This window comes from Mustela nigripes, chromosome 3, assembly GCF_022355385.1.
Source record: "Mustela nigripes isolate SB6536 chromosome 3, MUSNIG.SB6536, whole genome shotgun sequence".
NCBI classification, from domain to species: domain Eukaryota; kingdom Metazoa; phylum Chordata; class Mammalia; order Carnivora; family Mustelidae; genus Mustela; species Mustela nigripes.
Genome location: NC_081559.1, coordinates 43435788 through 43557683, shown reverse-complemented (window position 1 = coordinate 43557683; position 121896 = coordinate 43435788). Strand labels below are relative to the sequence as shown.

General features: G+C 52.8%; 3 protein-coding genes and 2 long non-coding RNA genes across 9 annotated transcripts; 2 read left to right on the top strand and 3 right to left on the bottom strand.

The window, feature by feature from the left end:
- Positions 1-3426: 3426 nt before the first annotated feature.
- On the bottom strand, positions 3427-14176 carry LOC132013683 (uncharacterized). The gene is made up of 3 exons (XR_009403072.1): positions 13877-14176; positions 9375-9482; positions 3427-3513 (listed from the first exon to the last, which is right to left on the bottom strand). It is a non-coding gene; the product is annotated as an uncharacterized LOC132013683 (long non-coding RNA).
- Positions 3459-33791, top strand: RAB17 (RAB17, member RAS oncogene family). Of its 2 annotated transcripts, XM_059393788.1 has the most exons (7): positions 3459-3548; positions 17220-17324; positions 22173-22332; positions 26896-27047; positions 27809-27934; positions 29886-29979; positions 30187-33791. In XM_059393788.1, exons 3-7 carry the CDS (start codon positions 22176-22178, stop codon positions 30297-30299), a joined length of 642 nt encoding a protein of 213 aa, XP_059249771.1. In that variant the 5' UTR covers positions 3459-3548; positions 17220-17324; positions 22173-22175; the 3' UTR covers positions 30300-33791. The 2 variants fall into 2 exon arrangements, with proteins under 2 accessions (XP_059249771.1, XP_059249770.1); XM_059393787.1 differs by lacking the exons at positions 3459-3548; positions 17220-17324 and adding an exon at positions 17504-17721.
- A 2458-nt stretch (positions 33792-36249) lies between these two features.
- PRLH (prolactin releasing hormone) lies at positions 36250-37457 on the bottom strand. Its single transcript, XM_059393789.1, has 2 exons — positions 37358-37457; positions 36250-36794 (listed from the first exon to the last, which is right to left on the bottom strand). The coding sequence occupies exons 1-2, from the start codon at positions 37455-37457 to the stop codon at positions 36631-36633; spliced, it is 264 nt and encodes an 87-aa protein (XP_059249772.1). The 3' UTR covers positions 36250-36630.
- A 657-nt stretch (positions 37458-38114) lies between these two features.
- LOC132013684 (uncharacterized) lies at positions 38115-48075 on the top strand. The gene is made up of 3 exons (XR_009403073.1): positions 38115-38184; positions 39686-39747; positions 47997-48075. It is a non-coding gene; the product is annotated as an uncharacterized LOC132013684 (long non-coding RNA).
- Positions 48076-48266: 191 nt separating this feature from the next.
- On the bottom strand, positions 48267-91264 carry MLPH (melanophilin). Of its 4 annotated transcripts, XM_059393783.1 has the most exons (16): positions 90983-91264; positions 84336-84465; positions 70038-70259; positions 69783-69895; positions 68597-68635; positions 67140-67243; positions 65850-65966; positions 64523-64718; positions 62117-62262; positions 57598-57783; positions 57150-57305; positions 55617-55709; positions 54921-54992; positions 53287-53344; positions 51141-51241; positions 48267-49417 (listed from the first exon to the last, which is right to left on the bottom strand). In XM_059393783.1, exons 2-16 carry the CDS (start codon positions 84443-84445, stop codon positions 49391-49393), a joined length of 1740 nt encoding a protein of 579 aa, XP_059249766.1. In that variant the 5' UTR covers positions 84446-84465; positions 90983-91264; the 3' UTR covers positions 48267-49390. The 4 variants fall into 4 exon arrangements, with proteins under 4 accessions (XP_059249766.1, XP_059249768.1, XP_059249767.1 ...); XM_059393785.1 differs by lacking the exon at positions 57150-57305; XM_059393784.1 differs by lacking the exon at positions 68597-68635.
- Between the last annotated feature and the right edge of the window lie 30632 nt (positions 91265-121896).

Below are 121896 nucleotides of genomic sequence, written 5' to 3'. Positions count from 1 at the left end.
GAGCTTGGCATGCTCAGCTCAGAGTCTGCTTCTCTGTCTCTCTCTCCCTCTTCCTCTGCCCCTCCCTAACTCTCTCTCTAAAATAAAGATATGAATCTTTAAAAAAAAAAAAAGTGTTTTAAAAGGGCAAACAACAAAAACGCTGAAAACAGAAGCTGAGCAGAAGAAAGCATTTGCCTTTCAGGCATCAAATCAAAGTCAGTTTTACTCTAATGACTTTGAAGGGACCAAAGCTTAAGGGGGTGCCCAACAAGTTACCTGGACACCTCACTTCCTCCAGGACGTAGAGATGTTGGATAAACAAAGGGACAATTGGTGTTCAGTGTGTTTGATATCCATCTTTTGGGAGACTTCAGCAGGTTGAGGTAGTTCCATCTACTTCCTTCCTCCCTACCATTTATTGTGAGGTCTCAGATACCCACAGCACACAATTTTCCTGCAGAAGGACCCCTGGTAACATCAGGATCCCAAGATAAGCAGATGATTTCCCCACCGTGCAGGTTGTCTTGTTCTGCTTGCTGTGAATGGAATCTGGAAACCCACCCCCACCCCCGCCCCCAGGACAATTAATCCTTGGAAGCTTTTCCAGACTCAGGCAGAGCCGGGGTATTCTGCCCTGTGTTTGGATTTGCTGTTGTTTTCTGCTTGGTACTTGCCTGGGTGACATTAGGTGCAGGCTGGTCCCTGTGTGATCTGGTGGTTTGCACACATGCCCGCAAATCTGGGGACGCATTCTGAGGGGGGAGTTACCATGACCTTCCCCTGCTTATATGTAGCAGTTAGCTGATGCAGCCTTTCCCGAAGCAAAACACCGTCCTTATCAATTACTCTCCCCCAATCCTCCAAAGCGGAAATTGAGCACAGATGTGTTAGGTCTTTTTCATTATTATGGGAAGATGATTGCCATATTTTTGGCAGTGGTTTTTAAAGCACTCCATGTCCTCAATTTGCCAATCTTGAAACCGTACAAACATTTCACCAAGTTTTTGTTATGCGGAATAATGCTCTGAGGACTGTCTCCGGAAAAAAAAAAATCAGTGGAAATTTCTGCACTTGAAGATAGCACTGACCAATTGAAAACGTTCTGGAGGGGCCCACGCTCTGCCTGGTTTCCCTCTCAGCTGTAACAGTGCTCAGGGCTCGGGGCCAAGGTGCAGCCTCCTTGCCAGCACCCAATCTATTTTAGGAACATAATAGAAAAATAGTTTGCCACTTACTCATTTACATTCTGTGCTCAAGGTGAATTCTTTATATCCACCTCCCCAGACAAAGAACAGTTTATAACATTTTGTTACAAGTAGTTTAAAAAATTCAGCTTTGTTTCAAGCAGAACAAAGATTGTATGGTTTTCTTCCCCAGAAACAGTTTTCTTACTCATGGTAAAATGTAATCAAAATGTGAAATAAGATCCTTGGAATGATCAAGAGAACCCCCCCACCCCCACCCCGCAGAGTGCCTGGTGGAGTCCTCCACCTGTACACAGGCATCAGAGCACATACTGAATGCAGGGAGCGCACAGGAGAGAAGAAGGAGACAGAGACCCACTTCCTGTCTTCAGTGGGTCTCAAGGCTGCAAAAGGAGCCAAAACATGAGTCAAGTACAGAAGCGCCCTTCTCCAATGGCGCTTCTCCCTGGCAAATCAGGAGGGCGCACCTGGTTCATGCATGGATATGATTTTTTTCCCACAGGACGAGACTGTAGTGGAGGAAAGCATGGGCAGGGAAGCTGGGCATAGCACCCTTGCTGTTGCATGGGCCTCGCGGCCATGATTTCACTGCCCTAAGTACAAAATGTTAGACCGCGAAAGGTAGCAGGTTATGTCACCCCAAAATGTACTTCTTGGATGTGAGGGTTATTCTGAGCTGATTATTTTAAGAAACAGACAGAGGAGAAGTTCAGAGCACAGAGTAGCAGTCACCCTTTCGCAAGAGAAATTTGCATGTACAGAGGCAGCTCTTGGGGGTGGGGGTGTCTCCCTCTCTACCAGGAAGAGAAGCTAACTCTAAACCACCAGAAACTCTGATCTGTGGAGAAGGTGCCATTCAAATTCGCACAACCTTATACTTGCCTACTGTGCTTTTCCTGCTGACCTCCCCATAACTGGAAGTCCACACTGTCTTCTGTCTTTGGCTGAAGACTGGCATTTCAGCTGGTGCCTTGGGCCACCTGGAGAGTTACTAATTTTGTGTGTGTGTGTGTGTGTGTGTGTGTGTGTGTATCTCCCATGTATGCATGGGGTGCACATATTAATAAACTTCTGTTTGTTTTTCTCTTTGTTACTCTGTATTATATTACAGGGCTCTCAGCCAAGAACTCAGAAGGGTAGATGGAAAATTATTTTTTCTCCCCCGTAACCATCTCTGTGTCCTCTCTGGGAACATCAGTCCTGTCATTCTGAGAAAGGAACTCTGGATCCTTGATCAGCACCAGACATTAGCTATTGATCAAAGCCACCAGCTGCCCTAATAGGGCAGAGAGGAGACACGGCTCCCAAAAGGAAGGAGGGCCTCTGGCCTTGGGGAGGAGAGTGGGGGTGGGAAGGGCAGGGACAGGGCACGGAGACGGTCCAGGGCTGATTCCAGGAAGGAGGGCCACCCTCCAGAACAAGCCCAGAGAAGGGGACACTTTTAAGAGTTGCCTGAGAGAGGAGAGCAAAGAAGAAACAGTCCAGGCCACATATCTGCAGGTAAGCTTGTGTGCACCTCTCTTTGTGTCTGTGCAGATGTGTGTGCATGTGTGTGCAAGCAGAGTACATCATTAACTTTCTGCTTCCCAGTCTTTCTGCTTCTGCTTTTGTCCTTCTGGGTGGTTGAGAAAAGCATTGTGGAGGAAACCATCAATGTGCAAGGTACTTGAATTATTTCAGTTCCTAAAGGAAATATGTCATTCATTCCTTCACTCAGATGGCCATTGAACTCTGCTGGCTTTCTTTGGGGGGCAAGTCTAACTTCTTGTTTTTCTCATTTACCCACCACGCACTTGTTCACTCATCAATTCAGTAAATATTTACTGACAGTCCTCCAGGAACAAGGCAGGTGGGTAACCTTTGGTGGAGTCCAACCGGACGCAAAGCCTTCTCCTGCAAACTTGAAGACCCTCTTTCTCACTGTTATTTATTTTTTTTCCTTTCTGAGAGAGAGAGAGAGAGAGATCGAGAGTGCAAATGCGTAAGGGAGGGGGGAAGGGTGGGGAAGAGGAAGAGAATCTTAAGCAGATCTCATGACCCTAAGATCATGACCTGAGCCGTAATCAGGAGTCAGATGGTTCGCCGATGGTGCGGCCTAGGCACGCCACTTGCCTTCTCACTATTGATGGTAGCCCTTCTGTGGTTACTGGGGCTTTTAGAGTTGCTGGTCTCGGTATAAAGAGCCTCTGCTGTGGAATCTTGGCCCAGTGTCTGCTTCCAGTTCTGCCCCCTCGGAAACTGTCTTCTGGATCCCGCCATGTTCTGGGAAGGATAACCATCTACCCAAGGCTCCTTTTACTTAGGACAAGAAACCTTCAGAGAAAACCTAGAGAGGAGAAAAGAGACACGGAAGCAGATCAGGTACCTGCCTTCCCTCACCTGCTTCCAAACTGGCATTTCTTCCAGGGCATCTCCTGCACTTCTAGGTGGGGATATGGGCATGGGCATGTTCAGTGATTTGGGTTGTCCTTATGCTCTCAGGCGCTCATTCTATACTGTTATGGCCACATTTATTGTATTGCTGGTGTGAATAATTTAACTTACAGCACTCTTTAATTTTTTGAAGCTTTCTTTGGCCTTCTCAGGACACAGTAGGCTCCCAGGGACATTTCTCTGTGGCACCACAGCCCTCTGGCACAGTTCTGGGGGCATGAGAAGGTTTTTGATAAATACTTCATGAGGGATAAGTTTTGAGATCTCTTATGCAAGAGGAATATGTTGGTCAGGCTGCTCTTGGGTGTTCGGTCTAGTTCTGGGAGTAACCTGAGGTGGAGCATTGACGAAGTGCCAGAAGGAACTTCCCTCTGGGGGAGGGGGATTTGGTGATCTGAAGAAGCTGAGCAGAGTGGACCATTGAGGCTGTGGAGGTGGAGTAACGGCATGGGTGCAGGTCACTAATGCAACATGAGGTTGGACTTTCTCAGTGTTAGATCCTAAGGGGCACACAGAGCCTCCGGGCGGAACGCACTGTCCAAGAGGGGCCGAACGAGGGGCCAGCATCGGGATGGTGGTATCCCCCCACCTATTTCCTTACTACTAGTTCCAGGCATGATAATAGGCAGTTCATGGAGAATGCAGTTAGGATCCAGTAACGTCAGAAATGCTGGTTTAAATCAGGTTGAACAGGCTGCACCTGTTCTTAGCATAGGCTCTTTTAAGTACAGATGTGCATTGACTCTCTTGACTCTCCAAGAAGAGATTGCAAGGAATGGTCATTCTATACAACTGGCCACAGGGCCCTTTTCTTCGAATCATATCTCACAGCTCTAGAATGCACAGAGCCCACTTGTGGGGGTAACAGAGTCTGGGTCTTTTGGACCAGACATGGGTCAAGGGCTCTTCTGGTTGCCAGACTGCAGCAGGGTGATTCAGCCACCAAGCTGGGTGCCCTGCTTGGAGCTTTCTGGGGCTGTCTCCTCCAGGCTGCTCTCACAGAATGCCATGGACGGAGTGGCTTGCAAAAAACAGACCTTTATTTCTCACTGTTCTGGAGGCTACCAAGTCCAAGATCAAGGCACTAGCAGATTTGGTGCCCAATGGAGGCCCAGTTCCCGGATCAGGGACTTGCTGTGTCCTCACCTGGTGGAAGGGAGGAGAGATCCCTCTGGGGTTCCTTTTATAAGGGCTCTAATCCTATTCATGATGACTCCGCCCTCATAGCCTACTCCCCTTTCAAAGGCTGCCCCTCCTAATACCATAAGGTGGGGGTGGGAGTGGGGGTGTGGTGAGGGGATAGATTTAGGTTTCAGCAGGTGGATTTTGTAAGGATACATCAATGGTTTCAGCACAGCCTCCGCTATCTTTCCTCTCTGGAATCAGAATGCATTTTGGGTACATTTGCCCTGATACATTGAAATAATATAAAACCAGCCTGGTTGTCACGTTTTAGAGTTTGTAGGCTGCGCACAGCATGAGTAATCATTATTACGATCATTGTTAAAGTAACAGCCATTACTGTGAGGGTTGTCTGCCCTGTTCCAAGGAGCCCCCCCCCTTTTTTTTTTATTAAAGATTTTATTTATTTATTTGACAGAGAGAAATCACAAGTAGATGGAGATGCAGGCAGAGAGAGAGAGAGGGAAGCAGGTTCCCTGCTGAGCAGAGAGCCTGATGCGGGACCCAATCCCAGGACCCTGAGATCATGACCCGAGCTGAAGGCAGCGGCTTAACTCACTGAGCCACCCAGGCGCCCGGAACCCCCTTTTTGCTCAGATGTTTATTCATGTTCATCGACTGCACAGTCGATGGGCCATGGGTATGTGAGTTTGGGGTGGGGACAGAGCGACTGACAGCCAGGCAGGGCTGACTCCTTGTCTATCCCAGAGCTGAGGGCTGCTGTGAGCACGGAGAGGTAGAGAGGCGGGTTCCAGGCTCGCTGTCCTGGGCTTCAAAGAGTAGCCGCAGGAGATGGCTAATAAAATCCCTTCTATTCCTGGTAGCTTGAGTTAATTTAGTAACTTGCCTCTGAAAGGATGTTTTCAAAATATACTGGAGATTGCCAGGGAGCATTGGTCCCCTGCCCCTCCCTGGCTTCCGGTGGTTTGCTGCAATCTTTGGCATTCTCTGGCTTGTAGAAACATCTCCTCCATCTTGGCTTAACTTCCCCTTCTTGTAAGGACACATGTCACCCTGGATTAGGTCCCACTGTGATGACCTCACTTCAACCTGATGACCTCTGTTTGCCTCTATGTCCAAATGAAGTCCTGTGCCGAGGTACTGGACATTAGGACTTCAACATATGAATTCTGGGGGGACACATCCAACTCATAAGACCCTGGATTCCATAAGTATTCATGAGAAGGTCAGCCGATGTGCTTTCTGGTAGGTCTGTCTCTGTGAAAAGCAAGCTGGGCGTTTGCGTAGGCCCAGACCGTTGGGGGTTCCTGAACCAAGAGAAGTCTTTGGACTCTAGGCACTTGAACTAGGTTGAAGAGCATCCCCCCACATTCACATCCAAGGAACACTGGGAATGGCCAGCAACCACTGGAAGCTAGGACATAGGTGTGAAACAGATACTTTCTCAGAGCTTCCAGAAGGAACCAACCCTGCAGACACCTTGATTTCCAGGCCTCCAGGACTATGGGATGACGCATTCCTGTTGTTTGAAGACTCCCAGTGTGTGGTCATGAATTACATCAGCCCCAGGAAACTAGTGCAGAACGTAACCCAACCAGGGCCCTCGGTGAGGTTAATCTCCCGACGGAACATCAGACCAAGCCCAGGCCCTTCTGAGCTTGGCCCCACGAGTGGCTTGCAAGGACAGTGTGGCTCAGATGCTGTGAGATGCCCCCAGCCCTCCTGGGCCCCAGCCAACAGGAGCTGTGCATGAAGTTCACCCAACAGAGACAATGGTTGTAACATGAGCACACACTCACTACATCACTTGTTAGTTCCAAGTGACTAAGTAGGACGATCATATTCTCTTGTTGAGCACTTGCGGCAAGAACAGAGACCAAGAAGGAACAAAAGGACAGCAGTGGGACTCTAAGAGGTGGCAGATTAGCATTTGGTCCCTAGAACCGCAGCAAGTCCTGAATCCCTTCAGCACAGGCCCCAGAAGATCTACTGTGTGGCCAGAATCTCACTGAAGTCCCTGTCACTCCATACAGCTGAAGAACCAACAATGCAGTGGTCTTGTCCCTTTTGGCTGGGCAGGGACTGGGGACCCTGCAGCCGGGGAAAGAGGGAACGGAGCTGATAATGTGGAGCTTTAGGGTGATGGCAGGAACCAGTATAAGTCAGGAGCCCCCACCTGGAGACCAGCTCCCCAACCAGCAGCTGGTGCAGGACTCCTCCCCATGCTTTACAATAGGATGGGTTTTGGGGGAGCACTGAAGGGAATGGGTTCTGACCTCTCACCCTGGCGCTGGAACCTCCACTCCCTGTGGAGACCAGCATAGGACCCCCCTGGCCTTTGCATTATCCTCCTCCACTGCAGAGAAGATACTATGACGGGTTGGCGAGCGAGCACAGAGGGAAGTTCAAGGCGTGGCCTTGGGATCAGACAGACTTGGGTTTGGAGCCCACTCTCTGCTTTGCAGGTTATGGGACCTGGGCCAGGTCTCTGACTTCTCTGGGCCTCGGTTCCTGAATAAAGGCAGGCCTAGGCCACAGGAGGTTGTAAGCAGTCAAGGGTGGGGTAGGTAAAAGCCCCAGCACAGAGCCTGGAATGGCTGGCACCTACTCTGGTTGCAATCTGTGTTGATACGACTTTCCTTTGAGGACCTCCCTGTTGTGCTCGGGGCAGGGCCTCTAGAACTGATAAGTCTGAAAATTCAGGGAATTCAGACTGGCTAAAAAATAAGGCACAGCATCTTAGTTTACTTTGAGAGTTGTTGTCATGAATGGGTGTTGGAGTTTGTAAATGCTTCTTCTGCCTCTGTGGACATGATCACGTGATTTTTCTTTTTCAACCTTGTAATGAAGTGTATTACGTTAACTGATTTTTGAATGTTGAACTAGCATTCTGTATCTAGGCTAAATCTCCCTTGGTTGTGGTTGAATGATTCTTTTTACACATTGTTGGATTTAATTTGTTAATATTTGTTGAGGATTTCTGCATCTGTTCATGAGAGATATTGGTCTCTAGTGTTCTTATAATGTCTTTGCTTTTGGTATTAGGGTCATGCTGGTCTCATAGAATGAGTTCAGAAGTATTCCCTCTACTTCTGTCCTTAGAATGAGATTGTAGAGAATTGGTATTATTTCTTCTTTAAATGTTTGGTAGAATTCACTGGTGAACCATCTGGACCTGCTGCTTTCTGTTTTGAAAGATTATTAATTATTGATTCAATTTATTTGAAGTATAGCCTATTCAGATGATTTCTTCTTGTGTGAGTTTCAGCAAATTGTCTTTCCAGGAATGGGTCCATCTCATTTAGGTCATTACTTCTGTGGGTGTAGAGCTGTTCATAGTATTCCTTCCTTAACCTTTTATTGTCCACGGGCCTATAGTGATGTCCCCTCCTTCGTTTCCAATATGAATAGATTGTTTCCTCCCTCTTTTTTCTTAGCCTGGCTAGTGGCTTATGAGTTTATTGATCTCAAAGAACCAGCTTTTGGTTTCTTTGATTTTCTCTATTGATTTCCTATTTTCAATTCCATTGATATCTCTTTCAGTTCTTAGTGTATCTTTTCTTCTGTTTACTTTGGATTTAATTTGTTCTTTTTTTTTTTTTTTTATCTAGTTGCCTCAGATGGGAAGCTTAGATTATTGATTTTAGATCTTTCTCCTTTTCAAATTGTGTGCATTTACAGCTATCTGTTTCTCTTTAAGCACTATTTTCCTGCATCTGACAAATTTTGATTGAGTTGTATTTTCATTTTCACTTAGTTCAAGACATTTTTAATTTTCCCTCCAGATTTCTTCTTTGCCTCATGTGTTATTTGGAATTGTATTATTGAATCTCCATGTATTGGGGGATTTTCCAGTTACTGTTACTGACTTCCAGGTTAATTTTGTTGCACTGAGAGCAGACACTGTATGATTTTTATTCTTTACATTGGTGAAGGTGTGTTCTATGGCTCTGAATGTGGTCTATTTTGGTGGATGTTCCATATGAGCTTGAGAAGAACGTGTATCCTGCTATTTTTGGGTGGAGGAATAGAATCTTAAAGAGAAGAGAACCACAGAAGAGAGAGCCCCCCAGAACTTCACGTTGATTGTCCTCAAATCCTTAGCTGACCTCTCAACAGTGCACACACAGGTAAGACTTCGAGAAGCCTGTAGGGTGTGAAGAGATGTTAGAACCTCATCTTATGCCCACTGTAGGAAAGACAGAGTTTGGAGTTTAAGTTCTGCCAAGTAGAGGAACTTGGTAGATGCCCCAGGCTTTCCATGGAGATCTCAAAAGGGCCTCAGTTTAGGAGCAAAGACTATGCGCCAGTACTAAGACTGACCCTAGGATTAATGGCAAAACAAAATAGGTCCCACCCTACGACGGTGTAAAACAAAGTTTCCACAGGTTCATGATGATCCACCAATAATTTAACCATCTGCTAGAAAGAGGTCAACACTCTCCAAAGGAAAGGAATCCAGAATCTCTGCAACCTGTCATTCACGATATTTAATACGTACCAGTAGTTCCCAGACAAGTGGAAAAGCAGTAAAATGTGACCCAGGGGCAAGTAAAAACAAAACAAAACAAAACAAAACAAAAATCAATAGAAACAGACCCACAAACTAACCAGATGTTGGAGTTAATAACAGGTGCACCTGGCTGGTTCTGTCAGCAGAGCTTGTGACTCTCAGGACCAGGGTTGTGAGTTCAAGCCCCAGGTTGGGCGTGGGGCCTCCTTAAAAAAATAAAAATAAACAAATAAATAAAATACTCTGACAAGGGGGTGCCTGGGTGGCTTAGTGGGTTAAAGCCTCTGCCTTTGGCTCAGGTCATGATCCCAGGGTCCTGGGATCGATCCCCACATAGGGCTCTCTGCTCAGCAGGAAACCAGCTTCCCCCTCTCTCTCTGCCTGTCTCTCTGCCTACTTGTGATCTCTGTCTGTCAAATAAATAAAATCTTAAAAAAAAAATACTCTGACAAATATGGTCAAGAATCTGTATGGAAAGAAAGATCATAGAAGAGGCAAAAACACATGATTTCAGAAGAGATTTAGAAAAAATGTACCCAGTAGAAACTGGAGAACTGGAAAATAAGATATAATATGCTTAAGAAACCACTAAAGGAGAGAGAAAGGACTACTACACACACTTGTGTAAGTACAAACATTTGTACAAATACAAATACTACAAATACTTGATGACCTCCAAAGGAAGAACAAAAGACCAAAGAAGAGAGGGAACAAATAGGAAATGAACAGCAAGATGGTGGACTGAACAGAGCCAAATCCTTAACTACATTAAAGGGGAATGGACCAGACCCTCTAAATCAGAAGGCAGTCAACCCTGTATGCTGTTGTAAAGACATGCACGGGAAGAAGCATGAACATGCAGACAGGCCTTCTCACTTTGCACTTGTGTGTCTGTCCCTCCTTTACCTCCTCGCTCATCACCCGCACACCCAAGTCAGCAAACGAGGCCTGGAACCAGGTGGCTGGGAGAGAAAGTCCTGAGCAAAGCGGGGACTGGGGAGCAGGGAGAGAAGGCGACGTCAGAACTCCTTTGGAAGGCATGTGTCAGGAAGGATGAGGGCTGTTTTCATGCTCATGAGTTTGTCCCACCGTGGGCTGCGCTCAGAACACTTATTTATAAGTGGTGTACTTGAAAGCTGAAACTCGTTATCCCACTGAGATGAGAAATGGGGTGTAGGTTCTTAAGTCAGACTCCAACAGCCTGGGCTTGACAGGTAGATTGTTCTACGTTTTGTCAAGCATGCTAATGCAATGGCAGGTGGTGATGCGTGAAACTGGGTTAGAGGAAGTGTGAAGGTCATGGCGCTCAATCTCTGGGAGCTTCTTAAGTGTTTTCATGTATCCAGTCTTCCAGTGTCTCCCATCAACTAATGTTTGATAATTTAATTACTTTTTATCTGATTACTTTCTAAAAGTCTATCCTTAGTAATATTATAGCTGACGTCCTTTTGGATTTTCTAAGTATAAAATTATCCATAAATAATGACATTCATCCTTCTTTCTTAATTTCTTTCTCTCTTTTGTTCTTTGGTTTTGCTGTCATAATGTGTATACAGGGATATACAATATCATGGAAAACAATAATAATAAAAGGAAAATTTATACAGGAAATTGTTGTTTGGCCGCCGGTTTTTAATTAGAATATTCCTGCTGCCTTTCCATTAACTGTAATGTTAGTTTTTACTTTAAAAATAGGTCTTCCTGTCTTCAGAAATCCTTCCTTCTAACTCAGGAATTCTTCATGCTGGGTTCGCGGATGATGCGGTCTGATCCCGCAGTATCCTGAAATCGTGCACACAGAATTTCTCTACACACTTACATGTGAATATTCGTTCGGCCCTTACTCTCCTGGTGACTATTATGTGCCAGGCTTTGTTCCTGGCCTGGAGGTTACAACAGCGATCAGGACAGTTACCAAATCCAGCCTTTAGGCATTTATAGCCTGGTGGAGGAGACAGCGATAGGCAATAAGGAAAATATAAAGTATGTGAGCTGTCGTGTCACAGACAAAAATACTGGGAGGCTGTAGGGTGGGGAGCCCCTGGGTCAGTGGGTCAGAGAAGGTCCCCTGTAGAGGGTGATGGGTGAGTGGGCCCTGTTATGGGCCGAACCGTGGCCCCCTGAATGATGTGTCCATGTCTCAACCCAGCGTACACGTGACCATGATGTCATTTGGTGGAAGATGTAATTGAGTTAAGTAATGATCTGAAGATGAGCTCATCCTGGACTAACCAACCAGGGGGCCTGAAACCCAAGGCAAGTGTCTTTGTGAGAAGAGGAGGCTCGAAGAGGAAGCCATGTGAAGACGAGGCAGAGACTGGCCTGAGGCAGTCACAGCCAAGGGGACCCCCAAGGCTGCCAGCAACCACCTCAAGCCAGGAGGAAGTCCAGGGACAGAGTATCCCTCAGAGGCTCCTCAGGGAAGTCCCTCTGCCAACACCTTCATTGCAGATTTCTAGCTTCCAGAACTATTTCAAGGCACCCACTGTCCCCAGTTTATGGTCATTTCTTACAATGGAAGCAAATACAGCCTTGAGGTGGTTAAGAGGGTGGGTGAGCCATGTGTGCATGTACAAGGAGACGTTTACAGGGAATCAGGGTGGTTGTGGCCAGTGGAGAGTAGCAGAACGAGGTCAGGGGTCACAGATGAGGGATGCTGGCAGGGGACAGATGACCAAGGTCTTCTGGGCCACAGTAAGGACCAGAGCTGCTGGTCTGGGTGAGGTGGGGAACTTTGAACTGAGCAAATGAAATGCAAGAATAGAGATGCCATTAACCAAGATGGGAAAGGCTGCAGGTAGAGTAAGTTTGGGGAACAAACCAGGACGTGAAGTTTGGACTCGGTAAGCTGAGAAGCCCAGTGGGCATCTGAGGGACGATGCCGGGGAGGCAGTCTAGTGCAGGACTCTGGACTTGCCAGGGGTGGGCTAGGAGGGAGACCCCATCGGGGAACCATTGGCATACATGCAGCATTCTACATGCCCTGCACGGTGGTGAGAACAGATGGGGGGAGGGGTGCAGGAGATGGAGGGGGGACGGTGACCCCCAGGGTGTGCAGGTCCTGGACAGGAGGAGGAACCAGCCAAGGGGACCGAGGAGGATCCCTGGCCACAAGGTGGGTCCAAAAAGCCACTAGAAGAAAGTGCTTGCAATGGGGGGCTGGCGTTGACAGGGGTGAGGGCAGAGGGCTGATGGCCTGGGCAGCCTGGAGGCCACAGGATCATCGAGAACTTTCCAGGGCCAGGAGGTGGCCACGCCCACTGGGAGCAGGGTCAGGAGAGATGGGGAAGAGGGAATGTGGACCCAGGCAGAGGCAGCTCTAAGGGGGACACAGTGCAGGGGAGAGTCTGTCTACGTGCTGATGGGAGCACTCTACAGGAAGGAAGACTGGCTAAGGCAGGGATGAGGGTGAGGAATGGGGGAGGTAGGGGCGGGAGTAGGTTAGCTCTCTGTGCCCCAGGGCCAGGGGATGGTGACTACCTCCCACCAAACCTCTGAGGCGGGGGGGGGGGGTGTGGGGGGGGGGTGGGGGGTGGGGGGCTGGCTCACGGCCAGGTCTGCTTAGCTTCTCCTCTCTCTTTCCCACTGACTGTGGGACTTGTCCACTTGCTGTTCTTCTCTGGGCCAGCTCTCCCTTTCTGGGCTTATTTCCTCAATTGTGAAGTGGGATAAATCCGTCAGGCCCGCCCCTAATATTTGCAGGGACTGGGGCAGGCACACAAAACGTAGTCCATATACCAACCATCTGAGCATTTAAAAGTGACAAATGAAGCCAAGCACACACGTTGCTGAATTAAATATGTCCCACCCTCCTCCTTTGACCGGTATACCTTCAAAAGAATCCAGAAGTCGAGGTTTGCTCTTAGAACCCGAGAGCTCCCAGGAGCGCTTGCCAGGACATGACGGCCCAGCCCCACTGGCCTCCTTTGCTCCCGACCTGCGTCTGTCTCTCACAGAGAGGGGTTGATGTGCTCCCCCCATACTCCCCATCGCTGGTCTCTTGGGCACGAGGAGACTGCGTGCTCACCCTGGTGGCCGCCTGTGCTGGAGTAGAGTGGACCCAGCACAGAGGCCCATATGGGCCCTGTAGGAGGGTGGTGGGGTTACTTGGGTGAGGAATTCGTCATCTCTGGATTTGGGACTGTGCCTTACAAGTGGGGGGCCCTATGACCTTCTTACCCCCAAGAATGGGCACCGTGAGGGAAGGGCCCGTGGAACGGCCTTCTGGGTGTGGCTCCCAGGGTGGGTTTGCCATGAGGGTGACCATGAGATCAGAACCCCAAGTCAAGGGTCAGCACAATGCCTGGCACATAGTAGGTGCACAGTAAAAGGTGCTACTTTATTTTTGTTATGTTTCCAGTCGTTAGGAACTGCGCAAGTCGTTAGGAACAGGGCCCCTCCATCCTCAGCCCTCTGGGCGCCCACCCCAGACTCTGGGTGCTCAGACAGCGTCCCCTGTGGCCTCACTCCTCTCACTGTGCTCAGCCGCTTCCCTTCAGAAAGCCCTCCTTCCGCGGGTCATTAGGGAAGTTTCTGGTCCGTCTTCGGTGTGTCAGATGTTTCCTCCCCAAAGGAGTCTGCCTTGCCCCTGTCCTCTCACCTGGTCAGGTGAGCCGATCTCCTCTGCCTGCTCCCACGGGACTGTGAGGCCTGGTCCGAAGCTGAGGTGGTCGCCTCTCCCTGCACAGTCCCCTGTGCTGGCCTTTGGGTCCTGGACGCCTCGGGGCTGGACTTTGCTTCGCCTGCTCTGCCCAGCCTGTCAGGCAGCCAAGCGCCGGCCTGATTGCTGAGCTGAGGAATTTAACTGGTGTTCAGAAATCCCTGCTGGAATTTTCCGTTGAGATAAGCAGGGGTGAAGGTTTTGAGGCAAGGCAGGTGACCCTCTCTGCTTATCTCAAAGGCCCTAGGAGATAAGAACATTCTGGAAGATCTGTCCTGCAGCCATCCGTCACACTGAGTCTGATCCTTAACTCCAGCTCTATAAGGAAGCCCAAGGAGGACCGGGAAGCACCCCTTCCCCCACAGATCCCCAGACAGGGCACGTCTCCTGGGATGGGGCTGTATTACCCATCCTGGCCACACCGGTGGCCTCTGTGCCAGGAGCTGGGGGGCCGTGGGGTCCAGGCAGGTCACTGGCAGTGTCCACTACGTGCCTTGATGACTGTGTCGAAAATCTCAGAAATGTTTCTGTGGCAGCGGCTCAGGTGTTGGCCATGTGATGTCAGGGAGGCAAATGGGTGGAAAGTTACGGAAGTTGGGTGCGCATGGGAAGGAGCCACAGGCGGTGGGGGTAGGGAGGGGGCTCAGGGAGCAGAAGAGCCCCCGGCCCTGGAGATGTGGAGTGGAGACCGAATAACCTGTTGGCTGGGGTGCTGCTGAGATTCTTCTGACGCTTGTGGGGTGCTCAGACCAGAGAATCCCCAGAGGGCTTCTGGCTTCAGAACTGCAGGATTTGGGCTTTCTTTCCACAGGGGGAGTCTATGCCCGTGATCGGGCGTGCTCCTATATGTGGGCTGCTGAAGGGCCAGAGTCAAGTGGCATCTCTGTGGCTGCCAAGACAGGGAAGTGAGTGAAACGCCAAGAGTGAAAGCTAGAAAGCTGGCGCAGCTCTTTCAAGAGGATGTAAGTGGTGGTCACTTAAGTGACTTGCTTGTGTCCTATTTTTGCCTAGTTTCCCCAACAAGCAGTGGCGATTAGGATTATGGGGCAGAACGCGCTCTAAGTGTCGAGCCTCCCTTCCGGGAGTTTCTTGGTGCTGGAGTCTGACTGTGTCCACGGGGGAATGCATCTTCAGACTGACTGACTGATTTAAAAATTTTATTTCTTTGAGAGCGAGAAAGAGCATGAGCAAGGGGGGAGGGGCAGAGGGAAAGGGAGAAGCAGGCTCCCCGTTGAGCAGGGAGCCTGATCCCAGAACCCTCCCTCCTGATGGGGAGCCCAATCTCAGGTCCCAGGGTCATGACCTGAGCTGAAGGCAGATGCTTCACCGGCTGTGCCACCCAGGCACCCTGTGTCTTTAGATTTAAACATGAGTGCACAGCTTTCTCTCTCTTGGTGGATGTCTCTTTGTGGTGAGGTTGTCTCACAGAGACAAACGACACATTTGGGACATTCTTGGGGAGCAGAAGGGGTAGTGACTGCGGAGCTCCTGTGGGAAGGACAAGACCCATTCAGGCGAAGCATGTGCAGGCTAACACTGAGACCAGAGAAGGGATGAGCCTCCAGACCTCATGAGGAGCTGCGTCCTAGCCTCTCATGGTGCCCTTGGGCCTTGTAAGTTGGGCCAGGTTGTTTGGGGTTGGCCTGAATCCGAGGACCAGCGAGTGGGTCCCCACCACCCAACAGCAATGTGCTGATGGGGAGCTTTCCCTCTGGGTCAGCTGGACAGAGTGTGGGCTTTAGCTCACACTAGGGTAAACAGGATTCTAGTGTGTATCTCAAGATGGCTGGCCCATGGTGTCCACACCCGCTGGGATCCCCTCTCCCTGAGGGTGCCCAAGGCTGTACATAGAATGGACATCACTCCTGAGTTATGTTGTTGTAATATGGCAAAGGTGAAGTGGGGTTTGCAGATGTAATTAAGTCCCCTTAGTGGTTGACTTGGAGTTAATGAAAAGGGAGAGGTGCCTGGTGGGCCTCACATAATCAGGCAAGCCCTTTAAAAAAGGTTCTGAAAGTCAGACAGACCCTCTTGCTGGCTTTGAAGAGCAGGCTGGCCCATGTGGGAGGGTCAGTGAGTGGCCATGTGACAAGGACCAGGAGGTGGGCTGTGAGAACTGCAAGTGACCCCGGGAGACAGCCATGGGACCTCACTCCTACAACAGCAGGGAGCTGAATTGTACAAACAACCAGCTCAGAAAGGACCTTGGCCTTCCAAGGGCCTGGCCGCAGCCTGTGAGACCTTTGACAGAGGACCCAGGAAGCTGTGCCCCCGCTCCTGGCCCACGGAGCCAGGAGAAGAAATGGAGAGACAGCAAACATGCTCATGACCCTCTGTTCCACACCCAGATGAAGACTGAGCCTGTGCCTCTGGGTGGGACCCTTGGTAACACAATCTCGGTGCAGCTGAAGAGTCACATGGGAGCTGAACGGTTTCCAGAAATCTCCTCTGGACGAGGCCTGGCTCATCAGACAAATCCATTGCCTGACCGCAGGCACAAATCTCCCGCTTTGGGTCAGATGCTGGTTATTAACTATCTCGTCTCTACCTTCCTGCTGTGAAACTGGCATCTCCCCCTCCTTCTGGGCCCCCTTCCCCCAATCTGCAGGAAGGTGGCCACTTCACAGGAATTCAGAATTGGACCCTCCACCTATGGTTTATATGCCGAGAAACACATCGTCACCCAGACCTTTGGTTGCGGGTCTCAGGTCGGGGGCTAAGGAGGGCATTCATGAGGGGGTAGCGTTCCTGAGCCTCCCAAGTGGCAGGGCCCAGCCAAGCTTGCTGATGGCCCTCAGGGAGGTGGCCACACCCTGGAGGGAATGTACGGAGGGGGAAGCCCCCTACGCCGGCCCCCCGGGGGTGGTATGGGCGCAGCAGTGAGGAGCTGGTCCTGAAGGGGTGGTGGGAGGGCACCCCAGCAGGAAGCCAGCCCAGGGCCCCTCCCTGCAGACATGCCCCATGCAATGTCCCAGCGAGGGACAGGGAGGGAGGAAACCCTGGAGGTCAGTGGGACCAGAGTCGCCCTCCATCTGTTCTGCGGCCTGATCTTCCCATCCCTGGGAGGAGTATTCAGGTTGAAGGGTGACAAACCTGGGAGGGGGCGTTAGAGAAACACAGCGCCTCCCCCGCTGTGGCGTCCAGCCAGGATGCAGGTGTCCGAGCCCAGGACTGGCTGCCCTGCTTGCCTCTGGCCCTGGGTGCTGGGACCCACAAGAGCTGTCTCCTAGCTCTTTGGGGGCAGAAATAACTTCATTGACCAAAATACATCCTTTCCTTCCAGGCTTGGAGGGCAACAAGGATCCGCGCTGCTCCCAGGAAGGAGCCAAGGGGAGAACCTCAGCTTTGAAGTGAGAGACGGATATCAAAGCTGAGACACTTCCTGGAGGTGGGTGATTCCCCACACCCCAGATTGGAGTCTGGCTTCCCGCAGGCTCCCAGGTGCTTTCGCAGGTCGGCTTCACCATCCAGCCTCCAGCCCTGCCCTGTCCCAGGTGACACATGACCGTGGTGGACTTTGTCCTGGGAGCCTCTGGGGACAGGAGGAGGAGACCTGACCTGGGGGCAGGGGCGGGGCTGCCTCTTACCTGTTTTCTGTTGGAGCAGAACCTCAGTCTGTCCCCACCTGGGCCACCATCCCTGCCTGCCTGCCTGTGGGCGGGGCAGGGGAAGCAAACCTTGTTGGGGGCCAGAGGAGGGAGAAAGGGGAGACAGGTGGGGGTCCTGCAGGACCCGGTGATGACAGGCTGCCAGGCTTCCTGGAGGTGATCAGGCCTCGGGAACACGTGAGTTGTTGTTTTAACTTCTGTCTACTTGCACAGTGTGTGTGAGTGTGTGTGCATGTCTGTGTGTGTGTCTGTGTGTGAGTGTCTGTGTATGAGTGTCTGTGTGTATCTGTGTGTGTGTCTGTGTGCATGTGTGTGTGAGGGTGTCTGTACTTTTGCCCTTGTGGGCCTAAACAAAACAGCCAAGGGTGGGGTGAGGAATTTGTTTTCCGGAGGACCGGAAGTGCCCCTGTTTGGATCCCCTGTGGCTGGCTAGGTCGGGTTCCCGGAAGGAGACTCCTGTTTATACGGTGGCTTTGGGAAAAGTCCAGCTCTAGGCCTTGACTGTAAACCGCTGGTGGGGGCGAGGAGCCAGCTCTTCAAGGGACCTGTCTTGGAGGGATCAGGGCACCCACTTAGTGCAGATCGGCACGGGCATAACCAGCTTCTCAGTGACCTCCCTGTTCTTTACATGCCCCTGGGCAGGGAGGACACCAGTGACATCTTGGACAGAAGGCTCAGCAGAGCAGAGCCTCCCCGAAATGCCCCGAAATGCCCTCCCCTACCCCAAGAAAGGACCAGCTCAGATTTGCAACCCTTTCTTTTTCCCTTTGGTAGAAAAGAGATGAGCTGGTAAGAAATGTTTAAAAGGCCCTAATCAGGATGCTCCAGAGGGCGTATCTTACTCCTAATCATGAATATTGCGTTCCTGAGAACATCTTTGTGTTTAGGAAGACTTCAAATAACCTCATCTTGATTAAATTCTAGAGGCTGGGTCAGAAGTCACATTTTCAATTTTCTCTCTGACCAGAGGGCTCCAGCCTGTGATTATCAGAAGCTTACAACATGTCATCACACAAAAAGTTGTACTCGAAAGTGCTTTCTGCAGTCTTATTTATTACCAAGAAGACAATTATGACCAAGGAAAAAATCCTGTAGTGGGGAAATGGGTTAGCAAAGTGGAAGAGCTGTAGGAATGTTCTGTGGTCAGTGAGCATATCATGCTGAATGCGTGTGGAATGTACACAGCAGTGTGGAAAGCTGCTTTTTACGTATGTTATTTTTTTAAAGGGAGGATACATCATTTTATGTTAAAGCTCTGGGTTTTGGTTTGCTTGTTTTAAGATTCATAGCCTGAAAACTAAGAAGAAAATGGGCAAAAATGCTTTTCCTGGTTATATTAAGGGGGTGGGATCTGGGGTTATTTTTTCATATTGACAATGATGTGTTTATATTTATTGTAAAACACTATTTTTAAACAAAGAGATGTTTCATTGCCAAAGGAATAAGATGCTGGAATGTGATATCGTAGGAATGGATCATTTGTTCATAGCCCACCTGTTTTGATTAACTCACACATGTCTTATGCTAAAGATTTTCTAGACTTAAGAGCTTTATTAATCCGAGTGTATAAATAGCAAGGAACCCTTGAAGGGGTATCTTTAACTTCTCAAGAATGTATCACTATAGGTGTGTTAGAACTTTCTCTGTGCAAATTATGGTCTGAATCAATGGGATGCCTGCTTCCAAGCAGCAGCCATTAAGTACTTCTGGTTAGAAACAAGGGAATAGCTTGGGGTAACGCCGAAAAGTCAGGACATTCCATTCTTAAAAGGATTTTTTTCCAGCTTGGTTGAGCTGTTATTGACATCCAACATTGTATAAGTTCAAGGTGTGCGCCATGTTGATTTGATCCATTTGTATACTGCAATGTGATGGTCGCCATGCTGTTAGTGACCCCCTCCGTCCTATCTCATAGTTACCATGTCTTTCTGGCCCTGAGAACATTTAAAACCTACTCTCTTAGGGACTTTCAAGGATACAATATAGTATCATTAGCTATAATCTCCATGTTGTCCATTAGAAGCCCAGAACTTGTTAATCTTGTAACGAAGTTGGTACCCTTTGATTAGCATCTTTCCATTCCCCTTCCCCAGTCCTTGGTAACCAGCGTTCAACTCTGTTCCTCTGAGTTTGGGGCAAGGGGAAAAGCAGCACTTTATAAATGAGGGTTTGCTACTGAGCTGACTTGCCCTCTCAGCTGTGAGCCCAGGCTGGCAGCTCCCCTGGGCGGGCTCATCGAACCACTGTTCTTGATGTGGGAAACGCAAAGCAGGTATTCTCAATGCCTGTTAGAGATGCTTCTTCTGCTCAGCCTTTTGGCAGATAGCCCAGTTCACTGCAAGGCCAGCTCCCTGGGGTTGTACCAGCCATGCAAAGTGCGGGGGTGGAAACAGTATGTCTGTCCAGTTATGGCTTTTTTGTGGCGCCATTCCTGTGTGTGCATGGATTATTTATTGAGCACCTACTATAAGGTCCATGATTATGGTCCTTGCTCTCCTGGGAGGTTACAACCCAGAGCATGTGAGAGTATTAATAAAATAATGATATAAAGTGAATCTTATTAGAGGTTACAGTCCTGCAAGAAAGATAAGTCATTAAAAAATAATTTTATGAGTTAAGACAGAGTTCAAAACCAGCGTTATTTCAATCAGGAAGAGGGACAGGGACTGACTTCGGGGCATGTGATAGCAGAGACTGTCTGTTTTATTAACTGCTGCTGCTGGGGACTGGATGTGATCGGGGTGGCCGCTGTGGTGGGACAGGTTTGCATCTGTGGGACAGAGATCTGAGCAGATCTAGCAGATTTCCTGGAAGCTGGCAGCTCCCCAAGTGACCCCAGGATCCGCTTCAAAAAAACAGAGATAGAAAACTTAAAATACTTTATCTTTCCAATCCTTCTCCGAAACATCACGCATTGACACTATAAGCATCATACTTAATGGTGAGACCTGTGAATCCCACATAAGATGGGCTTCCACATGCCTTCCCAAAACTCCCCTCCACTGTGTGGAGCACCCTGTCCTCAAGGAGCAGAAATAGCTCTGAATCCTTCTCTCAGACCCTGTTACTCCCCGGTCACTTGTGCTGGGGACAGTCTTGTTAGTAGTTAGGACTCAGGGCTGCTTTTCCCATCCCCATCCCTTCCCCACTCCCAAGCTCGCCTCTACCCCTCCTGTCCCTGCAGGCAGACCAGACAGGGACAGCTGCGGGCTGGGGGTGGGGGACATGGTGTGCTTCTTGCTGCTGTTGCTTTTGTCTCCATTCCTCTTGGAAGTTCTTTCCCTTCCTCCATTCCTGTCACCCTTGGGGGCCTCCCTCCTGCCCACAGAGTGAGGAGGAGGAGGAGGAGGCTATTCCCAGGACTGCCCACCCCCTTGTCCCCTTGTGGGTTTCAATGTTTTTTAGGGGACGTTTTTCTTCCTAGAAGCGGCCCAGATCATAAAGGGAGACAAGGTGGGGACATTAGAATATCACTGGTCCTAGTGAAATAGTGGATCTGGCAATGGTCTTCAAGGACCCCGAGCGTCACCCCCAGAGTGCTTGGCCATTATTGGCCCTCTGAAGAAATGCAAAGCATGCCCATGAAGCATTCTTGCCAAACAATGGCCTAGTTCTGATCAGATTGCTGTTCGATCTGCCAGGCTAGAACAAATACGGGGTTCACAGGACAAGAACAGGGGATCCAATCAGCCAGAGGAAGACTGTGAAGCTGATTTTTTGAACAAATTAATTACAAAGAAACAAAAGAATATGTGTGTGTGTGTGTATATACTGAGATTTGCAGATGGAACAACAGGGTGCCTGGGGTTTGCTTCACACCGGTCTTGGGGGGGGGGGTCTGGGGATGGGTGGGAACCAAGGTTTTGGAAGTGGAGGAGAGTGAGTGAGGCCCACTAGGACGGTCTCTGTTCCACGGTGGAAGGTGCCTGAAATTTTCTGTAATGAACAGATATGCAGGGTTTAGTCAAATTTATTTTGATCACAGAGCTGGTTTTCTCTACGGCGTATCCCTCACAGGCGCTGAGGCTTTGGATACAGCGGGAAAGACCAAAATGTTTTGAGGTCCTTGAAACACTGACCCTTTCTTCAGGTAGATCCTAGATCCTTTCAAAGGATCTACCAACCCATGAGCCTCAATGGAGAGAGCGCATTGCCTCTCGGGCGATTTTAGTACTTTTTGGAGTCCTGCAGTCTTACTTGGCTTTATCAGTAAAGTAGGAATAAAAATGCCTACCTCTTGGAGCTGTTGGGATGATTAAATAAGGTCATGTGAGTGAGAAGTAATGGGAATGAGGACGACAAGGCAGCATGATGGCCAGCATGCAAGGACTGTTTCCCAGGGTATGTAGTGCTTGAACGCAGTGAGTCCTGCTGGACACCTTCAGACACTTCCCGAGCATTGCTCGCAACAAACCTGTCACGCAGGGTCTGCGCGCCCCGCTCTGCGGTGAGGGAACAGGGTGCGGAGTGGCGCAGGGTCACCAACCTAGGCTGCTGCCTCGGACCCTGAGCTCCCCGCTGCTCAAGGCTGTCTGCCGTCCCCCAGGGAAGCGGCACCGCAGGGGCGAACTCACTAAGATGTTTTGGCGGCAGACATGCAACCTCCTGCATCTGCTCTCTCTTGGCAGGACATGGCACAGACGGGACAGGTCCCCTCTCCTGGGGCTGGCCTGGACCAGCCCTGCGTGTTCAAGCTGGTCCTCCTGGGAAGTGGCTCTGTGGGCAAGTCCAGCTTGGCTCTCCGGTACGTGAAGAATGACTTCAAGAGCATCCTGCCCACCGTGGGATGTAAGTGACATGGGACAGCATGCCCTTGGTCAGTCTGCTAGAGGGGACGGCAGGGCGGTGGCCCAGGGGTGGGGCATTCCCACACTCGCCCGGGCCCTTGGGTGGCACCCAGCACAGCAGGGAGGGGATGAGGCCCCCCCTTGGTCAGACACATGTGCCGTCCAGAGAGCAGTCTGGTGTCAGCTTAGTGGGAGGCTGCAGGGGGCAGGGGTTCAGGGTCAGGGCCTTGGGCCCCTAGGGCATGGTGTGAGGGGTTGTTCCTGGTGGAACGGGAGCCCAAGGGAAGGCCCCTTAGGCTCGGCCACTCAGCCGCCCAGATAGACAGACCTCGCACCCTGCCCAGGGTCCCTCCTGCCAATGCTGTTCCCCTGGGTAGTGTCCGGAAGAGCAGCTCCCTTTCTGCCTGATCTCAGTTTATCACCTGGTCTGGATTGGGGGATGGGGCGGCATGGAGGGAAGACCCACTCCCTACTTCTTAAAGAAGTAACAGGCCATAGCTCTTGGGGAAAAGGGCCTTTGGAGCATCTGCTGGGTCGTTGACTTCTGTCACAGGCTGTTCTGGGGCTGGAAATCCTGTTCTCCACCTAAAATAGAAACTCAACATGTACTTCATGCCAGCCCTCCTGGGAGGTGGCTAGCATGACCAAGGAGAGATCCCCCATTCAGAACCAGAGCTTTGGCCTCAGACTTGGACTCTGCCATGGACAAGCCTTTTGCTTGGCACTTACTCGAGTCCACTCACTCATTCATTCATTCATTCCCTCCCTCCCTCACTCATGCAGTGAGTACCTGCTGGGCGTGGCCTCTGTCCCAGGCCTGCACTAGGTGTGGAGGGCTCTAGAAGATGCCAAACAGGGGCACTGGACAGGGACACACAATGCTAACTTTGACATGTGCATTAGCTACTGGGAAGCCCTGCAGTCTTCTCAGGACAGTGACTGTCAAGAGTGCCAGAGGGACATGGGGGCCGAGAGACCTGCCAGGTCCAGGCCCTCAGCACTCATGGTGAGCTGGGCAGAGAAGGGGTGAGGGGCTGGCTCCAGGAGGGGGGAATCTCCAGAAGAGCTCATAAAGATTCTGGTTTAGCCTGGCTGAGGGGGCCCAGGGCGACCTTCTCCAACAGCAGGAAAAGTGACACCAGTCAGCCACAATACTGGACCAGACTTAAAAGAACACAACAAAGTGCTAAATCTGGCCTGGGGGGTGGGGAGCTTCTGTGGAGAGCAGAGACCGGAGAACAGAATCCGGTCGTGCCCATCATTTGCGTATCCTGCGGAGATAACTATGATGGTAGGTAGCACCTTGAAGCCCAAAGTATTTACTGAAGGCCCTTTGCCAAAACAGTGTGGGCCTCTGCTCTACCAGTATGGGAGAGGGGACCAGTCCCCTAGGAGGCAGTGGGCTGCCACCGTGCTCCCGTGGGAGAGGAGAGGGAGGGACGGTGGTGTGGACACTCGCTGTGAGCCAGAGACTTGGCTCCATGGGACCAGTACCTGCTGGGTTCAAGGGGGTGGGCTGCAGTGAGGACCCTCCCTGGGGGGCAAGAGGGGGCTCCTAAGCACAGAGCCAGCTACGCCAAGGACAGTGCAGTCACTCTGAATTAATGGGAAGTTTACTGACTTTCCCAAGCCTGGCAGACAGTGCTTCCCAGCCCACAGCAGGTACAGGAACCGTGGGCGAGGGCCTGTCCCTGCCCACAGAAACTTGCATAGGTTCCTTCAGCAGGTCTGGGGACATGCTAGCATCCTCCTCACACCCTTCAGAGGTTCTGTTGGGCTCAGGCGGGTGGGCAGAGCCTGGGCTCAGGTCAGAGTGGGGGTCTTTGCTTGGGGGGCAGGCCTAGGGGTGCTCTCTCCCCTCGTGGTCCTCTGCCTGGGCCCTGGACCAGCCTCATCCTCATGGGCAGCTTTGGCCGTCCTCCCCGCTTTCAGGCTCAGGACCCTGCCTCTGCCTTGGGGCTGGTGCTTTGGGTCTTTGTTTCCTTCCCACTGTCCCTGGAGTGCGTACGTGTGCACACCATCAGGCACCAGAAACCACAGAACAGGGGCCCATGGAGCCGCGAGCCTCGAGCTGGGTCTGGCAATCGTTTATTCAAGCAGCTGCCGACCACGGGGCTAGAACTTCCTGACCCTTAAATCTCAGAGTTGACTTCACGTGCTTTATGACACCACAAGGTTGCTTGTGGTTGCTGTCCCAGTGGCTACATTGTTATAAAAATAAAGAAGGGCAGTTAATGATTTTATTTGTTATTATACTATAATGTTTATCTGTATATTATAGTCTACAGGATTTATTAGTTATCATGCCATTATAATTAGTACATCATTGTATGTTATCATAAAGGTTGATCTTCCCACTTCAAACGAGATGATGGAATACGATCCCTCCTTTCAGTTATGTCTGTGTAGTCTGTGTTGTACAAAAGCCCTCCGAAGGCAGATGCTTCCATTGTCTGTCTGTCCCCTGGCTGGACGGGGTCTTCCGGGTCTTGCCCTGAGACAGCTGGAACGCTCGTGTCCCCAAAGCAGAACCAGAGTAGGAATCTCAAGGGAGAGCACAGTCCCCTGGGAGTCATCCTACTGAAGGGAGACCCGAAAAGCCCCACAGCCCCCCCCCCCCCCCCCACCGCATCCCACTGCGGGAGAGCGCCTAGCGGGGGAGGTGGGGCAGCTCCAAGGGGGAATGCTATGGGGGCGGGACTGGGGGCTTGAACCACAGGGAGCTCCCGAAGACCCCACTGGGCTCCCCACAGAGCTCTCTTCCTGGAGTCCCAACTGGTCACAGCCCCAGAATTCTCCCTGCTTCCTGGTGCTAGCCCTGCTATCTTAGTGACATCTTTTGGAGCAACGGTGACATCTAGTGCTGGTATGCGTATTTACTGGTGGGTCGCAGTGGCCTGTGTGGGAGGGAAAGACAGCCCTCATTCAGCCTTGTCACCATTCTGGCCCTTGTCAGCCAAGCATTTCAGGTTCCCTTCAACCCCAACCCCGCTGATACTCTGTCCAAGGAAGGCAGATGTGGCCGAGAGGCTTCGATGAACAGAATCAGCTATTTGTTGACATTAAAACCAGACAGAGCACCACCTCGTTCCTCAGGTCGGTGTTTACGGAGATACTTTATAATCTGGGGCAATGCAGTAAAGTGGGGGAAGGGCAATCGGTCATTTTTACACCCTTCACTGCGCAGATGGGGGGCGCTGCGCAGTTCACCTGCCTCTAGGAGCCGCACCCCTCCCCCCCATTCCCCCAGAGGATGGAAGCGAGACCAGGGCGGGGCTGTTGCTGGGGTGCCAGTGCTGAAGTCTGTGGTGGGACCAGAGGAGGCAGGGGACCCGGTCTGGGCTGTGATGGAACCACGATGTGTAAGTGCACCAGGCGGCCCTGCCCATCCACCCGAGGCCCCGTGAAAATGTGCCTGTGTGTCACCTCCAGCTACGTATTCTAGAAACAGAAAAATTCCTTGTTCTTGGCCCAATGCCACCCCACCCCCCCACCTTGAGGCCAATATCATTTATTCTTCCTGGCTTTAGCTGTGATGATGTAGAAAATGCGGTCAGTGGTTTCTGGACAAGAGAGATAATTAATGTGGGCTCTTCCCCTGATTGGAGCCAAGGGCTCCAGGGGGCTGGGGAGGAAGTTTGCCCTGGAGAGGAGTCCAGGGGCCCTGGAGAGACCTCATGTCTCTCTCTGGGGGAGTTAAGGTTCTCCTCTCTGTAAACACCCCATCACTCGTGCCTCATCTTCGCTGGGACTGAAAGCCCTCCCAGCAGCCACCATTTACAAAGCAGAGAAGGAGCAGATGGGAAGCTAGGGTTGCTGAGTTGGGGAGGCTGACCCGAAGGTGTTTCCTGTGGGGAACCTACCAGTGGCGGGTTTTAGGGAACAACCAAAATCAAGTTCAGGAATGTGATTGGACATGATAGAAGGATGTGGACAGGAGGCCACCGTCCCGCCCTGTGAGTCAAGGAGAGCCGCGGGCAGGCAAAGGAAGGGGAGCTCCAGGCACAGACCCTGCTCTCCTCTCTTTTCTTGTGGTTTGACACCCACTGTGGGAAGGGGGCACCGTCGGCTCGTGGTGAAGAAGAGGGCACTGAGATTTAGAGGGGTGAGAGGGAGAGAGGGAGGGAGGAAGAGGGAGAGACAGATCAAGGGTTCTGTGTCTCTTCCTATAAAGGCACTGATCCCACAGTGGGGGCTCCCTCCTCCTGACCTCATCTAGCTCTGATTATGCCCCAGAGGCCTCACCTCCTAAGACCATCACTTTGGGGATAGGATAGGACATGACCTCTAGGAGGTTTTATCTGACCTCAGGTTTGTGGGTGTGCAGCGAAAGGCAGATGAACACGCGGACACCTGGGTGGGTGGGTTCTGTTAGGAGCCCCCCCCCCCCGCCCCCGAGCTGGAGTCTTATGCCAAAGAATCATGATCTCAGCCCAGACTCATCCCTTAGCTTCTGTTCCTAGCAGGGTGAATCGTCCCGCCACAGCTCTGTCTGCATCCTGCCTCAGTGGCCCAGCCCAGGCTCTAAAGACCATGTCTTCTAAAGCCCGGGCTTCTGTTTCAGGTGCATTCTTCACGAAGGTGGTGGACTTGGGCGCCAAGTCTCTGAAGTTTGAGATCTGGGACACAGCTGGCCAGGAGAAGTACCACAGCATCTGCCACCTGTACTTTCGGGGCGCCAACGCTGCGCTTCTGGTGTATGACATCACCAGGAAGGTGAGCCTTGCCTCGGTCATGTTCCCACCTTCCTTTGCAAGACGTCTGCCTTCTGTTCTCCCAGATGCAGGGATACTCTCTTCTGAAGGCTTCCTGTGACCAGCCCATGCTGGTGCTTTATGGTAAAACCACCACAGCCAGTGGGCAGCACATCTGTGAAAGTCTGTCACTTCCTCCAGGAAGCTCTTGCCGATAACCCGTGCTCCTGCTACTGCATGGTTGAATTTGTGCCCCTGCATGGTCCTCTCAGAACACCCTGCTAGAGCACCCCCATCTTCACTCCTGATGCCTTGGGGGCCTACGGCACTGGTGAGGGGTGTGTCGCGGAAAGAGCACACGGCCCCTGGCTGTACATCCACAGGGTGTTGTCTGGGTCGATGCTGAGTACGAGTCAGCAGATACTTAGAGCTGGAGGAGGGAAGGCAGGGATCTGTGGGAGAGATGGGGTGGGCACCTGACTCAGCCTGGGGTAGGGGGTGCTTAGCATGTTGGGGTTGGAGTGGGGCGGGGCAGGGAGGTGGCTGAGGGCAGGTGAGCAGGAAGAGAGCAGAGTCTGTGGGTGGGGTGGGCTGGGGGCAAGCACGGTGCCACGGGCTGCAGCGTGGGAGGCTGCCCACCTGAGCAGCTCAGTGGTGGGCAGAGGGGCCAATGGGATCATACCCCTTTTAACAGGAAGGCCACCCGCCTCTGCCTGCTCCTTGCCAGGATAGCTGGTGAAACCACCCACAGGGTTTGTTCTGATGTGTTTTCCCCTTTGTCAGGATTCCTTCTGCAAGGCTCAGCAGTGGCTGAAGGACCTAGAGAGGGAGTCCCCCCCAGGGGAGGTGGTGGTGATGCTGGTTGGGAACAAGACGGACCTCGGCGAGCAGCGGGAGGTGACGCTCCAGGTAACCCTGACAGTGCCGTTTTGTTCCCCGAGGGGCGAAGAGAGTGACCCCAAAACACACCCGCACCTGTCACTCCGTCACCTGCCCACTCACATGCACACGCACACGCACACGCACACACGTCACACACATGCACATGCACAAACACATATGCTTCCCGCTTGACTTTCCCTTTGGGACAAAGATTTCTGGGCTTTCCTGGAGATGTTAGGTCTAGAAATGGCTCTTCCCCAGGTGTGGGGAGGCCAGCCGAGCGGCGAGCTGGTGGAGGGTCGGCCCTGCGTACTGTTCCCAGGAGCGGGGACACGCTGTGCTGCCAGCCTGCAGGGACCCGCTGGCTCAGCCAGGGTTGTGAGGAACCCATGCCCTTCCTGCCGCGCCCTCCCGTGTTCACTTCGGTGGGTTTTCAGATCTTTTTCTTTGTGCTTGATAAATTGAGTAAGTCCAAATTTGCTTGCTAGCAACTGAGGGAGGAATAGACCAGTAGAAAGCGAGAGCTTTGTAAAGAGATCCAAGGTGGAATAGAAGCCCGTAGAGCGCTGTGAGATGGCGGGCGGTGAGCGAGGGCGAGGGGTACGTGTGCGCGGGTCCGTGCCTGCAGGGTGTGTGTGCAGACCATGTGTGTGCGTGCATAGGAAGGTGTGTAGGTGTGTGTGTGAAGGAAGGGTCTGGGAGGGCATGGGCAGGCGGGATGAGTAGAGTGTGGCTGGCAGAGGGAAGAGCAGGGTGCTGGCTGTAGGGGGTCGGCTGATGCCGCCAGGAGGGGAAGGCTGTGATGAGAAGGCAGTGGGCTCAGAAGCAGAGATCCCAGCGTGTGGCATTAGGGAGGGGGCAGTATTTGGGGGCAACAAAGAGTCCTCAGAGGATTTTGAGAAGCTAGGGGCCAGGGCATGATGGGTGATTTGGAAAGAGTATTTGGGGGTAAGTCAGGTCAAGTTAGTTGGGGAGACCAGGACCTGGGTGGGGAGATTGCTGGGAGGCAGGCAGCCCAGCTCTGGGGGAGTGAGGGGCCTCAGGCAGCAGCACCCTTGCCCTGGGCTGAGCCTGTTCTGCCTGTGCAGGAAGGCCTCCTGGCTTAGAGCTCACACTAACGGACACCCTGAGGCCAGGGCTGTAGACCTCACCCACCACCCAGGACCCTGGACCACCCCCTGATCTTTTCTTTATTCTGAGCTCCTGCTAAGCACAGCTGGGCCTTGAGTCTGCACCTGGAGGTCCAGGTGCCAGGGACACGGGCATCCAGCCATGGGGGCGACGTTGGGTGCTTTGGCCAAGGCTGGGACGAGGGGAGCATAGATTTCAGGTGAATTTTTTGGCTCTCATTTTCAAATAATTTCAGAATTACAGAAAGCATTGCAAAAGTACTACAAAAAGGTCCTGTCTGTCCCAACTCCCCCAAGCCCCCACTCCCAGTCTTCCTGAATGCTAAGGTTTTGCATAAACATTGAATCCAATCAGAAAGTGGACATTCCTATAATAGTACGAAGTGTTCATCTTTCTCGGATCTCAACAGTTTCACACTAGCACACTTATGTATCACTCCCTGCAGTGCTACCCTGGGGGGGAAGCCAGGAGGGACCCCCAGAATCAGGGCCCAGATGCGCTCCCCCCCGCAGGGAGCTCTGCCTGCTTCCCTTCCATATTTCTTGCCTTCCCACATGTTTTTTCCCCCATGTCAGAGCCCCCAGGTGCCAGAGGGGAGACGTGAGGGCAGGGAGCCACCAGGGGAAGCTGGTGCTGGGGCTCTGCTGGGGTGTGGGGCCCTCATGGAGGGGCGAGTACCTCCCCGCCTCCCCACCACCCTCCTCCTATCTCCCCAGCCCTGGGCCCCTCCAGGAGCACCATGACCCAGAACCGAGGAACTGGTTCTTGGGTTTTTGAAGGCAGCCCAGTATTCCTAGGAAAGTGTGTTTTGTAACCAGTGTGGGAATTTTGTTGCTTTTTCCGGCAGGAAGGGAAAGAGTTTGCGGAGAGCAAGAGTCTGCTGTTCATGGAGGCCTCAGCCAAACTAAACCACCAGGTGACCGAGGTCTTCAACGCTGTAGGTGAGTGGTGGAGCCCCCAGGAGAGCCAGGGTGGGGGTGGGGCTCAGCTCTGGCTTTGCTTCTTGATTCTCCTTTCTGGTATCCCAGGACCCAGCAGAGTATCTCCAGGGGCCCGAACTTGGTGGCTCTGTGTAAAGGTCAGGGAGGGTGGGACCTGGGACAGCCTGGTGGGCTTTCTCCCAGACCACTCTCCTCTGCCCTTCGCAGCCTGGGAGCTCCTGCAGAGAGAAGAGAAGAAGGAGGGACAGCAGCAGCGTGGAGATGCAGGGCTGGCTCTGAACGGGGCATCTGCCGGGCAGGCCAGGTGCTGCCCCCACTAGCAGCAGCCACGTTAGGGTGGGGGGCCTGGGGAAGATGCCCCCCCCAGGCCAGGAGGCTCAGCAGGGGGAGCCACTGCCTCCACCAAGGATCTGAGTCGCCATCAAACAGGCTTGTTCCCTGAGTCCCAGAGGTTCTGGAAGCTGGCATCCTCCAGTGTTCCCACTTCCCAGAGCCGGTGGGAATCGTTCAGGAGAAGATCCGGGGCTAGGGGGCTTCTAGGGCTGATACAGAGAACGTTCACCTTTTAGCATTTGTGGGCCCTGCTCCTGGGCTCCCAGGGAAGCTGTGCTTTAATACTTTCAAAGGTCAAAGTGACTCGGCAAAACCTTTCCAAAGCTTGGGCTGCATTTCTGCCCCCAGCACACACTGTGCATTGGCCTCACAGGAAAAAAAAAAAAACCATAAGGAACATTCCAAACATAAAGATAAGGGAAAGGAAACACCTCCCTGGTTCCTGGAAGATTAAAGTCCTATAACCTGGCACACACTAAAACCAAGATAAAAATCTGTAACTTTCTGGAATGTCCTTTGTCACGATGACATTGATAACCCCTGACATTGATACCCGATGCCCAGGCCAGGTGCGCCCGCCCTGGCCTGGATGGCTGTCCCTTCTGCAGTCTCACTGTCCATCTGGGGCTGGGCCCGCCTGGTTCTGAGAGTTGGGGGAGGAGGGGTCAGGCCCGCATGGGGGTGACAGTGTTGGGAAGATCATGGGACTTCCTACATCTCGGGGCGGTGGCCCCAGGAGGGATGGCATCTAATGGGACAGTTGGGGCGGGGTTGGGGGTGGGGGACCGGCCCCTCCACCCTCTCTTCTCCTGGCTCTGAGTTCAGCCAGTGATGCTTGTGCCCAGGGAACCTGAGGACACAGATTTCTAGCCCTGGTGTGAGTGGAACTGCCCGTATGTCTGCAGACATCCAGCCACTTTCTCTGAGCTGGTGTCGCCGAGTTTGCGAGGCTGGGGTTTGTGATGGTGCGTGTTTTAGGAGGGCTTGTTCCGAGTGAACGAGGAGGTAGGCCCAGGCCCAGACTGTGGCTCAGGGCCACAGGACACTTCTCCAGGGCCGACACATCACATGTTCACCCCATTACTGCCTGTTTCCAGGGGCAGGACCAGATGGTCTTTTGGGGAGGTTAACCCTGATGTCAAGTTGAGGGTATTTCAGAGGGTGCGCTGTTTTGTGAGGTGGAGAGGTGGCATTGGTTTTCATCCTTGCCCCAAAGTCTGAAATTATAAACACTAAGACACTGTGGTCCACCTGGAAAGGCTGCTTTCGCTGTATTGCTGGGAGGACCAACAGCAGGACAGGAGTAAAGCATCCTTTCACGCTTACTCTGAATTCTTGGCATCCATGAGGGGCGTGCCAGCGTTTCTAGGGGCTCCTCTGCACTGGTTCTCTGCTTGCGTCCACCCTGCCACAGGCCTATCATCCCAGCCGAGGGCCTGGACCTTTGGTTGGGGCCCAGCAGGCAGGGAGCTCTGAACTGATCAGGACTCACCCTGGCATTGGCTAGGACCTGTCCAGCTGGGGTCGTCTCAGCATGGCTGTATCCCTCCAAAAGTCAGGGCTCCCGACAAGGCTCCCTCCTACGTTCTGGCCCCTGGTCCCTCCCTCAGCCTACAGGCCTGGGACCCCCTGCATTCCAACCTCAAGATCATGGTATGTCTTCCCAGACAAATGCAGGTTTCCCAAGGCGTCTCTGGTCATGCTTGAGAAAAGCTAAAGGATAAATACAGAAATAAAAGTGTCTGAGAGGGTCTGTTACCCAGATTTCCACTCATGCTATTTTGTTCCTTAAACAATTTCATCGGTGACAGTTTCTGACAGTAGTCAAGCCGCACTCTGTTTCATATTATTCTCATGTAGATGCAGTACGTGGGGGTGAGTCCCAGGGGTGCCAGGCTGTCTCTAGTGCTCCCCTCACCTCCTGGCTGCAGCAGACCCAGGACCCCCCGGTGCCCACCTGGTGGGTCCCATCTTGGAGGCGGCAAGAGGCTGAGGTCACCCATGGCCACTAGGTGGTGCTCCATCATCACTCAGGACAAACCTTGGGGTTCAAGGGCACAGGGTCCCTGCCTTTGCTCTGCTAAATGCCAGGCTTTCAGAGAAATTTCCTGTGAGTTGATTGAGGCAATAGGAAGTGGGGGAAATGAGGATGATGTGTGTAGGACGCCACATATCTATGTCTCTTTCCCTCCCGTTTTGTCAAGTTCGTATCGCTGCGCTGGAATTTATTGTTAGAACATATCCTTGGACGGATTTCTACCAGGCATCCCTCTTTGTGCCCCGACACTTGATGGGGTGCCTTGTGCTTCTGGAGCTCAGGTTCCCCATCGCCCTGGATGTGATGACTCCTCACCCTCTCCTCCGACCCCACCAGGCAGGTGGCTCAACCCTGCATTAGAATCACCTGGGAGCCTCCTTTGGCCGTATCCCTGGCCCATCACCTGCCCTGGTTCCATGGGTCTCCAGGAAGCTTGCGCCCAGGGCGTTTCACCTCCCCAGTGAACCTAATATTCTGGCAAGATGGGCAATGGCCCTGAGGCCAAGGGCTCTGTTCTTCCTTCTGTGGGGTGCTCGGTGCCTGGCAACATCAGACACACGTCAGCGGTTCAACCAACATGTGTCCAGCAGGAGGATAGAAACTATTCCTTCCCCGCTCCGAGACCTAAAGGAAAGGCAGGCTCTCCAAAACCAGCCTCTATCACAATAGACAGGGGATTCTGGAAGGGTCTCTGTGCCATGTTTTGCCCACCTCATGTCTGCTCCATCCTGGAACCTGTGATGGGGGGAAGGGTGGGCAATGGGTATGGAGCACGCAGAGAGATGCATTCCCCATGAAGACTCCTGGGAGAAGAGGTCTGCATTGGCCTCGAGTCCCCATGGGGGTCAGCCTGGGAGGCCCCTGTCCTGCCTGCAATGGGAAAGCTGCTCCTGCTCTGCTCAGCCTGGGTATCTACCTGGGTCCTCTTTGGAGCTGGGGGAGGTGTGTGCCCCTTTTAGGTGGTGGGGGCAGGAGATTCCGGGGGTTGAGACGGGGCCCCTCGGAGGAACCCTGCCGACCGGCCTGCAACCTTACCCCTTCTCTGTCTTCTGCTTCTGTGGGAGGTGTCTCCTCCAACCCCATTGGAAGGATCCCCTTCACATGATCAGAAAGAAAACTCCAGGCCCAAGGAGCCTCTGAAATTAAGGCATCAGTAAAGCCAGATTTCATTCTCAACCCAACCTCAGTTTCTGCCCTCTCTGGAATGTGACTTTTAGCCTGATGTACTGGAATTTCCTGGAGGTGATCCTCTGAGAGACCCGTTCTCCCCTATTAGGGCGACCTCCCTCAACAAGGCTAATAAACTCTAAGACAAAAGGAGCCTTCTCTCTGCTTTTCAACACCTTTCCTTCTCTGCACCTTGACAGAACCTCTCACTACTGGCTAGACTGGCTGTGGCCCCATTCATGAGTCGCTTAATAAAGTCAATTAGATCTTCAAATTTTTTTTTTTTTTTTTTTTTTTTTTAACAGCCCAGAGGACCTGACTCGATCCATTCTTCTTCTTCCAAAATGTATTCCCAGGGTGCCTGGGGGCTCAGTCCATTGAGCCACCCGTGTCTGACTCTTGATCTCAGCTCAGGTCTTGATCTCAGAGTTGTGAGTTCAGGGCCTACGTTGGGCTCCCTTTATCCTCTTGCTGGAACTCCCACTGGCCAAACTGAGGACAATCTGAGCACCCAAAAATTATTTGTAAGTGTTGAACAGAGAGAGAGAGAGAGATACCTCCTTTTGAAGAATATGGTAACAAATGTGGAAGGAATTGGAGAATCTTCCTGGTGCAACATGCTGGTGAGGACATGGGCTCCCAGTGGGGATGTTCAGTGGGTGCTTAGATCCTTGGCTGGGGGCTCTGGGTAAACCGGCTGCTGCCTCAAGCACGCAGTGAGGGACAGGAAGACCCCTTATAGCTGAGATCCTCCTCCATGGGAGGGTTGGCCCCAGCATCTGTCCGAGTGGGGCCTGGACTGTCCATCAGATGATGCGGGACAGAAGGGACATGGAGCCCTGAGTAACCCATCAGACTGAGGCCCTGCCTTTCCCTCTCAGACCACAGGAAATGCGGGGACGGAACATGAACAAGGTAACCACCCTCTGGGGACCAATCCACACATCACCTCCCATATCATTTCACAGGATAACGCGTCTGGGCTCTTGTAAAAGTCCATGTCATGACAAAATAAGGTGGGGGGCTAAGGAGCGATGCCTAACAGCAACAGTGGATTTAGGTTGTAACCTGGTTTCAAAAAAAATAAAAATAAAAAGAAAGAAAGAAAGAAAAAGAAAGAAAGAAAACAAGATAGCCAAAACTTTCTGGCCGTGGGGATTTTTTAATATGGACTAGAAATTAGATGATATTACAGAATTATTAAAAAATGAATCAGGGACAATAATTTTATGGTCATGCAGGAGACCATCCTTATTTTGAGGGGGAACATATGGAAACATCTAGGGGAAATGTCACGATGTCTACAACTTACTTCCAAATGGGAAGGGGGAGAGAGAGACAGAGAGAGAGAGAAATGCGGTAATAATGGTTGAAACTAAGTGGAGGGTGTGTGGATGCTCGTTAGGCTATGTTTTGAACATCCTTGTATGTTTGAAAACTTTCATGACAAGTTGTAGGAAACATACAACCTCTTGCCCCTTCCTCCCTCTGGGACACAGAAGAGGTGCCGGAGTCTGGAGCTGCCCAACCTCACGTCCCGTCTGAGCTTCACCCTGAACTCTTCTCTGAGAATGTGTGCAATTCAGTGGTATTAGCCCATTTAAACTGTTCTGCAGCCACCATCTGAGTCTGGTTCCAACGCATTTTCATCCCATTAAGCAGTTACCCTGACAACTGGCGCACATTTTCATGTAGATCGGATCTTGCAGGATGTGGGTTTTTGTGTCTGGCTTTTTCCACCTAGCATCACGTTTTCAAGGACCCAAACTGGAGCATTCAGTCCAATTCTGTCCCTTTTTATGGTTGAATCATAATCCATGCTGGCTGGACCACGTTTTGTTTATCTGTTCATCCCTGGCTGGGTATTTGGTGTTTCTACCTTTCTGCCTCTTGTGAATTGTGCCGCTGTGAACATTTCTGTATAAACATTTGTTTGAACACCTGTTCTCACTTCTTCTGGGGACATACCTGGGAGCGCTGTGGGCCATATGGTGACTCGATGTGTAACTGTCTGAGGACGTGCCAGACTGTTCTCCTGGCTGCTCGCTCTTCCAGGCCTGGGCAGCACCTGCCTGCCTTGGGTACAACCTCACCCCTCCCATCCCTGTGCTCACTGCACCCTGGGGAGGTGCCCATGTAGCAGGGGCTCATCCCTGGGCGAGCTGACCTCTGCCTTCCCTGGGGTCTCCCTGTGGCTGGGGAGGTGGGGCAGCTCTGCCGCCTCTCCATGTCTGGGGAGCTATGGATGCCCCTTCCTTGAATGGGAGCAGGGACAGCTGGGGTCTGGGGTCCTGCAGGCTCGCTCTGGGGCCTCCTGAGTGTGGCCCGACAGAAGTCCTGTGGTCAGGGTGGGTTCCTGAGACCCTGAAAACGGGGTGAAGGCAGAGGCCCATGGGCTTTGGGTGTGGAAGTAACTGGATAAGCCTGTCCCCACTGTTCTCACTCCCTCACGCTGGGTTGGAGAGGGCCTTGGGGAAGGGGTCTACATTGAACGTACACAAGGTTGGCCAGCAAACACGTGCTATGCCTGCCTGAGCTGTCGAATGAGATGGGTGTTACTGCCCCAGGGTGTTTAGATGTGGAAACTGAGTCTCAGAGGGAAGGGCTGGCCTCCGTTGCCTGGTCGGAGGCAGGACATAGGGACATCTCGGTTGAGTTTGAAACAAGCAGCTCATGCTCCTCTTTCTCCTCGGAGTACTCAGAAAGGGGGTAAAAGGGACTGGGCTCGGAGAGGGACAGGTCAGGCTGAGGGGCTGTGCTGCCCTCTCCCAGGGGCCTCCTGCATGGGGTGGTGCAGTGCACAGCCTAGGCAGCCACTCAGAGTGGCCCAGGTGGAGGGTGCACATGCAATAGGTTGCAGGTGACCCCAAAAGGCCCCAGGTCCCCTACTCAGTGTGGGGTGCCTTCGGGCAAGTCATGGCACCTCTGGGCTGCTAGGCTCTGAGTGTCCTTTCAAGCAAATGTGCCAGGAGGACAAACAGCTCCCACGTGGCCACCACAAAGACACGTCTAAGCAAGGCCAGCTGCTTTTATTAGGACTGGAGGGCAAGTAGCCTGTGGAACGGGGAATGCGGGGGGACAGCTCCACAATTATTCCTCTGTGGGCTGAGCTGTCACCCATCCCGGGCGGGCTCGGCACCTCCTTGCAGGGGGAAGCAGGCGGGCTGTCGCCAGAGGCTGGGCTTCGCCACGTCCCTCAGGGCTGCTCTCCTCCGGCCGAAGCGTCCCACGGGCCTGATTCTGCGGCCTGTGTACCAGGCGGGATCGATGTCCGGGGCTGGGAAGGAAAGGGTGAGGGCCGCATATGGGTGTGGGTGCTGTGTCCATGGCATGCGTACGCTGTGCACTCCCGTGGGTGGCAGGGCCCAGTGCTCACACGCAGTGCTCCCCCAGGGTCCCCAGCTCACGGCTGTCCACCTGCCCAGGCCATGCTGGGACCACCTGTGCAGCAGGGACACCCAGAGGGTGTGACAAGGCCAGTGCTGGTCAGTGGGAGGCTTCGGGAAATGGGAATTCAAACTCACCAGCAAACCCTACCCCCCCACCCAGGTACTTGGGCCGGGGTAGAAAAGGCCAACTCTGGCCCAGGCCACCTTCAGGGGCAGGAAGCGACCCCCTCCACTGTGTGTTGTGCAAGGGCAGGGGTGCCGGAGAGCCGGTGACAGGGCCTCTCTGCGGAAAAGCCTGGTGAACAGCAGGCCACACCCCTTCCAGAGCTGAGGCACCTAGCGATGCCGGGACCCCTGGTTAGGAGGTGGCCAGGCCCCAGCCAGGGTCCCTCGTCCGGGGAGCGGTGGTAGCAGGTGAGGGAGGCTAAATCTGGGTGTCCTGGGCACTTACTGCGGATCTCCATGGAATGCTGGTGGGCTTGGCTGGCAGCCCCTTTCAGAGCCAGGCACAGCAGCAGCAGGCACAGCAGCCAGGTCTGCAAAGCCTTCATGCCCCCTGCTCCTCACTCAGGCCCTGCTGGAGGTGGGATCCCACACAGGAGGGCGCAACCTGGGGCAGAAGGGCCAGAGTGATGTTATGCACACGTGCAGGTGTGTGCTCACCAAGGTGGCTACCCTAGATAATGTGAGCAATGTGTGTGTCTGTGTGCACAAATGTGTATACACACGTGAGTGCACTGCATTCAACTGTGTGTGAGTGTGCACATGTAAGTGCATGTGTGCACACACGAGGTGTTAGTGCATTTGTGCTGGCGTGCATAGGAGTGTGTGCACGAGAGAGTGCATATGGACCGGTGTGCATGGGTGTGTGTGTGTGCATGTGTGCCAGTGTGCATGGGAGTGTGTGCACATGTGAGTGCACGTGTGTGGGGCAACACTGCATTGCACACTCCGATCTGTGCTAGGGTGGTCCTGGGCACATACCTAGCAGACAAACCCAACTCTTTGTGAAATCTGTCACCCTCCCTGGGACCTCCTTGTCTCCTCTGTCCAGAGAGAGTTACCTGAGGCCATCGTGTGTGTCAGCCTCTGACAGGCTTAGGTTTGCACCGACCCTCTGTTGTGGGAAGGATCCGGGAGGTGTATGAAAGGGGGTGCAGAGTGATGGGCTGTCTTGGACCTGCCTTGGTCTTTCTGTCCATCTGTGTTAGGGAACTGGAAGGATGGGAAGTCTCTGTACCGCTGTGCATGTCGTGCACCCAGGCAGGGAGGGCAGAGGTGAGTAGGCTGTGGGGGGTTGGTCCCAAGGAACTCAGGGTCACTGCAGAGTTGTGGGGGCAACTTGCCTACCTCAGACACGGCCAGGGGTGGGGTGTGTCATGCCTCTGCCTCTCGTGGGCTGGGACCCTGGTGCAGGCTTCTTTCCCTTGCTTAGACTAGGACCTCCGGACACACCCCAGAGGGCAGGCAGCAGCCAGGAGATGCAGGGGAGTCTGTCCTCTGTCCTTACCAAGTGCATTATGATCCCAGATGCCACCTGCTGTGTCTCCAGGAGATGGGACCTGCTCTCATGCAGCAGGACCCCTACCACGCATGGGGCATGGCAGCACCAGAGGGCTGTGGGCACCAGAGGCATTCAGAAAGTCCTTGTTCACCCTGCCCGAGTGGAGGCGTTGACCTACCTAAGGGACATCTGTCAGGCTGACTTGGTGCCCCGGCTGCAGGCACCTACATTTTTGGCACTTGGAAGACTCCTGGGAGCCCCCTTTGCTTCAGGGAGGACCCCCTCTGCTGACCTTGACTTTCCAGCCTGTCCGAGCCCCATGGAGAGTGCTCATGGTCTGAGCTATTTAAAATGACCACCTCTCTCCATTTCAGAGGCCCATTGGGGTGTCACACACTGGGCAGTGTTGGGGTCCCCAGTCCGGAGGAACTAGCAGTTATCACCAGGAAGCAGAGGAACAAACCAGACTGGCTGGGCTGTTTCTTGTTCCTTTGGGCAGGACCCATACCAAGTGATTGGCATTGGAGAGGTTGGCAGTGCCCAGCTCCCGGTCCCCAAGGACCTGCTTCTCTGCCGGCTAAAGATTTTTGCTGCCGATCCTTTGGGCTTCCCGGTCCGCATTCCCAGAGGAGTTGCATGGGACAATTTGCCTTTTGTCTCCACTGCGGACCACGCTTCAGTGTGGGGGCCCCTGGGCAATCTGGTGGCCCACAGACACACCACTCTCTGACTCAGGGAGCAACCCCCAGCCCGCCAGGGAGGATAGTGAGCGGGAAGGAGCCCAGAGAAACAGCGCGAGAGCTACTCACCACAGGTCCCTACGAGGGTGGCGGCGAGCGTGCTGCGGCTCGGTGGTGACCCAGACAGAGCCAGCTCACCCCCTTTTATTACCCGAGGAGGAGGCAGCCCACCCCCCAGGTACCCCCCGCACCTCCCCCTCCCTCCCAGGGCGGCATCAGGACAGAGTCTGCGCTTTTCCTTTTCTGTCTTCTATTTTTTTTTTTAAAACTCATCAGCTATGTGATTTGTCCCTTCCTGTTATATAATTGCATTTGGGTCGAGTGGTTTTAAAACACATTAGCCTTCCTTCATCACGCTGGCCCCTGGGCTGACAGCAGAGTCCCCGGTGCCCGTAGGGCCCGCTGTGAATGCAGCATGGTGGCTCGAGCCCCCCAGCCTAGCCCGTCCCCGCCCGGCATCTGCCCTCTGTCCCCGCCGGTGACACGCAGACCACATTTGTCCTGTTTCCGTAATGCCCAAAATGCTTTCTCCTAGGCCTTCCATAGTCTTCACAATTGAGGTGTGGAACGAGCAAGTTTGTTACTGTTCTAAAACAAGTAAGTTAATTTTTATTGTACAATAATGAACAAATTCGTTTTTTATTATAAAAGCAATTTGTATACATTTTGGAAGAATTTAGCATGTGTTGGAAATGAGGGGAAACAGCACCAGTCCCATGGAGGAAGTGAGTCCTTCAGCACACGTGATGTGTCTCCTTCTAGGGGGGCGTCTCCCTGCCCGTTGTCAGGGTACGTTCTCTGGATGTCTGCACGTTGAATCTCGCTGCTTCCCTTCAACAGGCCCTCGAGTTGTTAAAAGAATAGCTTTAAAATAGCTGCACGATACTCTACAATCTAACTGCGACTGAGGAGCTAACTTCGTGCTTGGAATGATTACAGAGGACATGAAGGTTGTGCATTTCTGTGGTCAGAAGCCCCTTCTGGGGAAGAGGCCTCCTGGTGGCTCCCCTTGGGTGAGCGTGGGGGGACAACCCCCCACTTCATGCCTCTGTCAGACTTCTAGTGAAAGCTTCGGGGTGCACATGACCCTCAGGGTGTCTGTCCCACGCACTTCGCCCTTGCCCCGCAGCTGCCATTCCCAGCAGTGAAGGTTCTGTGGCTCCCTGGCGATGGGGAGTATTGGGGACACAGCAGGGGCAGGGCAGGGCAGGGGGGGAGGGTGGGCGGGGTCTTCTGCCCTGGGCTGCAGGGTAAGGACACCAAGACTGGATTTTGCCAGAATTTCTGCATCATCTGTAGTCAAAAGCTGCCGGTGCTCGTGGTGAAGAGTAGTGATGGTGACACAGGACACTCTCTCCTGGGGTGTGGTCCTGTCTGAGGGGGTCGTCTGGCGATCCCCACAGATGTGTGCGCACAGGGCCCCCAGTGCAAGAGAGGAGCCATGGGAGCACGTTTGCCCTGTACACATGCACGTGCACATGTATGTGTGTAGGTGTGTGTATGTGCACATGTAAGCATGTACGTACATATGTATTTGTCCATGTGTACATATGTATGTGTGCACATGCTTGTACTTAAGCACACAAGGTCAAGCGTACGTGTGTGCACGCACGTGCTTGTGAATGTGTCAGACAGTGAATCCTCCCCTTTCAGCTAAGTGGCTTTGTCCCAGTGTGGCATTGACCCCTTGCCACTGTGGGGGCCCTCCAGCAGGTGATGGCCAGCAGCGGGGCTGGGAGGCGGCATAGGCATTGCGGCTTGCTCCCACCTGCCCTCCTGTCCTTGAACTGCCCTGCACACAGAGTTCAAAGCCATCCACAGTCCCGGCCCCACCTCGGCACTCTGTGTTCTGTCAGGGGTCGGCAGATCTTATCAGTTCTGTGGGCTGGCATCTCTGCTGCGACCACAGGTGACCTGGCCATGACCGTGGGTGGCTGGGCTCCAGTAGGAACTCTAACAAAACTGGCTGTGGGCTGGACTGAGCCCCTGGGCGGCAGTCAGCTTCCCCCTGTATTTCCAGCAGGCAGATAACTCATTGCAGGTGTGGCTCCTGAACTGTAGAGGGGGGCCCTCAGACCTTGGTGGAGAGACCACAGTCTGGTTTCCGTAGTCCAAATGCAGGACACTGTGGCGACCCATGTGTGGGATCAATGTCCTGCTGCTAGTCAAGTGGAGGGCTTCTGCTCTCCATCCGGCAGCCCCACCCAAGCACCTGGGAGGCTCACAGCCCTGTGCATGCTGTCTCTTTGGGTCTGCAACTATGAACTATGACCACTGCAGGGGACAGTCAGGACTGGGACTGCAGAGGCCACTGGGGGTTCACGGTTACAAGGGACACCTCAGAGAGTCCACGAGGGCATGGCTGCCCTGGAGCCTCCCCTGGCCCTGTCCTTCCTGAGGCTGGGTCTTGGGGTCTCCATTGTCCTGCAGGAAAGTGTCACGAGTCCCACACACTCTCTCTCTCACTTGGGCCGGTTTGAGTGGGTTCTGCTCCTTGCAATGAAAGGAGCCCCACATTGAAGAGATCCTCCTGAGGGACTCACCCCTCCTTGTTCTTCATGTTGGCATGATCAAGGGGATCCCACTTTTCGGAGCAAACTGACTGCTTTTGAGATCTTTGAACTTTTACCTCTAACAAGGTGGATGTCCGGGAACATGCAGCAAGAAACATGATGATGGGTGGCTGTTTTGGGGCCTAGATTTGGGACCATAATGGTGCAATGGGTCAAATAGTGTCCCTTCAAAATTCATGTCCACCAGGGACCTCAGGATGCTACCTTATTTGGAAATAGGGTTTTTGCGGATGTAATCAAATTAAGATGATGTCATGCTGGAGTAAGGTGGGCCCTGAATGCAGTCACTGGGGTCCTTCTAAGAAGAGGACATACATATGGAGACACACTTGGGGAATGTGTTGTGAGGACAGAGTTAGAGATGGGAGTGACGTGGTCACAAGCCCAGGTGGCAGCAGCCACCAGGAGCTGGGGCAGAGGAGGACATGGCTTCTCCCTTGGAGCTTCTGGAAGGAACCAGCACTGTGAGCACCTTGAACTTGGACTTCCAGCCTCCCAAGCTGGGAGAGAGACCATCTCAGCTTGTCCTCGGGCAGAGGATGACATGGCTTCTCTCTTGGAGCTTCCAGAAGGAACCAGCACTGCGAGCACCTTGAGCTTGGACTTCCAGCCTCTCAAGCCAGGAGAGAGTCCATCTCAGCTGTCCTCAGCCACCTGGCTCGTACACTGTGTGAAGCAGCTCCAGGAGACAGAAGCAGTGCTCCATAAGTGTCAAGAGTGACTGATGAAATACTTCTTCCTGGTGCTTATTTCTAGAAGCAGCTAGTCCTGTGGCTTTGGCCTATGTGTCTTAAACATGGCCTCCTTCTGGAGGCCCAGACAGACATGCACAGTCTGATGGGAAAGAGGTGGCCTCGGGGACAGGGAGTCACCAGAGTCTGAGCAGCAGGGTGGCCGTGGTGGTTGGTTGGGGGTGGGTTTTCCGTCGGCAACCAAGCTGCTTCTGATATAGAAGGCTTCTGAAAATCCAAACTCTTTTTTTGAACATTTTTAAATTTAAAATCAATTTAATTCACATGTAGTGTATTATTAGCTTCAGAGGTAGACGTCAGGGATTCATCAGGAGCGTATAACACCCAGTGCTCCTTCCATCACTTTTGCCCCTGCCTGCCCATCCCCCAGTGACCCCCTCCCCCCGCCTCCTCTTCAGCAACCCTCAGTTTGTTCTCAAGAGCTAAGAGTTTCTTATGGTTTGTCTCCCTCTCTTGTTTCATCTTATTTTATTTTTCCTTCTCTTCTATGTTCCTGTGTTTTGTTTCTTAAATTCCACATATGAATGAAACCATATGATAATTGTCTTTCTCTGGCTGGCTTATTTCACTCAGCATAATCCCCTCTAGTTCCATCCATGTCATTGCAAATTGTAAGATTTCATTCTTTTTGATGGCAGGGTAATATTCCAGTGTGTGTGTGTGTGTGTGTGTGTGTATACCATATCTTCTTTATCTATTCATCCATTGATGAACATCTAGGCTCTTTCCATAGTTTGGCTATTGTGGACATTGCTGCTATAAACATTTGGATGCACGTGCCCCTTCAGATCACTATATTTGTATCTCTAGGGTAAATAACCAGTAGTGCAATTGCTAGTTTGTAGGGTAGCTCTATTTTCAACTTTTTGAGGAACCTCCATGCTGTTTTCCAGAGTGGCCGCACCACCTTGCATTCCCACCAATATTATAAAAGGGTTCCCCTTTCTCCGCAACCTCACCACCATATACTTTTTCCTGACTTCTTAAATTTAGCCATTCTGACTGGTGTGAGGTGCTATCTCATTGTGATTTTGATTTGTATTTCTCTGACTCCAAGTGGTGTCAAGCATTTTTTCCTGTGTCTGTCAGCCATGTGTATGTCTTCTTAGGAGAAATGTCTGTTCATATCTTCTGCCCACTGCAAATCCAAATTCTTGAGAACATTTTAAAGGACTCCTCTTTTAGTCAGAAAGTTGTTTCTCAAGTATGTGTCATGTAGGAAGCAAAGTCCCCGAGAATGTGTCATGTGGGAAGCAAAGTGCCCGAGAGCTGAGATCAAGTTTTAGTGAGAGATGAGCAGTAGTGGGAGCATCTTCCTGCCCCAAGGGGCAGTGACTCTGGGAACCTGGCATCATATTGTGATCAACGGAAATGGTGTTCTCCAAGGTTTATACATGACTCCCACCCAAAGGGTTTCTAAGTTTCCAGTGTGGAAACTATTAGACCAGCTCTTATGTGGGAACTGTGCATGAGTCAGTTTTCTCCAGAGAATTGGCACCAATAGTGTGTGTGTGTGTGTGTCTGTGTGTGTCTGTGTGTCTGTATAGAGATGTAAGAAACTGGTTCATGTGATTGTGGGGCTGGCAAGTCTGAAATCTACAAGGCAGGATGACAGGCTGGGGACCCAGGAAAGAGATAAGGTTGTAGCTGGAGTTGAAAGGCAGTCCTCGGGCAGAATTCCCCCTTGGGAGAATTTTCTCCCCGAAGCCCTTTACCTGATTAGATGAGGCCCACCTACACTACAGAGGAGAATCTCTTTTATCGTAAGGCCGCTAATTGTAAATGTTAATCACACTTAAAAAACATTGTCACAGCAACATCTAGACTTGTGTTTGGTCAAACATCAGGGCACCATGACCTAGTCAAGCTGGTACATAAATTTGACCATCACAGACTGCTGTGTTTGCAGGGATGTAGTCAAATGCTCCGTTCTCCAGTACGACCCTTGCCTTGGGATTCTGAGCGAGTCTCTCTCTGGGTGGACTTCACTGGGGGCAACTGCAGGGGAATCTGGGCAGCAGGAGGGAGTAAAGTCTTCTTTCTGGAGCTGGCTCTTTCCTGAGAAGCCACAGCTGTGGGGTAACATCCGGGGCGGGCTTCACCTCCTTGCCAGGGAAGTCACCTGCAGTTTTAAATTGAACGTGAACATCCAGATGGATGTCTGGAGGGACGGGCATGCTTGCTGGATGAGAGATGATGCTGACTGTTCTTAATGCCTTAGCTGGTCTCCATTTTCTGTTTTCTAACCAACAAAACACATAGACAGCTCATAGGTCATAATAACTCTGTGCAAAAACAGCTCTGATGTTATGGGCTTTGCGGGCCTGCTTACTGGTCCCACGGCTGGCCCGCGCGCTGGATGCCAAGAGCCTGGGGATCAGAAAGCAAGCGCAAAAGAGTTTTAGCGTGGCTTTGGGGTGGGTTATCCGGCCCCTGTGAAGTGGGTGTTTCCACTCCATGCTGCAGAGACCTACAGATTTGTGCCTTGCTCTGTCACTGTGGTGGAAGAACCCTGACCCCCTGGAGTGCTGTGGGTGCCTGGGCCTGGACCACAATGGGTCAGACACGAGGTGACCTGGGCAGAGTGCCTCTGGCTGCATTGCTCCAAGCTCACTTGAGACTCCGAGAGATCTTGAGGAGGTCTGTGCTTCCAGCTCCTCATGACGTTTTCCTCTTTTATTTATTTATTTTTTTTATTCCCAAGGAAGCCCTCCCCTGAGCCAGGGACATAACCTCGGCATGTGAGCAGTTGTGTGAGCCCTGGAAAGGCCGGCACAGAGTGGGTGGTTTGGGGGCCCTTTGAAATTATGACCATCACAGCCCTGGGGAGCCTCTCCTCTCTCTGCCTGGGGAACGCTGATCACATGCATGCCTTGGGCTCTCCACAGGCCACTGCCTTGGGGAAGATGGTCACTCATGCCCAACAGCCCCCTGAATACTGGCAGCACAGTGGCTCTGTGTCCATTTCTGGGTGGAACCCCGACTGCTGAGGACCCCACAGGTGTGGGATTTTCCTATGCTCAGGCCTCCAAGTTACCGCTTGGCGAGGTCACATGCGCACAGCCTTTGTTCCTGAAGCTTTCTGCTATGTCAGCACAGGCTGGGCTCTGGGGTGTCTGGCCAGGGCCACTCCGTGCCTTGAGCCCCCATCTCTCTTCTCTAAACTGGTGGAACCGGAGGTTTACTTGCCCAAAACGGGTGTTCGGGCCTTGATGGGGGCAGGAAGGGCTAAGTCTGCTACTGGGTGAGGAAGGACAGGCACCGGGGGGTGGGGTGTCCATGGGGCCCTGGGGCCAGGAGGGCAGGGGCAGCGTGGCTGTGCTGTAGGACAGGGCAGAGAGGGAGGCCGGCTGCCCGAGCTCGCTGCTACGCTCAGAAGTGAAGTGTGTGCTGGGGACTGGGGCTCCCGGGGAGGTGGGGCAGGAGGCTGCTCCCCTGCGAGGGTGCAGAGCTCCTTCTGCCGGCTCTGTGCTCTCTTTGAGGGACTGCATGGGGGGTTTCACTCCATCAGCTGTGGATTAGAATGGGTTTCCCCACTTAGCTGGAGCGGGCTGCACGGGGTCTCCCCAGACTCTCCTCCTAGCTCCTGGAACCTGAGAATGCCACCTTATTTGGGAAAAAGGTCTTTGTAATTAGGGGAAGGATCTCCAGATGAGAAGACCACGCTGGGTGATCGAGATGGGTCCTACCTGCAATGACAAGCATCCCCGTGAGAGGAGGGTGGAGCGAGACCGGAGACCGACACAGAGGGCCCTGTGAGGACGCAGCTGCTGGCTCGGGACGGCGGGAGCCCCCGAGGCTGGAAAGGGCAGAGAAGGGAGTCTGTCCTGGAGCTTCTGGAGGGAGCGGGCCCTGTGGACACAGATTCAGGACTTCCGGCCTCCAGCACAGAGAGTCAACCTCTGGTCTGAAGCAGCCCAGACTGTGATGACTGGTTAGAGCAGCCTCGGGGCCCGTCGAGATCCGGGTTGGCTGCCATCACTACCCAAGCTGTAATGTCTTCAGTGTTTGCCTGGACTGTGCGCTAATGTGGGGCGACAGGCCTCTCTCCGAACACGCAGGGGGCAGGCAGTGCAGGGGTGGAGGGTGGCCGAGAGCGCAGGTGGCTGGGCGGCGCTGGTGGGGGCAGACTCGGGAGAGGCTGGTGTGCTGCCCTTGCTCTCGCCAGCCCTGCTGCAGAAGTCGGGGACAGAGGCCAGGAGTCACCATTCCCCCGGTGGGTGTTGGACGGTAAATACTCAGCTCTTGTTGTAGCACAAAAACAACACGGACAACAAGGAAGCTCATGGATATGGCCAGACCGGCAGATCCAGGCCTTCACACGGGGTGGGTGTCCTCAGGGGGAGCAGGAGCAGGGGGCTTTGGAGAAAAGAGGCGGGGCTGGCCTGCCTTGGATGAAGTCCCTCAAACCGACAGGCCTCTCAAGGTTCCCAGGGGCTTGTTGGGAAGGCCAGAGGATCTGGGCAGTGGGGCGCATGGTGGCCCTCCTGACGCCCTGGGCTGCCCCGGGCGCATGGTGGCCCTCCTAACGCCCTGGGCTGCCCCACAGGACAGTAGCTGGAGTGACCAGAGCTCCCCGGGGTTGCGAGTTCATAAGTCACAGCCAAGGTCACCAACATGTGTGCGTGCAGACAGTACCGAGCCACGTAACGGTCGGAGACTCGGCAGCTGACGTGTCTATGAGCAGCAATATTCAGATGTCATGGGAAAGAACCGCGTGGAAATTCCACAGGCCCAGGTTCTCCTGACAGAGTGTGGGGTGAAGGAGAGGAATACGGGGAGGCTGGAGTGCACACAAGTGGGCAGAGTGAGCGGCGGGGGGGGGGGGGGGTGTGAGGCGAGACCCGTTCAGCTGGAGGGGCGGCGTGGAGATGCTAGGGGAGGTGGTGGCTGGTCGCGGGTGCGGTACTGGCCACACTTCCAGTGCCCAGGTGACCAAAGGCAGGGAGCTCAGGGGGCATGGAAAGGCGCTGCGGCATCCAGGGGGCTTGAGGGACCCATGCAGGGGGCGGGGAAAGAGACTTGGTCCCGGGCAACCTCGCTGAGGACACGCCAGATCAGCATGAATCCCGGGGCCTCCCGCATTGTTGGGGTGCTCTGCGGGACCGCCGAGGGCAAGAATGCCTGCTTCACCTGACGGGCACAGGGACAATTCACAGACCCAAGAAGGCCACTCTGGCAGAAGAGACTGGTACGTTTGAGTTTGAAGTTGTCAGCACTCAAATTAGCAGTGGAGGAATGCGGCTAATGAGGGGCTGGGGTACAGGCAAGTAGGATGGGGGACCCACTGTCTCATTCCATCAACACTCAGGGACACACCAGGGCCATCGGGCTGTCTCTCTGACTCCTGTGAACTCACAGTGACTTTAGCTTACTTTGGGAATAAGGAGAGGTGTGCCAAAAAAGAAACTGATCCCCTTTCATTTGTAGGAACCTTTCCATCACTGAGCAGTGAGTCAGGAGCTATATATTTCAGCAGCTTCCATCCCAGGAAGGGGCATCAGATCCGTCTTTTCTACAGGTCCAGCACAATCTGTAGCCTGGTTGTTCGGATCGATCCAGAAGCTGATTCCTGAACCCCGTGGGCCAGCCCAGGAACAGCGTCTCCTCTGCGGCGGCTGTGTTTAGGGCTCAGTGAACGTGCCAAGCTTGCGGTCCAGGGTCTGCGTGGTGGTGGGGTGGGGCTCTGTCCAGCGTCAGGGCAGAAGACGGGCTCGCTAGCTAAGGCTCGGGGCACCACTTCTCCATCTGCTTCCGGTTCCCATTTCATTTGAACACAAACACCAGGCAGTTTAAGAGAGAAACGTCAAAGCTGGCTCAAAGTCACTTTAGAAAGTAACAGAGGATCACATGGTGGCTTCTCGCTGCAGGAGAGGAGCCTCACACTCAGGGCTGTGTCCTCCTCTACAAAATGGGCCTAAATTTAATCCAAGGATTAAACACATGAGTCCCTGTGAAGCATGTACCGCTGCTCAGTTTTGGGGGGGGGGGTGTTTCCAATTACAGTTACTGCTCCAAGGCAGCCCCAAGGGTCGCAGCGGGCTCCTCTGAAAACTGGAGAAGCCACATAGACACCCAGATGTGACAGTGAATGCCAGACTGTCCCAGATGGAGAAGGACTTTGAGCTCAGCACAGTATGGATGGCAGGTGGCTGGAGGTGGCCGGCAGGCATCCCTGACTGCCCCTGGCCCTCTGTCCTGCTGGATGTCACCGTAGCAGTGGCAGCCCTGGGCCAGCCCCAACCTCTTGCCCACCTGCCCAGGGCTCCAGCATCTGCCTCTCCCACAGGTCCTCTGCATCTGCCCTGGACATAGGTCAAAGGCCCACCTGCTGCCCCATGCTCGGGCTGCCCTTGACCACAGCGTAATTTCTCCCAGTCTGTGAACCACAGGGGACCCACAGAATAGCTGTGAGGGGCTCGGTGAGGCCAGCTGGCCATGAGTTCAGTCATTCATCTTGATACCCGATTTCCTTGAATGCGTGCACACACACAGAAACACACAGAGTGCCTGACTGTGCTCTGACACCGCGTGGGGAACACACAGAGGGTGCAGCACCGAGCCAGCAGGGAAAGGGCTAAAAGATCACACCGAGAACATTCTTCTGGGTGTCCTTCAAAAAGTTTAACACCGTCCTAAGGGAAAAACATGTCAGCTTAGATGTTTCTCATGGATCAGAGCAGGCCAGCAAGGGTGGGGGCAGAGGTTGTCCATGAACGTGAGTGAGGAGCCGAGGGTCTGGGAAAGCTGTCCCCTCACAGATGGAGTTCCCTTGTGGACGGTGTTGTGTCCTGTCTCTCCTGGACCATGTCCACCACGGAGCACGGGGAAGACGGAGGGACGGGATGGTGAGGCAGAGGGGAAGTGAGGGCAGGGCCCTGTGTTGCTCCATCTTGTTCCAACAAACCTCCCCCTTCAGGGCTGGTGGGTCATCACAGGTTTCTGTGGAGCACAAATATACACAGCACATAGTTGTGCACAGACGGGTGTGCACACAGACATATATGTGGGCATGCACACACAGATAAATGAGTGTGCACATGCACAGGCATGTACACATGCACAGAGACACACGTGGGCATACACACACAGACATGGGGCACACACACAGATGTACATGTGTGCACACACGGGAGTACACACAGCAACACGAACATATGAGTGTATGCACATGCACAGACACATGGGCATGCACAAACAGAGGTACACATGTTGCACACACAGGAGTGCACACAGCAACACAGACATGAGTGTGTGCACATGCACAGACACATGGGCACGCACACAGACATATGAGGGTGCACACACAGGAGTGTACACACACACAGACATACGTGGACATGCACACACAGACAGGAGTGTGTCCACACATGCAAACACAAGTGGGCCCATACACAGACATATGAGTGTGTATACATACGAGGGTGCACACACGCAGACACGGGCACACAAACACAGACGTACACTTGTACACACACATACACATGAATGCACACAGCAACACAGACACATGTACATAGAAGGTGCTGGTCAGTCACCATGGGGCTTCTGCATAGTGTCTCTGCCTCTGCTCCCCCAGCTGTGACGCTGGGTCAGCGGCACCTGCCCCTCATCAGAGGGGGCGTATAGATAGGAAGTATCTGAAAATTTAAAGCTCTGAAACCCATGGAGGTATTTTCGAACTTGAAAGCATTTAGACTTTCAAGTCCCTGTTGGTCAGTTTCTTACTAATGGTCACCAGCCCTCTGTCAGGCCCGCAGGCACCTCTACCCTTTCCCAGCAACCCCTACACATGTCCTTGTCCCCTTGTTGGGGTGACCTAAAGACAGCGAGCCACCCCTCCCCGTCTGCCAGTACAAGCTCACACAGTTAGGAATAGCCTTTCCCCACCTTTGTGCGTCCCTAGTGTGAGATGCTTGGAAACCCTTTTAAAAATGGAGTTTGAGGAAAGAATACAGCGCCTGTGGGAGTGGACAGCCACGGCGGGGGCACAGGGCATTCGGGCCTTGACTGCAGCCACCGGCCCCAAGTCATCAAGGCCATCCACAGGACATGGGCATGACCTCGAGGTCCCCAGAGATGACCTCTTCTGAGCTGTCACAGAGCCACATGTGTGAGGTGCTGTTGGACAGGTGGTGTCCACGCAGGGCAGCAGGAGCCTTCCTGGGTTCTCATGAGGGGCTGCCAGCCCAGGTGTTCTGCAGAGCGCTCTCTCCCATGGCCCCTGGGAACAGCCTTGACCCCAATATCTGCACAGATGGTTTGCTGAATGAGATTTACTGCACGGGTGAGCTGCTGGGGCTGAGGAGTGTGTCCTCACTGCCTCGGGTGCTGTCCCCTCCCCTGTGTCCTCTCTCTCAAGGACGGTCCCCTCCCCTGAGTGTCCTCACTGTCTTGTGGGCGGTCCCCTCCCCTGAGTGTACTCTCTCTGTCACGGAGGGTCCCCTTCCCCAAGTCGAGACTCAGCCCAGGGTAAGTGGAGCCCATATCACTGGTATATTCTGGCATCTTTAAGAAACATTTTCAATTTTTCTTTAAATCTTTGGTTGATTTCACTGTTAGCTTCGCCCATTTTCTCTGCTCTGGAGTCCTAACGCCAGCACGGAGACTGGAGAAGGGGCCCCGGGGCTTTCAAGACGCCTCCGGAGGGAGGAGACAGGCTTACCGCAAAGCTGTGGTTGGCCACCCCCTTCCTGCTGTTGGGGTTTCTCTGTGTCAGGGACCCGCGGTACGCCGACTGCCGATGAAAGGAGATCCCGTCTTTACCTTCAGGGAGCGCAGGAGAAAACACACAGTTTAGTGCTATTCTTTCTCCCTTGCCTTGGAGCGAGCGTTAAAACCCGATCTCACGGCGGTGGCAGAAATGCTCCCTCGAATGAAACGCAGAACGCTACGGCATTTCCTTCAGTTCTGTGACGTGCCATGGGCCTGGGGGGGGGTGTGCTCCTCAGAACAGAGGGTGCCCCCCCCAGGGGTTCAGTCATGTAGAGGGGCATTTGGTTTCCCATCCTAGTCAGCTGTTTGTGAGCCACAGGTGAGCAAACCCTGGGTGCGGGCAGCCAGTGGCCTTCCTCCTCTAGCAGGTGTCGGGGGGCCACCTGACATGTACCTGCTCCTCGGGGCGGGGGTGCAGGGGGTGCTGGGCTGCGTCTCCTCTGCCCAGCCCCATGTTCTGCGACATCTAGGCAGCCTGACCTCAGCCGCCGCGGACAGGTTTACTCCATGGAAACTGGCAGAGGCCACCAAGGAGGGCTGACGGTCGCATTTACGCAGGGGGGCTGGCAAACGAGCTCGGGGTTCCTTTTTGGGTGGAGAACGTGTTGCCAGGATTTGCTACGTGTTCCTGCTCCCAGACCAAACTCTACGGAGGGAACTGCTCACCCAGAGATCCCAGCCATGCGGCAGTGAATCCTTCTGATGTGGGGATGGATGTCTGGCCCACAGCTGAGAGCCACTCCGCCGAGACTGGCTGTGGTGGCAGGAGCAGCGTGTGGGGACCAGCAGCCACAGCCGGGCTGTTCAGCCCCTGGGAAGCCTGCCAGCTCCAGGGGAACTGGGACCAGGTGAGCGGCCTCTGACCGACACCAGGCGCTCACCTGGGCTCCTCCCGCTCAACTGGGAGCCCTCACTTGGGTGGGAGCCGTGGCACTTGCTGGAAGCTCCCCCTGGTGCTGGTGCATGTGCTCCAGGAGCCTCCTCCCGGCCCTTGGCAGGTGGCCTCATGGCTCTGAGTGGGGGCTTCACCTCAGAGGGTCTCAGGACCTGCCCTGTCTGCGGCCTGACCTGCCTGGCTACAGGGAGCTCTGGGGTGCAGAGAGGCAGCTGCACGGAGGAGAGCTGGGCACAAACAGGGATGTGCAGAGACCTGCTCTGAGGAGGTGGTGGAGAAACTCCTGGGGTGGGGGAGACAATGCACTTGGCCTCGGAGGGCAGAGGTGGGTAGGAAAGGGAGTGAGGAGGGCTCTGGGCAGAAGGCTCAGCCCAGGCAAAGGTACGGAGGTGTGTGTGTGCACAGAGCGATCAATGCCCACAGGTGCCTGTGAGTGTGTCTTGTTCACTCAGGGCTCCTGTGTGGGCCGGAAGGTGAGAGTCTAGAAGGGCTGTGCTAAGAAATCCCACTCATTCTGCCAGCCGGTGGGAGCCAACGATTGTTCGGGAGCAGAAGAGGAACACAGAGGGAGCTGCGCGCTGGGACCGTGGCTGTGGGCAGAGCTGTAACGAGGGGGTTGTGAGGGCAGCTCAGACGTAGGGACAGAGGAGATGCCATGGTGGCTCAGAGGCCTGGAGGCCTGGAATTCCTGCGAGGGGACTAAACCCTGACCGGGAAAGGAGGCTGCTTCCCTCTGGTGACCCGTGATCCGACTGTAAGGGGAGCAGCGCACCAGCACACGATTCCCTGGCAGCCTGGCCGAGCACCACGGGAAAGGCAACCGGGCCTTCCCTCCCATTCACCCTGAGCGAAGCTGATGTCCTTGTTGCTACTGAGACATCAAGGGAAGCTAAGTCGTGTTCTGTGCCTTGCCTGAGAGGGTCGGGAGCTGCTGAAGCCAGAGAGCCACTTACGACCCAAAACATGGAGAACACCAGCGTCACCTCCTCTGTGTCCTCAGTGCAGAGAATTCCAGAACACCCAGCCACCGCAGTGCTTCCTGCCGGTGGCCGTGGTGGCTCGGGGAGGGCCCTTCAGGCTCCGGGGCAGGAGACGCTGTGTCGTGGGGATGACCCAGAAGCGCAGAACCCCGACTGGCCACTCCCACACCCTCCAGCTCGTTTCCCAGCCTGTGGGGATGAGGGAAGCCGCTAACTCTTACCTTGGCTTTTCGGGGAATTAGTGAACTTCCTTCTGAGAAGATAGGGCGCCACTGTCACCTAGAAGAAAGAAGACGTCTCTGGGCATCATGAATTGCTGTCATTCTTAGCAACACGGGGAGCGAACTTGGGACTTCCCACGATTCTTCCAGATTCTAGTGAATTCTGTCCGCTGCCTTCTGTTCTTTGGCAATATTGGGACTTTTATCAATATTAAAATGCACGGTATCAATAAATGAAACACCAAATATCAGAGCATAAAAGAGACACTTACCTTTGTGAGCAGTGGGCGGGAGGGCAGGGAGCACACATTTCAGCCCCACGGACCTGGGTTCAAGTCCAGGCACCACCCACCCACCCTCATGATGTGGACGACTGTGTGTCCTCTCTGAACTCATCTGGAAAATGAGGCAGTAGCCCCCTCCTGTGGCTAGCGGGAGACTACCCGCTCCTCACATGCTCCCAAATCCCATGGCTGCTGGTCCCCATGCCTTCCCGTCACCCTCACTCCCGCTGACTGCCTCTCCGCGATGGGATTGTCCTCTCCCTGTTCTGCCTTGCTGGGCATGAGCAGGTGGCCTCACTCCCCTGGAAATCTTCCCACGTCTGGCCTGGTATTCTGCCTGGCAGGTGTGGGGGATGCACCTGGAAGCCTGCTGGAGAGGCCTCCAGGGCTGGGCTTCCCTGAGCCCATCAGTAAGCTCCAGGGCCTCCAGAAGAGGGTGGGAGGTCAGGGCCCGGGGGCCCGGGCTGAGACTCCTCCATCATTTATCCTGTCATTTATGGTCTGCGTGATCTCAGTCAAGGACGTGAACTTCTCTGGGCTTTGGTCTTCTCACTGGGACAACAGGGTTAACCGCAATGCTTCCTCACCAGGTACGTAAACCTCAGATGCAAGGAGCCTTCAGAAAAGCACAGTTTTTAACTCTAAAGAGCTACCAGTGTCACTGTCACGACACACAGAAGTGCTGCGTGTTCACTGTGGCTCCGAGGGGACATCAGGCAGCAGGCAGGACTGGGAACAGACGCCACTCTTTCGGGGGCACTGGGGAGGGCGCCTCCAACTGCACCCCCAACCACACGGCCTATACCTTGGAGATGCCCTGCACGCTGTGAGCGGGGCCACCGTCTCCCACACCCCGGGCCCCGTAACACCGCATGCACGCTGGCTCCTGATGCTTCCACAGCTGGCCCCCACGTCCCCCTGGTGAGCCTGTCCCCAGGCCTCTGGAGCCTGCCAGCCCGCACGGGCCAGGGAGAAGAGCCCAGAACGGACTTATCCATGACTGATGGCATTGGAGGGGGGTCCATGCAGCCTCCTTGCCCCATACAAGACAACGCCCGGGGCGTCACTGGGAGCCACAGATACCTTGCGTGGGGTCTGCCGAGGTGGAAGGCTTGCTGGCCTCCTCCCGTCGGTCCCACCTTCCCGCTCCTCATCTGGGTTTTCCCGGATTTCCCCAACCAATGCTCTGACACCAAGTCTGTCCCTGTGTGTGCCTCTGGGGAAGCCGCCCTGCGGGGCAGGCCGAACTGCAAGGTGTGCTGGGGTCAGCCCCACTGACACGTGTCAGCTCCCTGCTTGCTGTGCTGCCAGAGAGTGGCCCCGATCTCTTCCTCCTGGAACGACACATACCTCCTCCATGGGGTCTGCGTTCGGATCCTTAGGATTCCGGTCCAGTCTCTCAGCAAGCCGGGGAAGAAATATCTGGGGACAATGAAAAGGCCTGTACCTAACGGTGGCTTGTTTGACGCCTGCCCCAGGAGGACCAGCGGGACAGGGGCACGGCCTTTCTCCGTAAACATGGGGCCAGGTGCTCAGGGACGGCCCGTCAGCCCCCAGCTCACCAGCCCAGTGGCCTGGGCTGCCAGGTACAGCCCAGTAACACACAGGACAGCCCGTTAGCTTTGACATTCAGAAACAACGAATACGGTTTATAAGTCGGCTCCAAGCATCGCAGGGGATATACTCATACTCGAAAGTGACGCATCATTTATCTGAAGTTCGAATGTCCTGTGTACCTCCTGCAGCCAGACCTGGGGCTCCCCCGGGACCACCCTGTGTTTGCCTGCCACGTTGCCCCACCGGTGTGACCAGCTCTGGGGACCCCAGCTTGACTCTGGGCAGATGAGTGTTGGTCCCAGACCTACTGTGGAGGGTGGGGGGCAGCCCCCTCCCTGCTGTCCCCAGGGAATCTGTTCCAGTCACACCCAGCCAGGCTGGCAGGGTGGGAAGGGAGGGGGCCAGTCAGCCTGTTGGTTTCAGGCCCCCGGGGGTGGCTCTGGCCGGGGCTCTGGGCACAAAGCCAGGCGCCGGGCTTCCTGGACTCACCGGCAGGTTAGATTTCCTCCGGGGCTTTCCCGAAGGCTTCACGGTGAGCCCTGCAGCCTGCAAGGCGGCAATCTTGGACTTGATGTTGGAGACCTGGCAGGAAAAAGGACAGACACACGGACGTCACTCTGATACACCAGCTTGACGTCACAGTCCAGGAAGAGTAGCCTCCCATTCACCAGCTTTCTTACAGTCCCCTTAAGATGGGGTCCCAACAGATGCGATTCCTGGGGGCCCATTTTCATGTATCTTCATGGTTGTCGAGGAGGGGGCTCCTTCAAGGGTCACCCCCATGCAGGAGGAGGGGGGCTCTGTACATTTTCAGGCACTTTGGGAAATCTGGCTCCCCCCAGGGATGGCAGGAGGGGCAGTGACAGCGGACAGTGTCACCACAGCTCTAAGAGACAGGCCTACACTATGGGCAAAGGCTTGACTGGCCTCTGGCAGAGCCTGCCTTCCTGACATCATTTTAAATGGGCCCCCAACCCTGGCTCCCACAGTAGCCAAAGGAAATTTCTGGAAACAGAATCAAGGCCCCATCACCCCTATTCTGGTCCCTCCAACGGCTCTCTGGACTCTGCCCTCCTCTTGCAGCAGTCTCCTACCCTCTCCCCCTCACTCCTTCTGCCCCAGGCTCAGGGTTTCACTGCTCCTTCCTGAACATGCCAAGTTCAAGACCACCCCAGGACCTCCACACATGTGTGCTGCCTTCTTCTTGCAATATTCCTTGCTGAGCAGCCCACCTGGGGGCTCCTCCAAGCCACCCTCACTTCCTCCCTGCACGGCTGGCTTCAAGAACCGATCTTTGGTCATTGGCTTGGCCTCTATCTCCTTCCACGAAAGCAGAAACTCCATGAAGGCAAGGCTCCATCAAAGAGTGCAACAGCTGTGCCTTTGTGCCTTGCTATTTTCAGGAGTTTGAAAATCATTTTCTAAGCAAGAAGGAATAAACTAATGCAAAGTCCTCGGGGTGGCTTGTCCCCAACACACACAGCTCTGGAGACACGCTCCTTACTCCTGGTGGGCACCTGCTGATGAGCAGAAGTGAGAAAGGGCCGTGGGTGCGGACTCCCCCTGCAGCCCGAGGGGCAGACCCTCTTTTCTCTGGGGGACACCGGGGGAGGGCAGAGCAGAGCTCAGTCATCTTGGCTGTCCCTGAGAGACCCTGGCAGTGTCCTTCGACCTTTGTTGGCTCCTGGCGCTTGAGTCCTGGACCCACACTTGGACTCACAGGATGACCTTTGGGTCAGAGTCTGCTCCGGACCTCAGGGTTGTCCTAAAACTGGAGCCTGCTTCTGGAGAAGGCCCCTCCTCCTGGGATATGGAGGGGTAAGTGTCAGCATCATTCCTGTAGGGCTGAACACCCTGCTTGCCTCTCCCCAAGGTAAATGGGATGAAAACAGGGGTGGTGGTATGGGCAATCCCCACAGAAACCCCAAGCTCCTGTTCTGGAGCTTTGGTGCACTGTCCACAGCTGCCAGAATCCCACCACGATTCCGCCTGGAGACCCCCTGCCCCTGGGACTGGTGTTACCTCACTCTCCACCTGATGAACCTCTGAGGCTGTGACAGCCACTCTGTCCTCCAGCTCCAGCAGCTCCTTGTCTGTGGTCCTGCTGGGCTGCACAAGGTCCTGAGGGTCCCCGGGGATGGTTTCCTGTCTGTACGTCTGGCCCACAGCCCCTCTCACCTGGGAGGGGGAAGCATGGAGCGTGACGACAAGCAGGAGAGACGGCAGGGCGCTCCCCAAGATGGGCCCATCCTACGGCATTCTTTCCTCTGAACTTGGGGCTGGGTGACTAGCTGGCTGGCTGGGGGCTAAGCCTCCCATGCAGCTCTTGTTGGGGCCCAGGGCCCCCCAGAGCTTGGCTGGCTGCCTGGGGTGGGCAAGGGGCTAAGTCACAAGCTCTTGCCTCCTGGCCCGGGAGTCAAGAGCTCTTGCCTCTTCCCAGGTCCTGCTGAGCCCAGTCAGGTGGCCTCACCTCCAGGCCTGCCCCCGGGAGGTCCCTGATGGAGGGGCTCCTGTCCAGTTCTGCTTCTTCCTCCTTGCTCCCCTCCTCCTCGGACGAGGCTCCTTGGTCACTTATGTGGCTGGTCAGCTCCTCCAGCTTCCTCCTGAGGGTCTCCTCTTCTCTGTCCGCATCTGTGGGCTCGCAGCCTGGGAGACACTGAGACAACCAAACAGACTGGGATTCAGCTGGTCATCTGTGTGCACTGTGCTCAGAGACAGGACTCTGGGGGATGTCTCCATTACTCGCCCCCAGTGCCTGTGCTGGGGCCAGTCCTGGCCCTCGTGAACCAGGGTCTGTAGGGTGGGGCACTCCTGTGATCCTGTCGCCACCCAGGCCAAAGATCCACCATTCATGACCAAGACACTGAGCTTTCCTTTGGGGACACTTTTACCATGGGAGGACAGTTCTTCCCTCCGACCCTAAATGGGATCCCCAAGATGAGGGAGTGGCCGGCAGACAGAGCCCACTCTCACCAGCAGGAATCTGGGGCCCATCTCCGCAGAAGCACTAAATTCCCAAGAACTGGAAGGAAAGCTAAGGCCACCATCCATAACGGGACCTGGGAAGGGGAGCGTGAGGCCCGTTTTGACACTGAGAGTTCTAGAACACCAAGTAAAATCTGGGAGTGGCACCACAAGAGAGGGCAAGGGGTGAGCAAGAAGATTGACAAATTCAGCAAGTGAGGCAGCTGGATCTGAAAGGTATGACGTGTCACTACCGTAAGGGAGCTGTGGTCACCGCCACTCCTGGTTGGCACAGGAAGGCGCTAATTCATTATGCCAGGCTGCTCGAACTAAAAGTCATTAGCTGGCAAGAGCCTCGGGTCGCTCTGGGCCAGGAGGCACCAGCTAACAGCCTCAAGTGACTAAAAGTACAACTTCCTCCTCTCCTGAGTCACCAGAGTCTATTAGCGCCCAGACCAGACCCGAGAAAATCAATCCTTCCTTTCCTCCAAGCCCGGCAGGTGCATCCTTCCTGCCATTATCTCCTCGGGAGCTCACCCTGTTTTCAAAGGGAAATGCTCAGCGACATGAGCGACAGGATGAGTTTGCTTTGTTCGGTAGGTAATTGGTTTGATCTTCACATCACCGAGGGCTTTGAGTGGGCAAAGCTGCCCAAAGAAGAATACAAAAGCTGAGAAACGTCACCGTCACCGCTGGGTGAGGACTTGGAGCGACTGCCACTGCCGGTAACCGAGCCGCCGTCTGGCTGCCTGGGCTGGAGAGGTGGGATCGATACCCGGCTGAGAGTGTGCACAGACTGCTTCTGTCTTCCGGGGACACATGGCCGGCACAAAAGACCCCACCCCCTCACCGAGAAGAAGAGGGTGACCCACCGGTGCCTGACACAGCTGCTGTCAAATGTCACTTCCAGATTGAAAAAAAGAAAATCACCCTGAGACAAGGAACTGGGGTTTTTGTTCTCATCTGGGGCTGGAGGAGAGACAAGAGCTGAGGGTGACAGTGATGAGGGAGCACGAGGCTGGCTGAAGACAAAGCAAAAGCTGGCGCCTTGCACCCCTTCTCCATCCGCTCCCCCTCAGTCATATGTGTAGCATCCCTCAGGCAGCCCTGACTGCCATGAACAATAAGCAAATAATTAACTTGCAGAGCTCACAATCCTGCAAGACAGGAGTCTCCCTTGGCTTACAAATGTCCTAAATCTCATTAACAAGGATGACTGATGGCAGGATTGTGACATCCCACCAAAAAGTCTCCCAACTATCTTAATGTTAATGGCTGGTCTAAAGACAACATAGATCCAGCCACAAGGGCAAGGCCTCCGGTAGGCCTGGGACATCCTGGCACCTTGTAGGCCCTCTTTAACATATGAAAACTCCGTTGAAACCTCCCTTCCCCTCCCCTTCCCCCAATGGCAAGGTATAGAACCTGCCATCCCTCACAACCCGTGGCAGCCCCTCTTCCTGCCCATGGGTCCTGTCCCCGTGCTTTAATAAACCACCATTTTGCACCAAAGAAGTCTCAAGAATTCTTTCTTGGTCATCGGCTCCGGACCTCAGCCCACCATTCCTCACCTAGGTTCTAGAACTTCATCAATAGGACCCACAGCCCCTTGCAGGGACCCCTGGAATGGTCTGCCCTGGGTTTTCCCTGGGGTACCTGGCCTGCTGCCCACTTGGCCTTTACACAAAGATGTGTGGGACATGTGCTCTGGGAGAGGCTGGGGGAGGTGGAGTTGGAGACAAGCTCCGAGCATGAAATAGGGAATCATTCAAGGAGGCAGGAAGGATGGCACGTACCAGGAGGGCTGGCCAGATGTCAGGGAATGTGTTTTACTGAAAGTTACTACAGTCGTTAAATTAAAAACTTACTGAAAACAGACAGTTCCAGTCTTTATCACCTTGTCATCTGACTGAGGGTTCCTCTGTCCACTGTGGCTTTGCCACACAGGAAGGTCCCTGCCTTGGCCTCGCCGCCCCTCCACTACCCTCCCCTAGCCCTGCTGGGGGCTGACCCCTGGTCTGATCAAAGGTTACTTTCCTGTGTGGTGTTTTCCTCACTCTTCCGTAAAAGAGAGTCCAGGCCCCAAGAAGTGAGAGCCACTCTGGGTGGAGAATGCTGGACGGCTTTCACTGCAGACCTTCTCAGGGTCTTTCACACCCTGCTGTGCTCAGGGCAGAGGGAGAGCACCCTTCTTCCAGAGGCAGAGGGTGGGCACAGAGAACCTCTAGCCCATGGCTGTGGGAAGCTTCTGGGTAGCGCTCCAGGAAAGAGAGTCAGCTGTGCCTCAGGGCACGGACTCTGGAGAGGGAGAGACTTCACATTTCTGTTCCGCTGACATTAGCCCAATTTTAAAACAAAAAACATGCACCGATTCCTCAGAAGCATGCGAAGAAGTGCTCCTTCTACAAGTCTGCTGCTTTTTTCTGGCAGATCCCATTTCCCGAGGCTTGGACAGAGGATCAAGGTTGGAAGAGCCTCTCACCTTTTCTGCATCAGCTGAGATTTGGGAGGGCTGGCACCCCACCCGCCCAGTGGGGGTCCCGTCCCCATGCTGGCACCTCTGCTGCTGGGGACAGAGGGTTTAGCAAAGTCTGGGTCCCACTGAGTGGGTCCCACTGGGTAGCTCCATTAGTCACCAAGGGCCAGGGATGGTGCTGCTAGAGTGACAGCCAGGAGTTTTAGGGGGTGTGTGGGCTGGGGCTGTGTCAGATGAAGCTCCTCCTGGGTTGTCAGAGTGCGCACAAGGCTAAGGGGCGGGGGAAGGCCCTAGCTCCCTGCAGAGTGGCCCCTCCCACCTGCATCTAGAAGAGGGCCAAGCACAGCCGCATGGGTCCCAGCTGCTTTCCGCCTTTTCTGAACATGCTCAATATCAGTCATTCCTTCCACCTGACAGCCTGAGCTCCATCCCTGGGTCACCCTGAAGGGAGAATCCCCAGGGGCACCTCCCACCCTTCAAGTCTCCCTGGGGGGGAGGGTCCCAGGAGGAACTCTGAGCCACATACTAGAGCCTGGGTCAGTCCTCGCTCCTGAACACATGCCTGAGACCAGCCGTGGCTGAGCTGCCTCTGGGATTCCATCCAGAGCAGGGCTCTCCTCTTGATGTCCTGCCTCTCTCTGGCTGCTCACTAACAAAAGGCCCTAATCCCAAGATCTCCTCTGTAGGAGTTGGGCCTTGCCAGGGTCTCTATGAGTCTGCATCAGCCTATGGTCAGGCTGTCCTCGTATAAAGTGTGGTGGCCTTTCCTCCCATAAAATGTATTTGCTCAGATCTGACTCTGCTGTCTGTAAGTGGGACCATGGTTTAAATTCAGGGAAGGGAACCCGGGATACTCAGAGGAATCTTGTGATTTATGTCATAAATCAGGGTCTACAACGTGAGTGAGTCTCCCTCATTTAACAGGTGTTTTGTATGTCAAATTAAATTTTCTTAAAACCTGCGGAACATCTACTAAAGGCATACCCTGGTGGAGTATTTGCTCCTCTTGTAAATGACAGAATGCTTGATGGGGCGTAAACTAAGTATCTGCTTCCAGAGGAACCAAGCACTGACACAGGCCACAGTACGGATCCTGAGACCGTGACTCCGTGGGCAGGAAGCCAGGCACGCACATCAAGCGGTGAACGCTCCCGTCTGGATGCAATGCCCACGGCGGAGACGGGAAGCAGGCCGGTGGCCGCCTCAGCTGGAGGGAGCGGATGGGGAGCGACGGCTCACGGGATTGGCTTCCCTCTGGGGCGGTGACGTTTTGGGACCGACAGAGGGGACGGCTGCACAAGGTTGTGAACGCACTGAGTGCAGTGAACATGAGCTTCAGGACGGTGAATTCTACATTATGTGGATTTCATTTCAACAGGACAGCGGACATTTGGATGATACTGCTCGCACGTCTCTGCTACACAGGCCTGGGCAAACGTGCGGCTTGAAAGCACTGAAAGCTTTGATTTCTCCAAAGCAGCTTGGCATGAAGGTTAAAAAATCTCCATCCAAAGCATCAGCAGGAAGGAAAGTTTTGCAGGTGCCTTACCTGACTCTGGGACGGGGTGTGGCCTCCTCCTCCGCATGGGTGGAAGGCAGCGTGGGGAGCCCCGGGGCTCTCGCCATCGTCCTCCGAGGTGTCCATTTCGGCCAGATACTGGGAGGGGAGCCGCTCACTCCTGGTGATGCTCTTCCCTTTGGAGTGAGAGTGGGATCGCATTATCCAGAGCAAAAAGTTGGAAGCCAGTGCACACGCTTTTCCCAGTAAAGAAAATGAGAGATGACAGAAACCGAAGACATGATTTCAGCCCCCCGAGGTGAGGAAGCAGAGAACCTTAGATCAAGGTCAGAGCGGAGCGGATCCCAAACCCTCACACGGGACCTTCAGGAAACAGGATCCTGCCCGGAACTCTCAGTGGGGCCAGAGGAGCAGAGACCACATCAGCCGGGTGACCACAGTACACGAAATTCCACCACGTGAAACTGTGTGCCCAGAGCGTGGCTGATGTGGGGCCCAGGCAGCGTCCGTGAGTGGTGGGGGCTCTGGAAAGTCTGTCCCTGCTGGTCCCTGAGGGCTATTTCTCGCATCTGTGTGTGGGCACGGATCACCTCCAGCATGCCCAAAAATGCTCATCCTGTGCTCCAGATTGGGGGGAACTACTGTCCCCCCAAGGCCTCACCGCAAGGCCCCTCCCTAGGGCTCCAGACCCCTCCCTGGGAGGTGGAGTCAGAGGAAGAGGTGGCCAGGGCTGGCTGCATGGGAGTCACTGTGCATGGCCGCTACTGTCCTCCATAGGCACCAGGCCCCACTGGCTCAGTGAGTCCTGCCAACAGGTGAACGAGCTTGGGAGAGGGCCCTAAGCTCCAGGGAGACTGCAACCCCGTGCCCCGCTGGCTTCAGCTTGGGAGACCGCATGCTGGGGACACAGTCTGGCAGTGCCCGAACTCCCTCCCATACGGACAGGATGGAGATCCGCTGTTTTAAGTCGCTACATTTGTGACACTACAATCTTGTTTAGTGGCTACAACGGTATCGCACGCCAGGCATGAGCCCTCTTCACAGGGAGGAGAAACTGAGTCACAATGGCTAAGCTGGTGGAACAAGCGGCTTGCCCCGTTCCACCCAGCCTCAGACGATGCCCCTGCGTGTCGGGAGCATGTCCCCTGAGATACTCCCCGTTCCAGGGATGAAGTGAAACTGCTGGTTGGTCAGAAACATGGTCTCCCTCAGCCTCTCCCCCCCTGCCTGCCACCCCGTCGGTGTCCTCACCATGGGGGGGTCATGGAGTCTGTGACGTCCCCGTCCCTGTCCCCGTCCACCCCCATCCTATGACCTGTTCAATGCAGATTCATTTATTCACTGTTCAGCGGGAAGTAAAGCCCCCATGTTCCTCCCCAAATGCCTCCAGCACCCTAATCAGCCTGTGGACCATGAGATTATGTTCCCTATAATATAATGAAAAGGAAAAATGGAAAGGGGAACCAATTTCCTGGCAGGAGGTGTCTTAACCACATTTCCCGGCAGCTGGCCCCACGCGGCGGCCACGTGGGAGGGGACGGGCCGGGCTGCCTCTGTGATCTCATCTGCTCCTGCATTAGGGTGTCTGAACTCCTGAACCCATACTCCCACAGGGCACAGGAAAAGACAGCAATTCAGGATTTCATTATGAAGCGCGCTGTCTGACAACAGAATTCAACTAAGCAAGTCTAGTTCTCAGCACTTGCAGACCTCACGATTCGTAGCTGGGGGCTGGTGGTGGACCAGGGGGAAGCAGTGCCCAAACGGGACCTGCATTGTCCGTTCCCAAGAGTACCATCCATTCCCAAGTGCACTGTTCATCCCCAAGAGTACCATCCTCCTCCAAGTGTACTATCCATTCCCAAATGCACCATCTGTCCCCAAGTGCGCCATCCATCCCCAAATGTACTATCCATCCCCAAGTGCACTGTCTGTCCCCAAGGGCGCCATCTGTTCCCAAATGTACCATCCATCCCCAAGTACGCCATCTGTCCTCAAGTGCACCATCCATTCCAAACGCACCATCCGTCCCCAAGAGTACTGTCCATCCCCAGGTGCAGTGTCAGTCCCCAGGCTTGGACCTGACCTGTCCTTTGGTCAGGATGGATGGTCCAGGTGACCAGTGATCCTAATCATTGCAGGGACACCTGCCTGTCTCTACCCCAAGCCAGCTCAGTACCCTCCCTACAGCTGATAACAAGCTATGTGACCAGCTGAGCTGTTGATACTGGGACTTCTGAGTGTCAGGACGGCAGCGCCCAGCCTGGGGGTGGGGGGGAGCGGGTGGGGAGTGGTGTCTACCAGGACCAGACATGCCAGACAAGGCGGTGAAGGAAGGGGTTGCTATCAATCGGCTGGTGTGTCTGCACAAATCAGGGAAGTGGGTGGGTTTTCTGCTGACCCCTTCCCCAATGCAGAGCCCATCAAGGGACCTACCAGCTGCAGCAGCAGTCCCCAGGGCTGTCCTGCGGGACTCTCCAGGGACGCAGAGCTCAGTGAGGGTGTCCTGTCCCGCAGGGGAGAGGCTGTCCATCTGCTCTTCTGGAGGGGGGTGGCATCCAGGGGCAACCATGGCCTCTGGGGAGGCGTCCTTGGCACAGGGTTCATCCGTGAAGGTTTGAGCACATGGGACCTGAAGGGTGCGTGAGGTTTTACTAGGAAGGGCAGCTCCCTGGCACGGGGGTCTTTCCATCCTAGTCTGAGGGTTTCCAGACCTCACGGGAGCAAATGCTAGGCACTCCCTGCTCTGGCCCCTTGCAACTCAGGTCCCTTTATTTGCAGAAATCCTGCAGAGAACCATTTACTGCCCACTCTGTATCATGTGTCCGTGGAAGGATGGGGGGCTCTCGAGACCCTGGGCCACTCACTGTACAAGGGAACACATCTGACAGCTCAGGGCTCTGACCCACCTAGAGCCTGAGGCCCCAAGGAGGCGGGTGGGGGAGCTATTATCTGGGCGGGGGGGAGGGGATGTGTTGTTCTAACTGCATACACCTTAATACTCCCGGAAAGGTGAGCGGGAGCATCGCAGGACCCCTGGGGGCCCCTCGGCTGCAGCCCCAGCCCCTCCTCCTCTACCCTTCCTCTGGCTGGCAGAAGCTTCTCTCTGTTGTGCCCTTGCCCCCAAGGATACAAGGTACTGAGGGTGTCTGGAAGTCACATGCTCCAGCTCCTTTCCAGCTTGAGGGGGCAGGGAGGAAGCGGTCCTCAGGGCCCGGAGACCACAGGAAGCAGAGGCCACAGGGGCTGGTCTTGCAGCTGGAGTGGGACTTGTTATCCAAAGACCTCTGCGGTGCCGGCTTGCTGCCCTGCTGTCCTCTCCCCTGAAGCAGTCTGCGGATCAGCCCAGGCAGACACAGCCCCGCCCAGCTTGGGCCTGGAACTGCTGGACGGATGCCCAGGCACCTATCAGGCCCTGAGTCCAGGACAGACAGCATTCCTCTGGCCTGCTCCCCTGACAAGCAGCCCATCCAAATTCCCGGGGCCCCTCATTCGTCCAGCCTTGGTTCCCCTCCTGCACTCCACTTTTCCAAGGGGCCAGCCCTGTTTCTGCAAAGATGGGGTTGTGAAGCTTCTGGATCCTGTGGGATCCCAGATCCTCAGCACCCCAACTCCCTCCCCCCTCCCCCCAGCCCATCAGGCCCATCAGGCCTCCTATGGCCATCGGACTCCTTCCCAGAGTGCCGTCCCCCACCTGGGGCCCGAGCACCTGTCGCTCAGGTTATCCTGGGAAGGACGGGGGCAGAAACGAGAGCCCACTGACCTGCAGGCTGTCCATGGCTGCTGGCACTGGGGACGAATCTGGGGGGTGACTGCCAGACCAAGTTGAGTCGTCAGAGTCAGCCTCAAAGTCCAAGTCGTGAATGGAGAGACGCTTTTTCTTAGGTGCAGATGTGGGCAAGAGGAGCAGAGTCAGGGTCAGCTGGATGGCAAGGACCTGAGACCCTCTGCCCTGGGCAGGGTGAGCGCCCTCAGGGGCACCCTCACCTCCCACCCTAGACACAAACCTGAAGGAGCTCAAGGCAGCACCTCAGAATGCCCTGCAAGGTCTGCCTCTTTAGCCTCTCTTAGAGGAGCGGAAGGAAACACCTGCTGGACCCAAGGGGCCCAAGGCTGCTCCGATGTGCCGAGGACACGGCAGCCTCGGGGTGGGGGGCGGGGAGCACAGGCAGGCTCATCTGGGGCTCACAGATACTTCTTTCCCTTGAGAGGTGGGGGACGGATAGTTCAGGCAGGTGAGGGGCACCCCTGCAAGGTCCCAGAGGTGGGGGAGAACTCCAAGTTGTCCAGATGAACAGCACCCACCTACTGAAATCCTCCCTCACGCTAATCTTGATGCTTTAACGGCATGATATATGGAATATTCCAGACACTGGTTAGTATTTAAGCTCTCTGAGTGGCACGTCTACAATTTTCTCCCCGTAGACTGGCCAGACCTGGCCAGAACTGAATGTCATGGATCCTGGTCTCCTCTCGGTGTCTCCAGCTAAACTCCTTGTCTCCCCCGCCCCAAAAGGCTCCCCTTCTGTCATTCCCCTCTCCAATCTCCAGAAACCCCGGGGGGTACTCCGTTTGTCTGTCACCAAAAACATGTTATGAAATAAGTGAAGATGGAAATGAACCTAAAAGCAAGGCTTATGGCTGGCTGTAAAAAAAGTAAAATGTTCAGAGGGGAGTCAAAGAGGTTCTCTTCCCTGAAGGATACCAAAGCCACCTGGCAAGACAGCAGGGTCCCCTCTGCGACCCCTGCCTGCCCTCACAACCTCAGAGCGTGCTCCTGGGACCCAGACCGGACAGGTCGGGTGGGCTTCCCGAGGGCTCTGTCCGCCCCATAGTTTGCTCTGGGGTTTCTTATGGTGAGACCACGTGCTGAAGGCATGATCCCGTTTGGTGCTCGGTGTCTCAGACACTCTCCGGGCATGGCCAGGGAGGTAGGGTCTCTGTGCTCATGCTACGGTAACCGGTAAAGTCAAGGAGAACACTGAGGTTTTTAGGACATCAGAACCCCAGGCTCCAGCTGGGGGAGCCGTGGGGGTGACCGGGGAAGACTTACTTTGCTGCCAATGGGCTGGGCCTGGGCTGCTGTGTCCAGTTCCCCATCCTCATCTGTCTGCTCACTATCTCCACTGCCCTCGCCAGCGCTTGCGTCAGGCCCACCTGCAACAGATGCACACATGACTCAACCCGGGGAGAGAGATTGGGGGCCACCCATTCATCCACCCAACCCCCCACCCACCACCCATCTACCTACCCACTCCCATCCACCCACCTACCAGTCCATCCAACCAGCCCATCTACAACCCATCCACTCACCCACCTATCTGCCCACCCACCTGCTGACCTACAACTCATCCAGCCACCACCCATTCATCCACTTTCCATCCAACTATCCGTCCATCCACTCATTCATGCATTCTGCAAAAACGTGTCCACCTATCCACCCACCATGACACATCCAGGCAAAACCATCTGCTGGCCTTCCAAAGACCTATCCAAGCATCAGTTAGACTTGGTCTGAACCCCAGAAGAAAACGACTACTCTGCATCAGTTTTGTCAGGGATCATGCCAACGGGCATTTGTCCTCCATTCAGGGACTCCTTCTCGGGTAATCCACATCCCTGGCCTTGTGGTTGGGTGAAGGAGGCTGAGAGCAAAATCACGTTTTCTCAAACAGTCATTTCATGAGTTTATCTGCAGTCTGCAGACATAGCTTGGAAGGAGGTGAGCCTCAGCCCCAGGGCGCCCACCCCTCCTCCACCCTCCAGGCCCCCTGCCTCACCTGAGCACCTGGGCAGCCCCATCACAGCCTCTTCCCTCTGCTTCCCCACTCACACTAACCTGGCCCCTGTTTTCCTTTAGGTCTCCAGACCTCCAGGAAACAAGCTCTGGGGTTTTAGAGCATGGATCGTCGACCTTCCCTCAAGGGCCATGAGGACATCCCTGCACTGGGGGCACGTGAGCTGTGGGGCTGGGTCCACACGGGCTGCCCCTGCACACCCCCCAGCCCTCACTCCCTGTACCTTTGGGTCAGGGGAGGTCTCGAGTGTGAACGAGCCGGGCATTTACTGTACTTGAGAGTGCCCCGTGCAGCGGGCCCCCACACTAGGACCCATGCACCGGGCAGACAGGCTGATTATTTTCATTCTCTGGACTGTGAATCTTGAGGAGACTTACCCCAAACCACCAGACAGAAGACACTGAGCTGAGCTCTGCCTGCGTGGAGGGAATGTGCGCATGGCTCCCACAGGCCTGGGGCACACACGTGTGTCTGTGTGTGTGCATATGTATGCGGGTGTGGCCCGTCAGCATGGAGCTGCCCCCAGAACTGAACAGGACCAGGAGCTCTGCGCCCCTTTTGGTCACTGACTCCTTACATCTCTCTCTCCACTTGGGATGAGGGTTTAGCAAACCCGAAAGACGGTCCCTGATCCTGACACAGAAGATAGTTCTCAGCCGCTCTCACAGGGAGGAGGGAAACATCACAAGCCCTACGAGCTCCGAGGACTTACTGTGGATGTCAGGCGAGCCTCGCGCTCTGTCAGGTAAACCTGGAACCAAAGGAAAGGCGCTGGGAAGAAAGACATCCCCCGAGACCGCGTGTTTTAGCTCCGGTTTCCTCTCATTTCCTTCTCGGACCTGGGACGGCCGTCTCCGGTAGCATCCGCCCGTCCTGCTGCGGGGGCCTTGGGAAACGCCCCGGTTGCTCTGCAGGTTTACCGGGAGAACCCCCTGCACCCCCATTCCCCACCCTAGCTGACCAGTCTGCGTTTGGCCCTGGCCCACCAGGCCTCAGAACAGTAACTTCAATCATTTCTATTTTTTCAGTTTGACTACTTGAAAACACACACACGACTTTTCTTCCCCGCACCTTCTGTGACTCAGTGAACTGTGCTCCCAGGTGCCCCTGGGGGAGAATCCAGCCTGGGCATCATCCCTAGGACTCTGGGGCCAGTTGGGAGCAGCAGGGAGTCAGGGATCCTATTGTCCCACAGCGCCACCTTGTGGTGACAACTCTGACAACTCTGAAATCGGCAGGTGCGGGTTGGTGTTGGCTCCAGGAGCTCCGGACCTCGGCTGGGCTTCACAATCCCCACAATCTTTCTTAAGACACAGATTCCTGAGCCGGCCCAGTCCCTGGAATCGGCACCTCCCAGAGCAATACTAGGTCTTCAGGGGTTCCAACGTGGCCTCTGTGAACAGGACCGCCTTTGGGGTCGAGTTTCTCAAACGCTTTGCAATGTGGCTTTCTTCCCTGCTCCCTGGGGTTCGCACCCTTGAGCCCTGTGGCGGGGCCCAGACCTCCAGCTGCAGGAAGACCCCTTGGCCCATCAGATGCACAGGGAATGTTTGTGGAAATGAGAAGATCCAGGCCCCAAATCAGACGCCCAGGGAGGAAGGGCCTGGAGAACATGCTCTGTTAACCAGAGCCTGGTTACTTGACTAGTCACTGAGTTCGAGACTTTAGCTATGAGTTCTCAACCTGCTAGGAAACCTTGAAAGGTAGGATTTCAAGCAGTTTGAGTGTTGACAGCATTCAGGACTTCCCAGGGGGCCACAGAAAGCAGCCAACCTTGTACAAAACACCCGAGAGGGCCTGACAGGGGCACACACCCATTCCAAAGGATCTACTTGGTCCTGAAACCTGAAACACACATGGGAACAAAGAGTGAGGCTGGGGAGGGGTACGCTCCTCACCTGCCCCCTGCAGCCGTCCGCACAGGGAACGGATCACTTTGGCACTCCCGAAGCGCTTGAAGCGGGCTCTCAGGTGCTGGTGGTACCACTCCAGAGAGCCAATCTTCACAACCCTGCAGAGACAGGGGGCTCAGGCCGAGGCATGGCGCTGGGAGGCATGCGTCCATGCCCACCCTTCTTCAGCCAGGCCCCCCCCAGGAGACCTATCGGGCCCTGGTACCCACAGGGTCCCTCGGATGCCAGGCCATGACTCACCTGGCCAGGTGGCAGGGGTCACAGAGCCAGCCCTGCTCCTCCGGGTGAGCATGGCTGCAGTTCTGGCAGGTGAAGAGGCGACAGTCCAGGCACTGCCTTCTGGGGGTTGCAAGGAGCCGGTAGGGCTGCAGACAGCGGGCACAGTGGGTCTCATTCAGGTGTGCTGTGTCAGCAAGCAGCTCTCTCTGGGAGCTCTCCTTCTTAATCCGGCCCTTCAACCCCCTTGGGAAAATGTCAGAAACAAGAAATCTCTAAGACACCTGCCTTGTTTTTGCAATAGGTTTTAAGTGCTTGCATGCATGGATGTTCAAGAACACACACACACACACACACACACACACACACACACACACACACAGAATTTTCTCATATACAGAAAACAGGTAAGTCACCCCCAGGCAGCCCTCACTGTCTGCAGGGCCAGCTCCATGCTCCTGCTCTCTCCCGGGAGGTGAGGGGGGGTGGGGGGGAAGCCCAGCAAGTTGGAGTCAAACATGTACAGTTAGGGTATTGGAATTTAAACAACTCTATTTTTACAGAAATGAAGTTGCCTTTAAACATTTCCGTGCCTCTTCACAATCTGACATTCTTCCAGGCTGCATGTCCGTGACTTTCAGTGCTAAAGGGCCACAACCCATCAGGGCTTAGAATCACAGGCTGGGACAGTTGCCACCGCTTGTCCTCACCACCTCACATAACCCATAACGGAGAGAGGAGGGACAGAGTTCCGGAACCCCAGCTTGGGGACGGAGCCCGGAGCTTTGCTGATGCACAGCCCAGAGCTCAGAGACTGTGTTCCAGCACCCCGTTTCACCAGATGAGGCTGGGCCTAGCAGTCCCTAGCACCGGGGGGTCCAATGTTCCTCAGAGCAGAGTGAAGTTGGCGGCTCTGGGGAGCCCAGCAAGGCCACGGCCAGGTGGGATCCTGGGGGTGCACCTGGTCTGGCCACAGGATTATTCCCAACTCCAATTTGTTGCCCAGTCCAGCTGTTTGAGAGGAAGTTAGAGAAAAGAAAAAAGTCCAGGCGGTTCATGGGCTGGTCAGCGCTGCCACAGAGATGGCAGAGATAAAGCTCATCACAAGGGCAAGGCAGTGCTCCTCTCTCTGAGGCCCTGCTCTGCCTTGTGGCCTGAGCTAATGGTTCTGTGTGGAGGGAGGACGCCAGGCAAGTGGGGGTTGGGCACTCTCCCCAGGAGGTCACACAGAGTCCTGGGGACAAAGACGGGAGGTATCTCCTTGCAAACAGTTCGGGGTCCCTTCCAATAAGTGAGCAAGCTGAGCTGCCCACCTCCTCCCCCCAGTTTGTTCCCACACAGCAAGCCTGAAGTGGCCTCCTCTGGGAGGTGTCTGGTGCAGGAAACATCCAGCACTGGGCTGTCCTGGGAAAACCACAGCAGCCCCCGCCAGACCCTTCTGGTGGGCTCACCAAATCGAACCGACTGGGAAATGTCCCCTCCACGTCATGGACCCATTCCCTCTGTTCTGGATTTTAGAGAATGTCTGCCAAATGCAGTATTTTTAGTTTTCAAAGGGATCTACTTAATCCATTCTTAGTGACAAAATCAGAGGGACCCGGGAGCCACTGTCTTGTGGGAACTCGGGGCCTGTGGTTTCCGACGGGGATAGCCCAGAGCTCTTCTAGGAAGCTCTGGGACGGGACTCCCGGTTTTAAGTGTCATTGTCTACACTTCTCTGATTTCCCGCTCTCCACTTGTTGCTCAAACACTATGGAAGGTCCCACAAACAAAACTCTAGCCTCAGCTTTGAAAACCAAGCAAACATAGCCTCGTGATGGCCGCAGTCTAAGGGCAGGGCTGTCATCCACGGAGAAAGCTGCACTGACATCTTTGCTTCAAGCCTGGGAGCACAGGGACCTGGACCCCAGTGGGGAGGGTCTCTTGACCTCCTCCATTTCCACTTTGACAGTATCTGGATCAGCTAGAAAATCTAGAGACCACCCTTCGCCTCTCTCCCAGCGGAGTGGCCCTTATTTTGCATCCAGGCAGAACCACACCCCCAGCCCAGCAGGAAGGATGGGGGCCTGTAGGACACACCACATCCCGGGACCGGAAGTCCTCTGAGATAAGAGCCATGCAGGTGGCAGCTGGACACTGACATATTCCAGGGTCAATCACTCCGATCTGGAGTTGCATGGTGAGGAGTTGCGGGGGCAGAATAATGCACACACTCTGCTTGTTGCAAAATGGGGTTGACCAGATGTCTCTCCACAATGGCTGCATCGGCAGGCAAAAGACCAACACGCAGCTCAAGTCAGTTCAAGTCAGCCCCAGGGAGAAAACACCCTGTTTGTGAGCGACCGCCAGAGCTGGAAGAAGACTTGAAACAAGCGTGCTTGTGAGCTACCTGTGATTCAGGGAGAGGAGGAAATAAAGAAGGAACCAGGCTGAGATGGAAAGACCACAGGCTATGCTCACTGAGGTGGAGGAGAGATGGCCCCAACAATGATGGGAAGGGATGGAAACTCACAATGGGAGGAAGACGGGCGGAATGACCCCCGCACATACTGCGTACCACAATTTAGAACAGGGGTTCTCAAGGTGTGGTCCAGAGACCTCTGGAGAGTCTCAAGATCTTTTAAGGGGTCCACAAGGTCAAAACTATTTTAACAACAATGCTGAGATGTTACTTCTCTTGTTTGGCCTTTGACTCCTGCACCAGTAGCGGGGAAGCAATGGTGACCGAACAGCTAGGAATTCAGTGTGGGTGAAGGCAGAGGCACAAACCGAACCAGCAACCTGCGGTATTTTCACAAGGTTAAAGAAGAGCATGTCTTTGATGAAGTACGTCCTGATTAGAGGCAGGTCCTTGATACCACAATAAGTTACTCATCTTACTAACCTTGACCCTTGAGCCGTGTCTTTGCAATACCCCACGTGAAGAAACGAGCAGCTCACACTGAAAGCATTTCCGTTCCAACCTGAAGCACGACCGGGGTCTTGACGTAAGGAGGCAGCCCGTTGCTGGAGTTCTAACATGAACTAGAATTTTTTTTCACGAAGCATCATTTTTACTTAAAAGCACAACAGGAAGCTAAACTCTTCTGTCTTGTGTGTTGGCCAGACGTTCTCTTAGAAATGAACACAGTGAGCTCGTCACTGAGAGGAAAACAAGTGGTGATATTTGTGGCCTATGACAAAACTCAAGCTTTCGAGCATGAAGAAGAACCTTGGGAAATTTATGTCTGCCACCATGAGCCTGACAGTGTCTGTCACCTAGAGGCTGCTGATGAGATCAGTGGTGATGATAATCAATGTGATTTTTTCGGCATATGATGAAATGTGTCACCATTTGGAAACTGTTTATGGTGTGACAGAACCTCACATGGATACAAGATGGGATCTGAGTGTAGGACAGATCAATGGAGTTTGGTTCACTGATACGCGTTCAGATCCCACTGTCTAACTACTTTAAGAAACCCCCAGTTGCTAGGTTCCCCGGTAATATGAAAGCACAGCATCTGTAATCATCTGGCAAGACCCCCCAAACCCACCCCCTTTTCCCAACTACACATCAACACGAGGCTAGATTTTCTTCAAATACTTCAGCCAAAACAACATATTCCAATGCATTCAAAACAGAAGCCCAAACGAGAATTCAACCATCTCCTATTACACCAGACATGGAAGGGATTTCCAAAAACACAGAACATGCCTGTCTTCTCATTTGTTTTGGAAAAAGTTATGTTTCATAAAAACGTTTACATTTAGCGTATAAGGGGTTTACTGTTGTTATTTTTCAATGGATCAATGAATATTTTAAAAATGCCTGGTTTTAATTTCTGATAGGGTAAATGTTGACTTATATAATCCATTCAAACATAAGCCCCTTGGGGTTCTCAATGATTTAAGAATGTAAAGGGACTCTGAGGCCAACATGTTTGAGAACAGCTGATTCCGGAGCACGTTTGCGGCCGCCGATGCAGAGCAAAGGGCTGAAGGGATGGGCACGTGCGGTGGCATCAGGGACAGATGGAGCAGAAGCTCCACAGAGGGGTGACCCTGGGGTCAGAAACCCACAGCACCGTGCTCTGCCCGCAGACTTCCAGCTTGCTCTGGGGTGCCAACATCTGGAGCCCAGAGTAGAGGGGAGATGCCAGCTGTCCTCAAGACAGGCTTAGTGGCCTTGCAGGACATTATGAGTCTGGTGCAAGGAATGCCCTTTCAAGATGGGACAGGGGAAGCGAGGTCCCCTCTTGGCCACAACTGGGTATGGAAGGGGCTAGGGGCAAATGAAGAGGGCAGAGCCATGTGTCCTTGCTCTCCCTTTCTTAGGTTGGGAGTCCGGAGGGGGAGTATGGTGGAAACGTGTGAGTACTGGGGACAGCCTAGGACCCAGGGTGCGGGTGCACCCTCTAGGATCAGAGAGGGAGGAGCACACAGTGGCCACGCACCTGTGTCCCCCAGCAGCCACTGAAAGAGGAATGAGCTTGGACCGCAGCTTCTGCTTCTGGCTCTTGGATTAGGTGATCTTTAGACCCTGTCCCTGGAGGACAGCATGAGGTGCTGGGAAGCCCGGGGACTGGCAGTCTTGGGCATGGGAGAAGCCACAGCACGTGAGACTGACACCAGGGACCAGGAATCTCAGTGGGGGGAGCCAGCCCCTCCCAATGCCCAGCCAGGATGATTCACGAGCCGAGGTCCTCATTCTGGAAGCAGACCTGACCCTCCACTCTGTCTCAGGGACCAGAAAGGAGCCCATGGGCAGTGCCTACAGCCAAGATCCCAGCAGCTCTGTCCCCGTGAGGACCCAAAGCAGGGCGTGTGGGGACGATAAAAAGAAAGTTAAGACTAAGCCATAAAGAGTCAGAGGAAGAGAGCAGAGTGTCAGACACCAGAGAGGAAGCTGAAGGCTCCTTCTACTCAGGCCGTGAGGACCCATGAACAATCTCAGATGGGAAACTAATGAACGGCTCTTCTCCACACAGCTCGATGGCTGTGAGTTTTGACTGTGCCACGGAAGCGGTGAACACTGGAATACAGGAAAACTCTCCAAGGGGGAGAAGAAAAAGAGCTGGGTCCTCAGACCAGGAGTTGGAGGATCGCAGGGCGGGTGGACAACCTGCACGGCTCAGTTAGGATGAGGCAAGCTCGCGCTGGGGGGCCAGGAGTCGGCAGGCAGGTGCTTCTCTGCGAGGCGGAGAGAGGAAGCTGGAGGCCACAGGGCAGTTTCCTGTTGCTGCTCGGGCAAATGCCCACATACTTCATGACTTAAAATAACACGGCCTTTTTACCCAACAGCTCTGGAGGTCAGACATCTGACGTGGCTGTCGCGGGGCCACGATCAAGGTGTTGGCAGGACTGCACTCCTTCCGGGACGTTCTGAGGGGATGGGGTGGTATCTGTTCTCTCGCTTTTTCCAGCATCCTGAGGGCATTATTACTGGCCTGAGGCCCCTTCCTCTACCCTTCAGAGCCAGCCCAGGTGGTGGGGTGCCCCTCCCAGCCTTGTCCTGCCTCTCCACTTCCTTTGATCACCCTGGTGATCACCCCGAGCCCAGCTGGGGAGCCCAGGACCGTCTCCCCATGTCCAGGCTGGCTGATTAGCAGCCTTTGTTGCACCTGCCAGCGTATCCCCATAACCTGCCCCAGTCACAGATTCTGGGGGTCGGGAGGTGGGCGTCTCTAGGGGTTCGTTATTCTGCCAGAGTTCTGAAGGGAGAGTGGGCGAGCGGAGACCTTACTCCCAGCAGAGATTCCCAAACGTCCACTCCACAGGCCGTGCCCTTCCTGAGAAAATAACCGGCAGGTGTGCTCCCGACGGAGTGACGATTCCCAGGTGTGAGCCCAGGAAGGCGGTGCTGGGGCCGATGAGTCCCAGAATCAGGTTGCCAACTTATTGAAAGCACAGAGGCCAAACTAAGCAGGACGGTTAGTCGCGATGGAAGGAGGACAGTCGAAGAGCAAGTGTGTGGGTCTACAGTCCCAAGTGTGTGAATAATTACCAGGAAGGATAATGACGGGAAACAGAAACTCACTAATGCTCTGTGAAGTCCTTGGGACTGACCACAGGATGTGTGCCAACAGGACAGGTCTGACCAGTCTGCTACTGCGACAGCCAGAGGCCCCTGGTCTCGCGGGAGTCCGGGAGTCCGGGCAGCGCTCTCAGGCTAAGCCCGCCCCTCAGGCCGAGGGCGGTGCCCCAGCTAGGGGGACCTCACAACCCTTGGAGGCAGCATTTCTAAGGCCAGCCTCATCTGTCCACGTCTCACGCAGGGAGAGCTTCCGGAGAGCGTCTCAGGAGCCCGGATCTGTTTGCAGATTGTGAGCCCACAGTTCCACCTGTTTGCCTTTCTGGGGACGGCTCACACGGCTAATATTTGATTTTTGGGCTGTGCCCTTGAAAACAGGGTGTGCTATTTCAGTAAGCTCTGTCCTCACCCAGGGGCATGAGTCACTACCTGGGCTGAGCGCTCCCGCTCCCCCTGCGCTTTGCAATGACCTAGTCCTTTCCAGCACGGAGGCCGCTGAGAGGCCACCTCCACAGACAGGGGTGCAGCCCAGCAGGCTGCAAACTCGGCGTCTCACCCTATCCCAGGGGCAGCCCGCACACTGGCCATTGAGTACAGGCTCTGAAATGCCATGCAAAGGCTTCCCTTTCTCTCTGCTGCGCAGGTCCGTCGGGTGAGGCTGCAGGTGTCCTGGGCCCTGGCTCTTCCCCAGATGGAGGGAGTCCAAGAGCTGGGCCCTTCCGTACATGTTCCGTGCAAGGAGGTTTCCTGAAGTGCTAGTCTGTACTTAGGTGACGTTAAAAAATCACGTGTATCTTTTCTGTAGCTAAGACCTCTTAATACCCGAGTCACAAGGATGAACATCAAACACTTAGAAAACCCTCCCCTACACAGTCTCACAGTTAACCAGTTCTGGACACTCTTCACAGACGGGCTCACCCTCAGTTTCCAGTCCTGGAATAGCAGCTAATAAGAACCGCAGAGCGGCAAGCCTGCCTAGGGAGTAAATGATGTAACATAGTAAAAGACCCAAGTGCACATTCATTATCTGTGCACACTGGAAGACGGCCGTGAGTCTTTCTGTGGTCAGGCAATGGGCTGGGTGCTGGGGACCAAACTGAGCCCTCACTGGGCTTAGATATGGGTGAGGAGACAGATTCAGACCTAAGTGCTGTGGAGGGAGATCCAGTGGGCTAAGCAGAAAGCAATGGAATTGGGAGAACAGGGTCTATTTCAGAAAGCAATGTGGGGAGGTTTGTCTGAGGCGGTGAGGTCTGAGAAGGGAGGGGAGTGATGTGAGGAGGGTGGAGGACCTGGAGGAAAGGTGACTCCTGGGGGCCATGGGGAGAAAGACAGCACGGCAGGGAGGTGGGGGGGAGATGTCCAGCAGAAAGATGGACTGGAATGAACTGGGGTAGCTCTGTGTGGCCAGCGAGCCACACCTGGCTCAGTGAGGCTTATCAAGGCATGAAATGTGGGATGAGAAGGAAGGAGTGGAAATGACCGTGATGCCTGGGCACTTGACCTCAGCAACCAGGCTGACTCCAAGATGGGGAAGTGGAGACCTTGGAGGAATCAAGACCTGCCTTAGACACACTGTGTTAGAGATGCTGGTTAGACCCCAGCCGAGGGGCTCAGCAGCCATTTGTCTACATGCCTCGAAGGTTCAGAAGACAGTTCTTGGCTGAGGTCATATATTTGGGATTTGCTGTCTAGACCCACGCCATCCAATATGGTAGCCACAAAGCACACGGGGTTATTTCAGCCAGTTACAATGAGAAAAACAAAGACAAAGTTGGTTCCCCAGTTGCATCAGGCACATCTCAAGGGCTTAACAGGTGCAGGTGGCTACTGGTCCCTGCTCTGGAGAGAGACGTAGCTCAGTTCCTCGGTCCAAGGGGGCAGTGCAGGTCCAGGGGGCATCAGAACCATGGTGCTGGTGTGCACCCTCAGGGAATGGGTGTGCACAGAGCAGGACTCAGGTGGGGTCCCCGACCATCTGAACGTGACTACTGGGTGGTCTAGGAAGATCAGCAAAGAAACAGAAGGCAGGAGACCCCCAGATGTGAGTGTGGAGGAATACAGTAAGAAAAAGGTCAATGAGCTCAGAGCCTTTGGTCTTATTAGACTTTTCTATGCATTTTTTAAAAAAGTGAAATGCCATAAACCCATACATTTTCACCACCTGCTTTTTCCACTTGGTTCCTTGTGAACTGGTCATGAAGATTTATTGCTACAGCTTTATTTCTAATGGGCTCCAGGTGATCCATTGTTGAATTCATGGTTAAAGCTGGTTACTTGGCGAAAACTTATAATTTTGGACATTGGAGTCTTTCTAGTTCTTCACTCTTAATGATCCTTGCTGTGAGGGGATATCCTCTCTTGCTTCTCTCCTTTGCATGACTTTTAGCCAAGAGCTTGCTGGCTCAAAGGGCTTGCCCCCATTGTAGGGCTTTGGGTATGCTATGCCAGACTGACCTCCACAAAGGTCTAACGTATCCCTGCATTCACCCACACTCTTCAGCCAGGCTGACTACTGGGATTCTCATTCATCTTTGGAAATACGTGAAAATGATATATTTTGATTAGTTTGTATCTTTTGTTATTCTTGCAGTTATTTCTTCATCTTTTTTCTTGACTATGTGCATTTCTTTTTTGGTGAATTTCCTGTTCATATCCTTTTCCCATTTCATTGGGTTTTTGGGTGGTTTTCTAATTTGGAAAACTTACTTATCTTTTTAATTTTAAGAAGCCCCTTATATATCAAGGATAGGAATCCTTGCCATTTCTGTTATATTGTTTCTTCTTTTGAAAAATTAATTTTTTTTCAAAATTTTGTATGTACGCATTTATTTAGTCAATACTTATCAATTGTTTTTGTTCTAATTTCTCCCTGCATTGCCATATGTTGGTTCTTTCACTGCAAGATTCTATAGGTATTTATCCATATTCTCTCCCAGGAATATTCCTAGTTACATGGCTCATGTTTTTAACATTTCAATTAAAAATCTGAGATTAACTCTCACTCCTGCTGGTGGTCAACTGTCCCCAGACTAACCTTTCCTACTGGTATGAAACGTTACCTTTGTTGTAGCAGAAGTTGTTATACACACTGCGTATTTCAGACTTTTTCATATTGTTTAATTGGTGACATCTGTGAAGGACCACTTTAATTACTGTAGCACTGAAATAATTTATCTCCTGGAACAAAGCCCCTCTTACTAATTTTATTTAAACTGTTCTATCTTACATCTTTGTTCTTCCATACCATTTTCTCACATTCCCCAAAGTACCTTGAGAATTTGACTGGGGTTATGGTTTACTGATTCCCCCGCAGTCAGACGCTCATGTTCTCTAGAGCACGTGGTGTCACCTGTTATTTATTTCACATTTTTGAATGTTGCTCCATAATGTTTTGTGTTATTCTTCATACTGCTTTTGCACATGGCTGATACGTATGTTTCTGGGTACCTCATCTTTTTATTGTAAATAGAATCTTTTTTTATGTATCTTCTAACCGATTATTTTTGATGTCTAAGAAGGGGACCCTGATTTTTTTTTTTAATATTCTTTTGTAATTAGCCTTTTTTTCCTGGTTTTACAAAGAACGACCTTGGGTTTTCACATCTGCAGGTTGTAGCTATGGCTCTCCATGACCACAGGCTTTATTTTGTTACCTTCTCTAATTGCATCGGCCAGCACATCATGAGCAAGGCTAAATTAGCGGTGATGAGTGCAAATGATAGAAGTCCTTTGCTTGTTTCTAACATTAATATATCCTGATGACTCTTGTTTGAAGGACTCTTTCATCATGGTTAAGAAAGTATTTTTATTTCTATTTTATTAATTTAACAAAATTATCAGAAATAGCATGCTACCAAACACTCTTCTGTGGCACTGAGATCATCCTATGGTTTTTTTTTTAAAGACTATATTTATTTATTTAAGAGAGAACAAGAGCATGAGAGCGGAGGGGGAGGGACAGAAGGAGAGATGCAGGCAGATCCCAGGACACACTGGGATCCTGATCTGAGCCGAAGGCAGATGCTCAATCCACTGAGCCACCCAGATATTCCAAAATAATCCTACATTCTGTCTCCTGAGCACCCGGGGTGGCTCGAAGCCCAGGCCCTGCACCAGGTAGTAGACTCAGCATAAAGAGGACGGGGCTCTCACACAAGGGTCTGTCCATTTTAAGGCTCAATGTTCATCCACAGCAAGACACACGTCCTCATTATACAGCCCACCAGTCAGGACTTGATGGTAGGAAACAGGTAGTAAGTTAAATCTACCCTAAACTGCCTTACGGATGCCAATGTTGTTAACATTCTAATTTTGTCTATCTCTGAATTTTGGATTCTTTGGAGGGCAGCATCAGGTCCTGATGGGAGGCCAGGAATGATAGGACACTTTGTACAGTGAACACCCCACTCCCAAGTGCCTGGTCCCACACACCAACCGCAGGGAGAGATTTCTATGTGCCAAAGACGGCATGGCTTCCTCCCTTTTTGTCCACTTCCTGAAAGAGCCCGCAAGGAAAGCCACCCATTCGGGTATGTCTGCCACTCTGTGTGTCTGCTTCCTAGGGGAGCTAGACCCTAGGAAAACTCCATCCAGTTGATTCGGAGGAGCAGCATCTGTGTTGTCACTCCGCCCAAGTATCAGCGACCTGGGCCAGCTCATCTGTCACGTGCTTTGTCAGAGGAGACCCAACGGTGTGTTGCTCCTACAGTTTGATCCAGCAGGTGCTGGATCCTTACAGTGGACTCCTGCTTCCATGTCTGGGGAGAAATACACCTAATACACATTTCTGTTAACTTGTAAATATTAAAAGAAATACTGTTGTTGTCTGTTTTCCAATTGGTCTATGCAGTGGTCGTTTAGCAAATGGCTCCGCGCCAGATTTGCTCCCGGCGAGTCAGGCCCGTACGCTGTGTCCTCCTGATGTGTATTCGGGATAGGAAAGTTCTTCTCATTTAGTGAACACGTTTCTTGGTTTCACAGTTGTTTCCCCATTCACTCGGTTCTATCAGTGGCTGTGGCTGGTTCCGTGAGCCGAGCCTTCCATCTGGCATCCCTTCTGGAGATGCAAAGACTTCAGAAACCCAACCGAGCGATTCCCAAGGTGCTCGGTTGGTCACAGCCACCAGCTCGTGGTCATCGGACCATGATTTCTCTGTTCAGCTGGTTCAAAGATCAGAGAACTAGAGTGCTGACACGACAGCCAACCGCTCTGTCGAACCAATTCTGGTGTCAGGAACCCAGTGTCTTTATTTTTAGGCTGGTTGAGCCGTGCCCCTTCCCAGCAGAGTTGCCTGTCTGGGTTGAAATTCAATCCACGTGTCCTGACCTCATGATGCTCATCGTGTCCACCCCCCTGCCTTGGGACCACACGCCCAGGTCCTGCGGCGGCCTAGGGTCAGCGGGATGCTGCAGCAAATGTTCCTCATGGTCAGAGATGGCTTTAGTTTGTGTTGCATATTTAGCTAACAGCACAGTGAACGAGAGACGAAACCATCAAAAATGGTAAGAGCTATAAAAGCCCTTCTCTTCCTCTTCCCTCCCAGAATGACTCTTTTCTTCCCAAACGTATCACCTGCTATTTCCCTGTTTGTGCTGCAGGAACCGGTCACGGTAATGGACCTGGGCTTCACCACCCTTGGCTCAACATTACTGTGACACAGCCCTTCCCCGACACGGCCTCACAGCAGCTCACATTTCCAGACGTGGGACAACACTCCATGGCATTAATGTCCCCCAGGCAGCCTCCTCTGGTCTGAGAGGGGGCATTTGACAAACCCACCCCAAGCACAGGGCAGGCCCAGTCGACACAGCAGAGCGGGCCCATCCCCCCACACCCCTGCCTCCCACTTCCAGAACTATCTTTTTCTGAGCAGATGGCATCAGGCATTCCTGAGTGAGGGGGCACCCTGACCATATCTGTCCTGGGGGTCTGGCCTGGGCCATAGGCTGTACCCAGGACAGGGGGAATCACGGTTCACACTGCTGTAGAAGCCTTCTGTTTGCAACAGCATCGACAAGCCAGCTGGGCCTGGCTCCTCTTGGCAATGTGAACGGCCCCGAGGACTCTGACAGTGAGGAATGTTGGATGTCAGAAGGGACTCACCTTCATGCAATAAGCACAGGGCTTTCTGCGAGACCCACTTCAGCCGTCTACACCAAGGAGGAGCAGCCCAGCTCACGGGTCTCTGGGACAGAGACTGCCTCTTGCGACCTGGCCCAGGGGCTCCTCCCTCTGCTCCCTGGGAGCTGGGTTCCCCTCCTTCACATTTACCCGTGTTTCCATTTACACTTCAAATACACGTGGACAACAGCTGGGCTACCTGCAGGCAGGGTGTGGTCCATCCCTGGGGACGGGGGTGCTGTCAAGAGGGAGGGGCAGGCTGGTTTTGCTGGCACGAACATTGTGGCCCCCGTCAGGGCCCAGAGGTCATGACCAGGGCGGGGGAGCTGTTCTGGTAAGAGTGAGAGGATGCTGCAGTGTTCACAGGAAGAAGGGAAAGAGAGGGTGGCAAAGCGGGGTCATCGGAGGCAGAGGGAGACGGGACAGAGCGAGGGCAGGCAGCTCTGGCCCCTGCATGGGACTTGGAGGTCGGGTCAGGTCCAGACCTGCCAAGGGCTCCAGTGCAAGTTCTAGTGTGGGCGCATTAGGACCCCTTCCCGCTGTCACCATGCTTGTTTCTCTGAGTGTCTGGTCCTTTGTCAGGGACTTTGTTCTGTGTGGGGACCCAGAGGTCCCCTCAATGCTCGTCCTTCTCTGTCTCCTTGGGGGCTCTGGACTCTCTCCTGCAGGGGGGTCTCCTTCTGCCTGGTGACAACACCCTGGGGTCAGTCGAGTAATGCTCCTCCCATGTGAAAACTGTGTACATTCCTAGTTCCTGGGACCGTGCATATGGGGATTGTGCGGACGGGATGTAGTCAGATGTCTTGAGGTGGCAGGCTCCTCTGGATTTTCTGGGTGGGCCCAGTGTCATCACAGGTCCTTACAAGGCGCAGAGGGATAAGGAGGGGGAAAGTGGAGTCAGGGCTGGGTGCCAGGCTGACCGCCCGGACGACAGAGGCTGGGCCAGGGGTCAGGGAGTGCGGGTACCCTGGATGCTGGGGAAGGCAAAGACAAAGATTCCTCCCTGGAGCTTCTAGAGGGAACACAGGCCTGCTGACACCTTGATGCTCAGACTTCTGACCTCCAGAACCAGGAGAAATGTGTGCATGGTAAGCCACTAAATTTACAGTGATGACAGCAGCCCCAGGAAGCTGACACAAATACCAGCTATTGGTGAGAAGTCCACAAGCCGTTCTGAGCTCCCAGCCGGCACATGCGGCATCCACTTGTCCATCTCATGTCCCACAGACAACCTAACTGCAATGTGTCTGAATGCTTTCCTGGTTCCCTCAAACCTGCTCCTCGTTGCCGTCCGCCGGGGAGGCGGTGACCACCCAGCCTCCCAGCTACTCAGGCCAGGACCCTGGAGTCTACCCTTGGCACCCATGCATGCGGGTGTGGGCAGACTTGCTGGCTCCGCCCTCAAAGTCCACCTGACCGCTCGTCGGGAGCCCACGGCTAGCGGAGCAGAAGCCGGGTCTCATCCCCTGCTTGACGGCGGCTGGGACTCAGAAGGCCCGGGTCCCACAGCGCCTGCCAGGCCCCGCACGCTGGCACCCCACTCCCTCCTACCCGCTCTCTGCTTCTGCCCAGAGTGCCCTTTCAGGAGTCTGCTTTGCTGCCCCCTCCCTGAATCATTGCTGCAGTGTCCCCTTGATAGGACTACCCGCCCCCACGGTCACCGAGAAAGGATGATAAAGGTGCACAGGGCACAGCTAAGTGTTATGGGGGTGGGGTGGGGTGTGTGGGGGGGTAAATAATGGCGGAGGGTGTTGGTTCCACCCATGGCTGCCCGTTCGAGGATGGGTGCCACCCAGCACTCTGGAAAGACAGACAAAGCCAGTCTTGGTCCTAAAACCGCTCCATTCCGGCCTTCTGGGTATTTCCCTATTCTATCAGCTCTAGCTTGCTATGTCACGGCCGAAGCATCACCAGGCTCAGGAGACAAGGTGACCCTGAAGCTGGGTCAACAGGAAATAGGACTATTCAGGGAACACCTAAATGCAGGCTAGAAAGTCAGATCCCCTCGTTTCAATTAGGTGGAAGCCAAGCCCAGAAAGGGGGATGGTTCCCAGTGGCCGGCTTCCCATCCCGTGTCCTGCACTGATGCTTCCTGCTGTCTGCCCGTCCCGGGGCACCCCGCGAGACACCCCCTCCCCCCGCTGCAGAGGACGCCGGAGAGAGGGGCTCGGCCCCACACACTTACTCCAGTCTTTCCTCTTCTTTCCTTCTCAGATCAAAGTCCCTCTGAACCACTTCCCAGACGTGCTTGGCCTCTTCATCCGTGAGCTTGGAAAGATCCAGTTTTCTCCCCATCTTGCTTGTTGGGGTCACACCTGGAAAAGACAGCATCATCGGTGGTCACCCCGGAAGCCTGGGACAGCAGCTAAGCCACAAAGTAAGAGGCAAAGCAGAATACACGAAGTTCTGGGCAGTTTGTCTGGACCTGGGTGGAACGTTTTTCTAAAACAGGCCAATTTGTGTAGTTTAAAGGTGTCATACTTATGTGTGCAATCCCTGCACCCTTGGGACTCACACACTTAGCCACGGGGCCCTCTGTCCTTCCGCTGTGACATAACGTCGGTGATGTCAGTATCTAGGGGCATCCCGCTTTCTCCCATCCCCGGGCCATGCTCTGCCACGGGACCCCCAGAAATACTGGGGAAATGCTGGAGATGCGCTTCATCCCTGGGGCTTCTGCCTTAGAACTCCTGGGGGAGCAACACCATGGAAACGAGGAAATGTCTCCCCAGATTCCTGGTCAAGGTGTGGAGTCGGCCAGTGCGCGCCCTGCTGAGAGGTGGCCCTGGTGTGATGCCTGTGAGGTTAGTGTCTGTGGGGTGGGGGAGGGGGATGCGCGTTCTTCCCATGGTGAGTCGAAGTGCAGGCCAATGACGGAGTACCAAGCCCCTGGGCAGCAAGATCAGCGGGAGCTCGGTCTACCCGAGCTTCCAACCCGGGCGCACGCTGGCTTCACCGGCAGCTCGGGCTGCCCTGACATCCTTGCCTCACCCTCCAAATCCTGACTTCATTCAACTGCTTAACAGAATTAAGGGCCCTTTAAGATTGTGTGGCGCCCTGATTCTAGGTCACCTGCTGGCCAGGAAGGAAACTTCAGGTCATTTTATGCCCTATTTGTAGATGATAAGCCAGATCCAAGTCAATGCTAAAAGGGCAAGGAAGGAAAACCCAAACAAACGCCAAAAGCCAAGATAAGTAGAACCTTAGAACCTTGCATGCTGTTCAAAGTGCTTCATATGGGGTGCCTGGGTGGCTCCGTCAGTTAAGTGTCTGCCTTCGCCATGATCCCAGGGTCCTAGGATGGAGCCCGGTGTCTGGATCCCTGCTCAGCAGGCACCCTGTTTCTCCTTCTCCCTCTGCCACTCCTCCTACTTGGGCTCTCACACTCTCTCAAATAAATAAATAAAATCTAAAAAAACCCCAAAACAATAACAGTGTGCCTCGTGGACAGATTTTCAAACCCTGCCCCAGACCTCCTGATTCAGAATTTGTGTTTTAATGAGATTCCCGGGGTTGGGGGCCATGTTCAAACAGGAGTGGGCCGATGTTGCTGGTCCTGGGACCCCTCTGAGCCGGAAAGCTCTAATGAAGCAGGGCAGGGACGCTGAGGGGTTGGCTGAGCAGAGAACGGGGGACGGATGGGCCCTCCTGCTGGCTCTTCCCACAGAGAAATCACAAGGGCCTCACAAATGCCAGTGCTGCCATCACACGGGGCACGACACTGAGGCGTTACCACACCAGGGAGGACTTTGCCCAGGGATTTGAGCAAGCAGGGTTGGGGGAGCTTCCTAGAGGTCCCAGAGGGGACCACCCTGCTCACCCCATCATGCCCATCCTTTGAACATTTCTTCGCACCTTCTGCTGTGACCGCCGCTGTCCTGTCCGTCCCTGTCAAGCTCTAGGAGGGACAGACTTTGTCCTTTGCCTGGCATGCAGCAGGCACTGTTCTGGGCTCCCAGTGCTCTGACCCCCTGCACGCTGCCCCTCAGCCCAAGGACGAGGCTGCCACACTCATGTCAGCTCTTCTCTAGGCACCAAGGCTCAGGGGAAGATGTGGGTCGGGTGACAGTTGTGCCGGGGGGGAACAGAGTTTGAGAATCTCTGTGTGACTTCAACAAGGCTTCACTGGGGTCTGAAGCCCGTTTCTTGGGATCCCGTCTGTCTGCTCTCCCTGGGAATTCTTTAAGCTGACTGAAAACTTGATTTTGCTTCTGAATTCTGGGGAGCAGCTCTCTTCCAGTGCTGCTGACCATGTGAACGTTCATCATGGAGACATCAACAAACTTGCTCTGGGCCAGGGATGGACTCTGATTTGTTTTACAAGGGGTCAGTTTTGTCAAGTGACCTTTTCAGGGCAGCATCCAGATACCATCTAAAACGAAAATTTCTATAGAGCTCCCATGGCCCTCAACTAAAATATTCCCTGACTTGTGCCTTAAATCGGTGAGAAATAATTTCTTCATTTTTTTGCACCAAATCCTCAGTATTTCCCCCTTTGAGCATGATGCTGACTGTGAATGATGCGTTCCAAAGTCGCCTCAATGTGCCAAACTCATTCAAACTATTTTCATCAACAGCTGAATTTAGATTTTTGGACAAGAAAGCGTTAAAACAAAATTCCCTGTTGCCGTTCTAGAATACATGATTTCTGGTTTTTGAAAAACTGGAAGAAAAAGTTCTTTCTTGGTGGATGACTGGGGTTGATTCATTTTTCTCAAACCAGTTTTGAAAAAGAAATTGTATCCTAAGAAGCACATTCATGGTGAGAGAGCCGTGACCGTCAGCTGACTAATTACCACCGTCTCCTCTCCAAAGAGACACAATTTCAGGCTTCCTTTAAGAAACTTAGATAGTGGGCGCCTGGGTGGCTCAGTGGGTTAAGCCGCTGCCTTCAGCTCAGGTCATGATCTCAGGGTCCTGGGATCGAGTCCCGCATCGGGCTCTCTGCTCAGCATGGAGCCTGCTCCCCCCCCCCCCCCCGCCTGCCTCTCTGCCTACTTGTGATCTCTCTCTGTCAAATAAATAAATAAAATCTTAAAAAAAAAAAAAAGAAACTTAGATAGTGAGGGGCAGGAAACAAAAGGAAAGTAGAATACTCTTCTCGCCATGCAAGCCTAGTTAGCCAAGAGCATGCTCAGTGGCTGGTAAGCGGATGGATGAGAAGGCCCCTAGCTCGCCAGAACAGTCCCTTGACGCTGAGGACATGGCCCCCCTCCCCTCCCACATCCTTCCTCTCCCCTCCCTGGGGCGCCCCTTCCCCAGACTGTTCCTTCTCTTGGGAGCTTCTTGCTCATAAGGAGGGCTTCTTGGTTTCCCAGCCTGGGCAGCAAAGACCACCAAGGCCCCGGGGACCAGATGCACGCTGGACCTGGAGGGTCTGGACACCTCTGGTAGAGGGGTGCCCGCCAAGACCAGGTGAGCCCCTCAGAAGCAGGCTGACATACGCACAGGGGGGACCAGGAGGCCGAGAGCAACAAGCGGCCCCACCTGCTTCTACAGAAATGGTGGCACCGTGGCTTAGCTCCCTCTTGGAAGTTCTGATCGTGACACTGAGTTATCATGGGAGATGACCTATGTTCACTATACTGTTTAAAAAGCCAGAATGGACGTGATCTAGATTGTGGAAAACACGGATCTGACCCAGCCAAACCAAGCACCATGCGGTTGGACGTCACCTGAAAAACTGAGCTTAGTGCTTATGTTGAGCTCTGACCCAACTTCCAGGAGAGCCCGAGGTTCGGGGAGAGGAGGGAAGGAAGAGGGATTCCAAAGCTTGGATCCGCCTGTAGGAGGCTGTGCCATGCTCTGGGGTGAATGGAGGGAGAGGCTCCCGGCGCAGCCAGGGGCTGAGAGCCAAGGGCCTGTGACCCGAGTCTGCATCTACCGTGACTGAGTCTTCCCATTTAGTGAATTAAGGACATGCAGAGGCTTTTAGTGCTTTTCGAACACTATCTTTAGAAAGTAACCCTAAATTGCATGGACAATACTTTCTCGACTTGAGCATTTACAATGCACAGACCAAAAGTCACTGGGACCTGGGGGAGACATTGTTGGCACCGCCTGTGGCTTGCCTCGGGCTGATAACGCTGTTGTGGACAGCCCCCGTGAGGCACAGCCACACTGTGGAACCAAATGGGCTCAAAGAGGGGTCAGCCCTTTAGTTAATTATCTGTCTCCCATCACTACACACTGTGCTTGCTCCCTGAGACCCCGATCTGCCCCTGGAACCCCTCTACCCACAACAGTCCTGGGGGAGCAAGAGGGCAGAGAGCCTGTGGACCCACCCACCACCCAGGGGAGGGGCTGCTTTTGTCCCTGCTCCCTCCCAGGGAAACCTCCCAGGGCATGTGTGGCGGGGAGGGCTGACTCCGCCGGGCTCCAAGTCATGAGGTTCCTGCGTGAAATGCTTTCAATTTCGCCTGTTCCACTGCTCAGATTTAATCACCTTTTTAATCTCTGAGACGGTTAGCCCTCCCTAATGGTTTTGTAGTTGTAATGGAGAAAAGCAAGGGTGTCGTGGTGATAAAAGAGTTGCAAAGACCATGGAATGGGTTTTACACCACGGGTATATCCCAGATGCGGACCACTGAATTTCAATGGTGCTTCGTGTTTCTTTCTCTGTTCAAGAATTGCATTCGTAGTCTGGCCAAGTTCAAGGGAAGTGTGGGTGGGGGCTCCTCCTACAGGACATTTGACTTGACCAGCCTCCTGGGTCAGCTGCCCTTTGAGCCTTGGAACAATGGCGCTTATGAGCGGTCACCTGCCCTGAGCAAATAAAGCTGGAAAACAAGTCCAAGTTTGTCAAGAAATGCCCAAGTCCCAAAGGAGGCAGGAAGGCTCTCTGACTCAGAGTCGAGGCCACGGCGGTGTCCTTGCTGATAAAGGTGCAGACACATTCCCAAAGGAAGGCAAAGGTGCCAGCTGCGGGGCCCTTGGTGTTGACCCTGCTGGCTGTTTCCCAAATGCCACCCTCTGCGCTGGCGGGTGTGGCTATTTCTGTGGCCAGACCTTGCCCCAGCCCTTGTCAGCGGCAAAATGAGCGCATTTCCACCCAGAAGCTTCCCCAGACCCCCACTCAAGGTGCTGCTGCTCCAGCAGCAACCGCACTGGGGGAGGTCTCTATAGCTTGCCCACCCCCACCTGCACCTGTCCCTTCTCTCTGCTTTCTCAGGTCTCTGGGCGGTTGCTGATGAAACTTGTCAGCTATACACAGATGCAGCTTCTGCATGTGCAGCTAAAGCTTCAGCCCCAGTGTCTGCAGGAAGAATGGGTGAGGGGTGAGGCTGCAGAGAGAGGACAGGGCCAAGGGTCAGGAGCCCATGCCGGTGCAGGCACCAGCTGGCCCTGTGACCTAGGTCAACTTCCCGCCCCTCTGGATCTCAGCTTTCCCTTCTGGGGTCATGGGCAGGTTCGGCCTCCAGGAGCTCTCCAGCCCTCTCCAGCCCTGCAAGCTGCCTGAATATTAGAGAAAGGGGAGGCTATAGGACGGGGGGAGGGGCAGAGCTTTCCCTCAGGGGTTGCTTCTCAAGCAAGACAGTCAGCCTCAGAAGGCTGACCCAACCATGTGGGCTCACACACACACAAGCAAGCACCATGTTGTCATTCAAGGGCACTGAAGTCACCTTTCCCGTTGGCCTTCAGGGCTCTGAAACCTCCTTACCACCCCAAGCCCCCCAGCAGAACCACTCAGCTGATTTTCATGTCTCAGTCTCTAATGTCTTAATCAGTAAGACCCACTGACGTCTCTTCCGTGATCCTGGAACTGTCCTCAGTCAATCCTCCAGAGCATCTACCACCGTGCCCAATTTTTGGATGTGGGGAGGCCCTGGGGATTTGGAAGGGGACGGGGCTCTTGACCAGGAAAGCTGTGGCTTGGCTAGGGTCCTCTGAGTGGCCCAACAATGACGTGGAGGCAGGGACGTCCAGGAAAGAGGTGAACGAGCTGGATCCAACGCTCCCCACAGGCAGCAAGCCCTTGCCCTTTCTGCGGGCCTCCCAGCCACAGCCAGTGCCTGCCTTGGCATATAGTGGGCTCGTGTGGGCCACACCTCCCCCAATACCATCCAGACCTCTCAGAAAAAAATATGTACATATGATTTTAAAAAAGAACACACCACATTAAAATAAAAAGTAGATGCCCAGCTGAAAATAGAGTTTTCAATACTGGGTTAAGGTTAGTGGGAAACAGGTGTCTAAGCCTGGGAAACTATAGGGGATTTATAAGGGAGGGTTAGCTCAGGCCAGGACCTGGGTCCTGTGTCCACTACACCACGCCCATCGTCCACAGGTGGGGGGGGGGCTATCTCTGCAACTAGGCAAATGGGTGGATTGAAGCGGGGAGTGCTCTCTGTAAACAAAGATGACTCTATTAAAGCTGGGGCTTTTGGAAAGCAAGAGGAAGGTCAGGACCCCCTCCCATGGCAAAACATCATCATGGCTCTTTCCCCCAAAATCAGCCCCGCAGTGGAGGTGGAAGACTTTCATCAGAAGGCCTTGGGCCCCTGGGAATCCAGCCTTGGGTCCCCTCCGTTGACCGAAACTTCAGCCCTGTCCGCGCTCGGACTACAGTAGGCTGTGATTCAAAGCACTGTCCAAAATGGGCTCCATGAAAACCCAGTAGTCTGATCAGGGTATCCGTGAGACCTGGGTTTGGTGGAAAGGGAGCGCCCTCCTCAACAGCCTGGACCAGGGTCTGGGAGCTCCACCCCCGCACTGGGGTATTTTCACCACTCGGAGCTGCACACAGCACCACGGACCCTCCCTACGCCTGGGCCCCCAGTCCTGGGCACCACCCGGACTGGCCTCGCCGTTCCCCCTTCTGACTGCACTCACCAGCTGCTTTCTAGGGACGGGCAGGCCCTGGCCCTGTTCCCGGGGTTGCTCTCTCTGGTCCGGCGAAGGAAGGCAGGCGACCAGGTAGGGCGTCGGGTCCGGGCGCTCTGGGGCAAAGCAGGATGGTCCGGGCCAGGGAGGGCGCGGGAAGCACGGGGCCAGGTAGGGCGCAGGGGGGCGAGGCAGGGCGCGGGGCGCAGAGCACCTGATCTGCGCGGCCCGCGGGGTGCGGGCTAGGTCCCGGTGCAGCCGGCCGGGTCACGTGGGTCGAACCCCGCCCCCCGTCCCCCGGTCCCGCCCAGCTCCGGGAGAGCCTCCCGGTGGCGCGCAAAGGCCGAGCGCGAGTGGTGCGAGTGGCGCGGGTGGCCCGGGAGCCGGGGAGCACGCCAGACTCCGCGCCCCAAGCCAACCTCTGGGAGATAGGTGGCGGGGAGGGGAGGGTTGAGCCCACACCCGGGAGTTGCGTTGACTTCACCGGGTGCTGCTGCTGACTTGGCCCTACCCTCAGGGCCAGGGGACCCGTCGCCTGAACACGCCCTCGGAGCGCGCGGCCCTTCTTTAAATTCCTACCCAATTCTGCAGGGGAACGCGGTTTACTCTGGCCTTACCAATGGGGAAACTGAGACTCAGGAAAGAGCTTTACCCAAAGCCACCGACTAATAAGCGGGAATGCCAACTGGTGAGTAGGACTTGGGGTCCCGGGCTTCGTCGCGCAGGTCCCGTACCTCTGGCCGCCCTGCATCCTGCCCGGCGTCGGGAAGCTCCTGGGCCGGGAAGCCCACAGCGCCAGGATCCCCCGCGCGGGCTCGGCACCGAGGCCTTGCCTAACCGAGGACCGTCCTGCACCGAGGACCAAGGACCGGGTTGCACTGTCGCGGCTCTCGGCAGAGTCAGCAGATGGGACGCACAGACCAGACGGGGTGCCATCGGAGGACACGGTCGGGGCAAACATCCCCCGACCTCCCCGCACCCTCCTTGCCCGGACTAGGAGCTCAGGACCGCTTCAAACCCAGCTGTCCCAAGCGCCGCCACCAGCCCCAGCCACCTGTGCTTCGGAATTTCCAGGGACAGTTTGGGGACCACCGTCTTCCCTCTCTCCCCTCTCTCTTCCGGAGCTGGTGCCCCCTCCTCCTTCTCCCTTGTCATTAAAAAACATTGGAATGAAAAGTACACCGCCTCCTCCCCGCCTCCCCGCCGCAGGAACTACCTTTTAAACTCAGTTTCCATAACTACAAAATGGGATAGGATGATTAACAATACAAAATAGATGGTATTAGGTGAAGACACACCACCATCTACGTTTTGCGGACAAGGAAACTAGACCTCATGGGATCATTGCCATGTCACATTGGATAATTTGTACCGAGTTTTCAAAAGCCACAAAACGCTGTTGCAGTTAGTGTTTGCCTGGCCAAGCTCCGCAAGTGAAATTGGGTGTTTCAGGCCCGTGGGCTGCTTCAGGATAGGAGCTCTCACCAAACATCTTCAACTGGGGTGTGTGTGTGTGTGTGTGTGTGTGTGTGTGTGGGCACATGAGTGCACAAGCTGTGGAAATAGTGCAACTTAAAGCCCAGCTTCCCTAGCCCATGGGAGCCCATTCCTGTTTTTTCATTTCCTTACCATATATTTACCATTGCTTGTAAAATTAATGAATCTCTTAAAAGTTGGCCTCAGAACTGTAAGTTCCTTAAGGGCAAAAGTGGGTTAAATTTTTTTTTTGTATACTTTAGTGTTTATTTTCTTAAATGAGTGGGTTATAAAGAATGTACAGCCGTGATTCGTGATGATACATGATAAAGATGTATGGCAAAGAATATAAACAGTATAAAATGAAAAGTCAAATTCCCTCTTGTTCCTGCTTCCAGTCCCACTCCCCAAAGGCAGTCATTGTTAATGGGGTCTTGTGCATTGTTCCAGAATTATTGTGGGTGGTTAAGTACATGGACTCTGGATCCAGCTGTGAGAGCTGGACTCCCGGCTGGGTGTGTTATCATCCAGCGGTGTTACCCAGGGCATGTTACTTAACCTCCCCAGGACTCGCTTCTCCCTCTACATCCTGGATTGTTCTGCATCCATATACATAAAGCTCTTGGATGAGACCTGCTATGCAGTGAGGATTTCGTAAAAGTTTACAACTATTAGTAGACCCAATTCATTCTTTTTAATGGTTGCAGAGTATCCATTGCCTACGTTTATCATAATTATTTTACAGTCTTCTATTGAAGGACAGTTAACTGTGGTCTAACCGTCAAAATCGTGATAAGTTGCTGTCTCTAATCATGAGAACCCTTTCAAATTTTGCCAGTCATCTCTATAATATCCTTTATTGCAAAGGATCCAATTTAGAATGTCTTGATTTCCTATATTAGCTATTTAGGGGAGATGGGGAGGGGACAGGGAAGAGAGGAGAGAGAGTTTAGCTGGGGCACTTGGTGGCTCATGGCCAGGATCTTGGGTGTCCTTGCTTCTCCTCCCCCTGACATTCCTGCCTTGCCTGGTCCTCACCTTTGGGATTCTGCTCACCTCCATCTGCTCCCCAGCTTCTCGGAGCTCTCATTGGTGGTAACCCATGGCTCCCTGACAGTTTGCCCCTGCCCCAGGGACTATCCTGCCTTGTTCACTTGCTTAGGGGCTGGTATTGTCTTTCTCAACACTATGTGGCTAATCCTGTCTGTTGATTGATTGAGTGATTGAAGAGCTGTTAACATATAATGTTATATCTGTTTCAGCGATGTAGCAGTAGTGATTGGACAATTCTGTACATTATGCTCCACTCATCAGGGTAAGTGCAGTTACCATTTAACGGTTACAATGTAACAACATTGTTACAGTACTGTATGTGTGTACATCTATGCTGTACTCTTCATCCCTATGACTTAGTAGTTTTATAACGGGAAGTTTGTACCTCTTTATCCCCTTCACCTGTTTGCTCATCTCCCTGTCCCCTCCCCTCTGGCATCAATCAGTTTGTTCTCTGTATTTATGAGTTTCTGTTTTGTTTGCTCATTTGTTCTGTTTTTTTTTTTTTTTTTTTTTTTTTTAGAGTCCACATCTAGGTGAAATCACATGGTGTTTGTCTTTATCTGACTTATTTCACTTAGCATAATACGCTCTAGGTACATCCTTGTTGTCACAAATGTCAAGTTCTTATTCTTTTTTATGGATGAGTAGTAGTTCATTGTGTGTATATATTTGTATACCACATCTTTTTTATTCATTCATCTATTGATGGACACTATTACTTCCATATCTTGGCTACTGTTAGTAATGCTGCAGTAAACTTAGGGGTGCATATAACTTTTGAATTAGTGTTTTCTGTCTCTTACTGATTAGGAAGCTGATGCCCAGAGAAGAGGCCTATACACCCAGGGTCCTTTTCCCTCTCTAGCAGAGAGCTTCTCATTAAGCCACCATGACTCTTGGGAAATCTGGTTGATGGTTGGACACCAGAGGGCAGTAGAGGGCTCCTCTCCACTGTCTTGTCTTCATGGCCCCTGTCTGGAGACCCTGTCTTTTGCAGAGATCTAGGGGCAGAGAGGACAAGTAGGGAAGGATTATTGTCTTGGCCACTCCAGCAGGATGATCAGCATGAAGATGGCCATCAGAGGAGAAGCCTTGAATGTCACTGTTTGGGAAGCCCCCATCTCCAGGGCTAGTGTTCGGGCAAGTATCACGGAGTGCTGGGCTTGGACTTAGCCTGAACTCTGCTCACAGCCAGGGACCAGGGGAAAGGAGACTCCTGGCCCACCAGGGAGTGTCCTACAATCTCTACAAGATGACTGAATCCAGGATTTGTGCTGAAAGGCCTGCTGTCCCTGACCCATGTGTCCCTCCTGGGTTCTCTAGCTCCCTGCAGGAGGCTATTAAAATCCACCCCTCATGCTCCCCTCTTCTGATGCCTTTGGGCCAGTTTGGCATCAGGCTAACAGGGGCATGTGGATTTTTTCGAGGTGAACATATGGAAAATTGAACATATGCAGAATACTTTCCCAAACCCCAGCCATGTCCAGTAAACTACCTGTGAGTTACAAGATAGTGTGTTTTCATCAGATATCGAATGACTTTTTTTTCTTTTATGAATCTGGAAAATTGGGAAAAATCCCATTTTTGGGAGCATTCTTCTGGCTTGTGGGGCTGAGTAGGGAATCACAGGGCCTTTGGAGAGGTGTTGCCTGATGCTGTTTCAGCCAGGTCTTCAGGGCAGGAGGCCTTGGAACTGTCCCCCACACTTTGGGGGACACACACTGACCTGTGTTTCTTGTGGGGTCAGGACCACTGGGAAGCACTTGTCTGCTGACTCCCATCCATCCCCTGCTTGGATGGTGCCCCTCCCGTCCCCTGCTCTGGTCCTCCTCCCTTCTTGGTTCTTAGTTCTACAGTCTTCCCTTAGAAAAGCATTTTCTGGGGATGCCTGGGTGGCTCAGTTGGTTAAGCAGCTGCCTTCGGCTCAGGTCATGATCCCAGCGTCCTGGAATCGAGTCCCACATCGGGCTCCTTGCTCAGCGGGGAGCCTGCTTCTCCCTCTGCCCCTGCCTGCCATTCTGTCTGCCTGTGCTCGCTCTCTCCTCCCCCTCTCTCTGATAAATAAATAAAATCTTAAAAAAAAAAAAAAGCATTTTCTGAGCCTCTAGCCTTCCCCACCATTGGACTCTGTTATTCCCTGCACGTTCCTGCAGAAACACTCCCATAATTTACCTGCCATGTACGTGGTGACCTGATTCACAACTTTACTCCCCAACTCTAAGTTCTGGGAGCCCAAGGACCACGATGTTCATGAACTCTGGTGTGCCTGCCTCCTTCCATGGTGCTTAGCACATAGTAGGCCTTTGATAATGACTTGTTGAATAAACATTGTTTGGTAATCATGATTATGTGTTTTGATGTTGCCCTTGATTTTTTATTTATTTTTAAAATTTTTACTTTTAAAAAATTTTATTTATTTATTGAGAGAGAGAGTGAGAGAGAGCAAGAGAGAGAGAAAGCATGAGCAGGTGGCAGTGGGGAGGGGCAGATGGAGAGGAGAAGCAGGCTCCTCGCTAAGCAGAGAGCCCAAATAGGGTGAAGGCAGACACTTCACCGACTGAGCCACCCAGGCACCCCTGCCTTTGACTTTTTAAAAAAGTTTTAATTTAAATTCCAGTTAGTTAACCTGTAGTATAAAACTAGTTAGTTTAGGTGTACAAGGTGTGATTCAACACTTCAGTACAACACCCCGTGCCCCTCACAGCAGGTGCCCCCTTCATCCCCATCACCTGTTTCCTCCATCCCCCACCCCCTCCACTCCAGTCCCTATCAGTGTGTTCTCTAGAGTTAAGAGTCTGTTTCTTGGTTTGTCTCTCCCTCTTTTTTCTCCCTGTGCTCCTTTGTTTTGTTTCTTAAATTCCACATATGAGTGAAATCATATGGTATTTGTCTTTCTTTCATTGACTTATTTTCTCTTTCTCTCTCTTTTTTTGATTGAATTATTTCACTTCGCATTATATTCTCTAGCTCCATCCATGTCGTTGCAAATGATGTTGCCCTTGATTTTAGCTTTGACTAATGGGCATTTTCCAAACAGAGCTCTGCCCCTACTGCCCTGTGCTCCTGGCACCCTCCTGGGGAATGGGGTCTGCTGGGGAGAGGCTGACACCAGGCTCACCGCCCTCACTGAAGCCCGAAGTATCTGGATCCTTCTCCTCTTGCTCCTGCCACTCACCAGCCCTCACTGTGTTATGAGAGCCCGGCCCCCAACGCGGAGACTCCGCCTCTCTCTTGAGTTGGTCCGAGGTCATCTTGGCTTTTCCTCCCCAGGAAGATTGTGTTTGAGGGCAAGAGAGAGTTTCCTTCTACTCAAAGCCTGACAGAATTTCATTTGCCTGTTCCTACCCCAGGTTCAAGTTCTCAGAAACATAGAATCTGCAAATTCATTTTGGCAACATGCTTTTCCTCACCTGAACACACAAAGAATTAGGTTTTGATATTGCTGAGTAGAGGCTCTAATTAGCCAGAGAAGTCAAGCCAGAAGAGAGTGAAGTCTCCTGAGGAATGAAACTCGTGACTCTAATACCATCAGAACACTCAGTCTTTCAGGGTTCTGGAAGCTTCAGATCACGTGAAGCTCGGGCCAATGAGCACATGCTTTCCCTTGCTTAGTGTAATTAGGGACTTTCACTCCTGAGGATTAGGGAACTGAGCAGAAATGGTTTGAGCTGAAGGGAAAGAATTCAGGCCTTAAGGTTTTATTTTTTACTCTCAGAAGACCCCCTTCTGAAGGGAAGAGAGTGGGACCTCACTGAAGACCTACTGTGTGCCAAGTGGGCACTGTGGGTGCCTGCTGTGTCAATAGCTTTTGTGTTAGGTGCATGACCCACCTAGTGTCCCTGGGGTTGTGCAGGCGAGGAAGCTGAGACACCTGCCCAAAGACCACAGGGTTAGAGTGGTGCGGTCAGGGTCAAGCTCAGGTATGGGTGTCCCTGAGCCTGGTCCCTGCAGTGCCCAGCACAGCAGGAAGAGGACTTGTCCATCAGGCAGCACAGCCAGAGGCAGGAGCCTGTGAGGGGCAGACCCAGGCGCTTCAAGCCAGAGGCCCCCCGTGGTGTCACCAGCCACACACCCCGCGGTGTCACCAGCCACACACAGCTTGGGAGCGGCTGGCCCCAGAGTGTGGACCTCGCTGGGTGCGGCGGTCGTCACCCGTGCTCCCATGTCTCCATGGTCACATCAGGCACTGCGGTAATGACCCTTCCCACCCCTTCCTCATGTCCATGCCTCATAGAATGACTTCATTTTAGTTTCAATGGCGTAAGATATGCTTTCATATTTCACATCACACTCCTGTTTGAATGTTCCTGAACATTTGCAGTGTTGCTAAGGAAACCTGTAACACGCTCGCTCCCTTGGGCTGCTGCCACCTGGACCCTCGCAGGATGTTGAGAGGCTGGCAAGGGCTTGAGGTCAGTGACAACTGGGAACCAACCCAAAACCAGGAGTAAGATTCCAGCAGCGCCTCGCCCCGTCCTCCCTCCAACCCTGCGCCCACTGACCCTTGCCCCGCCCTTCCCCTCCCCTCATACTCTTCCCAGTCTTCTCGTTAACTAGCCACCTGCACCCCAAACCCAGTTCAAATGCCCAGCCCCCTCTCCCACAGCTCCTGGACCCCAAGCCCAGGTGGGCACGCTTGTTTCGGGGAGCACAGATAGGCCTTTGGTTCAGGGTGGAAACTTGACATCCGCCTGCTTCTGTGCCTTCCCTCCTGTCCTCCGTCCCCCCCAAGTTAACCTTCCAAACTGGCCAGATCCGACTTGCCCAGGAGCCTGGAATAGCTCCCCAGTTTTGAAGTTAGTTTTATAAATGTATTTCAGGGTTCTGGAGACACTTGATTAGAATCTTCAGGTATTTAAAGCCACTTAAAAACTGTAATAAAAACCAAATGCATACCTGGGGACAGAATGGCAGGGGCTGGTGTCTCCCAGGGTGTGCTGTGGGAGCTGCGAGCCCTCCTAGCGATGTTGCAAGACATCCCCATGTCTTGACACCTTAGGGAAGAAAGTGTTGATCAGACCCAGCACCAACATTTAATTGTAAGGATGCCAGTGTAGGCTTTCCAGAGAAGGTAGGAGTTGGCTCCTTAAATGCTCATTGTAGGTTAACTGTGAACAGTTTTTTTTTTTTTCAAATATAAGTATGTTCTAAGAATTTCGTGAGACATACATATTTTTACTAAAATATTCATTTTTTTTTTGAAATTCAAGTTTTACTGTCATCTCGTATTGACATCTGGCAAATGTGTGTCAGAGCGACAAAGGGAACACCCTGGATAGGTTTTCTGTGCTGTAGCCAGGGCCTTGATAGGAGAGTGCTATCCCATGACCCAGCATGGGACATTTGGGTGGATGAGTCTGAGCTTGAACACCCAGATTCTCCAGAACACTTGTGGGCATAAAGAAGTAGCTCTCCCCTTCCCCCACAGTGCTGGTACCCGGAAATTGTTCGGACATGTTCCTAGTGCTAGATGTCTGTGATGGGATGCTTGTTCTCAAGACTTGTCCCCACCTGTCCTTCTTTCCTCTAGACCAGTGACCAGCCCAAATGGGAAAAGAAAATTCCTGCTCTGGGCATAAACAACATCTTCACGGATGTGGGCACTGGTCCTGGCTTGAATGTGTCGACCAGCAGCAGGGAAACGTGTGGGTGCGGATGCTGAGATAACGAATTGAGTTTACTGATTTGGGAGAGCTTGGCTATGCCCTAGGATCAGACCTCTCGACAAGGATGCTTGGGAATTACCTAAACACACGGCCGAAGTGGGTCTGCAAACTTGGGCATGTGTAAGTGAGGTGTGCGTGCTGTGGTTCTCTTGCTAATGTTGAGAGAGAATGGAGACAGTTTGGGGAAATAGGGATGTGTGAGTGGATTTATCACGTGAGGCTGAAAGCTCTACCACTTGACCGTGTTCCCTGGGAGGGCCCAGAAGACACTTCCTTCACCAAGGCAGCAAGGGACACACCTATGAGGGGTGTCTCTGCATCTCAATGCCATTAGTGTAGACAGTAGCTAACGCCACAAGACTTCACCTCCTAGTGTCGAAGGGGAGGCTGAGATCATCAAATAGAGTTTAGGTGGAGGTGCTCAGTTAACAGAGGCAAGGTAGGTTAAGTTACCATAATGGCAGAATATCCAGAAATGTGACCATGAGCCACTGGTCCATTGGTATCAGTGGGGCTGGCTAAGGAACCATGGCACTCCTTGGGACTCAAAAAACGAGCATCCAACCAGAACATTGCTTGATGAGTATATGCAGAAGAATTCAGGAACTGGTGAACAGGGGCTAATATCACATGCTGCAGTGAAAAGTCCAGTGAACAGTCCCCATCCCTCCCCTAGTGTCCAGATCTCAACTAGTTTTCAGACTCAGAGCCCACTGACTAAAGGAGAAGCCAGGCCCCTGGAAAACAGACCTTACAGTGTCACTAAGATACATACCATAAATAGTCCACATTCCTTCCCCCCAAGGGGCCTATTGCTGCTTACCTGAGTAACTGTGTACTGGGTGAAGGTGAATACTCCACCTTTGGAGGGCGATGGGATACAGAGCCCAAGCTGATGCTCATCAGGAAAGAGGAAGGAAGCAGCATACCCCCGCTTTGCTGTCTCAGGGCTATCCTAACTCTTTGATCTGTGTCTTAATATAATCCTCTGTAACCTTGAACGTGCCTGTCCAACATACTGATATTTTTCTGATTAGATCTGGCACGTTGGAAGTGGCAAGATGCTGGCTGCCCAGGTAAGACAGTATTAGAAGCTGGAAACAAATACACAAGACTCAGGTGTATGCAACTTTGGGGGAAGTTTTCAGGGGTCCAATGATCTAGAGTAGGCTGGTATATGCCTTCTAAGGTAAAGGCAAGTTATTTACTTTGTGGCCCCTATGACAGACATCCACCAGCACCTGACGAACCTCTGGGCTTTGAAGGCAGCGTATGCCTCACTTGGGAATAGGGCTCCAATCCTGTTGGCAAGCGAGTTGGAAGGCTGACAGATTTGAGTCGGGCTCAGAACATGGGGGGACTCTCTTCTGTTGTAGGTCAAGGCAATGATGCAAGCTTCTCTGGTTGGCTAGGGGACCAGAGGGAACCAGAGGAAAAAAGATAGGAAGATTGGAGACAAAAGGCATGAGGCTCTCCCAAGATCCAAGATGGCGGCAGTCGCCATGTGTGAATCAGTATCTCAGGTCAATGCCTACCAGAGGCCATCTACTGCAGAAGAGCCACTGAGCCAGAAGAGGTACTGGGCATCCTGTGGAGGACAGCCTCTGTCTTGGTTCACCTGGGTGTCAGCAATGTGGTTCAGCAGCATGGGCTTCATCTTACCAAGGCTAATCTATTTTTTTTGCTGCCTATCTGACTGATGATGAGCCCTTTATATGGAACCATCCCCTGAGGAGACCAACCAGCCTGGTGGAACTGGTGTGTATTTTGGGGCACTTAGTGGGAGCTGGTGAGAGATGGGTTGGAATGTGCAATTATAAAGGACTTGAGATTTTGATTCCAGAAAAAGATGTTGAATGCCCTTTCCCCTGCTCCTCTAATACCTTGGAAAATACTCAACTGACAATGATCAAAGGACTCTGAGCATTGGGTGGAAGAAGGTAGAAGGGCTGAGGATCTCAGGGCCAGAAGATTGATGCTCCGTGAGTTTTCTTTTTATCTGGGTCCCAGAAGACCTGCAGTCAGAACCTTCCACAGGCAAAGCTTAAAAGAAAACCTCAAAAAGCCCAGTTTCTCTGGCTAAGACACTGAGAAAGGGGAGCCCAACAGAGACTCAGTGAACAGTCCAGCCTCACTCAACAACCCAGCACCAGCAAGCAGTACGATCTGTGAGCAGCAACTGTCTCAGTCCCCCACGGCAGGATCCCCAGTAGCCCACCTGCCCACAGATGCTGCCTGCAGCAGTGGGGCCTGAGAAGCCATGTACCTCCCTGCCCTCGGCCCAGTGGCATTAGGACACCTGAGCCCCGTGGCTTCTGCCCCTTCCTGCAGACGTTTACTCAGTGACACAGGTGCCAGAGGGCAGTGCCTTCTACTCCCACAGATGATATCAGGAGGGACAGGGCAGCAGCTCCAGCAACACTGGAAAAAAGAACACTTGCAAGATGTGCCTTGAGCCCAGAAGACTAGGCTGACCTTGCCTCAACAGAAATAGGTAATTATCTGCTAAAAATAGATTTTGTTGGGATCAATAACCCAAATATCCAGGATACAGCACAAAATCCCTGTCATACCAAGATCTAGGAAAACCACTGGCATGGGGCAGAGACAGGGCATGAATGCTAGTCCTTAGATGAACCTGATGTTGGAATTATCTGATAATTGAGAGCAGCTGTCATGACTAGGCTGCAGACATCAGTGTCACGAAAGTGCTTCAATGGTCACTTCCAAATCACTGACTTATAAACCGCAGATAGAATCAGGAGGCCCTGCAGGATGTCACCACTGACTGTGTGATCTCGGAAGGCTGTCCAGGAGCTGATTGTCTGCTATTATGCTAGGATGTTGGTGACCATTCCCTCAGCCACGGTGCTGTCCTACAGGACTGACACGCACAGTCACAGGCCCTCCCCACACCACACACAAGGAGAGTGCCCGAGCTGTCCCTGTCTCCCAGAGGACTGAATGGCAGGGAGAACGCTTGTCTGAGATGCACAATAAAAACGAGGTAGACCAGGGATGCACACACCCTACCTTCCTGGCATCTGGCCCAATAAACATAAGTGGCTAATATTTTCTTTGTTTGTATTATGGCTATTTTCTAGGATTTTAAGGCTTTGTGTAAAAACCCCCAGGGCAGTGCTCATCACATTGAGACATGCTCCCCCCCTTCCTCTACTTTCTGCCCTTCTCCCTGTATTCTGACCATGTGTCCACCTTTGCTGGAGAAACAGCAATGAATGGAACTTGGAGGCACCCTTCAGGGCTGATCTCTGACAGTGCCAGGACCCGTGGCTGCTCCCACCAGCTTCCTGCCCTGGATGGCAGAGTGAGAAGGGACCCAGGGAGCCCTGCGAGGCAAGGCCTTAGGGACAGCAGAGGTGCAGTCCCAAGCTTGCCACTGGGCCATTGCCCCCTGATTCCTCTGCACTGAGAGGGAGTGACAGAGGCCTATGGCCAGTGGACTCCAGGGCACTCAGTGGCTGACATCTTGCCCTAAAGGGGCAGTCAGGGCCAGGGCAGTCATCCTGCTAAGGCCAGCTGGCTCCAGAGCCCACAGTCCTGCGCCTTAGAGCCTCAGCTTCCCCACCTTTAACACTGGGACACGATCCCATGCTCTGGTGTCTGAGCTCAGAGGACAGGGGCTAGCCTTCAGCAAAGTGCTGTGGATTGTGAAATAGGGCCCCATGCAGCTCGGATGAGGTCCGGGCTGAGCGAGTGAGATTTCAGTGCAGCGTGGGCAAGGGGGCATCTCATCCTTTCACTAGCAGGACTCCCTCCCCACGCCCTCCTCCTCCTAAGCCTCCCCTCCCCCAATCCAGGCCTGGCTGGGGCCTTGAAGACTTTCCATTGCTGCCAACAAGCTTGCATCCAGTTTTACTCAAATGCATAATTAAAGGCAGAGATGCGGCTTTTGCTGGGGGTGAGCCCCTCACAAGCATGCAGGAGCCCCACCCTTGCACATCTGCCCCTTTGGTGGGGCTGACTGTGGCCCAGCGGCCCCCACCCCTGGCAGATGTCTACAGCAGCTGAGAAACTAGAAAATGCTCGCCCTCTGCTCTCCAGTTTCTCCCTATGGACCCCCAGGGATTTCTGATGCCTTGGAAGGCAGAACCCCCAGCCTCATGCCCTTTTACTAGGAGACCCTCATGACAAACCATACTGTATGGTGGATCAGCAGCAACGGGGACCTCACGGGGACCTGACGGCATTCCATAAATCCAGAACAGTGAATGTGTTAGGTGACCCTGCTCTTACCCCTCCCAGCCGTGTGAGTAAACACAAGACCAGATCAAGGTGTAGATAAGTTATGGACTTTTATTTTAATTTATTTTAAAGATTTTATTTATTTATTTGAGAGAGAGAAAGAGAGTGAGAACATGAGAGTTAGGGGGAAACAGACTCCGCTGAGCTGAGCAGGGAGCCCAGTGTGGGGCTGGATCCCCACGCTGAAACCTGAAACCCTGAGTCTGAAGCTTAACCGGCTGAGCCACCCAGGAGCCCTTAAGTTACAGAAATTTAGCACCCTGTGTTTTTATCCATGGTAGTTACTTGATTGCATTTTTTTTGTTTGTTTTTAATATCAGATTATAAAGAATCTCCTCTCCTGCCTCTCCTGGTGCCCCTGTCTGGTTTGTTGGTAGTCCAAACCCTCCTGTGCTGGGCCCCTTGGGGAGTCACCCCCTCAGCGGTCTGTCATGGGACCAGCAGCCTTATTGCATCACCAAGCTTTCTGATTCCAGGAGTGCAGCTTAGGGAGTCCTTGGGCCTTTAGAGCGTAGGGGCGGGGTGGGGTGGGGCGGGGCAAGGGGTGGGGGAATGGGAGTTCTGGGATTTCCCTCCAACCCCACAGACAGGGTCAAGATCCCTGGCTCAGTGCCTTCACACCCCTGGCGCCTGCAGAGGCCTCCAGGGACCCACCCACAGCTGCCTGGGGCTGTCCATTCGGGGCTGCCCCCTCCTTCCCAACCCCAGTTAGCAGCTTCTGCTAGGAACACGGAACCTCCAGCGACTCCCTTTCTGGCCTGAACCACCCTCAGAGACCTGGTCCCTGCCGCCTTCCATAGGGCAGAGCCTTGGGGAGCCCATCTGGCCAGAGCTGAAGGATGGAGGACCGTGGGTGGGTGGCCCTGGGGGGCTGGGTGGGAGAAGGGGCCAGACATAACTTCTGATTCTCAGGACGTGAAGGCATGGGACCTGGGCTTGCCATTTCCCAGGGAACAATGGGAAACTGACTGTCCCTGTTGGCCACTTCGTCATGTCATGGGTTGTGTGGTTTCTGGCCTGGGGCCGGGCCTCTGTGGCTGTGGGAACATGTGTCCTGGGCTCCAGGCAGCTGAGTGAGGGATCTATCTGTAGAAGGGCTGGGGAGGGCTCTTTTTTGCTGCCCATTCACACCCAGTACCTACCCCCTGAGGGGGCTTCCCTGGTGGGGGGGGATGCCCTCTCATAGTTGTCATTCACCCTAACTCTCCGTGGGAAGTCTGGGCCCCCCAACCCTGTGCCCTGGGTTTTGTTCCCCCTGCTCTCCACCAGCAGGACTTGGTAGCCTCTGGGCTCCCTGCCCAAGGACTGAGCTCACACTCTCTCATCCTGGCCTCAGGGGGGCTCCGGGCTGTGCACCACATGGACCTCCTGAACACCTTCTCTCTGCCAGCCAGAGTCTGGGAAGGAAACAGCCAGCAGAGTTGTTGCCCGGGGAACCCCTGGCAGAGATGTAGGCAGAGTGAAGGGAGCCAGTGAAGGAGGCTGACTTGCTCCTGGAGCTGGTCCCAGGGGAAGCCATTGCTCCCTCAGGCCTTAAGGGGCAGAGCAGGGAGTGGTTTCCTGAAGTGGCTGGAAGAGAGACTGAACCACTGCCGGGTGGGGGTATACAGAGCGGGGGCCCCGAGGCAGGGAGGGAGGAGGATAAGGACTGTGACCTCTCTCACCGCTCCCCAGGTCCTGGCTACTGCCCCTCCTTGGCTGAGCCCGCAGGGAAGCTGGAAGGCCGGGCCTCTGTAGATGTGGGATGTAGAGGTTAGAGTCTGGGACACGGAGCAAGATGGAGAGGGGTGGCAGGGCCTCTGAAGGGGCAAACAGAGCTCCTGCACAGGATGGCCTCACCTGTCCTGGGGCTTCTGAGTTGCCGGCAACCCCTTCTGTCCCCCAGATCCTTGGGGACCCTTAGAAGCAGCAGCTGGTGGCGTGAGAGGCCACTGCCCCAATCCCACCCCTCTGACCATGCTGGTCCCAGAAGCAGCCTCCAGAGAGACAAAGGCTTCCCCTTCCTGTGTGTCTCATAGCCCAGCTGAGTGCCACATGTCCGGGATGGTGTTGGCAGATGGTTGGCACTGAGTCCAGGTTTGTGGGGTGAATAGGTAAGTAGTGTCCTGGGCCTCGCCACCATGCCTAAGAGGAAGGCCATGTCTTCAGGAGTTGGGGAATGGGACTTCAAGCTGGGAGGGGGCAAGGTGCAACCCACAGGGAGTCAGGGGCTGCCCTGGCCCTTGGGTGGAGCCCAGCCTCCAAGCGCAGGGCCCAGCGGACAGTCACCCTCTCCTGCTGCCCATCAAGTGACAGCTATGAGATGTTCAGCGGCTCCCAGCTCCTGAGCTTCTAAACCGTGCATAGCCCAGGGCTGAGTGTCACCAGTGTGATCTCATTCAGTCCCCACAGCCAACCTGTGCGGTAGGCACTGCTATCAACATCCCCATTTCATGGATCACGAAACAGGCTCAGAGGGGGGTGAGTGTCAGGTAAGTGACTTCCCCAAGGCCACTGGTCAGTGCCGGCAGGCCCGAGATGGCCACTCAGGTCTGTCTCAGGGCTGTGCATGGCCTCCCTGCTTCAATGATGTGAGGCCTCTCCTGAAAGGCCACCGGACCCCTGGCATGCCTGCTGTGGTTCTTGGAAGCCGATGGCTGAGGGCCAACTCCACTAGCCCCAGTTTGGTGGTGACTGGGCCAGGCCCTCAGGTGGGAGTCACCCGGGGCTGTGTCAGCTAGTAGGACTTCATGTCTGCCTGTCTAGTACCCTGCCTTTGGAGACCCTCCTTCCTTCCCCCCACTGCAGACTGACCCAGGCCCCCACGCCCCGGCCTGGAGTGGACAGCCTAGAGATTCCCGGTGCTGCCTTTCTCACCCCTGCAACTAAATGCCTCCCTTCTCTGTTAGCAAGCCTTTGACTGGCATTTCTCCTCCCCACGAGCCCTTCCCCGTTCCCTGAGCCTGACTTTGCCCCGCCCCCCATCCTTGCTGCATGTTCAGACTCTGGCCCCACAATGCTGAACCTTCAGTGTGGGTCTCCCCCACATCAGGCTGGCGGCTCCTTCGGCCTTGGCATGTAACAAGGGTTTGAGCTGGAGAGCAACACAGGTCTGACCCCGGGATCTGTGCCGAGGGAGGGAGGAAAGAACCACGTGTCCCAAAAGGCACATGGTGTCGGAGCCTCACGATGGCCTGCCTCTGTCCACTGGCTTCCCTGGGCTCCTGGGCCAGCTTCTTTCTGAGCCTGGACACAGTCCATTAAAGACAAATTCCAGGGCCAACTGGCCCCTGAGCACAACCTACTGGATCCTGCTGTCCTCTGATGCCCTCCACTGGCCAGAGTCAGTTACTGAGGCTTATTCTCTAGGCCTGAAGGGCCCTGGGGATGGCGACGGGATGGGAAGGGTGGGGCAGTACTCAGGCTCATGCAAACTCAAGAGGGCCAGCCACACACCCCAGGCCTTAATACCAGCCCCACAGCATCCCCCGATCTTCTCCATGTGCCCATCTGCCCTGACCTGGAACATGCAGAGTCTACGCAGCCCTCCCAGCCCTGACTGAAGGCTGCCCAGCTGGTCTCCATTAGTGTCTGAGACACCGACAAGCACAGATTGCTCCTGAGCAGACCTAAGTGGCATGCTTCAGTGCTTTAGTGTTTATATTCTTTTGCTAACTGGCTTGCCACGTCTTTAGGTATCTGGTTTCAACTTGATGGTCTTTGGAATCTTTGTAACGTCTATGCTTGATTTCACAGGCTGAATGATTTCAGACGTCTGGAGGCTAGAGTCAGCAGTGGTTCTGCCAAAATGTCCCCTGTGTAAAATCTGGAATGATGCTTGCCAGCCTGGGAAGCCCTCCTCCTGGGACAGTTGCCCAAGTCAGGTGGCCATAGCCTAGCAGGTGCGTCCATGTGTCTGTGCGAAAACTGCATGTAGAGCTTGGAGGCAGCAGCTGAGCCAGCTCTGCTCCCACTGCTGCTCAGGTCTGGGCATACCTGCCCACTCCCACCCATCAGGGTGACTGGCAGCTGAACAGAAACTTACTTGAGGAAAGGAATTTATTCCACAAGACCTAGAAAAGATGGCAGAATTCCATAGTCATGTCTCTTCTTCTAGATTAAGGAAATCATTGCTAGGATTCTGAAGTGTTGTTTAATTTGGTCCTTTTCCTTCGGTCCTATGAGTGTTGGTCAAAGCCAACTCCCTGCTCTGGCTTTTCTAAAGACTTCCACCACTGTCTCAGTTGTTTGGAGTTAAGGAGATTCTTCCCCAGTATGAGCTAGCTTCCTCTCCTCCCTCCCTCCTTCGCCCTCCTCTCTCCTCACTCCCCCCTCCTCCCCCACCTCCTCCCTCTCTTCCTCCCTTCCCTCCCCTTCCCTCCCCTCCTTCCCTTCCCTCCCTGCCTATTTACTACCTGCATTAGTCTGCTTGGGCTGTTACAACAAAACACCATAGGTTGGGTGGCTCGAACAACAAAAATTTACTTTCTCATATTTTTAGAGGTCAGAAGTCCAAGATCAAGGTCTCCATCAGTTTGGTTCCTGGAGTGCACTTCCTTCCTGGCTTGTAGATGTTTGTCTTCTTGCTGTGTCCTCACATGGCCTTACTTCTCTCTCTCGACGTGTGTGTGTGTGTGTGTGTGTGTGTGTGTGTGTGTGTGTGTGTGTGTGTCTTAGAGATCTGTGGTCTCTTTTTTCCTTCTTATAGACGTCACCAAACCTATTAGATCAGAGCCCCATCTTCATGACCTCATTAAAATTTATAGACCTTCCTTTAGGTCCAATATCCAGACACAGTCATGCTGGTGGAGAAGAGGTTAAGGTTTAGCATATGAATTTTGCAGGGACATATTCAATCCACAACACTACTCATTTTTTTAAAATTTTTTATTTTTTATAAACATATAATGCATTATTATCCCCAGGGGTACAGGACTGTGAATCGCCAGGTTTACACAGTTCACAGCACTCACCATAGCACATACCCTCCCCAATGTCCATAATCCCAACCTCCTTCTCCCAAGCCCCCTCCCCCCAGCAACCCTCTGTTTTGTGAGATTAAGGTCGCTTATGGTTTGTCTCCCTCCCAATCCCATCTTGTTTCATTTATTCTTCTCCTATCCCCTTATCTACCTGATATGAGGAAGTGGAGATGCAACACTACTCATTTTTATAAGATAAGAACAAAACACAGAATTCTCAACTTTCCAGTTTAAAATGCCTAAGCCGCAGTCCCTGTCAGCTGACACAGTTGGTTTCATCACACAAGAATCAGAATTTTAAGGGTGCAAACAGATGGTTTGTAAGAGTCCAAAAACATGGTGAAAGGAACATGGCACCAACACAGATTGTAGGCTAAGGGCAACCAGCTCAAAGTCAACCCTGGGCCCCTTGTCTTGGTTTGTGTTGCCTAGAACCAGACCCTGAGCATATTTGATGCAAATAATATTTTTGGAGGCCACCCCAAGGAAGCACCTGCAGGGGAGTGGGAAACCTAAGACAAGGAATTGAGGTCAAAGAGTGTGTAATTTAGATGGTTACCACCACGAGCAACTGGAGACTGTACCTGCTGGGAGATGGGGAGGCAAGAGAGGACAGGCCTCAGAGTTATTCCAGCCTGGGCTGAGGAAGCTGAGATTTTATCCAACAATTCCCTGTCCATTGTTGATTAAGGCTTCTCTTTTTAGAACAGATGTCTCAGGCATAGAATCTTGGGGTTGCCGGTAAGTAGCCTCCAGTAATGGCTCCAATGTGGCACTGAATATCACTCTATTGTAATTCTTTTATGTGTCTTGAGGCTGGTCTAGCCAACTGGCAGGGCCCCTATCCAAATTTCCTGCCCTGTGACTAAAGCCCTATTCCACCACCCTGTGGGAAGTGGGAGCCCTGCTGAGCCTTTCTCATCTTCTCTATCCAAGAATTGGATTCCTAGCAGTGGCTGGGCTCAGGACCATCTGTGCTACTTTCTTGACTCTCACCTGTGCCCCATCTCTGGCAGGATCTTTAAAGCATCCAAGAGAAAGCTAAACAGAAGTTTTGTTCAAATTGTCGGTTTTTTTTAAGGAATGGATTATGATGTTAGCATCATTATATAGTGACAGTAGTTGAGACTATATAGAATAGGCAGAGAGATAGACATATAGATCAATACAACAAGATGGGGAACCCAGAAATATATCCACACAAATATGCCCAACTGATATTTGCCAAAGGTGTGAGAGCAGCCTAATGAGGGAAGGATAACCTTTTCAACAAATGGTGTGAAAACAAGTGGACGTCCATGGGCGGAGATGAACCTCAACCTAAATCTCATATGTTACATAAAACTCAACTGAAAATGGATCACAGGCTTAAATATAAAATATAAAACCCTACATTTTTATGAAAAAAAGAAAGAAAGAAAATATTTTAAACCAGAGCTAGGTGAAGAGTTAGTTGAGTTGACACCAAAAGAAAAAAAAAATGGATAAATGGGATAAATGGGACTGTATCAAAATTTAAAAACTCTTGCCCTGTAAAACAGTCTATTGATAGGAGGAAAAGAAAAGCAACCCACTGGGGGAACACATTTGCAACAAAGTATCTAGAGTATATAAAGTATATAAAGAACGCATAAAACTCAACAGTGAAGTAAAATAATAAAAAAAAAAAAACAACCCAAACAATCCAATTAGAAAAAAAAAATGGCAGAAGATATAAACAGACACTTCTCCAAAGAAGACATACAAATGGCTATCAGACACATGAAAAAATGTTTATCATCACTAGCCATCAGGGAGATTCAAATTAAAACCACAGTGAGATACCACCTTACACCAGTAAGAATGGCCAAAATTAGCAAGACAGGAAACAACATGTGTTGGAGGAGATGTGGAGAAAGGGGAACCCTCTTACACTCTTGGTGGGAATGCAAGTTTGTGCAGCCACTTTGGAGAACAGTGTGGAGATTCCTCAAGAAATTAAAAATGAGCTTCCCTATGACCCTGCAATTGCACTACTGGGTATTTACCCCAAAGATACAGATGTAGTGAAAAGAAGGGCCATCTGTACCCCACTGTTTATAGCAGCAATGGCCACGGTTGCCAGACTGTGGAAAGAACCAAGATGCCCTTCAACGGACGAATGGATAAGGAAAATGTGGTCCATATACACTATGGAGTATTATGCCTCCATCAGAAAGGATGAATACCCAACTTTTGTAGCAACATGGACAGGACTGGAAGAGATGATGCTGAGTGAAATAAGTCAAGCAGAGAGAGTCAATTATCATATGGTTTCACTTATTTGTGGAGCATAACAAATAACATGGAGGACATGGGGAGATGAGAGGAGAAGGGAGTTGAGGGAAATTAGAAGGGGAGGTGAAGCATGAGAGACTATGGCTCTGAAAAACAACCTGAAGGTCTTGAAGGGGCGGGGGGTGGGAGGTTGGGGGAACAAGGTGGTGGGTATTGGGGAGGGGACGTATTGCATGGAGCACTGGGTGTGGTGCAAGAACAATGAATGCTGTTATGCTGAAAAGAAATAAAAGAAAGAAAGAAAGAAAATGGGCTAAAGACATGAACAGACATTTTACCAAAGAGAGTACACAGATAGTAAATGAGCACATGAAAAGATGCTTAGCATCTTAGTCATGAAGCACATGCAACAGAAAAACCACAATTAGGTATCATTGTCTGTGAGAATTGCTAAAATAGGGGTCCCTTGGTGGCTCAGTCATTACATTAAACATCTGCCTTCATCTCAAGTCATGATCCCAGCGTCCTGGGATCGAGCCCCACATTTGGCTCCCTGCTCAGTGGGAAGCCTGCTTCTCTCTCTCCCTCTCCTCCTGCTTGTGTTCCCTCTCTTGCTGTGTCTCTCTTGGATATTAGCCCTTTATCTGTGGTGTCATTTGCGAATATGTTTTCCCATTCCGTGGGTTGCCTCTTTGTTTTGTTGACTGTTTCCTTTGCTATGCAAAAGTTTTTGATCTTGATGAAGTCCCAAAAGTTCATTTTCGCTTTTGTTTTCTTTGCCTTTGGAGACATATCTTGAAAAAGTTGCTGTGGCCTATGTCGAAGAGGTTACTCCCTCTGTTCTTCTCTAGGATTTTGATAGATTCCTACCTCACACTGAGGTCTTTTATCCATTTTGAGTTTATCTTTGTGTATGGTGTAAGAGGATGGTCCAGTTTCATTCTTCTACATGTAGCTGTCTAATTTTCCCAGCACTATTTATTGAAGAGACTGTCTTTTTTCCAATGTATATTTTTTCCTGCTTTTTAAAAGATTATTTGAGCATAGAGTTGAGGGTCTATATCTGGGCTCTCTACTCTGTTCTGCTGATCTATGCGTCTGTTTTTGTGCCAGTACCATGCTGTCTTGGTGATCACAATTTTGTAGTAAAGCTTGAAATCAGACAACGTGATGCCCCCAGTTTTAATCATGTCAAAAAATGGGCAGAAGACATGAACAGACGCTTCTCCAAAGAAGACATACAAATGGCTATCAGACATATGAAAAAATGTTCATCATCATTAGCCCTCAGGGAGATTCAAATCAAAACCACATTGAGATACCACCTTACACCAGTTAGAATGGCCAAAATTAACAAGACAGGAAACAACATGTGTTGGAGAGGATGTGGAGAAAGGGGAACCCTCTTACACTCTTGGTAGGAATAAAAGTTGGTGCAGTCAATTTGGAAATCAGTGTGGAGATTCCTTAAGAAATTAAAAATGGAGCTACCCTATGATCTTGCAATTGCACTACTGGGTATTTACCCTAAAGATACTGATGCAGTGAAAAGAAGAGCCATCTGTACCCCAATGTTCATAGCAGCAATGGCCACAGTCGCCAAACTGTGGAACCAAGATGCCCTACAAGAGATGAATGGATAAAGAAGATATGGTACATATATGCTATGGAGTGTTATGCCTTAATCAGAAAGGATGAATACCCAACTTTTGTATCAATATGGTCAGGACTGGAAGAGATTATGCTGAGTGAAATAAGTCAAACAGAGAAAGTCAATTATCATAGTTTCACTTACTTGTGGAGTATAAAGAATAACACAGAGGACATCGGGAGATGGAGAGGAGAAGTCAGTTGGGGGAAATTGAAGGTGGAGACAAACCACGAGAGACTGTGGACTCTGAGAAACAAACTGAGGGTTTTGGAGGGGTGTGGGGTGGGGGGTTGGGTGAGACTGGTGGTAGGTATTAAGGAGGGCACATATTGCATGGAGCACTGGGTGTGGTGCATAAACAATGAATGTTGAAACACTAAAAAGAAAGAAAATAAAATAAAATGAAAAAAAAATCAATGAAACTCTTTAAAAAAACAATTGCTAAAACAAAAAATTGTGATAACACCAAATGCTGGCAAAGATGAGGAGGAACTAGGTCACTTAAATTACTGGTAGAAATGTACCAGTACCAGGGCCATCTGGAAAAGTACAGCCCCTCTGAAAAAGAGCATGGCAATTTCCTGGAAGACTCAACATGCCTTTCCCATATGGTCCAGCAATTGGATCACTGGACATTTATTCCAGAAATTTGAAAACTTTTAGTTTAGGTAAGTACTTGTCTGGTGCCAAGGGTAGGGGTTGACTAAGGAGAGGCACAGGGGACCATTTTGGGGGCAATGGAAGTGTTTTATATCTTCATTGAGGTTGTGACTACATGGTTGTATACATTTGTTGTAATTAATCAAGATGTGTACTTCATATACATAAGTGTATACATTCATCAAAAATTGTTGAAATGTACATTTAAATCAGTGTATTTTATTAAATTTAAATCACATCTGATTAAAAAGAATTTCCTAAATATAAGCAGGAGGTTTTTGACTAAGTGGCTAGAGCTGGTTACTGAGGTTAATTTTATTTCATTTTTTTTTTACCTTATCTTATTTTATTTTATTTCTTAAAGGAGTGGAGGGGCAGAGGGAGAGAAAGAGAAAGAATCTTAAGCAGTCTTCACACCCAGCACAGAGCCCAATACAGGGCTCAATCTCACAACCCTGAGATAATGACCTGAGCCAAAATCAGGAGTCAAACACTTAACTGACTGAGCCACCCAGGCACTCCTAGATATCACTTTTAGAGTATAGTTTCCCATGTTACAATTGACAACTGGATGAGATTTATTTCTTAAAAACATTTCTCTGCACTTAACTCATTCCAGATGGGCCCTAACCATCTCATCCACTGTGACCCTGTGATTAATCACCTATTTAAAATTGTCCATTGAGGGGATGCCTGGCTGCCTCAGTCGGTAGAACATGCAACTCTTGATCTCAGGGACTTGAGTTTGAGCCCCATGTTGGGTATAGAAATTACTTAAAAATAAAATCTTGAAAAAAATACAAGTGTCCATGGAGGAGAAACTCTGGCAGGGGGTGTATATACATTGGTTTCTTGAGGCTGGATCCCATTCTTGTTCACTTCTCAGTTCAAGCAGGGTTCCCTCAAGATGACGTTAAGATATAATTTAGACAATTTTTACAAAGAAGTAGTTTGCTGTTCTGGATATGAAAGTGTACCTCTTGGCTCTCCCTTTAAGGAAGAATTTGTTGGAAATCTGGTGGAATGAGTTTGTGGGAAGGCTCTGGCTTCAGCATCTTTAGGACCCATTCTGGTGTGTTGGCTAGGGCTTCTCCTGTTGGTAGCTCTTGACAGTTTCTGGGCATAGTGGGGGATTAAAGCCTGGCCCTTTCTAGCCCATTCAGGACCCTCTGGGGCTGTTTCCCACACTCCCACTATGGCTGCCATCTTCCCTCATGCTGGTGGCTTCCATCAGGGTGAGTCTGAGTTGGTCTCTTCCTCTATAGCTCCCTCCCCTCCTTCTTTCACAGGTGTCATCCACAACAAGCATCTCGAATCATGACCTATGCCTTCCAGAAGACTGGAGGTCACAAACTGCTGGCCTCTTGTTTCATCCAGGATCCAATCAAGACAACAGAATCCATACCCATCATTTCAGATAGAGGACACAACACAAGGAAGTGTTTCCACGGTGGTGGAAAGAGGTAAGGAACACAGAATGACAAGGTAGTCAAGACATGAGCAAGAAAGTCACTCTCCTCTCTAGGCTATAGGGACAAACAGAGGAGGAGGAGGTGTTGCTGGAGCCCAGGATCTCAGGCTACATGGTTGATGTTGGAGTCATTTCAAACATGTCAGGTAGGAGTTGAAACTCCAGAAGGATGATTGGCAGGTTCCTTGTAGTCAAGTTGGGGCAACCTCAAACACACACACACACAGAAATAGAACTATCTGAATTTCTCTCCTACTTGTGTGATTCCACCAGTGTTGGACCATACCTGCAAGCTAGAAGACTTCTGGGAGTTCTACCTCCCTTCAGTACAGAGGAAGGAAACATGGGAGTATGGATTTGAAGGGAACCAGGGCACCTTCCAAAACCTCATCCCTGCTAATTTACCAAGAACCTCATTATGAGGCTGCATAGGTGGTGTCTGGGGGGATGGGTAGAGGGGTCAGGACATGATGAAGCAAATACAGTGAATGGTTAATGTCAGAGTGTACACTAGAGATAAGGACATTCTCTGTAAGATTCTTCCACCTTTGCTCTCTGTCTGAACATTTTCATAATGATGTATTGTTGAAAAAGAAATACCTTCTTTAAGCACCATTTTCGTCTTTCAGAGGGAAGAGGCAGGTAGCTTTCTGGGTTCACCATTTCCCCCCAAGCATGTTACATAGCCCTTTCTCCATGCTGAAAGAAGAGCAAGGAGTGGTATGACCCTGATGATCATGCGTTTGGGTCTCTCAAATTTCAGTGGGGTCAGAGGCTGTATGCCCAGGGGTGGGCTTCAGTCCACGATAGGCTACATGTGACTCACCCATTGCTTTAAAACTTTTGAGTTAGTTACTCTCATTTAAAAATCTGAAAAAATGTCCAACCTCTCTTTGGAAGTGGAGATCCAACAGTGCTGGGCCTGTGTTTCCCCACTGCGGCTCATGAATGGAGTGGAACCTAGCTGGATTGTACCTCTTCCGGGCTGCCACAGGCTCCCTTGCTCCCTACTGTGTCACACCTGGCCCAGCTTATTTAGATTTCCTGTCTCATCCCTGAAATTTGCATTTAGGATGCTGGACTCTTTAGAGCACTTCTATTCATAAGGAGCTCTCTGTGTGCATGTGACCCCCCCACCTCCCGCCCCCGCTTCAGGTCACATTCCTTAAACTGCATTAATCCTTGAAGCCCCTCTGTGACTTGCTATATATCCAGGTGGCACCTCTATTTGCTTAAAACTTTCAAATGGGTTCTTTTAAAGTAAAGGCCTATTTTATATGTTTCCTAAGTAGTAATCCCCATAAAACCAAGAGTTTGGTGTACTCAGCAGGGTTTTTTCCTAGCACAAAATAAAACATGGATCCTCTCTTGCCCTCAGTGGCACAAGTGCCTTGTTCCAGGCAATGCTGATTGGATTATGCTAAGGCAGATTGCCAGAAAGACTGACCCTACACCAGTGTTTCCCCAGCAGTCTTCCCTGAATTACACGTTAGCCATCCTTGGTCATTTGTGCTCCTTTGAGCCCAGGTTGTCTTCCACGTAAATCTGAAACCCAGAGTACATGGCATGGCCTCTGAAGTCCTTCCTTCTCCAAGAACTGCCTGGTTCTTACCCTTCCTGAGTCCTGCTTCATTAGTGTTTAGATTTCAATACATCTTCAGTTTGCCTAAGTTTATCCAGGTTTATCCAGAAGAACCCTAACCATTTGAAACTGCAAATCCTTCATCAGGGATGGAGTGTGTGGTGTGAGGTAGGATCATGCTGAAGAGGTAGACAAGGGCTGGGGCTAGGAGGGTTTGCTATGACACACTAAGGATCTGTCAAGGTCGCTGATGGACTACTAATGATTTCTCTCTCATTTAACCTAATGGCTTGTAGAGATTGTCATGTTATTCCAACATAGTTGGAAATTGGGATAATAACATCAACAGCAAGAACACCACCCACATTTACTGAGAGCTCACCATGAGCCCAGCTCACACATAGTTTAATTTAATGGTCACAAGAACACTGTGAGGGAGCTACTACGACTTTGGCTACTTTACAGATGAGGAACGTGACATTCAGAGAGGTTAAGTAACATGACTAATGCCCCACAGCTGGTAAACGATGGAGCCAGTGATCCAAGCCAGGTCCATTCGACACCCATGTCCACACTCTTGACTTGCTGCTCACAGGCATTTGATGCTGAGTCATTTCCTGTTCATTTGGTGAGTTAATCCCAGTCCCTTTCACCTTCACTTATAGGTCAAGTGGACTTGTTGTTCTTGGATTTCTCTCTGGTTTCTCCACCTTTGTGCTAACATGGCACCATGAATTGGACACAGTATGTGAAAAGGCTGTACAAACCAACTTGCCCAATGTGGCCAATTCTGCCTCCCACAATGATACTGTGTGTTCTCCTTAACTAGGTGGGAACCAACAGGGTCACACCAGTGGCCTCCACCCTCAAGAGGAATGAGTTCCTCTTTATTCTGGCCAACACCACAAAATACTCTGGAAAGAGGACAGGAGGTTGGTGTCCTGATGTTCCTCAGCCCTCGTCTTCTGTGGCTTAGTCATGTCCACTGAGTCCTAGAGCCCAGAGCAAGCAGGAAGCTGGGCAGGTTGCACTGCCCTTCAGCAGAGGCTGTCCTGGTTTACATACCCACCCGCAGTGAATGGGAATCTGCTTGTGCTCACCAACATAGGGGACATCCTTAGAGGAGGTAGATGATGGAGCAGAGGCCACTGGGGCTGATTAAATCATCCCCCACTCCTCTCCATTCCTGAACTTTCCTTGCAGTCATGTTGGGGTTGTAGGGCTAGCTCTGGCCAATGAACAGAAGCATTCAGAAGTCACTGTACTTTCTCTAGCTCTCTCTCTTTCTCTTGCTTCCTCTGCCATGCTGACTTTGGAGACCACAAATTGCAAATGATGTTAGCTAGACCTGCTAAGGACTGTGGTCTGAATGAATGTGGTTGCTAATCTTTGAAGATTGCGCCAGTGTGCAACATTGCCTAGTGTCCACAGCTGCTTTAGTCTGTTTGAGCTGCCATAACAAAACACCCCAGTCTGGGTGGCTTATAAATGACAAACATTTATTTCTTACAGTCCTGGAGGCTGGAAAGTCCAATATCAAGGTGTTGACAGATTGAGTGTTTGATGAGAGCTTCCTGCTTTCTAGACAGCTGTCTTGTCTACATGTGTCTCCACCCCACTCCCTCCGATAAAAGGGGTGAGGAAGCTCTATGAATCCCTGAGAGGAGGGCCCTGGACTCAAACCAGAGGCAATGGTGAGGAAAAGAAAGAATGGTTTTGATCTTCATACATTCATTAATTGGTCCATCCCTCTGTCTGTCATCTGTCTAGCTATCCACACATCTACTCATCCGTCCACCTACCTATCCACTTATCCACCTACCTATTCATCCATCCATCAATCCATCCATCCACCATTCTATCACTCCATCCATCTATCCATCCACCCATCCATCTGTCCATTTGTCCATTCATCCATTGGTCCGTTTGTCCATCCATCCATCCATCCATCCATCCATCCATCCATCCATCCACCCAAACTTTGTTTGATCTTGCCATGGTCCAGGCCTGGGGATTATTTTAGGGTAAAACAGATATAGTCCTGCTCTTTGTTGGAAACACTTAGTGAATTCCCTCAAACCCTGAAATGCTCAGATTTCATAATCAAGTTCTCTTTTGCATGTGAAGGTAACAGTGCAGCTTCTCCCCCAGGCTCTTGTTTAGGGCCAAATCCTGTAACTTGTGCTCTCCCTCCTTGGGGCTACCTCACTGTCTGAGCAGCAGCAATGTAAGGTAGGAACTGTTCAGAGGTAAGGTGATGGGGACTGGGGCTGCAGGAGGGGTGCTAGTATTCACACCAGAACCAAAGGCCACTAGATCTCCCTGCCCCTGCCCACACCCCACTGGTCCTTCCCCAGTATGGTCCTGCCTGACCTGTTCTGGACATCAGAGTTTATCTTCTCATGGAGGCAAGGCAGAGATGATGCTGCAGAGAAGTGGAGATGAGAGGGCGGTAATGTACTTCCATCACTTTCAGAGGAAGGGATGGCTGTGGGCTAGCTTTATGACCAACGGACATAGTTTCTATGGGAAAGCACATGTCAAACCCCAAATGACTGACTTGGAAACACAGTCCTGGAACTTGGCCCGTATTTAAACCAGGGACTGTCTGTAATGGTAAAGATTGTTTATTTTGAACACAGACCTAACTGGACTTTCCCTTCCTCATTCTCTTTTGTTTTGTTATGTTGTGCAAAGACCCTGTTCTAGCTAATTGGTGAAAAACACACTGTCCCTTAGCAGAGAGTATACATTCTTGTAAATATCCCCTAGAGATTTATTTCTTCATTATGGAAAATGTAATTCTGTTTTTCTAAGTGACGGGCTATGTTTACACAGGGACTCCGAGTGGGCTCCAGGCTTGGCCAGATGGTTCTGGCTGTGCTCTGTGTAACATGAGCCCTAAGGCCTTCCTCGAGCCACGTGACTCTTGGGGGAGTGGAGTCTGGGTGGCTGTGAGGCTGCATGACCTGTACACACAGAGCCGTACCTCCAGGATGCACGGTTCTGCTCCCTGGACTCCTTTGGTGGCATTTAGGGTGGGGAAGGGCTTGCTGGAACTGTGGCTTGGCCCTCCCGGCCAAGGGTGAGTCATGCCTATTTTCAGCCGAACCACTCACCCAGGTGGGTGCTAACTGCTTTCTGCACTCAGCATCTCTGTTTCCTTTGTCGAATAGCAAGACAGGCTGAGCCCTAGGCTTTTTCCAGCAGATACTTACGCACATATGACTGTTAGCAAGGCTGACAATGTTGGGGGAGGGAGGAGGAAAATCAGCCATTTTGGGAACTGGTGACAAGATGACAGTGACATTTATTGAGTGGCTTTATGGGCTCTGCAAGCCAGTTGGCTGGAGCAGGGATGGCAAACAGCAAGGTACCTGCTGTGTCCCTACTTACCCTACCAGTGCCAGACATGACTAAGAGATCATGATGCTCTCTCTTACTGGGCTTGGACAGCCTTATAAAGGGGCCTCCATCGATTAGCAATGTCTCCCTTCTGGGTTGGAGGGCATTGCTATATAATTTAGTTATTTTATAGAATTTTCTTGTATCTGCTTTATTGACAATAGCTTATCAATATGTTCAGAGCGTCTTATTGGAGTTTCCATCAGACAGAACTTGAGTTGACAATTTGGCTGCAAGTCATTTATTTGGGGGGGTAGCCTGGGAGGCAGGGCAGCGGGGCTGGGGGAGATAGGTATGTGATCGCCCTAGTTCTCCCTGTAGGCCACTGGGCCTCCTAGGGACCATGCAGAATTATTCCTCTCCAGAGGTGAGGAGGTGAGGACTTCTTTCTGCTGCTTTGGCAGGTCATGGATTGAGGGCTGCCCAGGGACCCCTGGCACTGGCTGGGGGCTGTGCATGCTCTTGTGTCCAGAGAGAGAGCCCTGAGGTTGGGAGCGGGGTGGGAAGTCAGTGTGTGGGTGGGCACAGTGTCTGCTGGGGAGCAGTCTGATGGTGTTGTGGAACAGAGCCACGGTGCGGCCTCCATTGGGCCTGCCTGTACCCCGGGCGCCGGGGGGTGGGGGGAACAGGGAATTGGATGAGGTAATGTCTGTGGGAATGCTTGTCAATGTCAGAGATCACTGTGATCCTCTGTGCGGAGATGGCTTTTGGTGGCTGCCTTCTTTCCACGGGGTCCTATCCTCCATGGGACTCTGGGAACTTCCCTTTCTGATGCCCCACTTTCCATCCAGCTGGACCAGTGGACTGTCCCTTCCTCCTGGCTGTAGTGCATGGCCTGAAGAGGGCCAATCCAAGTCTTCCTTGGGCTTGATATGCAGCTCTGGGAGACAGAGGACCTCTGTTCCTAATGCAGGTGGTTACTATCCCCGGTGGGTGGGTGGCTGGGAGGAGCTGGGAAGGGCCCTGATGACCTTTTTTGAGTCCTGGACCCAGTTGTTGCCAAGACCAGTGTTATTCTTGAACTTTTCTGCTTAGGGGGTAAGGAGGGTATCTTTGCTTGAGTTCATTGGAATGGAGGTTTCTGTGATTGGGAAGTGATGTTGAGTTGGCCACGGTGTATTTGCTGCCACTGAAGACCTCAGAGCAATCCAGCCCAACCAGCATCTGGTATCAGGATGGGGAAGGGTCTCGTGTTAGTTAGACTCACCCCAGGTACAGTGGGGGAGACTTTGCAAGGTGTCTGCAGGAACACCTCCCCCCCCCCCACCGCCCCATGGGCCTGGTGACTTTGCACATGGCTTCTCTGAGGAGCACTTTCACAGCTTGTTAGTAAAATCCAGAATTCTCATCTATTCCCTCTTCAAATGCCTCGGTTGGGGAGGACAGAGAATGAGAAGTCCAGACATGAGAGGTCTGGGCTTGGGGGGCTGGCTGAATGTCCTCTGATGCCTGGTCCTTCCGCCTGAGCGTGCAGGTCAAATCTGCTGTCTGTTCTGTGACCTGTTGCTGTCGTGTTTATCACAAGATTTCCTCAGTGACCTTAGTCTGCTTGGCGGCATCTTTGAGGGCAACAGCGCTTCAGGGCACTGGGACAGATTTAGCCTGGGAAGTCTCACCCTCATGCCACAAGCAGGGTCCCCAACAGAAGGTTGAAAAGTTGGGCTGGCTCCTGAAACCCCACAAATGAGTCCCTGCCTGGAGGATGTGCCCACCTGGGCTGCTCCCCAGCTCCCTGCCCCACCCTTTCTCTTCTAGTCTGCGTGCCTCCCTCCTTCGATCATCAGAGAACACAATCCCCCCACAGTCTCAGGCTTTATTTAGGACCATCCCTAGGACCTCCCTGGCCTTCCAGCCAACATGAACTTCCCTCCTCTCTTCTTGTCCCCATGGCACGTGGGTTCCGACCTCTCCAAGTCCTAACCCAAGCTCCCGTGGGCTGCTGTCAGAGGCTTTGCACAGTGGCCTGGCCGGTGTTGGGGCCAAATTTCCTTGCCGGTGGAAGGGTGCATGAGGTTGACATCTCTGTTGCAGGGCACAGAGAAATTGCCAACACGTGGTGGGCGCTTTCTAGGTAGGGACCGTGCTGACTCTCCTGCAGGGCCACCTCCCTCTCTGTGCAAACCTGGTTTTCCTTTGTGGCCACAAGATGAGGTGGTTTGAAAAGACTCAGCGGAGCAGCAAGGGAGCCAGGGCTGCTGGGGTGTGGGGGGCGGGGGAGAGAACTTGCCCCCCATTCAGCCAGCCATCAATGAGCCCGGAAGGGGTGGGTGTGGTCAGCCTCAGCAGAGATGTTTCCCAGCTGTTGTTCATTTCCGTGGGGGACTGAACAGGAAATGGGTCTCAGCTGTAGTGGGAGGGGTCCTGAGTTAGAGTGAGGGAGATGCGGCTGCTCCAGGGACAGATGCTGGGAGGGAGTCTTTGGTGACCCAGTGATGCAGGCTCCTATGAGAGGGGTCAGGATGCCTAGAGCCTG

Coding starts and splice junctions, on each gene's coding strand:
- RAB17 (XM_059393788.1), top strand. CDS start 22,176: ATGGCACAGACGGGACAGGTCCCCTCTCCTGGGGCTGGCCTGGACCAG. Junction 22,333..26,895: donor CATCCTGCCCACCGTGGGAT/GTAAGTGACATG, acceptor CTTCTGTTTCAG/GTGCATTCTTCACGAAGGTG. Junction 27,935..29,885: donor AGCGGGAGGTGACGCTCCAG/GTAACCCTGACA, acceptor TTTTTCCGGCAG/GAAGGGAAAGAGTTTGCGGA.
- MLPH (XM_059393783.1), bottom strand. CDS start 84,445: ATGGGGAGAAAACTGGATCTTTCCAAGCTCACGGATGAAGAGGCCAAG. Junction 57,306..57,597: donor TCCCGGGGGCAGGCCTGGAG/GTGAGGCCACCT, acceptor TCCCCCTCCCAG/GTGAGAGGGGCTGTGGGCCA. Junction 54,993..55,616: donor GGAGGAAATCTAACCTGCCG/GTGAGTCCAGGA, acceptor CATTGTCCCCAG/ATATTTCTTCCCCGGCTTGC.
- PRLH (XM_059393789.1), bottom strand. CDS start 37,457: ATGAAGGCTTTGCAGACCTGGCTGCTGTGCCTGCTGCTGCTGTGCCTG. Junction 36,795..37,357: donor GCATTCCATGGAGATCCGCA/GTAAGTGCCCAG, acceptor TTTCCTTCCCAG/CCCCGGACATCGATCCCGCC.